The sequence below is a fragment of the Tupaia chinensis genome, unplaced genomic scaffold (genome assembly GCF_000334495.1).
Source record: "Tupaia chinensis unplaced genomic scaffold, TupChi_1.0 Scaffold000389_1, whole genome shotgun sequence".
Taxonomy (NCBI): Eukaryota; Metazoa; Chordata; class Mammalia; order Scandentia; family Tupaiidae; genus Tupaia; species Tupaia belangeri.
This window is the reverse complement of record NW_006159891.1, coordinates 522,395-666,573: the sequence shown is the minus strand read 5'-3', so window position 1 is coordinate 666,573 and position 144,179 is coordinate 522,395. Positions and strand designations below refer to the sequence as shown.

At 39.7% G+C, this 144,179-nt stretch overlaps 1 pseudogene; it reads left to right on the top strand.

Moving 5' to 3' along the window:
• Window positions 1-43,992: 43,992 nt before the first annotated feature.
• LOC102501694 (tetratricopeptide repeat protein 1-like) lies at window positions 43,993-45,517 on the top strand (annotated as a pseudogene).
• The last annotated feature ends 98,662 nt before the right edge of the window (window positions 45,518-144,179 follow it).

Below are 144,179 nucleotides of genomic sequence, written 5' to 3'. Positions count from 1 at the left end.
CTTGACAAGATGGAAAATTGGAGGGGAGGGACTGCATTGTGACCATGTCCCATTATGGGCTGGTTTCTTGTTCTCCCTCTCTATCTCTCTGTCTGTCTCTCTTACTCATGAACACATGTGCCCACTGCCAATTAGATTTGTTTAAAAAAAAAAAAAACACACAAAAGCAAACATAGATTTTCCTCTGGGACTTTTATCTGATTATCAAACACTGACAACTGTAGCAGGAAATGTTCCTCTCTCTTTTTTTTTTTTTTTTTCCTTCTTCAGACAATCACTTAAATTTATATCCCTGATTTCTAATTAATGTATTCAAGATCTGAATCTAATTATTTCTCTTATGAATAAAATTCCTTCATTTTATCTCATGCTCTCTTAGACTAGAGCCCTCTTACATTCTATAAACTCTGTCTCTTTTATTGATCCTATTATGTAGCCTTGACTGTTATTTTTCATTTAAGCAATTCAAAAAGTGTATATTCAAAATGGGGGGGTACAAAATTGCATTGGTGTAGAAGTAACTCTGTGATCTCCACAAAATAATGGCAAACCCAAGCTTGTTGCGATTGTTTTCTTGGGGAAGCAGACTCTGAAATGGAGTTTAGTGTGTAGGAAGATTGTTAATGAATGTTCTGGGTAGCTTTGGAAGGGAACCTTCCCTTTCAGAAGGGGAGAGGAGGAAGCAGGATTGGGAGAAATGAGAAGGTGTGCTATGTTATCATCCCTGTGGAAGTTACAGATGATCCCACAGAGATCTGTGAAGATGAAAGACCCCTTCTGAAAGCTTCCTCATTTAGGGGTGACACAGTGGCTTTTGACCTCTGATTAGCCATGGCTGTAGGCTATGTAGGGAGGGTGTGTGACGCTGAGTCAGGCAGGGCTCTCTACCCAAGACTGTACCTAGGGGAACAGAAAACCAAGGCTCCAGCAGCTACAAGATTAAATCCTTCATTTCTGGAGGAGGATTTTGGCAGGAAGTCACAGCATTCACCACAGGGTTCTAACTAAACATGAGTAAAGTAGTGCAGAAAACCCAAAGCCACAGAAGATGCGAGCAAGCAGTTAGCATTTGTTAAGCGTAGTAGCTGAGAATGATGGATGTCAAGCCATCACAAGGGAAACGAAACCAGCATCCCTCACTGAAAAACTCTGGAAATATTAGGCAATGCACTCTATGCGTATGCTCTTCTGTTTCCTCATTCGGAAAGTTGAAACTGCATTACATTCCTCATGGTGTTATTGGAAACATTATTGAGAGCCTTCTCTTGGCTGCATGAAGCATGTTTCCTCATTATTCTGAAGTAGTGAAGGAAAAGAAAGGTGAGGCAGAGACTCCCTAGCAAGGTAGCTGCTATCTCAAGCTAATCTGATGAACAATCTATTGATACGATCTTCACTAGTTTCTATGACACATATTTTGGTGGCCACATACTGGTGCTACCAACTGTAGGACCCTGCTGAAACTTGGCAGACCTAAACAACAACGGAGTTCCTCTTATTTGAATGAGAGCTGGCCAAGAGGGCATTTTACCTGCCAGTAGGAAAACATGGTCCTACAGATGATAGTAGATCTTAATTTCATCACTCTTCTTTGAGGAAACAACGTCATCTGTTACATCTTTAACCTCATTCAGACTTGGAGAATGTTTGGCAAACTGGTTTGGTGTTTAAAATTCTGGCTACAAAACTTGTGGCATATTGGAATCAGCAGTTAGCGTAATGGCTATGTCGCTGACTCCCATGTAGTTGACCGCGGTTCTCGTCCTGGACCCGGTGACTTAAAACTCACGGCGGGTACGTGTGCGTGCGTGCCCAAGATTTCCAGAGGAGAGGAGAGGAGAAAGGATTGTGGCGTGGCCATCCCTCCTGGGGGGTGATTTCTAGCTTTCTGTCTCTATGGCTCTCTCTGTCTGTCTGGCGAGTGCACGTGCCCTATAGCAAAAACCTCTCCAAAAAAAAAAAAAAAAAAACTTGTGGCATATTCCACTATCCTCTATGGCTTGATAGTTAAATCCAGAGACCTTGGCCATTATATTTCCTACACGAATAAAATATTAGAGAAATTGATGTAAAAAATCTGTATTTATTTGAAAGTATATAGAGAAAGTCATTTGCAACACACAAAAAAATAATACATAAAAAAAAATCCTGATGGAATAAATACTGTATCATTAAAATTGTGCCATGAATGACTTTAAGAAGAATAAAAATTCACTTCATAATCTGGATTCTATTAACAATAAATGCTCACTTACACTATTATACTTTTACTAGCCCATTAAGCTGATGTTTTAAAATTACTTATACTGAAATGTTAGTATGGGACATAATAAAATACTGTACTATAACTCTAACATGTTGGGTTTTAATTATTATTCTTATAAAATATGAATTAACATGTTGGCAATTCACTTGAAATCTAATTAACTTGCTTTAGTTATCTTGCTCAGTGCCTGCAATGCACAAATACTCTTTACAAAGTTAAAATATTAATAAGAATATGATTATGCATTTCCCCCAATTTACTTTCTATTTAATTACATTACTAAACTTGGTTTATCTCCCAGCAAAGTATCAATTTTGTAAAGAGTATAACAGTCATTTGATCACTGGTCTTAAAAACAACCCAGCATCTTCTTAATTCTGTGCAAATTATTCAATGCATCTGTGCTTAATGTCCAGTGTCCCAATTTTCTGCCACTCTGCACAGGGCTACTGTCACTCCTTCACAGAATTCTTGCTACCTGAAAATCATACACCATGTGGAATCGTAATTGACCCATGCCCTGGGCATCTGCTCTGATACATGGTCTAATACGGAAAAGATAGGATTCTGGCCAGAGAAAGCCATAACAGAGCAAAACCTGGTACCAAGGTCAATTCATAGGTCATGGATAAATAAGGCACTATTTGTAAACTTGACATTACATTCTTTTAAAAATGCTGATGATATGCTGAGTTGCATGCATTGTTTTTTTTTTTTTTTTCCTTGAGAGGTTTTTGCTATAGGACGTGTACGCTCGCCAGAAAAACAGAGAGATAGAAAGCAAGAAATAAAGAAATAACCCCCCAGGGGGGATGGCCATGCCACAATCCCTTCTCCTCCATTCTCCTCTCGGGATCTTGGGCATGCATGCACATGCACCCAGCATGAGTTTAAGCCACAGGGTCCAGGACTCGAACCACGGTTTCCTACATGGGAGTTCAGCAACATAGCCATTATGCTAACTGCTGGTGCCTGCATGCATTGTTTAACACTCATGCAAAGCAGCTAAAATTTCCATGCTGGTATCAGAAGGAACGTGCCGTGGAGGAGAGTACTGCCAATCAAATGTACCTCTGTAAGCAGAGACCCACTCCAGCTCTAGTCTTTCAGCACCCGGAATCCAAGATAATTGGTTGGCTCAAACTCAGAAGCTTATTTTTTTCCGTACTAGGGAAAACACACCATAGGCGTGACTCATATCCCTTGTTAAAGCCAATCTTGAGAGAGTTTCATAACATCCCAAGTTACCATCATCTTTGGTCAGTTTCTCCCCATCTACTTGCGTGTTGAGAGGAGCGGCGTGTTACAGGGAAGTACGGAAGGGAAGCTCTCAGGTGGGTTGACCTGCACTTGCCACTTTGGCATTTTTACCCTGAGAGATTTTTTTCTTCTACTTTGTGTGGTCAACTTCTGGCATTTTATGATTTTTAGCTTCTATCTAAAGGAGTCATGCAAAGGCCCCCACATCAACTTCAAAAGCCTTCAGTTTATATCCCTTTCTGGATCCTTATTTATAAAGATAGCCAGAAATAAGTCTCAGACATGGAGATAAATTCTTTTGAACATTGGGTAAGAAGGAGGGAAAGGGGAGTACAGATGTGAACTTCTGGCCCTTTAAAGGCATACAATTTTTGAAGATATTTGACAGACAGTAGCGGAAAAATTGGCAGATTGTGTGTGTGTGTGTGTGTTTCTGAGATCTCAGGTATTTTTTAAATTAATATCAGGCCTTTGACCAGATGTTTCTTTTATAATTCAGTAACACTACTTTTTCTAACTGAACAAGGTCATATGGGAGGTGCATAAAAATTAGAAAACAGGGGCCAGCAGGTGGCGTAGTGGTTACATCGCTGGACTCCCATGTAGTCAATTGTGGTTTGAGTCCCAGACCTGGCAGCTTCAAACTCACACCGAGTGTGTGTGTGTGTGTGTGTGTGTGTGTGTGTGCAGGCCCAAGATCCCGAGAAGATAATGAAGGAGAGGGGATTGTAGCATGGCCATCCCCCTGGGCAGGGGGGTGATTTCTTGCATTTTTTTCTCTCTGTCTCTTTCTTTTTGGTGAGCACACAAGCCCTCTAGCAAAAATCTCTCTCTAAACAAAAAGAATAAAAAAAAAAAAGTTCTGAAAATCAATCCCCTTCTCCCACAGTGATGAGAAGGATTCACAGATGGAAGTGAAAGTAGGTGGAGATAACAGTAATATTTCAAATTTGCATCATGCCTCAGTCTCCTCTGAGATTTTCACCAGTCAATCAATATTAATTCACGCGAGCCCAACAAGAATCCTTCAAAAAGAACTCAGTGGGATTAAGGGATGTGCCCACATTTCCCTGGCTGTTAAAAGAGACTCCTAAAATCTGGATTCAGAACTTTGAACTGGAGGCTGTTAGTGTTCTTTCCATGCTCATTTGTAGATGGGTCTTGAAAACAGATTTAGAGGAATCACAACAGAGATCATAACTCATTTCTTCCTTAGCTGTTCTTCCTGCTGGGAGATTATTTCATTAAAATTTGTGTGAGTGTTCCAAACTTGAGGCTTAGTAGTTATAGAGCATTTGTGCCTATAATACGAAAAAGCACACTTGATCCTTCCGCAGAGATTTAGGCTCTTCCAAAAAACAAAGGGATTGTTGTGGTTCCTTGTTTAGGACGTGATAATGACAGCCCTACATAGCTCCGGGGTCTGAAAACCAAGAAGGCAGCACTACCTGCCAGAAAATTAAAATTATAGCTCTAGTGATACAAAGGTGAGTCACACAGCAAAGGAGCTTTTGCTTTAGTGTCTTACTTCCCACTAAGGAATTCGGGATTTGGAGGCTATGAAGTAGGTTGCCATTGGCTGAGTTGGTGCAGGTGGTAGGATGCTGCTGCATTATCCTGGAGCCATAGAGGAGGCCTAGGTTTGCATTATGGGTCAACTTGAACATGCCGGGTGAGCCCTGTGTGCCAGTAATCCTTGCTGGCTGGGAGATTGGGGGAAGGATTGTAGCATGGAAAGGCCCTACTGAGATACCTGTCTGCCTGTCTCTCTTATGAAATAAATAAATAACTTCAAATAAAATAGACCTATATAACCTAAGAGTGCAACAAGAATGGTGATAAAAATATTTACCGCAAACTACGTACTATGCAGTCTACAAAACATAATGGCTTCCGTGATCCTCAAAAACAGTAGAGCATAGGTTCTGTAAGGACCATTTATAAATTAAAGAAGAAAAACATCCTGAGGCCCGGAGGGTATAAATAACTTGTCTAGGATCCCCTAGTGAGAATGGCAGGCTTTAAAAATGTGCTTTTGACTTCAGAGTCTATCTTTTGAATCTCTAAGTTATGCTTCCTTCACAGTATTGGGGAAGAAATATGAAAAATGAGAGTGGGGACTCATGAAAAAAATATATAGCTATAAAACTATAATGGGACTCTCCAAAACACTTGAAATCAGCTACATAAATTCTAGACTACAAGTCAGATTTTTGCTTTCTTGTTCAGATAAATTTAGATTATGCATTCTTTTTTTTTTTTTTTTTTGAGAGAGGTTTTTGCTATAGGGCATGTGCGCCCGCCAGACAGAGAGAGAGAGACAGAGAGACAGAAAGCGAGAAATCACCCCCCAGGGGGGATGGCCACGCCACAACTCCTTCTCCTCCATTTTCCTCTCGGGATCTTGGGCACGCACGCACACACACTTGGCGTGAGTTTAAGCCACCGGGTCTAGGACTCGAACCGCGGTCGACTACGTGGGAGTCCAGTGACATAGCCATTACGCTAACTGCTGGTCCCAGATTATGCATTCTTATGGAAGGAAGGATGATACCAATTCTGAGAGTGTGAACATCAGTTCTTGAGAGGACAAAAGAAATTACTCTTTTTATATATAAAACTTGTGATGGTTAGTTTTTTTTTGGGGGGGGGAGTGGTCTGCTTGATTAGATTAAGGAATACCTAGATAAAGCATTACTCTGGGTGTTTCCAGAGTAGTGTTTCCTAACGGATTAAAATTGGAGTCAGAATAGACGGGATGTGGAAGATACAACCATGATGTGGGTGGGCACAATCCAGTGAACAAGATACCCAGAGAGAATAAATACAGATTACAAATAAGTCTCCCATGAGACAGAGAAAGATAGATTTCTGTTACCGTGAGCATCAGAACTCAAAGCTGATCTGCCTTTGGACTCCAGGATTTACAGCATACCCTTCTGCCCTCTAGATCCTTGGGCTTTCAGCTGTGCACTGTCAGTTACATCATTAACATTCCTATCTCTGAGGCCTAGGACTTGGTCTGATCCATGATGCCAGGATCCTAGGATCTCCAGCGTGTAGACAGCCTGTTGTGGGCCTTCTTGTCGGTCATCATCATGTGAACTGATTTCCCCAATAAATTCCTTTTTATATATCTCTACAAACCTATTGGTTCTCCCTAGAGAACCTTGAGTAATACAGATGTAGACACAGAACCTAAAGTCATTATCTAGTGTATCCGTGTTATTAAGATTTCATGAGAGTGTTTAGGAAAACAAATGTCTAGAAAGGCTCCCTAAGAGGTGATCATGGAAGAAGAGAATCAGAAATATTAAAAACGAAGAGCATTTTGGTAGAATTCAATGGAGTCTATAAATATTATGTGAAAAATGGTTAGTATATCACCCACAACTCTGTCGTTTTTGTTCCTAAAAGGCATTTTGGTGACCTATACTTAACTAAGTTTGTTATAACAAAGCAAGGCATGAAGGTTGGGGTAACATCTTTTCCAGCTGTCCAGTAATAATCACTGTGTTCTCTATCATATTTCTCACACCCTTTCCAGCCAACCAGGGCTGACTAGTGCTGAGGCTCGTGGGCTCATATCAGAGATAATGTTGAGCTTCTGGGGCAAAGCATTCAAGTGTCAGTGACCTTGCCCCGGCTCTCTTTCTCCCACGGAAGGATGTGTGTTCTACATGGTGCAGCTTGAAGTCACCTGGGTCCCCGTGGGGCAATGTGGAGAAGTAGCCCCTGCCCACCTGTCCTAGAATTATAGCTTGGATGAGAAATCGACTCTGGTTGTGTCAAGTCTTTGAAATTTAGGGGTGAATTTGTAACCATCTCATAGTCTGGCATATCTTGAAAAATATAATAGTGATCAGTAGTTTTGAGATGTGTAATTAATATTGGAGCTCCAAACTTATTAACTCCCATAGGGAATTTATGGCCTTTGTAAAACATACTGTTGTGCAAAACCCTCACTTTGTGAGCCCCATATAAATATTTCACAGACTTCCTAATAGAAAACCCACAGGTTTTCCCCAGAAGCCATGTGTTCTCTTCTGTTATTATTTAAATAATTCACTTGAGTGCCCTCCATGGTGAATCTTAATAATAAAGTCAACACTCAAGGTGGGGCCCAGACGATTCAAAAGAAAAAAACATCCTAAAGCAAATACTACCAATGCTTTGGGAGTTATTATTATTATTTTTTATTATTAAAATATGCTTGCCTCCAGCATTCCTTTTAAGCCTAACCTCATTCCTTTTAAATCTTGGGCCTGTGGGCCAGTGTCTGTTTGCATGCTAATTAACAGCTAAAGGCGTTTTATGCTGATCCAAAGTCTTTAACCAATTAATGACCCAGGGAAAGATGATCATTCCTTGGAGGAGGATTGCTTTCTTTTGTCATCATTACCACTGAATCACATGCCTGGTACCCATTTCCTCACTCTTCCGGTTCTTTCCTGGACATGGAGGTACAAAGTTAAGGAGCTGGAGTTGGGTGCCGATGAGTATCTCCTGGTGTGCGTCTACACTTAGGGAACGTGCCAAGCACTGTAAATATGTAACTCACCGTAAACGGGCAAAAGGAAAGGTGGCAAAATAATCTTCCTGCCATGCCAGAATCATCTTAGACAAGATTATATTGTCAAAGCGCTTCGATTTGAGATCAGGCTCTATGTAACTATCTGATGCTGGAGTTGTTAGTGGTGTATTTTGAGGAACTGGGAAAAATACGATGGAGAGTTTAGTGAAAGTGAAAGAAGTAAGATGGTTTCAGGCACTTAATGAATGTCTAATAAAGGGTGAAAACATGGGACCAGCAGATGGAGTAATGGTTATGTCGCTGGACTCCCACACAGTTAGCCTCAGTTTGAGTCTCGGTCCCAACAGCTTAAAACGAGCTGGGTTTGTGTGTGTGCATGTCCAAAACTCTGAGAGCAGAATGGAGGAGAAGGGATTGTGGTGTGGCCATCACCCTCAGGGTGACTTCTCATTTTCTCTCTTTCTCCATTGAGTGCATGCACCCTATAAAAAAAAAAATCTCTCTCCAAATAAATAAATATATAAAGGGTGAAGACAGATGTAGCTCACGCTACTTCAGCCAAGGACTTAAGTACTTGGTTCCCATCATTTATGAGTGGGTTCCACAGAGCCATGAGAGTCGTTTGGTTTTGTGTTTTGTTTTGTTTTAGCAGTTCATTACAGCTGTTTCAGTGACTTGGAATAAACATAAACACGCCTTTGAGCATGGCATTTCCTGACTTCAATGGCCAAAGCAGCTTATCTCTCCGGTTCTTTTTCCCAGGAAGTTGATCTTTGTACTAAAGGACACAGTTCCAGTTCTCAGACTAAAGAGTTATTAGGAAATTCACCAGCACAAATAAATAACGGCAGATTATTTCTCCATGTCACCCATTACGTGATGATCTGGACTCTCTGAGGCTTCCTGGTCTCACCAGAGTTGATAGCTGAACGAGGACAACACTCTATCCCAAACATTCCCTTTTCCTGCATATTCTGGGGTCTCATTTATCCCCTTGTTCTCTATACAGTGGAGTCGCAAAATTACTGATGAATGTACAAAGAAGCAGTTTTGTTTGTTTCTTTGTTTTTCCTAGTACTAACTTACTTGATAGGCTCTGTAACAGGGGTCCCCAAGCCTGGGCAGTGGACCAGTGCTCATCTGTGGCCTGTTGAGGGCTGGGCTGCTGACCAGTGCCTATCCCTGGCCTGTTGCCCCCAACCATCCCTGCAGCACAGTGAGGGGTGTGGGTTGGGTGTGGGTTGGCTGCGGGTGGACGAGTGAGGCTTCATTTGCAGCTGCTCTCCATTGCTCCCACTGCCTGGGCTCCACCTCCTGTTGGATCAGCTCTGGTATTGGATTCTCATGGGAGTACAAACTCTACCGTGTGATTGTTTTGTTGTATACTGCAGTGTGGGAGCATTGGGAATGGGGTGCATGGTGGATGAGGTGCACTTGGACCATCCCAGGACACTCCTGTTGTGGAGGGATTATCTTCCATGAGGCTGGTCCCTGGTGCCCAGAAGGTTGGGGATCTCTGCTCTAGAACACTGTCTTTGAGGGAAGGTCATCCAAACTTATCAATTAGTTTAGCTCAGGAACCTCGGACTAATTTCCTATAAAAAATAGTGTAGAGTCTCTGAATAATTCAGTCTCTGTGTAGGTAATTTAGCAGCAACGTCTTTCAGATTTAATTTAACCCACTAAGAAAATCTCCTCTCTTTGATTACCAGTGCTACATGAGAGTTGAACAAAGCCAAAGAGCCAAGCCCAGGGATGGCCCCATGGTGGGTAAGCACTGTACATAGAAGGCCAATGCCCACTGCAATCCCAGTCCCTGCCCAAGTGACTTGGGCACTTCTGTGCGTATACTCAAAATCCTGGCAGGAAGAAGGAATGGAGGAGAAAGGATTGTGGCCTGACCATGCCTCATTGGGGTGCACTTTCCTTCCTTCTCACTCTCTCTGGCAAGTGCATGTACCCTCTGGCAATTAAAAAAAACTTTTTTTCCAAAGCACAAAAACTAGACCTGCCTTCCCAATCAGTAGGGCCACCATTTCGTGGGTATTTTAGTTCATTTTGTTTACTACTCTGTTTCTGTCGCCTAGAACGGTGACTGACACAGAGCAGGCATTTGGTAAGTGTTTGCTGCATGAAGGAATGAACACACCAAGCTCTCCTGAAAAGCCCAACAACCTCCTGGTGCAACAGTTGAGAGTTACACAGAGAGCAGAATTCCATGTGTCTGACCAGGGTTGGTCCCAGTCTCGGCAGCTTGAGAATTGCACCTGGTGCATCTGCAGACCCAGAACTGGCATGGAGAAGTGGAGGAAAGAGATCTGTCATGTGACCCCACCCCGTGGGGTAGAGATGCTTTCTTTTTTTTTCACTGTCTGGCCAGCATGCATGCTTTCCAAAATTAAAAAAAAAAAAAAAAGTTGAAAAACAATCAAAAACCCCACTTGGGGGGACCAAAAAATAAAGACCAGGATCATTTTGAATGGAATTTCATAGTTCATTAAAAACGAGGTCAGATCCTAACTGAGCTTGTGACCGTCTCTGGGTTCTCCCTCTTGAGTACATGCAAAATTCAATGCCAGTGCCATTGACTGGTTCGGTGAGAAGAAAGGAGTGGTGCACAGACAACCAGAATGTAAAACTGGGATACGCAGGGAAGCCTGCCAGTTAGAACCTCTCTCTGCTGGCTTTGTGTGTGATCCTCTGTGCCGAAGATTCTTTTAGTTACTGGTATTAAACATCCCACTTCTTCATCACATTCTAATTAAAAAACAAAAACAAAAACCTAAAACAATAGCTGAAGGAGAATAGGAGATAAGGGCATACACAGGAGTTAGGAAGGGCATGCCAGCTGCTCTTTGGCTTTTCATGGGCTTGCCTGTGACACATGATATAGTTAATTAAATAATCTAATAACAAAGAAACGGAGTACCACTCAGAAAGTAGGACTCAGATTTATGACACTAGCAGACTCAGAGGAGCTCATACTCCAAAGCATGGGCCTCGACTTGGGGAAGTTACAGGGTGATGCAGATTTCTGGTTTGGGAGAGGGTAGGTACACTTAATCAGGGTTCATGGGTGTTGCAGACAAAGGAAACCAGAAAAGTTACAGAACAGTTGCAAAACAGCTCCTAACCTTTGCTGCTTCAAAGACCGTATCCTGTAGAGACCAGCAATTTACTGAAGCAGGCAATTTACAGGGGTCAGTTAGATATTAAATACTTCCTGTGTACAAGGCACAACACTTCCTGTACCTCCGATGCCTCATCTTAGAAGCTGGAAATAATTGTGCTAACTCAGAGTTATTTTGGAAACCACATTTGATGGTACACAAAAGTATGTTTGGAAGCTCCAAAGTTCTAAACAAATATTAGCTTTTCTAACACTTGAGATGGTTCTTCAGCTTATGTTAAATGATTGGAATTAGAGAAACCTAGAAAAGCATGATGATAATATTAGTAATAGACTATTCAGCCAATCACAGGAGGTCTTAGTAAGTCTTACATAAATGAAGCTTGCTCTGACCTCAGTGAAGCACTGCCATGCTGGAATTGTTTTCTTTCATACGCTGTAAGCTGCTCTCCAAAGACCATAGCTAGTAAAATTGAATTTTATTTTAAATATATTTTTACCTGGAAACTCTTATTTCTGTGTCTTTCTCTCATACCTGTTCAGAATGGAGAATTTTAAAATGCTGCAGATCCTTGAAAAGAAGAGCTTGCAGGTGGAATGCCAAATCTGTTTTTATACCATTACTTGTTGATAAAGCTTCAGGGCAGCAGGAAGCCACTTGAGCTGTTGTTTGCAATAATAAAGTACAAGAACATAGAGAGGAAGAGAAACTACCTTAAAGCCACAGGGAGTGGTGGCGGTGCCATGGGAAGGTGGGCAGAGGATGGGACACATTTGGTGCATCGCCCTCTCATGCAAATACCCTGAGTAGATTGCTGAGGGAAAAAGAGGAGAAGGGCTCTAGCCAAACAAAGGAACAGTACTTTTGAATGTCATCAACAAAAGGTGATTTAATTACTTAGTGAGGACTTGACATGAAAGCTGAAAATGGAGTCTTCCAGTCAGCAGCCCAAAGACAACTATTCCCCATGGCATTATTCTCCCTACTCCCTCTGGATGGATCTGCCTCTAACTAAGTCACTGGACTCTCATCAGCTCAAAATCTTACCCACAGCCATGAAAGTGAAGTCAAATACCACAACAGAGAACCCCCGACAAATCTTGGGCAGATTTCTTCCATAGAAACACTGGTTTTCATGGTGGAGTCCAAGGAATTCTCACCTCTCAATATGGTCAAAAGACATTTTTAACACATTGATCCCTTCCAATTAAACTTTGGTTTAGAGTTGTATTCCATTAAACTCTGAATCAAATCAAGGATCACATATTGTCTTTTGGTGGCCTCACGTTATGACATCAGTCATTACTAGGATAATCTTAGCGTATTTAAAGCTTGACATGGCAGGCTTTTAGTGAACTTGGCCTTCTTTTTTGAGGGAATGTCAGGCTACTTTTAGTACCAGTAAAATATATTTATATATAGAAGAAAACCACCACAAGATCTTGAAACTATGGATGCAATAAATAGCTGCCTTGCATGAATCATCCCAGGAAATAGAGTGTTATTTCTATTCCGGGCCTTTGCTGATCCACATTTGCTTTAAGCTACATATTTCAACATTGCTGACATCTAGAATGTGGAGCAGAAGCTGTAGCTTTTACATCTGCCTCATCTCACTTTCCCTCTTCCCCTCAATTCCGAGGCATGTCATGCACTTCACTCCAACTGTTTCACAGGTTCTTTTGATTATCGTATGGTCAGATGACCATACTTGGTGTCAGAGAAAGCATTTCAGAAACCTCAGTAAATGGGTTTTCGAAAGGGATGCCAATGTAAGAAAACGATGAAGCAAAGACATGACTTCCCGCCAAGCTCCAGAGAGTTGAAATCCTTTCTGAAAAGATGATGAAGAGCAGGTCCTTCTGTCTCTTCTGTCTCTCTCAGGTTGTTCTAGTGCCAGCCAGATGCTCAGTGGAGCCAGGCTGTTAGCACATGGCTTGCCAGGAACTTCAGAGAGAAACACGAGAAACAGCACATCAAGACCTTGTTTCGAAGTGACATACCTTGGGGAAAAATGCTAGCAGTATTCTCATGATGCGTGGTGTAATGAGCAGCCTACATTAATAAAATGCTGAGGAAATAACAGATTTTATTCTTTATTTATACCCCCGAGAATATTTTCAAAGCAATGGGTCTGTCAGGCATAGAATGCTGGCCTTCCTCTTATCTGATGACGTGAGAACAGAGACAGTGTAGCTGATGAGTAAACCAATTTACACTGTCAGACACAGGACAGGCTAGAAACAGGTCATTAGTCTCAACAATTTCTCTGCCTGTGAAGACGTGGCCTTTAGGCTTAGCTCTGTCCCTAACTAAATGAACAGCTGGTCACATTCTGCTTCATAGGAGTTAGCCTAGTTGATCTGTGCGTCTCTCCACCTTCGTCTACTCAATGCAATATTTGGTGACCTTCTTTCCTTTTATTTTTATGGTCCTTTCCTTCAGTCCCTTACTTTCCTTCAGGTTCACTTTCTGCCAAGAACACTGAGGCACTTCCCCATCCCAGTCCAGGCTTTTCATTCTCCTGGCCAATGGTTTTCAAAGTGCAGTTAAGTAGCATCAGCATCTTATGGGAACCTGCTGAAAAGCAAATTCTCATGCCCCGGTGGAGACTTTGATACCTAGACATGCTGAATGAGGCACTCAGGGAGTGGGACCCTGCCATCTACATCTTATCAACAGCCCAGGTGGTTCTGATACACTTGGAGGTTTGAGAATCACTGCTTAAGGCCACTCGCTCCCTTCTTTCTAAAGGTTTCATTTGCTAAAGTTCTTTGAGTCAATCTGTACATACAAGCTCTCAGAGAAACTTACTTATAAAGTAGCAGAGAGACAAAAGGAGAATCGGGAGTTGGAAAAACCTGGAACAGATCATTGGCTTTGCCACTGTGCTTAGTCAAAGCTGGGTGACTCGACCCGACCCACAGTTTTCCGGTGCCTCATATGCAAAATGGTGATAATAATAAAGCTTACATACGACTGTGTGAGAATTGCGTTTAAGTATTTCAGGCGTTGTTTTACCTAGAAAATAAAAAGAACAACGTATCTGGATTTCACTGGGTTTGGTAGGCAGAATAAAGCCCCCTCACGAATACCAGTGCTGTATTACCAAGGAATCCATGAACATGTCATTTTGGTGGTGACAGGTGCTTTGCAGAAGCTCTTTAGAGTATAGACCTTAAAACGGGGCAATTATCATAGATGATTTAAGTGAGAAGATGTTACCACAGGAATCTTTAACAAGAGGAATCTTCCTAGGTATGGTCGGAGAGAGATAGCATGATGGAAAATGTCAGAGATGGGTGCCATTGCTGGCTTTAAAGATGGATGAAGGAGGCCAAGAGCCAAAGAATGTGGGGTGTCTCTAGCCATTGGGAAACTTGAGAAACTTACCTTCCGTAGGCTCCTGGAAGGAAAGCAGACCTGATTTTTTTTTTTTTTTTTACCCTTTGATTTTAACTCAGTTTGACCCATGTCAGACTTCTGATCTACAGAAATAGATGATAAATTTCTGTGAGGTCACTTATGTTCGTGGTAATTTGTCAAGATGGGAATAGAAAGACTAATCTATTAGATCATCAGAATGAAATTTGGAAAGGTTTTCCCATAACATGGCTTGGATAGATGAGTGACCTTGTCCTCAGATCATTTCAGACTTCCTCAGGGCTGATAGTTTTGACTTCTTTTTATACCAGAATGCCCCCATGGCTACTTCAGGTTCTATCTCCTCAGTCTTCCTTCATCAGTTTAATAAAAGAAGAACTAGTGAGCCTTGAATTAATGACAGGAGAAGCAAAGGACTTGGGTAATCCATAAAGTAGATAAGTAGGCATTGATTTCTTTTATTGCATTTTAACCATGGGTAGAACTTATCTAAAACAATGACATAGTATCTTCCAGGAACTTAAATCTGTGTAGCAATATGTTCTACCTCAAAATTCTTCTTTAAAGTCTTTGTGAAAGGCAGCCTGGGTATGTTACATTACAACCTCTTTGGAATTGTACAACATGAAATACTGGTACTGGTAAGCATAAGCAGCATTATGATCATTATATTTATTTTATTATAAAATTGTTACTGAATAATACTGATGATTAAAGAACCACAGAGAAAATCAATAGTAAATGTAGGAAGAGAACCCAACGTCTTCTATGATTCTTTCAAATACATATATATATATATGTGCCCCAAATCCCAAGAGGAGAATGGAGGAGGAGGGATTACATTTTGATTTCCCTTTCTTTGTCTGTGTCTCTTTCTCTCTGGCAAGTACACATGCCCTAGGGCAAAAAATCTTAAAGTAAAATAAAATAGGGGCCAATAGGTGTAATGGCGGATGAGACATTGAACTCCTACGTTGTCGACTACGGTTCAAGTCCCAGACCTGGTGGCTTGCTTTGTCATCTTTCCTTCTCTGTTTCTCTCTGTAAGTGCATGTGCCCTATAGCAAACATAAAAAAAAAAGATAATATAAATAAAATAAAATAAATCATTATTTAAATAATAAAATAATGCACTGAGATTAAGTGTATGTGATTCTGGTGCTTATTAGTTTTCTATGATACTAAGTCAAAAAAGAAAGAAAACTGTTGAGCTAGCCTCTTAGCTTAGTGGTTTAATGCTGTGCAAGGGAGCCACATCCCACAAGGCTGATCACAGTTCGAATCTCAGTCCTGACAGCTTAAAAAATGACCAAACACATGTGCTTGTGCATCCCAAATCCCGATGGGATGCAGAAATGGAGGGAAAAGGATTGCAGGGTGTTCAGGCCCCATGGAGGGGTGTGCTTTTTTTCTCTCTCTCATCTGTTTCTCTGGAAAGCACACATGCGGTCAGGCGATAAAAAAGAAAAAAAAAAAAAAGTTTCAGTGAGTGTAGGCCCTAGCCATGAAATTGAGTTGTGTGAAGTTTCAACTCTAAAAAACAAATTTGATTGTATTTTCTTTTATTGACTAGCTCTAACGATTCTAAGACTAGTTTAGGCAAAAACAAAATGATAAAACTCACCATCAAAGTGGATTCTGTTCATCTGTTCTAGTAACTCATATACTATTAATGGTAATCATTTCTCCTGTCTGTAGAATCGAATTTAAAAAAAAAAAAATTGGTGCTTGTTTATGCTTCTTAGATACCTGCTTAACATGATGCACAAGAGGAGGTCTTTAAAAACTTGATAAAAAAATGTGTATTATAAAATAAAAGCTATGCATGGGCTTCAAAATCCTTCTGTATCAAATTAAATTGCTCTTTGAATTCCATTTTCCCACAGATGATTTAAAGTCCCCTTCTACTCTCATGGGTATTCATGTATGCCTGTTAGCCACTACAGTTGTAGTCGTGGGTGAGAAATGTAGAGCTGATGGTACTTTTGTTTTTGTGTCGTATTCGAATCTGTCCAACACATTTGGGATGCAAATATTTTAAGCATACAGTGGATCATCTTACTTATGTATTTATGTATTTATGTATGTATGTATTTATTTATTTATTTAGGAGAGGTTTTTTTGGTACAGGGCGCATGCATTCGCCAGAGAGACAGAGAGAGAGAGAGAGACAGAGACAGACAGACAGACAGAAAGCGAGAAATCACACGCCATGGGGGATAGCCACGCCACAATCTCTTCTCCTCCATTCTCCCCTCAGGATCTTGGGCACGCACACACACATACCTGGCGTGAGTTTAACACACTGGATCCAGGACTCAAACCACGGTCAACTACATGGGAGTTCGGCAACATAGCTATTACGCTAACTGCTGGTCCCAACACAGTGGATCATTTTATGTGATGGTAAATAAAATGGGCCAACAAATAAATGAAATATGATAAATCTGAGTGACCAGAAATGACCAGCACCAATTACATAATTTCTAGTAAGCCCTGCTGGTCACTCAGCTTCCCCCGATTTAATTCCTTGAGTCACAAAATTCCAAATTCTCTGTCAATTTCTGTGGGTTCTTTTGACTTGAGTCCACACAGAATGTGAACTGGACAAAAGATTATGATCTAAATATCAAGCCAAAACAATGATTATTTTTCAAGAAATCATTTTTTTAATTTTAAAATTAAGATTTTTGAAAGCTTTTTTTTTATATTAATGAGACTGTTTCACATTACTGTTTGTTTCTAAATCCAGTTTTGCATGAAGGATCCCATTATGGAGAAAACAGAGATTTCTTAGGTAGCATATGGTTGATTTAAGGATATTTATTTCTGGAGCATGCTTTAAAAGTGATGTACTTAGTAACAAACAAAACATTGTATATATTTATTTTCAAAAGCACTCTGATATTTCCAGCAAAACCTGCATCCCCTTAATCTTCTGGCTAATTATCCAACATACAGTGGGTGGTCCATTGAGATCTAAAATGAGGCAGTCACACACACATCATGATATAATTCCAACCAATTTGTAATATAAAGGAAGAAGCTTTCCAGCTATAAATACAAACAGAAACAAAATAAAACAACTAGCTCGAAGAAGTCCCAACGCAGATTCCATACATTGGCTTCAGGTTTACTTATTCAGATCTGCAGCTATTTCTCTAAAATTGCTCAAAGAATCCTAAGAAATACATAGTGTCCTTGGAGAAAGCACGCATGGGAGCAGCCCGTTTTTCCTAACTAGCCAAAGATGCTGATCACGCACACCTTGCTGAAAAACTGTGGCTTCAAATGCATGGGAACTACTGCCACGTAGTTACATAACTGTTAAATAATACAGTTAGTGCTTGATAACTTGATTACATGTCAAAGTGATAGTTTGAGTATGTTGGTTTATATACAGTATATTATTAAAATTAACCCATTACTTTTTATCATTTTTTTCCTAGAGACAGAGAGAGAGAGTGAATATACACCCACCCTTCACCACCAGAAGGAATGACTCCTTCAAGTCTCTCTTGTCTATCTCTCCCTCCTTTCAGGATATTGAGCAAACGTGTACATACATGTACCCCACGTGCTTCTTAAACCACCAGGTCAGGGACTTGAACCATGAGATTGGCCAGGTGGCCTCCAGCTGCCTTAACAATTATGGCATGGAATGGCCTTCTTTTCATCTTTTAATGGAGCTACTAGAAAATGTAAAATTATATAAGTGGCTCATGTTTGTGACTTCCCTTATATTTTACTGGAGTCGTTTCTCTAGGATATAAAGCAAAAATGATAAAATGTTGGTTTCTGTTCTTTATATCTCATTTATAAAAATTTGTCTGACTTTAAGGTAAAGAAAAAGATCATTGGGACCAGCAGATGGGATAGTGCAGGTCTCTCATGTAGTTGACCATGAGTTGAGTCCCTGACCTGGCGGCTTAAAACTCACACCAGGCACATGTGCATGCATGCCCAAAATCCCAAGAGGAGAATGAAGAAGAAGGGGCTGTGGTGTGGCCTCCCCTAGGGGGTAATTTCTCACTTTTTGACTCTGTTTCTCCAGCGAGTGTACCCTATAGCAAAACTCTGAAAAAAAAAGAAAGAAAGAACAAAAGAAAGAAAGAAAAAGACCATCTTCATATTAAGGGAGAGAAAGGTAGGAAAATACAGGCTATATTTTGAGGATGTATTCCCCCTACCTCTCCCTTTAAAAAATAGGTAATCCCTAGTGATAATGCAAACATTTTCACACATGTGAGATACTATATACATATGAGCTCTTAAATTCACGCCAGAAACCAAAACCTCCTTAGACTTAGAAAAATGTAATTCGGTTCTATTTCTAATAGATAAATATAATTTGGTTCTATTTTTAATTTACTGGTTACTGTCACATAAAAAATATAATAAAAATACTGTTCAGTCTTAGTTTCTCTGGCTGGTCAGAAGCTACCCTATAGCTTAAATTATAATCATTATAATTTTCCAAATGCTAATTTTCAAATTTGAAGTAAATCTTCAATCAGTACTGCATGTGTGGAATCAATCTTCTTAACTATTCTGTTTAGGTTTTTGCTCGCTGTGTTATATTTGTTACCCAAATTAAATGAATTTTCAAGTTTATTTATTTCAGGAGAGAGATAGATGGGGAGAGAGACACCTCCTTAATAGGATTTCGCACATGATCTTCCCTTAAGCCTTTCCTAGCTCAGGCCAGCCAGGTTCATGGGCAGATGTATATAGCCGGTGTGTGCAGTTTGACCTGAAAACCGAACCCTGATCGTCCAGATGGCTTCCAGCAATGAAGAATGTCGGACTGCAGCCGTGCCATTGCTGTTGGCACCATTCTTTAAAAGTTCATTCATTTTCATGAGAGAGAGAAAAAAAATAAATAGTATTTATATTATTTTTAGATAAAGATACCAAAAACTTACAGACCAAGACTAAAAAACACAATTAAAAATGTCTAATTCTAAACTGTTGAAAGAAAATATTTTTATAATTCTCATAACAAAAAAAATGAGAAGGTGAGATTATGGCATGCTAATTAGCTTTCTACGATATATCTATATGTCAAACATCACATTGTACCTCATAAAAATATATAATTATTATTCATCGACTAGAAATAAAGATAAATGAATTATACCCTCTTCTTCTAAGGGTAGTTTCTGTTTTAAAATACGTTCATGATTCATTTCAAGTTAAATTTTTGTATAAGATGTGAGACTTAGATAAAATCTTTCTCTCTTTCTTTTTTTTCAAACTATGGATGTCCATATTTTTTAAAAGGTTGCCTTTACAGTACTTTTGCAACTTTGTCAAAAATCAGTTGATTATATTTGTGAGTCTTAAAAAAATCAGATGATCATATTTGTGAGTCTATTTCTGAGTTCTCTACTTTGGTCCACACAGGCTTGCTATTTAATAAATTGTATCATCAGCTATATAATAGATCTTCAATTCAGGAAAACAGATGTCTCATTTTATTCTTCTTTTCAAAACTGTTTTAGCTATTCTAGTTGGTTGGCTTTTCAGACTTTAGATTAAACTTTTCTATTTCTGCAAAAATGCTTGCTGTGATTTTTTTTTTCTTGTAATTGCCAGAGAGTGTGTGTACTTATCAGAAAGAGACGGAGAGAGAGGAGAAAGAGAAGGCACCCTTCAGGAAGGCCTGATCACACTGCAGTCCTTTGGTCTCCATTTCTACAGCCTGTCAGGATTTGGGGCATGAATGCATATGTTTTTCCAGTTTCAGGACCCAGGGATTCAAACCCCAGTCGGCTATGTGGGATCTGACTCACTTAACTAGTAGGCTACAGAGACAGCCCATCTTGCCCAAGGGGTTTTAATAAGTATTGCTGTAAACCTGTAAACCAATTTGCAGGAATCTATCAATACATCTTTACTGTGTAGAGTTTTCAATCCATGGACTCTGTAAGTTTCTCCATTCATTGAGTTTTCTTTGATTTCTTTCATCACCATTGTGTAGTTTTAGCATACTTGTTTTGCTGGAATTACACCTACTTCATTTTTTTCCAAATGATTGTAAATGATAATTAAAAAAAATCGGTATCCAGGTATTCTTTGCTAGTATATAGGAAAGCAGTTGATTTTTTTTAAAGAGATTTTTGCTATAGAGTGTGCTTGCCAGAGAGACAGAGACAGAGAAAAGTGAGAAATCACCCCTACTCCATCCCTGGAGGATGACCACACCGCAGTTTCTTCTCCTCTTGAGATTTTGATCATGCACACACACAGGCCCAGCGTGAGTTTAAGCTGCTGGATTCGGTACTTGAACTGCAGTCAACTGCGTGGGAGTTCAGTGACCTAACCATTTCACCATCTGCTGGTCCCTACAATTGATTTTTTTATAAATCAGAATTTGATAACTTATGTTCTATGACCTTGCTGAATTTTCACACTTACTTGTTCTAGGAATTTTTTTTGTAGATTCTTAGTTATGTTGTACATAGATGATTATGTCATCTTCAAATAAAATAGTTTTGATTTCTTCCATTTCTTACTTCATTGACTGTGTGCCTTTTATTTCTTTTTCTGTTTCTTTCTTTCTTTGGTCTTATTGCACTGACTAGAATTTTTAGCATTAAAAGTGTTGAGCTAGGGCCAACAGGTAATGTGGTCATTAAGGTGCTGAATCCCACATGGCTGACTCTGCAGTTCGGGTCCTGGACCCAGCTGCTTGAAAAACATGTCTGGCAGACATGTGTATATGTGTGTGCTCAAAATCCTGAGAAGAGAATGGAGGAGAAGGGATTGCAGCATGGCCATCCTCCTGGGGCAAGAGTGATTTCTTACTTTCCCTCTCTCTGCCTGCCTGCGGTGTGTGCACATACTCTTTGGGGGAAAAGTGCTGAGATAGATATTTTTGCCTTGTCTGAATTTTAGGAGGGAAAACATTCATCTTATACTATTAGGAATGAGGGAGGTTAGTTGTAGATTTGTGTAGATACTATTTTGCAAGTTAAGAGTATTCTTTTCTATTTCTAATGTTTCTGGGGAGTGCTAAATAATGTGAATGACTGCTAAATTTTGGCTGTCCTTAAATATGTTGATATTTCTTGCATTTTCTCACAATGGGTCAGCTAACATGGTGGAAAAGATGGCTTGATTTTTGAATATTCAACTGGATTTGCATCTGTGAGATAAATCCCAGTTGGTTGTGCTGTATGCTTCTTTTAATATATTGCTGAATTCTGCCAGCTAATATTTTAAAATAAAGTTTTACATCTCCGTGCATGAGGGAAATAGACCTGTGGAGTTCTCATCTTGTTTTTCTGTGTTTGGTTTTGGCATTGGGGGAATAATAATTTAATAATATGCATAAAGAAGTGTTTCTTTCTTGTATATTTTCTGAAAGAGTTTGTGTGGATTTGGTGTTAATTATTCTTTAAATATTTGATAGAATTTCCAGCGAAATCTCTGGGTCTGAAAATTTCTCTTGAAGTTGTAAAATGGTGAATTCTATTTGTGTAAGTATAGGCCTGCTCAAATTATCTATGTCATACTGGGTAAGTTTGCTAGTTATTTTAGGAATTGGTGCATTTTGTCCATATGCAACATCACGGGTAGATGTGGACCTCAAGACATTTCAGATTTCTTCTTTTCTTCTCATTTCCTTCCCTCTTTTTTTCCTCCTCCTCCTCCTCCTCCTTCTTCTTCATTTTGGCTATAGTCTTGCTGTTTTATGAGTCTCTTATCTCAGTTTCCTGAGTAGCTGGGATTATAGGAGTATACCACCAGTGCCATCCTTCAGGTCTGACTGGGAATCGAACCTGGACTTCCTATGTGGCCTCATCCTCCAGCCACAGCATCTTATTAGTATGCAGTACCACAGCTGGGCCAGTATTTCTAGGTTCATGCATAAATAACTTCCCTTTATCTGACCCATCAGCCATTTTGAAAGCACATAATACCTTTCAATACAAGTCCACCAGATACTTGATGAGAAGGCCACAGATACACTGTAAATAAAGCCTGTTTCCTGACACATCCATCACTTGGAGGGAGTTATTTAGCGTTTGCTTCCTGTGGGACTTCTAATTATCACAAGGATGCATGAATTACCGTGAATCATTTAGGATACAAGGTCAGCCAGCCCATCCACCTGTACTGTGGGAGGCCTGATTTTATTAGCTCTAACTAGTTTTGATAGATGGATGTCAAGACAGCCTCGGCTTCCTTTTACTAAAGAAGCAGTGCACCGTCACTTAGCAGGTTCCTCACTTATTCTGGCTGTGTCGTCACTGGATTTGATTTCAGTACTGCCAGCTGATAAAGACAGCAGCAAAGAAAAAGAGAGAAAGAAATACAGAGACAGCAAGTAAAAAAAAAAAAAAAAAAAAAAAAGTCCCCTGGCCTCCATATTGGAAGAAATTGTCCATGGCAATGTGTAAGAGCAGGAAAGGGATAAGTTGACCATATTAGGCCTTGGCATTCTCATCTGTACGCTGGCATCAAGATGTTTGCCCTCCTCATCTCTAAGGGTGTCGGTGAGGCACAGTGAGGTAAAAGGTTGGTAATGGCTCTGCTCCTTCCATGTGGGTGTGCATCCCTCAGAATGGTTAGCTTTGCCTTGTCAGTGTAGCCTATCAATACACTCGCGACCTTCTTATTTATTTATTTATTTTCTCATCTCCTCCTTTCGTACATCTCTACTCAGGGCATTTGTAAGAAAGCAGAGGTGGGAACAGATGCCAGGATCCATGCAGCATAATGAAATAAGCCTTGTGCTGTTGGGCTTTTTTCTTTCTTCCATCGGTATTTTTTATTTTATTTTATTTTTTTGCTATAGGGCACATGTGTTCGCCAGAAAGACAGAGAGAGACAGAGAGACAGAAAGCGAGAAATCACCCCCCAGGGGTAATTCTCTTTCATTCTCTTCTCTGGATCTTGGGCACACATGCACACATGCCCAGTGTGAGTGTAAGCCACCAGGTCTGGGTCTCGAACCGCAGTCAACTACATGGGAGTCCAGCGGCATAGTCATTATGCTAACTGCTGGTCCCCCTCTTTCTTCCATCATAAGTGCTACTGGTCTGAGAGCATAAGAGGTGAGGAAGATCTAAATGAGAAGACAGAATGGAGGTTAAAACAAGGACATTCACCCAATCATGAAGTATATGTGAATCGCTGACCTGATGCCAGAAAATGGAATTAAAAAATAAATGGCCCAGTTCTCAACATAATTCTTGTGTGGAGGGATAGACAATGAAACAAATAATAATTATACAATATGATTTAGGTACATGTGTTTGTGTTAGGTGCATGTGTCAGGGTAAGAAGATTTTAAGGTGGTGGTCGTATCCTAGCTAGGTCTTAAACAGGATGACAAGGGTTTTTTTGTTGTTGTTGTTGTTTAAAGAATTAGTCATTTAATTTATTCATTCATTTATTTTAATTTGACCAGAGAGAGACAGAGAGAGAGAGAGGAAGTGAGAAAGCAAGCCACCAGGTGTGGGACTTGAACTGTGATTGGCCATGTGGGAATGTCCAGCACCTTAACCACACCACACCACCTGCTGGTCCCAGGGTGACAGGTTTTAAGACAAGAGGGATGAGGGGATATTGGAGGCAGGAAGTTGAGGAGGGAAATTTGTAGCATCAAGGATTTGAAAGGAAGACAGCAGGTTATAATTTATCAATGGCAAAGACACTATTAGACAAAGAGAAATACAAAACAGACACAGCAAATGGAATTTGAAAGCAAGGTGAAGTTTGTTGTGTTTCAAGGTACCATGAGGAAATTTGGTCTTCACAAGTTTCTTTTTAAGTTAGCAACATTTCCTTTCGGAACAAGAATTCCCTCCACTGGCCTCCTTTCTCAAAACATCAGAGGCTTTCTGCCTGAGAGAAGAGAAAAGATGTTCTTTGTTTCCTGATCCCTTCACATAAATAGACGATCCAAAGAACTCAGTGCCATGTTGACTCACCTGTTTTCTTATTGGATTTGATAAGCCACAAGCCCTAGAATTCTCTGAAGGATATAAAAGAAGCAGAACAGGGGAAGATCAAGAAGTTATTGTTGAAAGTGAATAGCATTAAGGCACTGGTGTTTATTCTTGCATTGCACATGCTAAACCCTCTCGGAGCCTTGTCCAGAATCTCTAATCACCGATTACACACTCAAGGTCCATTTCTGTATGGAGGAGATAAATGTATTCATTTTGTCCAAATAGCTTTTTATAAATCTTGAAGATTTACCTATGCATATCATTGGAATTTATTGCTTTCTGAAAAAATCAGGATTGTTGACTCTCTAGGTCCAGATTTACCTATGCATATCATTGGAATTTATTGTTTCCTGCAAAAATCAGGATTGTTGGCTCTCTAGGTCCATATTTCTTTTTTCTTTTCGTTTCTTTTTTTTTATTTTTTTATATTTTTTTGTAGAGAGAGATTTTTGCTATAGGGCACGTGCACTCACTGGAGAGACAGAGGGAGAAATCATGCCCCCCTCCCCCCCCAGGAGGGATAGCCACACGATAATCCCTTCTCCTCCATTCTCCTCTAGGGATTATAGGCACGCACGCACACATGCCTGGGATGAGTTTTAAGTCACTGGCTCTGGAACTTGAACCACAGTTGACAACATGGGAATCCAGCAATGTAACCATTACACCATCTGCTGGTCCCTGCCAGTCCATATTTCTACCTAACAGAATGACAAGAGGAGAAGGAACTACCAACCATTTAGGTAGAACCTTTGTTCTATAGTTTACCATGCCTTCATCCCTCTGTTTCTTTATTCCTGGCTAGAGTCCCTCATTTACTCTTCTTTCCTGACCCTAATAGATTTATAATTTACAAATATTTATATTAAAACAAGATAAATGTAACTCATTTGATTTTGATGATACACCTTATTTTGGGTTTATCCAAATGCAGAACCAAAGAAAGGAGTTTAGATACAAATAATTTGTTTAGAAGGTGATCGCAGGAAGTCCTCCTATGTGAATGGGGACAGGGAAGAGATTTCCAAATGAAGGTGGGGTAATTGGCAACTTTCTGCATGGAGCCATTGGGAACCTTCTGCCCAATTCTGTAAAATGTAATTTAGAGTGGTTTCATAGAGAAGTAGAAGAACTGGGGGACCAGCAGTTAGCGTAATGGCTACGTCGCTGGACTCCCACATAGTCGACTGTGGTTTGCGTCCCAGACCCGATGGCTTAAACTCGCATTGGGCATGTGTGCATGCATGCCCAAGATCTCAAGAGGAGAATGGAGGAGAAGGGATTGTGGCATGGCCATCCCCCCTGGGAGGTGATTTCTCGCTTTCTGTCTCTCTCTGTCTGGGGAGCGCACGCGCCCTATCAAAAAAAAAAAAAAAAAAAAAGAACTGAAAAGAACTGGAACATTTATCCATCACTTTTCTTCCTTCATTAAATGAGAATCATTCTTGGAAGCCACTAATTGGCCTCTGTGTCTAGCCTGCCCCTGGGCAGCCTGAGCAGAGGAGAAGGGTTGCTTGTGTTAGGAACCTGAGTTTGCCTTGGGGAGTCTCCACTGTAGTCACACACGTGGCCTTCAAGTGGGCCAAGTGCGTATGGGTGAGCTAACAACAGTTTCTGCTTCCGAAATAGAGTGCTGGCAGGGCCCTTTGAGAGGCAGACAGTAAAATGACACGAAGCTGGCAAATAGTCTATTAGGAGAAATATCTGTGAGAGAAAATAGGAAAGACCTGGATGTCCTCACGCAGGTCTGCTCCCAAATGGGAGAGAGGAAACAAGGGCTGGATAGAAGTATCCCAGATGGCCAAGAGTCTAAGAAAGGTATAGCCAAGCTGCTGTGACATCCTCAGCACTCAGCCTTTTGTCCGATGAGTTCCACGTCTTCCAGAAATGAGCCTGCTAGAATATCCCTGCCATCTGGCCATTGGCTGGAAGCCTTTCTGGAAGGTGTGACTTCCGCACAGTTGTGATGCTTCTAAGGCCTGTGATTAATTACTATCCCCGTAGTTAAAGCTCTTCAAAGTACATTCTGCGGTACAGAAGACAAGGGCCAATGGAACACTCTAGTCAGCTCACAGTGGCATTACATCTCTTTCCAAGTTGTTGAGTTACTCCATTTTGGCAGCTTGAAATTGGCCATGGTGGGAATATTTGCAACACAGATATTGACAAATTCCATGCTTCATGACTTGTTATTTCTCTGGTAGCTTGTTAAACATGTTCCAGCACCCCACTGAAAACACTTACCAGACATGTTTCAAAGGTAGCATAAGACCTCTGAATTTCCTTCCATTATCAACCTTCCTGAGATCCCACCAAAAGAGTAATTCCATATGGTTCCCTTTAAAATAGTGCCTGTCACTTATTTTTACCACCCAAAGAAGCTACCCTTTCCTTTATCACTCAAGCTTGGTTTTCCAAAAAAGAAACGCAGCCATTTTATGTCCGTGTGTCATTGTCTTTCTAATCTGAGGGCTCAAGAAAACAAAATTTCCATTGGGAAACCAGACCTTGTTCTGCTGTTACAATATTATGCTTGACATTAAACTAATGATCCTCTGATGGGTAAACACGCTCTCTTGAGATGCAGAATAACTGTCAATACATGAAATAAGGTCCACTTAACTTAGCAAAAAAGTGAGGGTCAGATCACATACCTGAGTTCAAATACCATTTGAGTTATTCACCCTTGGATTTCAAAGCCTGAAATGGTTCCCCTTTCTGTAGTTTAATTCAACCAATGAATAGGCATTGGGGCCTTCCATTTACTGTATTATATAGACATAGACTACAATAATATTAGTAAGACATTTTGAACTTTTGATAAGAAAGGTGCCTTAGAAATAGCAAGCATAATTATTCATATTCTGGAATGTTGCCAACTCCCAAAGATTTCCTTGTGATTACCTGCCATTTCTCAGTAAGGAACATTTTTAACATTTCGTTGTCATGTAATCATAATAGAATGATATTAAATGACGAAAAGAAAACAAAACACTTGAAAATATCTATACATTGTATTCTATTATACCATGTAATTTGAAATTCAGAAAGTCTATAAGACAGATATAATTTGAGCCTATTTAAGGATATCCTGTCATTTGGAATAAAGGAAACAGGGAAGGGAATTCTAAGAAGACATTTCTATATCAACACTTTGGTCCTTTGCATCTCAGTATAATGCCACTGAAAAAGGTATGCTAATAAACGGGTTAAATGAAATTTTCCATGTAATGTAGAGTCTCTCTTCTTAAATATCTGAAATCTTTTTATTGATTTTTTTTTTTTTTGGAGAGGCTTTGTTTTGTTTTGTTTTGTCTTGCTATAGGGCGCATGCACTCGCCAGACAGACAGAGAGAGACATAGAGACAGAAAGCGAGAAATCACCCCCCAGGGGGGACGGTCACGCCACAATCCGTTCTCCTCCATTCTCCACTCGGGATCTTGGGCATGCATGCACACGCGCCCGGCGTGAGTTTTAAGCCACCGGGTCCGGAACGTGAACCGCAGTCGACTATGTGGGAGTCCAGTGACATAGCCATTACCCTAACTGCTGGTTCCCCTTATCTATTTATTGTTACAAACATGCACACACACACATACATAAGTGTGTTTCCTCTGTAACAAGGAATATAAGAACATTATTATTTATTATTTTCAAAGCAAAGGATTTCATGAGGACAATTTTGGAAACAAGTTATTTAGACTGTATTTTGGCCGCCTAAACAATGTGGATCAGAAATACTTGGTACAAGTTTCTTTTTCTTTCTTTTCCATTTTTTTTTCTTTTTAATTTTCATTTATAGGCTGGGTAATATCACAAAAATTGGGAGAGATCAGTCAAGTCCAGAAAGTTCATTTAGTTTCTGACAATATCTCCACATTTGCGGTGAACTATGCAGAAAGAGAGCCTAATTAGCATACACCATTAATCACTGAGGTAAAAGAAAGGGGGGCTTTTATTTCTGATGAGCAGAAACATAGCAGCAAAAGAAGTCAAATCAGTGGATGACGAGTAGTTTACTTATCTCTTTAGAATACATTTTGATTTGGAAAAAGTATATTGTGATTCCAGGGCCATTCATTTATGATTATTGAAGTCATTTATTCTCAGTGGCACAGAAATATATCATTTGTTGAAGTATATCGGAGGGTTCTTCCTTTTAGCTTTCATTATTTATTTGTTTTTATCGTTCAGAGAAAAGATGCTTTGTGAGCTAAAAGCAAACTCAGTGGAAATGGTAGATGTTCTGCCTCTCTGAAGGACCCTTCAGAGGTAATTTGCCTGTTGTCAATGGTCAGAGAGAATCATTCCAGTTACTGTGTGAACCGTGCAAACCCTGATTATTTAATGGTAAGGCAAACAATATTATTCAAACAAGATTCTTGGTTTAGCCTTGATGGGAGGGAATTAAAATCCAAATGAAGACAGAAGTAGAGAGAGATCAGTTAGTTCTTGAAAAACTATAGGGTCCTGATTGCAAAATGATTCAATGTTTGTAGTATTGAGAGTCTAGTCAGGAGCTAGAAGTCACGCAGTAAATTAAATGGGGAACATTTAATACAAAGAATGGTTACACAGCAACAGCAGATCATTGACTATGGAATAAAGAAAATGAAAGGATCCAAGAATAGGGACCCTCGGCACCTGTCATGACCTCTAGGGCTCAGACAGGAGACCCAAGGAAGGAGCACTATGGAAGAAGTTTTCTGCCCTCAACCAAGATGGAGATTCAGGGCCTTTGGAAAAGGCAGCTTTGGTACCCATATAGCAGAGAAATGTGCCAAGGTGCAGCAGCCCGCTGGGACTGGAAGGCAAAAACCTGGCTGACAGGGAGCTGGCGAGACACGCTGAATAGCCACAGGGGGCGCCACTGAGCTCTCTGGGAAACCACGGTGTGGACTCCTGCAATTCATCTGCAAGTATGCATGCGCCAGTACATGGATTGAGCGCCACCAAGTCTTGGATTGAGCGCCACCAAGTCTTCTAGGAGTGGGCTGAGGAGGACACTAGAAGCAGGAAAACAAGCCACTTTCTCCTGTGGGGTCTTTTCCAGGGCCATCTGCTAACAAGCTAAACAAGCCATCTGCTAACAGCTGCGAAAGGGTCATATTTGCAGGATCCCACCGCATACAAGGCAGTGCCAACATTGTTTTTAATCCCACATGGTAGTGAAAGTGGCAGGGTGCTGCTGTCCGAGGCTGGGACCACCTGAGAGGTGCTGCTTTGTATTTTGGATTTGGGACCCACCTGAACAGGCTGGGTGCAGTGGCACTTGTCTATCATCCTAGCCGGGAGGCTATGGCAAAGGACATCCAGGGAGAGGTCCTGTTGAAAACACTGTGGTTCTCTCCCCATTCCCCTTCTGCGCAGAATCTCTCTCTCTCAAAAAAAAAAAAAAAAGTGCAGATTTGGAGTTGAGGGGAAATTGACTGATAACTGGCATTAACTTCAAGTGCAAGAATACATTAGCAGATGTTTGTTTGAACACAAATGCAAATAAGTACACCCTATAGACTTCATGAAAAAGTATTTCAAATTATTAAATGATTAAGTATGTTAATTTGAACTATCAATGAGTAAGATCATATCTGCTCAAAAAATTTAATATCATTTATTCAGCAAATATTTACTAAGCTAATCAGATATTTAGTCCAAGTTACCTGAGCTATGTGAGTAAAAATTACCTCCATTAAACCAGCTTCATTATTTCCTATCTCTTCAAATTTCTTTTTTGTTTGTTTAATTCCATTTGTTATTATTAGTAGTATTATTTTTGTTTGACCAGAGAGAGATAGAGAAAGGGAAAGTGAGAAAGCGAGCCACCAGGTCAGGGACTTGAACCGCAGTCGGCCATGTGGGAATCAAGTGCCTCAACCACATCACCTGCTGGCTCCTTTTGCAAATTTCTTGAGCATGCACTAAGTTGGACTCAGTAACAAACAGGGAGTCATTATTTTTAAAATTAATTTATTATTATTATTTTTAAAAATTTGACCAGAGAAGAGACAGAAAGAGAGACAGAGAGATAGAGAGGGAGAGGGAAAGTGAGAAAGCATTACACCATCTGCTGGTCTCAAAAGTCTAAAATTTTTACTTTTATTTATTCATTTATCTAAACTGCCAGAGGGTATGTGTGTGCTCACTAGAGAGAGACAGAGGCACAGAAATGCACACAGAGGCACACACACAGATAGCTAAAGCACCCCAATGAGCCATGGTCATGCCACAAGACTTTTCACCTCCATTTCTACATTCCATCAGAATTTGGAGATGTATACACACATGTGCCTGGTATGTTTTTCAGACTGACATACACATGTGTCTGGGATTCATACCACAATCATCCGTCTGGGGTCAAGCTCTGTTAACCATTAAGCTACAGGGCCAGCCAAACTTTATTTTTAAAATGTAAAGCTTTGAGACCAGCAGTTGGTGTAATGGCTGTGTTGCTGGACTCCCATGTAATCAACCATGGTTCGAGTCCCGGATCCGGTGGCTTAAACTCATGCCAGGTGTGTGTGCGTGCATGCCCAAGATCCCGAGAGGAGAATGGAGGAGAAGGGACTGTGGTGTGGCCATGCCCCCTGGGTGGTGATTTCTCGCTTTCTGCCTCTCAGTCTCTGTCTTTTTGTTGAGTACACACACCCTAAAGCAACAACCTCTCAAAAAAAAAAAAAAAAAGGTAAACCTTTGATAAAGTGAAAATTGAATTTTGCACCTAATGTTAGAAATATATTTTATTGGGACCAGCAGTTAGCATAATGGCTATGTCGCTGGACTCCCATGTAGTCAACCATGGTTTGAAGTCCTGGACTCAGTGGCTTAAACTGATGCCAGGTGCGTGTGCATGCTTGTCCAACATCCCTAGAGGAGAATGGAGGAGAAGGGATTGTTGTGTGGCCAATCCCCTGAGTGGTGATTTCTCACTTTCTATCTCTCTGTCTTTCCAGCGAGCACACACACCCTATAGCAAAAACCTACCACCCCCCCCCAAAAAAAAAAGAAAGAAAAAGAGTAAAAGAAATATATTTTATTTATTTCCCAAGAACAAAAAAAAATTGCTCCAGTACTGTTTATTAAATGTTTTAGCTTTTCCCCACGGATCTGCTTTAGCAGCCATATCATACCACAGGTTTCCATCTTTGAATTATTTTCTGGATCATCTCTGTTCTGTCCCAATGCCACACTATCATAATTGGAATTAGAAAATCTTACCTGTAATTCCTTTATGGCAGTGTTTTGGTTTCTTTTAGCTCTTTGCTATTCCGAAAACCTAGAATTGAAATTTCAAATTCTTTAAAACATTCTTGACAGAGTTTAATGGTTTATCAAATTTGCAGATTTGAGAAAATTGACAAAATTCTTATATTAGGCTTGCCTCCCCAAAGTGAAGTATGTTTTAAATGCCTCAGTGAAGTAACATATTTTTTACCTAACAGTCTTGTATATCTTTTGTCGTGTTCATTCTTTCCATCTTTGATTTTTAGCTTGCTGTTGTAATGGTATTTTGGGGTTTTATTTCATAGATTTTCATAAGTACAGATATGCAATCAGTTGAATTTTATATAGATTGTGTACTTATCAAACTACTTCTCTACTACGTCAATTCAAATATTTTCTCTGTATATTCATTTGAGCTTTTCTATATTGACAAGCTTACTTCTCTACTACGTCAATTCAAATATTTTCGCTGTATATTCATTTGGGCTTGTCTATATTGACAAGCACATCACTTGAAAATAATGACCATTTTGTATCTTTCTTTCTAAGTATTTAAGTGGGTTTTTTTTTTCCTTTTTCTTTTCTTATTGTGTAGGTTATCACCTTCAGTAATGCTGAATTGAAAGAGCTGTAGTGGGGATGGCTATCTTTATTTGTTTGCTTGTTTACTAATTTATTTGATCATGATAGACCATGTGTGCATGACAGCGAGCGAGCAGAGAAAGAGGGAGAGGAGTAACCTCCACAGGGTCTGCTCATTCCATGACCCCTTTCTTCTGGTCCTTCAGCCCACCAAATCCGGAGGACTTATACATGTGCCCGGCATGTTTTGGGCTGTCCAGTTTGCAGATTGGAACCATGGATGCCATATGGAATCTTGACTTCTCTCGAGCAGCATGTTACTGCTGTACCACAAGGCCAGCTCCTTCGTCTTGTTTTTCATGTTAAGGGAAAGATTTTTGAATATAGCAAATATGAGTTTAATTATCTTTTCTATAGATACTTCTCTAGCAAGTTAAGCAAATTTCCATCTACTTATTTGCTTATCTAGTGGTCTTTTATTCTTTAGTACTTTCAGTTCTGTCTTTCAATTCATCGAACATATGAAAACAAAAGTATTATGCATTCCATATCTGATAATGCCCAATCTGCAGTATTTGTTTTGCTGATTCTCTCTCAGTTGGCTTATTTCTCTACGTGTTTAGTGATTTTTTTTAATGGATTCTGTTTCCATGGAATGTTGACTGCAGCATTTTTAGCCTGAGTTTTAGGTCTGATTTTCCAGGGAAGTGATGGGAATGTCTCTGGTAGACCATGAGAAAATTATAACCCAAATTTCAAGTTGAGTGTTGTAGACATTGAATTTCCCATCATGTATGTGAGTTATTTTAGGGATTCTCAGAGGGTATTTTATTATTATTTTTTTGTATACCTAGATCAAAAGCTAAGAGATGTGAGTATACCTCAAATCTACCCCTACATAGGGTAGGTTATTTTTCTGGTTTAGTCTTCAAGGTTCTGGCTCTATCTAAGAGCTTCCAAGGATTCCATAGTGCGCTTAGATAAATTATTCATCCAATGTAAGCCTCAACTTCAGGCCCCATAGGGATTGGTTTATGTCTTTAAGACAAAATGGGGCTCTTGGTTTCATTTTCTTTTGGAGATTTATATATCTTGTTTCCAGCCTTGGAGAAAGTCTCTTACTTTCCCATAAGCTCAGACAAGCTTTAAAAAGTTCTAAATAAGTTATCAAACTGTTCATTTCCCTTCACCAGGGAGGATTTAATGACCATGTATCTTTTTTAGAATATAAGTTCCAGAGGATAGTTTCTACATTTGCTTTTTTCACTCTTTTTCTACCATTTTACACAATATTTTTGTGGTAAGCAAAAAAAATAATTTTTTCGAATGGGTGAATGAGTCATTTTGTAGGAAATACTGAGTAAAAAAATTAAACCATTGTCTTCACTGAAGATCTGTGTCCCTCTCCATGCTGTCCGATAATGCTGAAACACAATAACACAAAAGATACACAACATTTTTAGGTAAAATGTAGAGAAGTTTACCAAAACTTTTTCCTAAATTGCTGATGTTTAAAGCATTTTGCATTTCAAATGGACTATATGTGTCATTTTAGCCTGACCCAGGGATAATTAATTTTCAAATTTAAGATAAACCTATACCAATGTCATACAGAGTGATAAGAATCAGGTCATGAATTAGATGAGATAGCCACGAGGGTAAGAAAGAACTGGGAAACGAACTGAGTTGGGAGCATTGCAGTCTCACACGGAACAACATGAAGGTGGATCACTGGTTGTCTTTGGTACTTGGCTCACTGGTTGTCTTTGGTAATGTGACTGTGAGGGGTACACACATTTTTATATCTTAATCTTCCAAATAAGGTAAATATGTATGTTACTGTTACTTTTATTCAAAAGGTGTTCTCTCAGTAACTTCATTTTTTTTTCCAGAAAATGCTACATTATATTTAAACATTAATATATACACGTGCGTGTGTACGTATATATGCATTTTTAAAGCATTACTTTAAAATTATTATTTTATTTATTTTAATTTTTTTTGTCTTTTGAGAAGTTTTTGCTATAGGATGCATGTGCTCACCAGCAAGACAGAGAGAGATTGAGAGCTAGAAAGCAAGAAATCACCCCCCGGGGGATGGCCACATCACAATCCCTTCTCTTCCATTCTCCTCTTGGGATCTTGGGCATGCACACACAAATGCCAGGCGTGAATTTAAGCCACTGGGTCCAGGTCCCAAACCATGGCCATCTACATGGGAGTCCAGCAGCATAGCCATTATGCCAACTGCTGACCCCTATTTATTTTAATTTTGACCAGAGAGGGACAAATTGTACAATTCTCTTATTCTTTGGTTCAGGTCTATCACCATCACTTGCATACCTTTGTCAGCCATTATAGGTTTCAGATAGTTTGAGAGAGCGCAGACATAACAAGGAATCGCAGTAAAGTGACACGTTGCAGAAAAGGTCTAATTCGTGACAGAATTAGAATGAACAGAATTACAACAAATTATCATTGCATGGAGGGCAGGGTACATGGAGCATTTTATTTGGATCCAGAAATGTGAAGAGGACTTGGATCATTTCCCCTGTCGGAAGTCACATAATGTGCGTTCTTTCTTTAATTTCTCATTAAATTCTGCAGTGGCAGCATTTCCAAAGGAATAACAGTAATGGTCAGAGGGATTACAACACATGCCCAAGGTGATGTTCTACCAGATTAAAAAAATATATATTATTAAAACTCAAAGGGGTCAGCCCCATACCCTATTGGTTAAAGGAACTGGATTCCACATGGTTGACCATGGTTTGAATCTTAACCCTGGCAGCTTGAAAAACATGCTGGGGATGTTTGTGTGTAGGTGCGAAATCCTGACAGGATACAGAAATGGAGAAGGGATTGCAGTGTGGCCATACCCCACTGGGAGATGAATTCTACCTTTCCTTCTCCCTCTCTTTCTTTTTTTGTCTCTTTCTCTTTGGTGAATGCACACACCCTCTACTGATGAAAGAAAATTTAAAAATGCCATTATCAGATCTGTCAAGTTCCTTAGGCCATGCTTTTCTCAGTAGCCTGAAAGACTTCCCGATTGCTAGGGCTAGGAAATGAAATTAATATGAGTATGTAGGGCATGTTTGCACATTGTGAGTGCTTGACACATGTTAACTGTCACTTTGGTTGTTTTTATATTGTGTTATCATAAAATCAGAATTTTCTAGGAAAAGAGACGTAACCAACAAAGACTAAGTATGACTGCAAGTTGGTGTATACAGTCGGTGTTTCTCAGTGTATGATGAGAGCTAGAAAGCAAGAAATCACCCCCCGGGGGATGGCCACATCACAATCCCTTCTCTTCCATTCTCCTCTTGGGATCTTGGGCATGCACACACAAATGCCAGGCGTGAATTTAAGCCACTGGGTCCAGGTCCCAAACCATGGCCATCTACATGGGAGTCCAGCAGCATAGCCATTATGCCAACTGCTGACCCCTATTTATTTTAATTTTGACCAGAGAGGGACAAATTGTACAATTCTCTTATTCTTTGGTTCAGGTCTATCACCATCACTTGCATACCTTTGTCAGCCATTATAGGTTTCAGATAGTTTGAGAGAGCGCAGACATAACAAGGAATCGCAGTAAAGTGACACGTTGCAGAAAAGGTCTAATTCGTGACAGAATTAGAATGAACAGAATTACAACAAATTATCATTGCATGGAGGGCAGGGTACATGGAGCATTTTATTTGGATCCAGAAATGTGAAGAGGACTTGGATCATTTCCCCTGTCGGAAGTCACATAATGTGCGTTCTTTCTTTAATTTCTCATTAAATTCTGCAGTGGCAGCATTTCCAAAGGAATAACAGTAATGGTCAGAGGGATTACAACACATGCCCAAGGTGATGTTCTACCAGATTAAAAAAATATATATTATTAAAACTCAAAGGGGTCAGCCCCATACCCTATTGGTTAAAGGAACTGGATTCCACATGGTTGACCATGGTTTGAATCTTAACCCTGGCAGCTTGAAAAACATGCTGGGGATGTTTGTGTGTAGGTGCGAAATCCTGACAGGATACAGAAATGGAGAAGGGATTGCAGTGTGGCCATACCCCACTGGGAGATGAATTCTACCTTTCCTTCTCCCTCTCTTTCTTTTTTTGTCTCTTTCTCTTTGGTGAATGCACACACCCTCTACTGATGAAAGAAAATTTAAAAATGCCATTATCAGATCTGTCAAGTTCCTTAGGCCATGCTTTTCTCAGTAGCCTGAAAGACTTCCCGATTGCTAGGGCTAGGAAATGAAATTAATATGAGTATGTAGGGCATGTTTGCACATTGTGAGTGCTTGACACATGTTAACTGTCACTTTGGTTGTTTTTATATTGTGTTATCATAAAATCAGAATTTTCTAGGAAAAGAGACGTAACCAACAAAGACTAAGTATGACTGCAAGTTGGTGTATACAGTCGGTGTTTCTCAGTGTATGAAAGACTTAAAGCAGGTACTTCTTAACATTAAAAGGGCCTAAAGTTCACCTGGGGATTTTCTTAACATGTTGATGCTGGTTTGGTAGGTCAAGGCAGGGTTTCAATATACTGGATTTCTCTCTTTTATTTTTTCTTTTTTTCCTTTCTCCTTCGTTCTTCTCACGAGATCTTGGACATTCATGCACGTGGACCTGGGGGATTTTCAAGTAGCCAGTTCTGGGAGTGGAACTGCAGTCAGCCATGTGGGAGTCCAACGTTATTAACCACCACATTATCAGCTGACCCAACTACTAGCAGTTTCTTATTGCTTATGTAAAAAGTCATAACTTCAGTTCTTTCATTGTAATTTCTTAATTTCCCCACAGTATCACTTTAATAATTACATGGCATAATGTTAGAAAACTATCTAATACTATATGAAATTAATCATTAGTAGCTAATACTGTCATTAGAGTTGATAGTAATAGGATTTTAAATACTGTGAATACCTGTATTAAAAAATTATTTTATATTGGAACCAACAGATGGCATAATGGTTACATTGTTGGACTTCCATATAGTTGACCATAATTCAAGTCCCAGACCTGGCAACTTAAAACTCAAGCCGAGTGTGTGTGTGTGCATGCATACCCAAGATCCCAAGAGAAGAATGGAAGAGAAGGGATTGTGGTGTGGCCATCCCCCTTGGCGGGGAATGGGGGGGGGAAGATTTCTGGCTTTTTGTCTCTCTGGTGAGTGCACAAGCACTATAGCAAAAATGTCTCTCAAAAAAAAGAATTTATTATATATCATTTTATAATGTGTGACATAAATACATGTATGTATGGTAGATGTGTATAAGTGTGTGCTCATATATAATGTTCAAAGGGGTGAGCTGAGTTAATCTTGCAGAAGGTCAAGCACCCTGTGCATGCAGATAACTCACACAGCCAGTTAACTGGTTGGGGTGACAGTGATAATTGGTTAACTCATGAAAAAAACTGAAAGACCATAACATTAGATTTTAATTTGATTTGCTCTTTTTTTCTCTCTCTCTCTGGAGGAGCTTGTTTACTTCTTTCACCATGTGAGGTGAGTGAGTGAGAAGGTGCCATCTATAAGGGGACTTCCAAATTTTATGGATGAATGGAATTGATTTTATTTGAGAATTAGTTGAGACTATTCTTTTGGAGAACAAGATTAAGAAAATAGCACATTGAGGAGCATGGTTGGTGTTGTGTAAGATATTATTATTACTATTATTATTACTAGGTAAAATCTTGCATGTTACAGGTAGCAGAATGATCAGAAATAATGTCAAGAAAAGGCCTATGAGGAAGAGAAAGCATTTAAAAAATTATTTAAAAATAAAAGTTATTTTTTGGGACCAGCATATGGCAAAGCACCTATATTGCTGGATGTCCACATGGCCGACCACAGTTCAAGTCCTAGACAAGGTGCCTTGAAAATCATGCCAGGCATATGTGTGTGCATATCCAAGATCTCGGGAGGAGATGAACAAGGGATTGCTGCATGGTCTTCCCCCCGGGGGTGATTTGTCCCTTTCCTTCACATTGTGTCTATCTGTCTGTCTGTCTCTCTCTTTCTCCCCTTTTGCTAGGAGAGCACAAATGCCCTAAGGCAAAAACTTCTTAAATAAATAAATACATGTTATTTTGCTTTTTGATCCTGTAGGTCTGAAAAAGATTATTTCTAGGAAATATATTAGGTGAGTAATGACAGAAGGTGATAGTCATATATAAGACTCTTTTTTTTTTTAGAGAGATTTTTGCCATAGGACATGTACACTCACCAGAAAAACAGAGACAGAAAGCGAGAAGTCACAACCCAGAGAGGATGGCCATGCTACAATCCCTTCTCCTCTACTCTCCTCTCTGGATTTTGGGCATATATGCACACGTGCCTATCATGTTTTAAGCCATCAGGTCCGGAACTTGAACTGTGGTCGACTACATGGGAGTCCAGCAATGTAGCCAATATACCATCTGCTGATCCCATAAAAGACCTTTTTAAAAAAGGAAGGAGAACACCAAATTTCTTACCATGAGCTTTTTTGTCAGTAATGGAAATGTTTAAAATGAGCAGCACTTTGACAGAGAGGAAACTAGAGCCAACCTGGAATATATTTTGTTTTAGGTGGAAGAAAGACACGGAAGCTCAGCGTCCTGGAGTGGGACAGGCTAACATCCAGGTAGAATAGACCTTTCAGGGAGCTGATCTGTTGCAATGAGCTTTAGAAGTGAGATAACTGGATTTGTGTTAGAGGAGTTCTTTACATTTCAACCCAGAATTAAATAATCTATTCAAGGAAACCACTGAGATTTTAATGCATTTAGGATATTTTTAATCATTATTTTAATTACTAACATATTAGTAATGCTATAGTATGTGACTTCTGTTTGTAATAGTCTATTTTGAAGAAACCACAGTGGAATAAATAAAGGATTTGGAGTCAGACATTGCTGGCTGTGAAGTAATTACTTAAGTAATTACCTAATATATCTCTTCTTTTTATTTCTTTTTTAAAAAAGAATTAGTTATTATTATTATTTTAAATTTTCTATAGGGCACATGCACTCACCAGAGAGAGACAGAGAAAGAGAGAGACAGGAAGAGTGAGAAAGTAAGCTGCCAGGTCTGGGACTTGAACTGCAATAGGCTATTTGGGAGTTCTGTTGCCTTAACCACCATACCACCTGTTGGCCCCTTGCCTAACCTCTTTTAACTTCAGTTTCCTCAGGGGAAAATGGGGTAATCATAGCGTTCACCTACGAAGCTTTGTTTTGAGTATTAAGTGAGATGGTGTGTGCTCGGTACCAGGCTAGGCGTGTTTCACGTGGTATCTTCTCAGATCATAATTACAGAGTCCATAGCATTGAGAATACAAATGTCCTTTCAGTTTCCACATGCGGTTATGTCCGGTATGTAAAGTAGGTTATTCGACTCTCTTTTCCTTCAATGAAGTGATGGCATTCCTTTTAGTCCAATGCCTCATCGCAGTGGGGGGGTGTCAGAAGTAATCGTGCTAAGTAAAACAGGAGCGGGAGTGCACGGTACGGTGGTAGCTGCTGCAATTTGTTAAAGGATCCATGAAATGAAGTCAGCCACCATCTAGTAATTCCTTTGTTTTTAATGAGAGAGTGGAGTCTATAATGGAGTGTTTTCCTTTCTCAGAATCTGCCTGAAAATTTGCTCTGGTAACACATCTCGTGGCAACATTGCAATTCTAGTTTTATAAGTTCCTTTCTCCTAAAATAGAAACTAGCCAAGCAGAGTAAAAGGTGCACTTTCCATGAAGGGAGAGGAAAAAGTGTCTACGATTTATCTTCTGAGCTTGAAAACAAAAATCCCTCTTCTGATGAAAATATCTTGATGGTATGATGAGCAGAATAGTACTCAAATTCGTATCTGAATGGAACGTCTGCATTTGCTTATCTCGTCACTGTTGTCTAAGGACTGTATTCCTTTCGACTGAAATAATAAATGGATCGATGTGAGATGCTCGCATCTTTAATATGCCAGCACCTTCTGTCTTCAAGGCATATTGTGCCAGATGGAATGTTCCGTAAACACTCTACCAGACAAATCACGTTAGATACCCCGGCTAGCACAGCGACACACAGCACCTTGCTATAACTCAATTTCGTCTTTGCCTACATCTCTAACATTGCATTTTAGATTAGCGACGGGATGGGGTAAACAATCATGTCTAAATGGAATGATGAATTTACCCACCATGTTTGTAAAGTGTTCAGCATCTATTAATTATCTTCATAGCAATATTTATGCTAATAGGCAGTCTTTTGAATGCCAAAGCAAGATCGTTGTACCCATGAAACTATTTTTAAAAGACAATATCCCTTTTTATGGGGATTCTACGGACTATGAAAGGAAATAATTGCAATAAATTTAAATCATTGTTTTGATATTTACAGTTGAGCAGATGAGTTAACGCAGACATTTTTAAAAGGAATTTAAGAAATAAGTAGCATGAAGATGGAAGGAAAGATAAATAATTCGTATCGTAAACTAGTTTGGCTCTTTGATGCTGAAAGAAGGAATATATTTTCAATGTATAAATGAGGAGAGTGGCAGAGTACTCAGGAGAAAATGGCAACCAAATAAACAGACAGATAGCTAGAGAGATTGTAAGTGATGGGTGGGTTGGTGGGCACAGAGATGAATGGGTCCCTGGATAGCTGACATGCAGATGACCTAATCAGCATTTCTTTTTCCAGTTTGAATAAGATACTATATTTCTTGCAGTCTGAACACTTAAACAAGTATAGTGGAGCAGCAGGTGGCATGGCAGTTAAGGCACTGGATTCCCACTTAGTTGAAGGAGATTCAAGTCCCAGACCCAGTGGACTGAAAATCACACCAGGCAGGTATGCATGTGTGTCCAAAATTCCAAGAGGAGAATGGAAGAGATGGGATTGTAGCATGGCCATCCTCCCAGGGATTGATTTCTCACTTTTCATCTCTCTCTCTTTCTCTGTCTTTCTTTGGCAAGCACATGTGCCCTTTGGCAAAAACCAAAAAAAGGATAAAAAGAGGATATCTAGGATATTTAGTTTGTAAGCTTTCCTGTGGGTATTTTAGAGAGCTAACATTAAAAGGTGTCTGCATTTAAAGAAGGAATAAAATTCTTAAACATGTGGCTTTTTGGGAACCAGTAGTTAGCGTAATGGCTGTGTCACTGGACTCCCACGTAGTCAACCGCGGTTCGCGTCCCAGACCTGGTGGCTTATAACTCACGCCGGGTGCATGTGCGTGCGTGCCCAAGATCCCGAGAGGAGAATGGAGGAGAAGGGATTGCAGCGTGGCCATCCCCCCTGGGGGGTAATTTCTCGCTTTCTGTCTCTATGTCTCTCTCTGTCTGTCTGGCGAGCACACGCGCCTTATAGTGAAAATCTCTCCAAAAAAAAAAAAATAAATAAATAATTAAAAATTTTTAAAAAGTAAGTATTGTTAAAAAAAAATGTGGCTTTTTGCAAAGATGGAGTTTTCTAAGTCCTGAAACATCATGGGAGCCTACCTATCCTCTGTTGCCCCTCTTACCGACTTCCAGGGCCCTTGCCTGAAGGCCCGACAAAGAGCACCACAGATTCCCAACAGGCCCTCCTCTCTCCCTCTTCCAACGCTACTTATGAATATGTTTCCATTCCCAAGACAAGGCGATAATTATTTGTCTTCATGATGTCGCTTGCCTTTACAGTCCTGCTTATTATGCAGTTTATTTTATGCCAAGGAAAGCGTAGGAGATGCCTCATGTATTCATGGATTAAAATCATTGTCTTAATTGTAGACTCCTTAATCTCGTGAAGGAGACGATGAAATTTATAGCTGCATGACTAAGTGCAAAATTGGCTTTTTTTTTTTTTTTAATGAGTGCACTAAAATACAATTTCACTGTGCTGGTGATGGTGAGTGAATTAGAACATAAAGCAGTACTGTATACCGTGGAAAAATTATATAAATCATGACTGAATTCCTAAAATTTTCTTCCTTTTCAAAAAATGATTTGTCAGTAGGCATACAATTGAAAATATATGATTAAAGGGAACCAGCAGGTGGCGGAGTGGTTAAGGTGTTGGACACTCCCACATGGCTGGATGAGGTTCAAGTCCCAGACCTGGTGGCTTGTGTTCTCACTTTCTCTCTCTCTCTCTCTCTTTCTCGCTGTGTCTCTCTGGTCAAATCAAATTAAAATAAATGAATGAATACATACAATTAAATAAAGTAATTGTTTACAAAAAAAAAAATATAAGATCAAAGAAAATGTATCATATGAAGAAATCTGGCCAATGATTTAGCCAAGTTTTTTGTTTGTTTATTTGCTATAGAGCATGTGTGCTTATCAGAGACAGAGAGTGAAAGAGTGAAAGAGTGAAAGAGAGAAAGGGAGAAAGCAACCCCCCAGGGAGGGTGACCACATTGTAATCCCTTGTCTTCTATTCTCCTCTTAGAATTTTGGCACTCACGCACTGTCACCTAGCATGGTTTTTAAGCTGACAGGTCTGGAACTCAAACCATGCAGTTGGCCATGTGAGATCCAGCTGCCCTCAACACGATGCCATCTGTCAGGCCTTAGCAAAGTATCTTATTAACTCTTATTAAATCATAACTCTTTGCAGAATTAATCTGAGAAAGAAAAAGATTTATGAATAATTTTTTTAATTCTGGTTATTCTAGTTTAACATGATCAACATTTATTATAAAGGAGCTAATCTGATTTGATTGCTCTTTTAGAAAGGTTTTCTTTTTATTATAGCTAGTTTTTACAAATTGGTGAAATTTAATAAAAAAAAATCTTAAAAGTCAAACATAGTTGTTCATAGTGGGTTTTTTGTTTTGTTTTGTTTTGGGTCTTTTTTACTTTTTAGAATTTTTTTCAAATTATGAGACCAGTTAATACATAATTTTTTTATTTTCAGTTATATGGTCAGAATTTTTAGTTCATTTGTCTTTTTAATAGTCGATTTTAATGGTTGAAGAATATTCCATCCTACAATTATAAACCACTGCTTTATTATTAGACAGGGGAATTTTCTTATCTGTAGTTTTCTGTAATTTGGATAGAATTGCTATTTTTAAATGGTATTAAGAAGTGGACTTATTATTTCAAAGCACATCCACTTGAAAATTTTCTTTCTTTTTTGTTATGCTTATTTCTTATTAGACCATGAATAAGAAATACTTCGTTTGCATTTTAAATGTATAAATAAATGAACCAAGTTATTGTAAAGGTGTTCTTTTCATTACAGAAGCATGTCCAAAAAAGTTTCTATAAGCTGTGAACTCAACGGGAACTGATTCGTACTCCATGGACTTCCTCTTTCTTGCTTTGTGGCCTGCAGGAAACTGCTTCTTCTTTTCTTGGCTTCGATTTTTCCAAATGTGTGCAAGTATAGTATTAGTATCTATCCTTTGAGCCTTTTAAAAATATTATAGAAAAAAATGCATTAAAAGCAGTGCCTAACAATTGTAGTGTTATCAATTCCTTAAAATATATTATTATTCGGACCAGCAGATGGTGTAATGGTTACGTCACTGGACTTCTATGTTGTTGACTATGGTTCGAGTCCTGGATCTGGAGGCTTAAAACTCACGCTGGGAGCAGGTTTCAGAGGCTAGGAAGGTGGAGATGGGAGGAGTGTGAGGCTAACTTTAGATTTCACCTGCTCACCTTCCGTATGGGGGAGAAGTCAGAGAACTTAGGGTTCCAGAGAATCTGCTCAGTGGTTTGAAGTTTGCAGATCCCTGGGAAGCAGAACATGCCAGGATAGAATTTGGATAGCACTGCTATTTTTTTTTTCTTTTTTTGGAGAGGTTTCTTTTTATTTTTTCCGCTATAGGGCGTGTGCGTTCGCCAGACAGACAGAGCGAGACATAGAGACAGAAAGCGAGAAATCACCCCCCAGGAGGGATGGTCACGCTGCAATCCCTTCTTCTCCATTCTCCTCTCGGGATCCTGGGCACGCACGCACACGCACCCGGCGTGAGTTTTAAGCCACGGGGTCCGGGATGCGAACCGTGGTTGACTACATGGGAGTCCAGCGACATAGCCATTATGCTAACTGCTGGTTCCCAGCACTGCTATTGTGAAATGATGTTAAGAAGTGGAATTATTAGCTCAAAGCACATCCACTTGAAAATGTTCTTACTTTCCTGTTACACTTATTTCTTATTAGACCATGAATAAGAGATACTTTGTTTGCATTTTAAATGTATTACTGCATCACATTCCTGGTCCCAACGACCAGCATTCCCAGAACAAGCTGCTCCAGGATGAGGAGGCTCAAACTGGGAGGACCAGGGAGAGGAGGAGTGTCTGCTTGACTGCAGCGCCTTGTTTGAGGAGCAGGCAGGAGTGAATAGGCTGAGAGCAAACCTGATGATGCTGTGAATTCCTCTGAACTGGATGAAGAAGAGTTGCTAGAACTGGAAAGCAAAACCAGAACCAAAACCAAAAACACATGCCAGATGAAGAGAAACAGAAAAGAAGAGAAGAAAGCACTAGGCTACAGGAGGAGGGAAATGAGCAGTTTAAGAAAGGAGATTATATTGGGGTCAGCAGGTGGTCTGGTGGTTAAGGCACTGGACTCCCACATGGTTGACCGTGGTTTGAGTCCTGGTCATGGTGGCTTGCTTTCTCACTTTCGCTCTCTCTCTCTCTTTCTTTGTCTGATAAAAACTGGAAAATAATAATAATAAAGTTAAAAATAAAAAAAGAAAGGAGATTATATCGAGTCTGAAAGTTCTTACAGTTGAGCCCTTCAGATATGCCCATCCTACTTCCAAACAGATAGATCCGTTCTCTTTTCCAGTAGACTTACTACGAGGATGAAACAGGACAAGAACGAGATGGCCATTAGTGACTGCAGCAAAGCAATTCTATTAAACCCCCGTTATATCCGGGCAGTACTGAGGAGAGCCGAGTTGTATGAGAAAACAGACAAACCAGCCAAAACCTTGGAGGACAACAAATCTTTATTAGAAAAAAAATCCATCAATACATCAAGCCAGAGAAGCTTGCATGCGATTACCTAAGCACATTGAAGAACGTAATGAAAGAGGAGATGTTGTAAACTGAAAGACCTTGGGAACTTGGTTCTCCGACCTTTTGGGCTCTCTGTAGAAAATTTCCAGATCAAGCCAGATTCTTCTCCTGTCTCCTACTCCATCAATTTTGTTCCAGATCCAAATAAGAGCAGATAACAACGGTGAGCTGACACGGAAATTGGGTGCTGCTTGCTGTTAGCCAGGGGAAAGGCCCCACTTAGTGTTCACTTTCAAAGCAGCTTACCTACGAGAAAGAGCCTTGTGCTCCCCCTTCCCTCCTGTTTTTTTTGGTCAGGGAGAAATGTATTTCTGGCTGCAAAGAATCTAATGAGATTTCCACTTAAAGGTGATGTCTGTGCAGCCGTTGTTCCCTGTTCTGGCTGTCCTTTGTTCAGGAAGAAGCCTGACTCAAGGCTGAGCTCCCTGAGTTGTGCAAACACGCATGCAAAGCCTCTTCCGAACTGAGCAAGCCTGTTGGTGGGGAGACGGCCTAGACATGGTTGATGGGTTCCTGCCCGCTGTCCCCGTCCCAGATCACACACACTCACACGGCTGTCTCGCGTAGTCACTGGCAGTTTCTGGTTTCCTCTGTGGTAATAAAAACTTTCTATGAGGGTCAAAAAATAAAACTCCTGCTGGATGCATGTGTGTGCATGTCCAAAATCCCAAGAGGTGAATTGAGAACGGATTGCAGCATGGCCATCCCCCTGTGAGGTCATTTTCTGCTTTCTTTATCTCTGTCTCTCTGGCAAGTACACATACCCCAGAGCAAAAATCTCTCTCTAAGAAAAAAAAAAAGAGATGATTTTATTTACCCCTCAATAAATGGGTTCATTAAATTGCATATTTAAGGATACAGTTTTAGGACTGGCCCTTTAGCCTAGGGATTAAGTGAGCTGAATTCCAAATGGCTGACTGCAGTTCACATCTCCCAACCCTGGCAACTTGAAAACATGCTGGACACATGTGGGTGCATGTCCAAAATCCCAGCAGAATGCAAAAATGGAGGAAAAGAGATCGAGACATGATTATGCCCCATTGGAGGTTATATATATATATATGTATTAATATACATATAAACACATGAGTATTAAATAAATACAGCTCAGCTAAAATGTGCTGACTGAAAGGTCTCGAATATGCTGGACTCCCACCCCCCCCTGGAATTAGTCAGTTGTCTGGGCACCTTACTAACTCTCTGGGGCAGATCTCAGCAGGACTGATCAGATTGGCTAGGTAGTCCATTTAAATTGGCTCTTAAGACAGTATTTATCAAATGGCTGTGTCCCTAAGTGATGTATATGGCTGTAGGCATCCGCATCTCACACTCCCACTTTGACATGAGCGTGCAATGTGCTCCTCTCAAGCTTTAATTTGGCAAAGAATCTCTGTCTCTTAGAGTAAGGATGTGACATCCGTCTGAGGAGGCACGCAAGATGGGGAGGAACTGCACAGCCGTGAAGCCAGGGCTCTGCTCTGTCATTACCACCCTCATCATTTAATATTTATCAGGTGTCCACATCGTGTGGGGTGCTGTACAGGCAGCGGGCGTCGCTGTGTCTCGGAAGAGTGAAGCAGATGAAAGTCAGCACAGACCAAAGATGAAACACACACCCAGGCTCCATCAGAGGGACTTGCAATATTCAGAAAGATACTCCTCATTCTGGAAACCTGAGCTTGTACTTGCTGCTGGGAAACTTCCCTGCCTACAATACCAAGTCCTGAGAAGGAAAAGTAAAAGTTGTTTGAGTATCTTTCTAAGTAATGAGCCTGATAGTGAAATAGAGTGATCACGGGTTTGCGAGTTAGGCTCGTTTGCTCGCTCTCTCTTTCTTTTTACATTTCTGCCATAGAGCATGTGTTCTCACTGGAGAGAGACAGAGAGACAGTAAAGAGAGGGAAAGTGAGAAATCACCCCCATTGGGATGGCCATACCTTAATTCCTTCCCCTTGATTCTCCTCTTGGAATTTTGGGCAGGCATACCTATGCACCAGGTGTTTTTCAAGCCTCCAGGTCCGAGATTTGAACTGCAAAGTTGCCCATGTAAGATCCAGTTCCTTAACCTCCACGCTACCACTGGCCTCTCTTTTTATCTTTTACTCTAGAGGTGACGTGGAAAAGTGGAATGACTTATTTTTCAGATGCCACATTTAAGATGTTAAATCCCTCTGCCAATTCATTCATTCATGAGAGGTTACTGTGAAGTAACAGCAACAGCCTGTCATGAATCAAAGATTTATATTTTGATGTGAACCACTGTCACCAATTTTACACTTGCATGTATATTTTTCTCTAACAGTTTACTAATGTTTTTTGTTGTAAAACCAATGGACATCTTTGGATAAATGATGAAAAGTATACGAAAGTATAAAAACATAAATAAAAACGACTTGCTTAAATCCAACATGTGTAACATTTTTTGCAGTATATTTTGGACATTTTCCATTTAGGAGAGTTTCCTTCTGAAACTCTGAGTATTCTCTTCATCATTAAATTGTAAATGATCTTTATTATTCTGTTAAATAGCTAATTAATAAGACATTCTTTATGATAGATAGCAGGAGATTCTATTGCTGGGACAAAAGAGGCATGCCTACTTTAAATTTTCATGGATACAACTCGTTTTTAAAATTTTTTTGCCAGAGGGCATATGCGTTTGCAGAAGGGTGGTTTCTCACCATGGAGTATGGTCATGTCATAATCCCTTCTCCTCCATTTCTTCCTCCTTTGGGGATTTTGGACATGCCTTCACACATGGAGTGTTTCTCAAGTCACTGGGCTGAGACTGGAACCACACAGTTGGCTGTGTGGGATCCGGCCACCTTAACTCCCACAGTACAAGCTGGTTCCCAACTCATTCTCTCTCTCTCTCTCTCTCTCTCTCTCACACACACACACACACACACACACACACACAAATCTATTTCCAAAAGCTGTGTATGAGAATTTCCATCTATTTTTGCCCTTGACCAACCCGAATCCTAAATTATTAGCCAATTTGATGATTAAAGCTTGATGCTTTACACTGATTATAATTTGTAGTTCCCTGATAAAAAATGGGTTAGTTCATGAATTCTTCCATGTGCTTATTGGAGGGACAACTTTAAATTCTCATATGTGTTTTTACTACCTAAATTTGACTTTTTTCCTCTCTCTTTCTCTCTGTCTCTCATCTGTGGTAGCTCTTTATATTTTTTGGTATCACAGCAAAAGTTTCACCCAAGTGAAACATGCTAAGGAGACTTTATGCAAAGTTATTACAGTAGAGGAGAGAGATGAGTGTAGCGTGAACTTGACTCCGATCAAACAAATGGCAGTGAATTTTTAAACACTGGAGACAATGCACAGCACTGGCCATCTGTGCTGAGAATTAGCTGTACCCAAGGAAAATGAAGTTCCCTTGCATCTTAATGGCAGGAGGTAGAAGCCTATCTCAGAGCAAGTCGCCCCTTCCTCTTTAATATCAGACTTCCACCAACCTACAGAAACCGGGTGACAGGAACACTATCTCCTTTGATAACTCTATTTAAAAATATGCCTGCAGATCCTTAAAAAATATTCCTGGATTATAAAACTGGCAAAACTTTTAAAAACATTTGTATATATCTCCAAAGAGCAGAGGTAGAATTTATACTTTACAAATTTTCTAAAGAAAAATGCTCTTAACAAAAGGGAGATAAAAACTTAGAGTCAGGAAGAAGTATCTCCAAAGTTTAGCCTACAAGAGGGGAATGTTAGACTGTCTTGGTCACAAAATATCATGTCTTCAAAATACAGCTTCCAAAACATGTTTTCTTTAGATCTGACACTTTTTTTTTAAATAATTTATGTGTCTTTAAAAATGCATCTAAGAGGAACCAGCAGTTAGCGTAATGGCTATGTCGCTGGACTCCCACATAGTCGACCGTGGTTCGTGTCCCGGACCCAGTGGCTTAAAACTCACGCCGGGCGCGTGTGCGTGCGTGCCCAAGATCCCGAGAGGAGAATGGAGGAGAAGGGATTGCGGTGTGACCATCTCCCCTGGGGGGGGGTGATTTCTCGCTTTCTGTCTCTATGTCTCTCTCTGTCTGGCGAGTGCACGCACCCTATAGTGAAAACCTCTCAAAAAAAAATGCATCTAAGAGAAAAAGTTTAATTTTGATAGAATAATGAATTTTTGGTGTGATTTGTGTTGGTTTGCGATAATCTTTTTCCTCCTAAGTTTAAAAATAGAATCTCTTTTGGGGTGGCCCCATAGCACAGTGGTTAGTTAAACCCTGTGCATACGGTGCCAGATCCCTCATGGCCCCAACCATGGTTAAAACCTGAGACCCAGTGGTTTGAAAACCATGCTGAGTGTGTGTGTGTGTGGGGGGGTGGGGTGGGTGTGGGCCCCAAATCCTGAAGAGATGGAGAAATGGAGGAAAAAGGATTGCAGCATGACCACACCCCATTGGGGAGGTGCCTTCTCTCTCTCTCTCTCGGGCTCTAGCAAATATACATGTTCTCTGGCAAGAACAACAACAGAAAGCTACAATTTCTTTTATTTTTCTTTTATTTATTTTCTTATGTGCATTTAAAATTTTTTGTTACAGAGCACATGTGCTTATCAGAGAGAGACAGAGAGAGTCAGGGGGAAAGAGAGAGGGAAAGTGAGAACTCACTCCTCATGGGGCATAGTCATGCCACCATTCCTTCTCTTCCATCTCTCTCTCCTTTTGGGATCTGAGGCACCCACAATGACTTCTTCTCAGATATTATGCAGAAACTCTTCTAAACTATGCTGTTGGAATGGAGTGTTCCCATAGCTTCTTCCGCTTCAGACATACCTGCGGACTGAGTTCCCACTTCCTCCCTGCGGCTCCCAGCGTTAGATTCTCAGGTCCCACCTTTTTAGACATTCCCTTTAAAAAGAAACTATTCTTTTAAGGAAAAAAAGCTTCATCCTCTCCTGATGCCTTACGGAACTGTAAGCCATGAGCCAGATCGGAGTGGGGTGAGGTCAGGGCAGATGATTCCGGTACACAGTGACACCTGTGGAAGAGGCAGAGTGCACCGGAACTGAGCGACATGGTGCAGGTATTTCCCTGAAGTCTCAGCTCCCAGTGGTATTAAATGTCATGATTCATAGTATTTTTCTTCTTCAAATCACTTTCAATACCCACATAACTTGTGATTATTTAAAAACTAATGTTTGTATCTTGTATTGCATATGAATATCTAGAGAACCCTATAAAAAACCTCAGGGTGTTTTGTGCTATTCTGGGGGGCACGGGGGAGGCTATCTGGTCACAGATACTCACAGGCAAATATCTGAACAGTTGTCAGAGATAATGTAACAATATCTTAAACTCTAAAATGTACACGTGTGTGATCACATGTACTATCACATGTGAGTCTCACAGCTTCCCTAGAGCACAGTTTCAATTGTTACTAGCTCAACCTTACAGTGAACAAGCCATTCTTACTCAGAAATAAGAAATTACTTTTGTATTGATGGATACAAGCGTAGAAAATGTATTTTCAGCCCAATTTTCATGACGCTGTAGCTCTTTCCAGTACACCATTCTGCTTCCTTTTATTTAACCAGGGAAAAGTAACATTGTCACTATATTCTTCTCATTTTTTTTTTCAGGGTTAAAATGAGGAGAATGAGCAATTAGGTCACTATAATAGTCACACACAAAACTTTGTTACTTCTTAGCCATGAAGGCAGAAAGATGGTGCTAACAGAGCCTTAAACTAATGAATAACGTTTTATCGTGGATTATAATGTAACACCTGTAACATTTAGCTGTAACAATATTTTAATTTAGTGGAGCTTTCTATGGTAATGTTCCCACACTTATGTGAAAATCAAGCAGAAAGAAATATTGAAAGGATCTTAATGGAAGCCATTACACAGATGACCTGCACTCTCAGAATACTTATAAAGTCAAGAAAAATTATTCTGTCTCCGCATTCAAGGAATAAAAGAAGGGAAGAGTATGTTGGCCCTGGGTAAACTAAAAAGCTACTCTGGCTTAATTGGACATGTTTTCAAATTTATTCTCTTCTTTCTGATAATCCTGCCTCCCCATTTCTTCAACCTCCCCTACATGGAAGGTTTCATCAAAAACATGAGCTTGTAATAAAGACATGCATTTGAGAAAGGTGTTTACTGTATTTTGAGGATGATACTAACTCTTCAGGAAAAAACAGAAAGCTCTTTCATTGTAAGTTGTACTTCTAGGAAATAAGCACTACGTTTTCTGTGAATTTGTGGTGTATACCAATATAAAATATATTTACCAATGTTTTGTGTCATTGGTTAGTGGATATAGAATAATGGAACTTCTTTTTGAGTATTGCAATTTTAAGAACTTCTGGAGAGGCTGGGCCCATAGCCTGGTGAAGGAAGCAGATCCCACATGGCTGATTGCAGTTTAAAACCTGGCATCGGTGGCTTGAAAAATATGCTGGGTGCTTGTGCATGCATGCCTCAAATCCCAACATAATAATAATAATAATAATAATAATAATAATAAACCAGAGAAAATTGTAGCAGATCATACTCTCTGAGAAGATTGATTTCTCGTTCTCTCCCTCTCTCTTTAGCAAACACATGCACTCTCTAAAAATTAAGAGGAAAAAAGAACAAGAAAAGAGAAAAAAATAAACCATAAATAAGAACTTCTAAAGACTGCTGGGAATGGAATCTCATTGTCTTTGTAACAAACAGGAAAGGGCAGGCTTAGGTTTTAAAGTTATAGTTGCTTCCTTCCATCCCAAACTCTTCAAAAACGTGTTTCATTGGACTTGTAGCAATTTAGGAAAAATATCACTTGGCACATGGTAATAATGCATAAGAACTACTATATTTATTTGTGTGGAAAATACTTTTCCTGAGTTCAACAGATCATTTTCTTTTCTTTTAAAAAAAATTGTCAGAGGATATGTGCATTCATTGGAGAGCGACTAACTGAGAGAGAGAGAGGGAGAAAGTGAGAAAGCACCCCTCCTCCCCTTGGGAATGGACATACCACAATCCCTTCTCCTCCATTCCTCTCTCCTTTCAGGATTTTGAGCCTGCGTACACATGTGCCCAGCATGTTTTTCAGGCCTCCACGTCCAGTACTCAAACCACATTGTCACCCGTGTGGGACCCAGCCACCTTAACCACAGTGCCACCAGCTGGCCTGAACACATCGTCTTCATGTGCAAAACCAGTCTAACAGACTGAACTGGGTAAGTTAGCCATTTCAGGTCAGCTTGGCTGTTTTCAATGTAGCAAATGCAGAACAATACCACAGTAAGGCTGCATTTTAGTTCTACACACTCCATGAACTACAAAAGAAGAGACTGTTAGGTGCTAAACAAGATGAATACTAATGAAAAAGTAGGTGTACCATAAACTCACAAATAATTTAGCCATTTCATGTGGACTTACAGTATACCCTTTATTGTCAAAAATAACACAATAACAACAAAATAAATCTCAAATAATTATATGGTATGTAAATGTGCCTATATATTGAATAAGCATATATATATATATATATATACATATATACACACACATAAATATATTAACGTGTATGCACACACACACGTGTGTGTGTGTGTATATATGTATTATATATAAAATATATAATATATATATATTTTTTAAACAGGAGAAAAAGGAATTAACTGGGCTAAGAATCTCTCTCATATCCAGGAGGCCAGGGGGTGGAAGAGCAGAAGAATAAAGGGAGCAGGAAAATGCGTGGACGGTGCCACTGACTGTGTCCCCAAATTAATTTGTTCTTTGTTGTGAACCTTTCCATCAGGAGAACCTCCATCAGGTGCAACATCGCATTTCCGATGAATGTCCTCAAGGCAACAGGGGAAAAAATCACTCTAGGTCTCAGCTAATGCTAACCCTGCAATTGAACAGGAGCGATCAATTCAAATCCAAACGATAACATTTATACAAATAATACAGAGACCTTAGATCAAGGAAGGACTTAATTAAAAGGCAGCCTCCTGAGAATGAAGAAAGTTTTATGTTTTGAAAAAATATCCAGTTTCAATGAAAAAAGAAATGTATTAGAAATGTAATCATATTTCAAAATAATTCTCCTCCAAAGAAAAAATACTGGACCTTTTATTTTACACATTCAGAAGGGAATATTGAACCTAAGTATATAAATGCTAGGAAGGACCGCGTTAGAAGATTTCTATTACAATTGTTTTGATTGACCTTGTTCATGATCATTTGCAAGATCTCAAGGTACAGATGGTTGTTATCTCCATTTTTTTTTGTTCAGAGAAAGAAATGGAGAAGGTGAGATTTCCAGTAATATATACCGAGTGGTAAAGGTAGAGAAAAACTTAATTTTGTGAGTCCTTGTCAAACATGATTGTAAAATGCGCACTTTTAAAGAAGCAAATAACATTTTCATGAGATAGTTTGTGTTAGATATGGTGTGATTTCTAAATTCTGGTCCTTGGTTCTGAGATTTAGAGTTGACTTATTTCTGACAAATGTATGGATCTTCTTGAGTGAGTCAGTATGGACTATTTTAGAAGATTTTTAAAGCTATTTTCTAAATTATAGTTTTGAAATAATTTTACTTCAGAAGAGTTGGAAAATGGTACAATTTTTCATACTTTTATCCAGATTCTCCAAATGGTAATCTCTTATAGAACTGCAGTTTAATAATAATAATAATAATAAATGGCAAATTAACCTTCATACAGTATTAACCCTTAACCCTACAGACTGAGATTTCTCAAATGACCAATGAATGTCCTCGTGCTGACCCAAATCCAAAGCCGGATCAGAGGACGTGTCTTGTCATCGTTGCTCCTAATCATCTGGAAAGCTTCCCCCGCTGCCCATTGTCTTACGTAACCTCGACACCTTTGACAAGTACTGGGAAGTTACGGGGTTGTTGGAAAAGTCGTGATGTATTTTTTCTATGCAAACTAATTTATAGACTGTTTCTTAGTTTGGCTTAGTCTGATGTTTTCTTAGAATCATGCATTTTTTGCTGTTTTCCTGAGAATATCACTGACGTGTTGTGTACCTCCTTAGTGCATCATGCACATCTCAGACTCATGGACCCACACGTCTAGTCACTGGTGTGGTTAAGATGGTGTGCCCAGGGTTCTCCATGTTCAAGTTACTCTTTTTCTCTCTGTGATCAATATGTAAGATACAATGGGATCATTTAAAACCAAGTATCTTTTTTCTTATTGTGCTTTGCCTACCTGGAGCTGACTCATGGATGAAACAAGAGTTAGATGTCTTTTCTTCCTTCTAAGTTGATTCGTTGGCATTCCACTTTCAGGAAGAACCATCCTCTTCCTATCATTTGTTAATTTTTTCAGTCATTTAATTAACACTGGCTAATGGCTTATTAGTTTACTTTATTATAGGTAATAATCAGTATTATCTTTATTTCCTTTTGGAAATGGTTCTTCTGTAACAATTTTGAGAGTCTCTATAAGGAATAGCGTAAAAATGAGCGATAAACGTAAGTTGGTGTGGATTGGTCAGGTCTCTGTTAGGGCTGGAGTTCTGTGCTGGCGTTCCCACAGAGCAAGATGTACCTGAGGTACAATTGGCTACCCTTCCTTTCTTTGTCTCAGTTGTCTTTATAGCCTAGAGAGTTTTACTGGGTTTCAAGAATGGTGTTTTGAGCTGAAGTCTGATGGTCCTCAGGCCAAGTAGTTGGGCTCAACTAGACCCTGTCCTTGTTCCAATTCAAGTCTACCTATTTCCAGATCACCTCACATACCCTTTCCTGATATGCCCGAAAAACCTCAAACAAAATTCTAGCTTTAATTTTCTGATTTATCCATTTACTATTATTTGTCAAATGATTAACTTATCATAATATGATTTATTTAAAATAGTATTACTAAGGATAATAAAATAATATCATCATTCCTCACTCATGGGGCCCTTCATAGTACAGTGGCTCTTCTATTTGGGTTCTAATCAGTGCATGCTCTGAATCCAGGACTCGGTGTCCGTGGTGTATCTGGGGAGTTCAGCTGATGCTGTAGAGATGTGAGTGACGGAGAGGCAGCCAACCAAAGTTTGAGCTACTACACTAACTGACATGGTGCACACCTCGGGCTAGAGCCTACTTCAGAACCCTGGGAATCAATACTGAGCATCGCTTTTTGATTATGCAATTGATACAAAGCATATGCCATAATTATTCAACCTTATGCATGGAGTAAGCTGAAATATTCCTGCACAGATTCTTGGAGAACCAGCTGTGGAAGGTGGTTCCTGAAGGTGTCGACTCCTCATCACATCCCTGTTCTGTGTGTGCACACATATGCTCATACAGGCACTGGGACTTTCTGTAGCTCCAGCCAAGAGGGCCCTCAGGTGCAGAGCTCTGGATACCGGAAGCTGAGTGTTGGCCACAGGACACAGAAAGAGACTAGGGTATGTCAGGTGCATTGATAAGGTCTCGTACCCATGTCTTTTGTATATTTTATTTAATGCTCTAGATCTCAGAGCTGCTAGTCTCGGGTTGATCCTTCCTGGGAAGAGATTTGCTTTTCAGCTTTCTAAAGTGAGCCCTGGAACGTTCCAGATACCTGAAGTTCTCAGACTTCCTTCAAAGTGCGAATCACACGAGCCCTCAGCATTTCTCAGCGATTTATATTTTGCTGTTCTGGTCAGTTGGTACGACTGTCTAATGGAATATATTTCCTTTCTTGCTAGCTTAACTTTCATGATCAGCAGTTTCAGTTAGAGTCCTAATGTCCCAAAGCAAACACGAATGTCTGATCAGAAGGCTGCCATATATAGCTTAAAGTTTCCCTAGAATAATTCACTGTGAGACACAGTCAGGCTAATGCTATGAATCTGAAAAGCAGGACATACCTGTGTTAATTCAGCACTGAAAATAAAGTGATTCATCTTTTAATAGAAATACAATGATAAGTCTAAGACCTAAGAACAGATTTTTTTGAGCAGTCTGTATGTTCTAAAAAGTGCGACGGCTGCAGTGGTGGTTAAGGTGGCGGGACTGTGCATGGCTGATTGTACAGGCTAAGTCCTAAACCTGGTGGTTGGAGAGACAGGCCTAGTGTGTGCCCAAAATCTCCAAAGGAGGGAGAGACAGAGAATGGATGACAGTGTGACCATTCCCCATGGGGTGTGCTTTCTCACTTTCCCTCTCTCTTGCTCTCTCTCACTCTGTCTCTCTCTCTGTCTCTCTCTGGTGAGTTCACACAGATTTTAGGAAACTTTTTTTTACATATAAATTTTTACTATAGGGCATGTGCATTCACTGTAGAGACAGAGAGAGACAGAGAAACAGAAAGCAAGAAATCCTACTCCCCCGCCCCCTGAGTAAGGATGGCCATACCACAATCCTTTCTCCTCCATTCTCCTCTTGGGATTTTTTGGGCACGCATTCATATGCATCTGGTGTGAGTTTCAAACTGCAAGATCCAGGGCTTGAACTGCAGTCAACTATGTGGGAGTCAGTGCCTTAACCACTACACCACCTGTTGGCTCCAGAAAAAATTTAAAAAATATATTTTAATAAGGTACTAATCATTTATTCATTCTTTTTTTTTCACTTAGCCTGTCAGTCATAGTTTATCCATTGAATTTCTATTATGCCTGCCTTTGTGCTAAACATCAGTTTTATAAATGTTATAGTCCCCCGTTTTATGGAACTCACAATCTTAGAAAAGTGTGGATTCTAGAAACTTCCTTGGAAACTGAAACATTTCTGATGCAACACAATATAGTCCACAGTAGACTGCAGGGTGGTAGAAAAGGAAGATGGAGTGACAGATTGGGACCAGATTGTGAAGGGCCTTGAGTTCGATGATGGGAACTCTGAGTTATTATGGAAATAAGGAATCACTCAATTTTATTTTAAAGATTAGGATGATCCAAATAGCAACATACAGAAAGTGAAGAAAATTGTTTCCCCAAAGTAAGCCAAGTAACCTAGTTCTTGAGCGCTATTTTTATTTCATAGAAATAGCATATTGTTAAAAATGACCTTTTAGGGGCCACCAGGTGGTGTAGTGGTCAAGGCACTGGACTCCCACATAGCTGACTGCTGTTCAAGTCCTGTCCCTGGTGGCTTAAAAATCACACTGGACATGTGAGTGAATGCCCAAAATCCCAAGAGGAAGATGAAGGAGAAGGGATTGCAGCAGGACTTCCTCCCTGGAGGGGGAGGGATGATTTCTCCATTTCTCTCTCTCTGTCTCTCTCTCTATTCTTTGACAAGTGCATGTACCTTATAGCAAAAATCTCTTCCAAAAAAAAAAATATGACCTTTCTGGATTAGATGGGCCACTTGGTTACAATTTTTTTATAATTATTTATTTTAAATTTTATTTATTCATTCATTTATTTTCATTTGACCAGAGAGAGACAGAGAAAGAGAGATAGAGAGAAAGTGAGAAAGCAAGCCACCAGATCCCGGACTTGAACCATGGTCGGCCATGTTGGAGTGTCCAGTGCCTTAACCACCATGCCACTTGCTGGTCCCCCAGTTACAATTTTTGAATACATTTGCCTAGTTTACTTAGAGGGCACATTCTTTGTTTACAGACACTGTATCCATGACCTTGGCCTCCCTGGAGAGAGCATTGAAGGAAGCCAGGGAGAAATGTGGGGAATACTGTAGGCTACGGATTTTTCTTTTGATTTGGCTCTCAGAAATGCTTCCCAAGGAGAGTTCCGAGTATATGATGAAAGAGTCTCTTATTCTCTTGGCTCAGTGTTTCAAGAAAAAATAAGAGATGAGACCTTACTTGGGCGAATAATACCGACAGCAAATAGTTGAGGCTTTGCTAAACTTCAGCCACTGTGTCAGACCCTGGGGACGCAGTTGCGAGCGGCGGGGTGGACCCACTCCTGCCTTACCTGGAGAACTGGGGGGATGGTGAAGCAGAGCAGCCTCGTGGAAGAGCTTGGAATTTGGAGAGAGAGAAATGTGAATGTCAAATGAACAATAGGAACAGTGTCTAACCCTCCTTGATCTTAACTTTTCAGTAAAAGAGAATCATTCTCTTCTCCATGTGACCCTCTTACATCATCACATTTCCGTATCGAGATGATTTTTCCTAACGTATTTGTGAACCTACTCGCTAACATTATTTCAGCATAACTGGAAAGCACAGAACGGCAAGATGAAGTAAATAAAAAATAGGCAAAGGTAAGCACAGAATGAGTCTGGCATATCTTTCTGTGCTACAAAATAACAGGGAATGCAAGGACTAATGGGAATTTATTAAAAATACACTTGAGCCAACTTGAAAGGGCTTCAATTGACAAACTCTGGAACAATTTCAAGATCAAAATAAATAATCAGATGAATAAATTATAATCCACGGAGTAAAATAAAAACTCATGAACCCAAAGAGATGTAAACAGATGAATAAATAGCAAGAGGAAAAACAAAGGTTTTTCTGAAAATAAAATGCCAACTAATAAAGACTGAGTGATGGAATTAGACACCCATGGATGCTAAAATTAGAGGAAGTATAATACAAAAAAGTATGTATAATCTTTGAGTATCTCCCCACAAATTACAAATTAATTATAAAGGGAAAAATTATAATATTAAAAATATGGAAATCATCCTAAGCAAAGAACCAAAAATATTATCACTGGTTTGAAAAAAATTCATATTTTGGGCCTTCTGATCAGATGTATTGAAGACACAGCATTGCTGCTAAAGATATACAGAGATACTTTGAAAAGTGTGTGAAATGATGAAATTAAATTTACTCTAGTGCCAGAGAAATGAAATCCTTGCAGTTCTTTCATGCATTTTTCGAAGACCACTTATATACAACCTTAATAAAACTGTGAAGCAGCTTCATACATTTCAACAACCAGAATGAAAAGGTATGCTATATAAAACTGGCCAATGGGTAGCACAGAGGTTAAGGCACTGGACTTCCACAAGGCCGACTACTGTTCACACTCTGGACCTAGTGGCTTGAAAAATCATGCCAGGCACATGTGTGTGCATGCCCACAATCCCAAGAGGAAAATTGAGAAGCAAGGATCGTGGCATGGCTGTCCCTTCCAGGGGTGATTTCTCACTTTCTCTTTGTCTCTCTCTGCAAGTGCATGTGCTTATGGCAAACATCTAACAAATAATAATGAAAATAATAGTAGGAGAAAACAAGTTGTAGCTCAGACTTCCAGGACAATTTGCTGCAGGTATGGATAGCAGTAGGAGGGCTGGGGTCTTGAAGCAGCCCAAACTGCCCTGCAAACTAGGTTGTAATCACCATGAAAAGGCAGCTGGGTTATAAAGAACTATTTCCCAAACACTGCGGGTTTCTGTAAATTACTGAGGCATTGTAGATGAACCAAGATATTCTGCTTCTAAGTCTTTCAAGATACCAAACAAAGGAACATTTCCAGATGAAAGGATTCTAACAAGAGATGAGAAATAAATACAATGTGTCAGTCTGAACTGGGTCTTCAACCAAGGAAAAATAGTTACATTGAGTATTATGGAGCAAGTGATGGAATTTTACTAAGACTGGGTATTACAAGATCATATTGAATCAATATTAATTTCCTGATAGGCATATTTCTATTGTTGTTAAATTAGAGAATATTCTTATTTGTGAGAAATGCATGCCGAAATGCTTAGAGATAAAGGGACATAAGTTTCCAACTTAGTCTGGAATGGGCGACAATTAAAATGATAGCTGAATGAACACAAGTGACATGCAGAAGTTCCTAATGTTCTTCTTGCAGCTTTTCTGTAGGTGTGAAATAAACATACAAATTTAAAGTTAGAAGCAAATAGCAATGCCTTTAGGTTTTATACATTCCAGATAATCTGGAACAATGCCATGCTGGAGACATGGAAACAACAGAGGTCTTATTGAAATTGCTACAACTCCCTTTCCTCCTCACCCCCTCCTCATTTTTCCACTGTAATCACTGTGTGAATTCATAAAGGACTGTGATTCTTGCCTTTATAAGCACCTCTCTTCTTTCACTCAGAGCTGGAGGGTCTTTGAGAGACATGAGTCCTTCCGTAAGCTGCCGGCTTAATCAATAAAACTCCAGTAATTTGACTGGAAAAAAAAAGAAATTGCTACAACTCATTGGAGAAGAAATGGATAGTAACTAGTAACACTGATGACAGTTGGATTTGTCATAGGCTGAGCAGTGTTCGCCAAAAGACGTCTCCCTCCTGGTCTCTGGGATGTGTGTATCCGTTACCTTGCATGGTACAAGGGACCTTAGGCGTGACGGAGTTAAAGATGGAGCTGGGAAGGAAAATTTCATACCCCAGTGCTCTCAATGGAATACAAGGATCCATTTAAGGGGAGGATGAGCCATTCAGAGTCAGAGGAGAAACAATGTCAAAATAGAAGGTCAGAGTCGGAAAGACTGGAAAATGCTGCACGGAAGGCTTTGAAGACAAAGAGAGGCCACAAGCCTGGGGATGTGGGCCTCCTCCGGGCAGGGAATGCAAGGAACTGAGTTCTTCTCTGGAGCCTCTGGAGTAAGTGTGGACCTGCTGACACCTTGATTTGGACCAAACCCATTTGAACATGTTCAAATGGTACAGCAGCACTAGGAAATTAATATAATATCCGGCGGCCAGTATTTCCATTTCTATATACAGGCTTTGAAGAAACTCGTTTTCATGGTCAAGGTATTTGAGCACCATTGATAGGAATTTTGGGAAAATCTGATATCCATCAATAGGGACGTAGAGAGTCTAGTCATATGATGAAACACCCAAGGACTGAATCAAGAATTAAGTCAACGTGGATACATCATAAAAATGCCATGCTGAGTGGAAACAGAAAAAGACTTCCTATGTGGGTTGTAGATACAATAGGATACTACATATATATATCAATTCTTGGTGTATTAAAAGTTGTGCTCTCTGTGAAGGATAATTATAAATGCAAAATGTACGCTTATCGCATGAACTTATTTATGGAAAGAATCACTTCTAAAAAAAGGATGCTGAATACAGCACTGAAGTACTGAGAGGACTCAAACAAATCTAAAAGTTCTAAGATGACTAATCATATGAACAATGAAAAGAGCAGAGTCAATGATGCCCTGATTTTTTTTAAAACTCAAACAAGTGAATTTTTGTTGGCAAGAGTGAAAATAAAGAAGGAAGGGGATGCTTGGGGGGAGGATATAATAATTTCTGTTTTCACCCTCCAGAAGTGAACATTTTATTTACTGTGTGCAAAAGATGTGGTTGTGATACAAACATATCTAAGACGGTACTATTATCCTCAAGATGATCATGGTCTGGACCAGAGGTGGGCAAAATTCTTCTGCAAATGGTCAGACAGTAAATATTTCAACCTTGGTGCACCACATAGAGTCTGCATGGCCACCACTCAACTCTGCTACAGCATGAAAGCTGCCATTGGAGTACGTAAATAGTACGGCTTGGTTTGAATAAGACTTAGTGCAGAAATAAAGATAGGCAGCAGGTGGATCTGATCCATAGGCTATCATTTGTTGATTTCTGTTCTTGACGAAATGTTTTTACATTGCATTCACACAGTCAGGTCTATAGTTTTACTCTTCCATTGATTGCAAAAATCATATATAGATATATACATTTATGGACCTCTTCAATAATTTTAACTCTCCCTGCGGTTGAATGTTTCGGTTTTGGGAACCACTGTTAGCAGTCAAGTAAATGCACTGCATGAAAGATTAAAATACAAAATTGAACACTCTAGAAAAGAAGTTTGAACAAAAGTCTCTGAGAGTTTACCCAGGGAGCGATCAATGAGCTGTCAGAGGATGCTTGGGGATGCAAATGGGAAGGTGACCAGCTGTGGGGTGCCAGCGAGGAAGGAGAGAGTAGGGGTTTGCTACCATTGCTGCTGTTTGGCTGTGACAGAGGTAACATGCGGGGGCGAAGGGTGAAAATGCTCTTGTAATGTAATTTAGGAATAAAATCTTTTTTAAAAAAATATTTTTTAATTGGGATACTTCCATTTTTTAATTACTTTATTCACTTATTTATTATTATTTTTTCACATGGGTTTTTGCCAGAGAGAGAGAGAGAGAGAGAGAAGGTGTCAGGTTCAGGACTCAAACCATGGTCAGCCATGTGGGAATTCCAGCGCCTTAACCACCACGCCACCTTCTCTTTAAGGGCCTTAAGCTCTGGGCCTTGTGATTCTGAGACCAAGGATTTCTTACTTATCACATAAATCTTAGGGTACTGGATTAATTTGCACCATAAGGCATTTCTAAACGTTCAACTTGCAGATAAACATGGTTGAAATTGCTTTCAGGGTGTAGTTGTTTCTTTCTTCTTGAGGTCTTTTTTATTATTATTATTATTATTTTTTTTGGCTCAGAACACTGTAGAAAAATGTGTTCATACACTCTGAGACCTTTAAAGATATCAAATGCATTTTTACAAACTAATGAATAATAATGAGCTTGACCTAAGAGGTTTTCCACTCTATCTTTCTGCCAGTGTATTGTGGCTCATACTAATATACTTTGCTATATGTTATCTACGCTGGCTTAAAAACCCACTAGGGATAAAATGACTGAAGTCATTTGCAATTCCTTCCCTTGACAAGTGATCACTCTGGTCAGATCAATTTCCGTTATTTTCAGAATAAAGTTTTCTTTCTCTTAAGTGTAGCCTAAAAGTCTTGGCTTTGTTCTGAAGAGAGAAAATGAATCCTTTCTTTCTTTCACATGTGTTTATTTCATCTTCCTTTGCACACCTCCCGTTTGTAGCCCTGTAGTTCATCATCAAATCGTGTAAGATACTATGCAAATCCAGCACTGTATTTCTTTATAGACCAGTCCTTTCCCGTCATGCCTTATATTGCGTAAGAAGAGCTTAAGATTTGGCCAAAATACTGCCTTCCCTGTTTCTTCTCATGTATTGACATTTGAGACAAGTTTGGTCCCTGATTCTATGACAAAAAAAAATTTAAAAAAAAAGAACAAAAGAACAAAGAAAACACAAACTATTTAAAACATAATTTAAAATAAAAAAAATACTGCCATTCAAACGTGGCGCTTTTTTCAATGTCTGTTTAGAACCATGCTTAGGTTGGTGTGTGTGTGGGGGGGTGGGTGTGATGGTGGAATCTTGGTTTCTTGGGATTCTAACTGCCTGGAAGAAAACAGTATCAGCAAGAAGCAATTATTGTACATATTGTGTTTAAGGAGCCAGTCCTTTTATTTATGGAAAACTACCTAATCTGAGGTGTCTTTAGGGTTTAATAACCCCTTGCACAAATCAATTAAAAAGCAAAATGGGAGTCTTACAGGGAAGAAGAGAATGGTGGAGGAGAAGGTCAAACTGGGGAACAAAAGAAGTAGAATTTGTTATCATCTTCAGACCGTTGCTTTTATGAGACGAGAACACCTAATTCCAAATAATTTCCTGCTGTGCTAACTGTCTCCTCTTTCTGAGTTGAATCAGATTTATCTGTCCTTACTTAAGCCTCTGGCAAATTTTTCTCTCTAATGTATAGCGTCTTTCAATATATTATCATTCCATGAGTGTCAGCTTAATTTTCCCTTCCAGATCATTGCTAGTGGAATACACCACATGTTAAAGACAAATCCATTTTTCTCTGGAAATGGTCTTAAGTTATTTGTCCAAGTGAAACCAGAAAGACATTTAGCCCTACTTGCATACTTTTTTTTTTTTTTTATGTGAAAACGTCTTGAGTCCTGTATTAGAAAGTATAACAGAATCCCATTTCAAATAAAGTAACCTACTCCTCCCTCCATTAATGCCCTCATTCCAACCACGGAAGCTATGAGAAGGCCTGGCTCACTTGTTCTTGGTCAAGCCTCGCACCTCTTCCTTGATTATTTATGTGGTAGGTGTTTGGAGGATTCCTTTACTCGTGTTTTTCTAACATAGTCTTCAAAGTTTGCATGTCTGTTTCTCCCATGATAAAGAGATAGACACCTCCAACAGTGTCCTCATCCTATGATCTAGCCCCAGCTTCAGTGAGCCCAGATCACGGACACGCATGTGCCTCCTATGTACATGTATGCCTGGATGTGAACCCAGGACCTTCCCAAGTGAGTCCACCATCATGGATCATTGTGTTCCTACCACACCCCTGGCTGGCCCCTCTAATATTTAATTCTTCATTAAAAATAAGAATTTAACAAACATTAACATTTCTAAACAATTCTGGCTGACATTAATGATCAACATTAATAAGCACATATTAATGGAAGTGTCATGGTCTGTATCCTTTATTTTATTTTATTTTGAAGTATTTGTTCAAATAGTAGATAAAAACAATGCTACATTTTTTTTTTTCTCTAGGGTAAGTGCACTTGCCGAAGAGAGGGAAAGTGAGAGAGGGCAAGGGAGAAATCATTCCCTTGGGGAAATGGCTACCCCATAATCCCTTCTCCTTTACTCCTCTCAAGATTTGGGGCATGCATGCACATGAGCCCAGCGTATTTTCTAAGGAGTCAGGTTCAGGACTTGAACTGTGTACTTGACCAAGTGGGATCCAGCACCTTAACCACCACATCACCTGCCTGATCCTGTGCTACACTTTAAAAAAATTTTTTTTTAAATTTACAATCAATCACTGTATATCATTACAACATACATACATAATTAATTTTCCCATCTAGAATAGACTGCATATTGACTCAAAGATATTACCATCTGTATTATCAACAGATAATTTTCCATTTTGTGTTTCTTCTTTTGTTTCTTGAGAGATTTTTCCTTAGGACATGTGTGCTCACCAGAAAGAGACAGACAGACAGAGATAGTGAGAGGAAAAGTAAGAAAGCACCGTCCGGGGAGGATGGCCACTTGGCAATTCCTTCTCCTCCATTCTCCTCCCAGTGTCTTGGGCCCACACACAGCCAGTGTGAGTTTCAAGCCACAAGGCCTGGGACTCGAACTGCAGTTGGCCATGTGGATGTCTGACAACATAAGTACTATGCCATCTACTGGCCTCTCATTTTGTTTCTTAAATGTTTTGCCTTTTTCTTTCTCCCCTTGATTCCTCCCTCTCCCGCTCTGCCATTTCCCACTCTTCTTCCTACACTGTCTCTGGTATCTATAGTTGCTCCATGCCTTCATGTTGTCCAGTCTTTCTGTTTCTGCCATAGAGAGCAGACATTTGGTATATGTTTAATGGGGACATACAGTGCCTCTCTTTCATAGTCTGGCTTGCTTCACTTAACAGTTTATTTTTTATATTCATCCACTTTCTATCAAATACTAAGGTCTCATTGTTTTTTTATGGTTAACTGTTAGTGTAATTTTGTTTATCTTTTCAAAGAATGAGTTTTTGGTTTCATTTATTTTCTGTATCTTTTTTTATTCTCTATTTCATTTATTTCTGTTTAAATCTTTGTACTTTCTTTTCTCCTGACATTGTTTGTTTTTGTTTTTCTAGTTTCCTGAGGCATGTTTTTCAGTTGTCTACTTGACATCTCTTCATCTGTTTCTTTTGAGCACTAATTGCTATGAACTTTCCTCTTATGACAGCTTTTGCTGTGTCCCACAAGTTATGGAAACTCGTGTACTTATTATCTTTGGTTTCAATGAATCTTTTGATTTGAGCCTTAATTTCTTCAGTGATTGTGAAGTCATTCGGGAGTAGGTTGTTTAGTTTCTGTATGTTTGTGTATTTTTGAGTTTTTTTTCTCAAGTTAATTTTAAGTTTAATTCCATCATGATTGAAGAAGATGCTAGATATAGTTTCTATGCCTTTGAATTTGTAATGGCTTTTTTTGTGTGCCCTATCATGTGGTCAGTCTTCAAACAAGTTCCATGCAGAGGTGAGAAAAATGTTTATTTTGTGGTTTGGGAGTAGAAGGTTCTATAGAAGTCTATCAATTCCGTTTCATTTACAATATTGTTGAGATCCTGTATCTCTTTGCTTGTTTGTTATCTAGATGATTTGTCCAAAGGAGAAAGCCTAGGCTCACTTTCATTCCTTGTCTCTGTCCCTTTTTGTCTGTATCACTCTCTGAATGAGAAGGGCATGTGAAACTGCTCTGAACTCCAAATTTTGAGAGGCTGATGTTCATGTAACTATGATTTTTATCTTATAGTCATATTTCTACAGGCATGCATGCTGCATGCACAGCAAATTTAGTTTCCTTTTCCTTTCCTCTTTGTATAAACTTCAATAAAGTGTAAGTTTTGTAAATCTTCTGCTTATGTCTTATGACATATGTCTATTATGGGAGACTTTATAAAAAGTCATTACAGGGGGCCGGCAGGTGGTGTGGTGGTTGAGGCACTGGACTCCCACATGGTAGACCACAATTTGAGGTTTGCTTTCTCACTTTTCCTCTCTCTCTCCATCTCTCTTTGATTAAATTAAAAAATAATAATAAAATTCAATTAAGTAATTCTTAAAAAAAAAAAGTCTTTACAGGCCTACAGTGGTGGTGCACTGGTAACACAATGCTCTGCAGTGTTGAAACCGTATGAGAAGGTCCCAGGTTCATTTCCCGGAGTTTCCCTGTACATGCCAGACATGCGTACTTGCCCGTGATTCTGGCTGGCTGAGGCCAGGTGTGAAACCCCTGTTAAGATGCCTGTTTCTATTTTCCTCTCTGTCCTTTCTTTTTCTCTTGGTATCTCTTGTGAAAGAAATGAGAAAAGAAAATTAAACAATTATCCCTACCTAGTGTTTGATACTACCAAGAATCAATATGGTTTTCTTATGAGAAACCTAATGAATAATAGTTTGTGGCTTTTACTTCATGTTTGTAAGACAAGACAAACTTTGCAGGTTTGTGACAGTGAACATGAAGAATTAGCACATACTATGGTTATAATTTACATGTCTTATTTATGTATGTTTGTGTTTGTGTGCCAGAAAAGCAAAAAACACTGTCCACCAGGTCTCAGACTAAATTAAGAAATGTCTGCAACTAGAGATCCCTGTGCCCTTAATTAATTCTCCAAGAGAAACATTTAAAGAAACTAAAATACTGTCTTCTTCCTTGAGCAATTATGAGGTTTTTTCTATTAAAGGTAAGGTATAGATTCTAAAATAAATCACTATGAGACATCCCACAAACCAAATCAAGCCTGTTTCTGCATCAATTTCAGGACCCAAGATGTTTCAGATCACTGAAAAATTCCCACATTTGACACTGGAGACAAAACTAGAAAAGCCCAAATAGTATTAGCTATTGTACTTTATGCAGATTAAAGGGAGAGAGAAAAGGTCTATAGAACTGAAATACCAAATAAGCTTTTGACCAGGGAGGAGAGGTGACAGCAGTACATTAAAAATATTATTTTTCTCATTACTTTAATTAAACATCTATATAAATGTTAAAGCCATGTAATACATGTCTTCAGTCAGTGGGAAAATACATATTTGGCATCTGTTCTTTAATTTACTATGTGATGAGCATTGTTGGACCGTCCCTGGGGCAGGCAGATGGACCTAGGGATTCTTGTCCCTCCTGTCTATGCCTCATATAATACCTCCCACTGAATGAACACAGAGTATCTGGCTATGTTGGTGTATCACTCCAGGGATTTGACAGATCAATAATAAATTGATTTTGTTTTAGGCTTTTGCCATAGGGTCCATACACTCACCAGATAGAGACAGAGAGAGAGAGAGACAGTGAGAAGGAAAGTGAGAAATCACCCCCTGTGGGGATGGCCATGTTGCCATCCCTTCTCCTCTTGGGATTTTGGGCATACTTGTGCCCATTGTGGAGTTCAAGCCACCAGGTCCAGGACTCAAACTGTGTTTAGCCATGTGTAAGTCCAGCACCTTAACTACCATGCTACCTGCTACCCCCAATACTCCGATTTTGAATTAATCAAAATTAACTCCCTGGGCCTTCCTGTGAAGAGTTAGGTGGACATTGGGAAATGGAAAGGAGATGGCAGGAAAGATGTTTCTATTGCCATAGAAATAGCATAAGATACTCCAAGCCTAGGAAAGTCAGAGGCAGCGGAAAAGGCAACTCAGGGAAAAATAAAACAAAACAGATTGGGTCTCACTGGACTCCCATAGGGCTTTGGGAACATCACCAGCCCATTTAGTCTAGGAATTTTCTGAGAGTAATTGTAGCAATAAGCCAAGTCTCTAGGCATTTTAATATTGACTAAAAGCTCCTTGAGTCCTGCCTTGCCCACCTCGCTATGCTTATCTGACTCCTCGCTAGCCCTCAGCATAAATACACGTGTTACTGCTTGGCTCTGACCCCAACTCTCGGTGCATTCCTTACCTCTGCAAAACTCTACCTGCACCTGGACCTTGGCAGACACTGTTTATCTCATTTTTCAGGCTGTCCTAGTCAGGATGATCTGGCCTCGGGGTTCGTATAAGGAACTACCCTGTCGAAGCACTGACCACACCATCTAAGGTTATCTGCTGCCTTATCTGTCTCATCCACGCTACCATGGCCTCTTGAAGCTCTTGTAACAGGTCTTTAATCTCTGTCCCTTCAGTCTACCATACATCTTCCGTACATATGGAGTGATAGGATCTGCCTTTATGAATGAACTGGTGTGAAACACATGCTCCACAATGCCAGTCACCACTAACATCCATTTTAAAACAATGTTGCTTTTGGGGGGAAGCATTTCCTGCTTTTTTCATGTTTCTTGAGGCTCTGCTGTGATTTCCAGGCATTTAGAGATGGATTCACTTTTCTTAGATTTGCACAGGAAGATTTCTGTGCTTTTTGCTGGGGTGAGTGTGGGGAGACAGTTCCTGCAGGACCTCACCATGCTCAGATATTCTGGCTCGTCCATAGCCAAAACTTTCTGGTCTCTATGTAGCTGAGGGCTGGGCAGAGAAGCGGATTGTGGGGTGCTGTGTACAACCTCATGGCTCTCTGTGTGGTGCAGGGCACAGTAGCCCCTCTTAGACACCTTAGGCTTGGCAGGGGGCTTTTGATGGTGAGCTAGGGTCCAGGTGACCCTATTTGCCCTCTGGTTTTGAATTGGTTAAAGCCAGAATGGAATCAGCACTAGAAAAACAGCTCCTCTACTGGTCCAGAAGGCCCAGGCAGCTGCTCCAGTTGTTATAAAAAATTTTTGAATCATTGCATAGTTTCCCATTCTGTCAGCATTGCCTTCCCTATAGTTAAAAGACAGATACTTCATGAAAATCTTTGAAGAAGCATGTGGTCCAGTCAGACAGAAGTCTTGGAAAGGGAGTCAAAATCACATGATAATGACCTGCTTGGAAGGGGGCCTTTTCAATGTGACCAGAGCTATTGACGATTGAAGAACTTACTGCAAAAGCTAAAGTGAAATATTTGCCAAAAATGCTGTAGAGGGACCTTTCTTTCTTTCTTTCTTTCTTTTTCTTTTTCTTCTTCTTCTTCTTCTCCTCCTCCTCCTCCTCCTCCTCCTCCTCCTCCTCCTCCTCCTCCTCCTCCTCCTCCTCCTCCTCCTCCTCCTCCTCCTCCTCCTCCTCCTCCTCCTCCTCCTCCTCCTCCTCCTCCTCCTCCTCCTCCTCCTCCTCCTCCTCCTCCTCCTCCTCCTCCTCCTCCTCCTCCTCCTCCTCCTCCTCCTCCTCCTCCTCCTCCTCCTCCTCCTCCTCCTTCTCCTTCTCCTTCTTCTTCTTCTTTTAACTCTGCACTTTCTCTGGTATATGAATGTCAAGCCTAAAGTACTATGACTGGTACGTGGAAACTTCAGCAGATCTGTCCGCCTCAGTATAATCCTGCTGCTAGCAAGGCTCTATTTTGATATATGACAGTGCCTTCTGATCTCTTTTCCCTTGTTCTTCATTATGGAGTACATTTTCAGGATAATAGGATGTGTCTCTTTTAGTAGCCCATCTGTTCCTGCTCCGTCGTCTTCACTTGAAATCATAATTTCCTCTTTGGGAATGTACAATTGGTGGCAAGTAGTGACGATTATGATGTAATAAACAGAAATGATGACTTCAGGTGGGTAATAATAGTTAAGAAACCAAGGTTTTGGCTTCCAAGTAAATTCCCTTGCTGATTAAAATGAGGAAAAAGGAAACCAAACTATGTGTAATGTCTGAGCAGAATGGCCTCAGAGTTGAACAGCTTCTCAGTCAGCTCCTCTCTGATCTGAGGTCTCCTATTCCTTATGGTTTGTGTGAGCGCTGTTGTGGCTAAACCCAGTTAGTATTGCTGCATATACTGTATGTATATAGACACACACACACACGCAGTCTTTGTTTGCTATAGGGCACGTGTACTTGCTGGAGAGAGACAGAGGGAGGCAGTGAGAGTGAAAAATCACCACCCCCAGGGGAATTGGTCATGCCACAATCCCTCTCCTCCATTCTCTTCTTGGAGTTATGGGCACACACGCACACACACACACACACACACACACACGCAATGTCCAGGGTGTTCTTCAAACCTCTGGTCTGAGAATTGAACTGTGGAGTTGGCCATGTAGGATTCAGCCACCTTAACCTCCATGCCACCTGCTGACCCCACATGTACATTCTTTAAATTACTTCTAGTTTATTATTATATAATATAAAATGTGGAACCCTTTTTTGGAACAGACTGGCATATGCTTCTATTGTACCTTGTTTTGTGACTTTGGTGTTATTACTTAATCACTTGAACTTAATGTCTTCTTCAGTAAAACTTCAGGTAAAAACATCTTCATTGGGGACTCACAGATAGTGTAGCAGTTGCATCGCTGGACTCCCGCATGGATGACCACAGTTCAAGTTCCAGACTGGGTGTCTTCAAACTCATGCTAGGTGTGTGTGAATGCACGCCCAAGATCCTGGGAGGAGAAGGGAGGAAAAGGGGATGTGGCATGGCCATCCCCCTGGGAGTTCTTTCTCACTTTCCCTCTCACCGTCTCTGTCTCTCTCTCCTCTCTCTCTTTCTCTTTGGAGAATGCATGTGCCCTAAGGCAAAAACATCTACAAATATAAATGTAAATGCATATATAATCTTTGTTCTAAAAACTTAGATAATATTTTTAAATGCCTAGCAGAGTATCTGGCTCATAAAAGTGTTCAATATATGCATTCACTATTACTATACTTCTATGGAAAATCATTCCAGACCTCAAATGACAGCCGTGAGTCTTTAGTTTCTACATTAACATTGTCTGTACCCGTGTTTTCTGCAGGCTCTTCTGTCCTAATTCCACATCTTACCTTTCATTCCAAGTCATCTAACTTCTATTTTTCTACCTGCTTCTACCTGCCTACCCCAAGATTGGTTCTTGCCCAACTAAATATCTATAAAATAGCACTTTAAAGGCTTGAAAACCTAATGAATCCTTCCTAAATAATTTTATGGAGCCCTAATTTTGACTGCAATTATGTTTATTAAATAAATGCACATATGCAGAATAAGGTATAGATTTTTTTGTACTTAAATCTCTTTATTTATTATAAATGACAACGGCAATTCAGAAATTGATGACAAAAATCTTGTCAAAATAATTTACGCATTATCCTGCCTTGCAACATCCACATATTAATTTTGCCTATTGTTTTGTGTTTGTTTATTTAATCTTAGGAAAATGGAGTTATAAGATGAATGCTCTTTTGTGACTGGCTTATTTGCTGAGCCTTATGTTTGGGAGACCCAGCCATTCAGCACTAGGACAAATAAATTCTGATCATTCAGCCTTCTCATGTGTTATTGGCTCAAAACTTAATTCACAGAAAGAGAGTTTTGTGGATATTGGGTGTTATGTGGATATTGTAATGTACTGTTCGCATGCCTCTTCAGGAATGAAAGACCTACTCTTCCAGCTGCAGAAGGTGCTCTCTGCAGAAAGCCCTGGCTATAGCCCCTCTGGGGACTTCTTAGCTGAAAAAGCCACCCCCTTCTTACAGCTCATAGCACCAGGCCCCAAGGACTCACTCCCGTCATTGTAACGGACACAATTCTCAAGGATTATCCCAGCTCCAGAACCCCCTGTGACATTAGTCGCAGTCTTTTTTTTTTGGAGAGGTTTGTTTGCTATAGGGCGCATGCGCTGGCCAGACAGACAGAGAGACAGAAAGCGAGAAATCACCCCCCAGGGGGGATGACCACTTTGCAATCCCTTCTCCTCCATTCTCCTCTTGGTATCTTGGGCACACATGCACACATGCCTGGAGTGAGGTTTTAAGCCACCGGGTCCGGGACGCGAACTGCGGTTGACTACATGGAAGTCCAGCGACGTAGCCATTACGCTAACTGCTGGTCCCATTAGTCGAGGTCTTCATTGAGATTTTATGGCAGCCAGGCTTTTCCATCTGTTCAACTCTGCTTTCTTCCCCTTTCTTCAAGGAGTCCTCCCTAATCAGCTTTCTGCATGCTCATTCTCATTCCTAAGGTCTGCTTCTCTCGAATTCCACACTATGACAGCTACAGTCGGGACACCTGGGACAGTGAGGGAAAGGTTTTGGTTTCTTGGTTTCCAAGTAATTAGATGCTTCCACAGCCTCTGGTTACCTATTGGGTCATTGGGGGAAGTCATGATGCATTTTTGCTTAGAACAACTTAGAAAACTATGTCATCACTTTCCAGAAGACCTAATAGATTAATTGACCTACACAGAATGAAAAAGAAAGTCATCTTTCAAAAGATAAATAGCGTGGAGCTGACTGATTACAGATACTGATGGAAATTTACTGTACACAAAGACAGAGGAGGTAGGAAGAATTGACAAATCCTTCCTATAAAGAAGAGAGAGACAATATCATGAATGCACTTTGGTCAACTTGAATCCAACTACCGTAGCTTTAATGCTGTGCCCTGTACTCACTACGTTTGAACGTATATAAGGTGTCAATTTTAATATACTATAAATATTGTTTGTGATATTATAGTTATGTAGTATACACAGAGACATATTTTTATCTAGGAAACCACAAACAAAAATAGCTTTCTCTTTTAAAGTAAAGATGTTTACTATATATGTTAATTTCAGTCTCACTCTGGGACTAAAAGATTGGTTTATAGCTGAACAGCATTTATACTCATTTATACTAACTTAAAAAGTAAAGGCATTGCCAAAAGATGAAGTGTGAGTTGCTTATAATATCACCAGGTGGACCAAATAGGAATATTTTTAGCCACAAAATATTGTTGAATTCAGGCAGATCATCGATCCCTTAAATATAATAAATGTGCAATATGAAGAGACTGAAAGAATGACTATTACCAGAAGACAGCAATAATTCAATTAATAGTAAGTTTATTCTTTCATCCTCACAGCGCATCATACTGTTACACAAATACATGCTTATGTACATATATACACACATGCACACACATGTATAGACACATGCGCACACACATCTTGTCTTTTGAGTTTTTCATGACCCTTGCCTACTACTACACTGAACATTTTGGGTTTAATACAGTAATTTACAAATATAAATGCTGTCTCATCATTGGATTGATATCATCAAACATTTATTAAACAGATATATGGTAAATCAGCATCGTTATTATAAAAACTGTAGAGTTACACTATGATAGTCTATAATAAAAATAATAGTCCAGTGCGATACAGCTTTTTTAAAGCTTGACTAGGTATTTTTTATTTATGATACACGTGCGTATGAGAGTGAAAGAGAGGTGGGGAGAGAGAGAAAAAGGAATAATCTCCCCAGGGTCTGCTCCCCTTCCTCCAGCCGTCCAGCCGTCCAGCCTTTGGGTATGGGGCCTGTGCACCTGCACCCTGTGTGCAAACCAGACTGGAGATTTAAGCTGTGGTCACCATGTAGGACCCAGCTTCTCGCTTTTCTATTCTTTAATGCCATGGAGCATGTGCACATGTGTGAGAGAGGGGTTGAGGAAGCTTCTTCTGAGAGGACTGGATCTTGCACAATCCTTTTTCCTCCAAATCTGCATCCCACAAGGATCCTGAGCATGCTTGTGGGTAGCCTGCTGTCTCCAGGAAGGGGATCTGAACCCCTGTTGCACAGGCTTACTTGACACCATAGGGCTGGCCCAGCTTCTCCTGGGCAGCTTGTTCCCGCTGTATCACAGAGGTGGCCCCAAGCCTGGACGTAATTTTTAATTGCATCACTAGACATACTAGAATTTACTGCAATCGCTGTTGTGATCACGGCCCCTAACATACATTGTTCTTTAGAAAATTGTGGTAAGCTTTGATCATTTCTTATCAATATCTAGTCTTATCACTTTTACAATTTTAAAATGTAAGTGACTAATTGATGATAACCATTTTGCCTGACTTAAAGTTGTTATGTACGTGAGATAAAAGTTAACAATGAGCAACTGAAGGGTTGATATCTTACAATCCTAGAATAAAACGATAATATTTAGCTTACAGAAACTCCTTCAAGAAGAGAGTTGCATTGTTTTGTTTGCATCCAGAAATAGTTCAGGATAAAGACAATCGTTTCCCTTGGGTGGCATCAGGTCACCCAACACCATGTAATAGTACTGAAGGATTGTAGTAGGAGTCTTCTCTTTGTTCTTTCCACGCCTCTCAAAGCTTCAGTCATTTAGTAAATGTGGAACGGAAACATCTGTTTCAAAACCTTTCGTCAGCCTAGCCAGTGGTGTGGTGGTGAAGGCAACTCGATCCCACATGCTGACAGCGTGGTTTGAGTTCTGGATGCGGTGGCTTAAAAAACATGCCAGATACGTGTGTGGGTGCTGAAATTCCTGAAAGGGAGAATGAAGAAGGAACTGCGGTGTGACCATCGAGCCTCTCACTTTCCCTCTTTCTTTGTCTCTGTCCAGTGAGTGCACACTCCCTGTAGCCAATTTAAAAACAAAACAACGAAAAAGAGGTTTTGTCGGTTTCTATTTATTTTCCATTTAAGTCCATGGGACCAGTACATATGCATAATAGTTACGTCGCTGGACTCCCACACTGTCAACCACAGTTTGAGTCCCGGACCCGGAGTGTTTGAAACTCATACCAGGCATGTGTGAGTGTGTGCCAAAAATCCTGAGAGAAGAATAGAGAACGGTTTGCAGCCTGACCGTCTTCCTCAGGGGGTTGGGGTAGGGGTGGGAGGGTTCTTGCTTTCTATCTCTCTCTCTGGTGAGCACACACACATTATAGCAAAAATCTCTTTCTTTAAAAATAAATTAGTGTAAGTCCATATCAAACTGGCACGTACAGACGTTTTTCTCTTTTTTGTTTTTCTTATGGGAAACCACTTTTACAAGATACTTTTACCAAACATTGTTGTTTAAGCAAAGGAAGAACAGGCTGTTTCCCTGCTGAGCCCAGGCGCTGCTAAGAAAATCCATCCCTCCGTATCAAACCCACTGCCACTTCTTCAAATAAAGAAACAGCTCGTTTTACTGATTTATATTTTGGGATTCTAATTAGACCATTTGACTGGCATTTGTGCATTAAAGGGTCATTTGCAGAGACATGGTTTGGCTATTCTCCTTCCTCGGCTTCCCTGGATGTCAAACAGGAAGTTCTTCCAGGTCCTGTTCTGAAGAAGTTGGAGATCGCTCTTCTGTTTATGCTGCATCACTACGAGAGCTTAGACTGTCCCATTGAAATGTTTCTTATTCTCACTGTGTAATCAGCCCGACTCCGAAAGCTAGCTTATTGCGAAAGTTAAACCTAAGAGAATGGAGAGGACCTTGAAAGCTGTGGATTAGATCACAATTCCAGCTCACTTTTCCAGAAAGCTCTGCACTGTTGTTATGGACACGTGTCCAGCAAACAATAAAATCAGGCTTTCATTATTTTCATGATTGGTTTTTATTTACAAGTCTTCTTTAGGGTCTTCCAAAGAGGCACGGATCTATTTTGAGCCGTATTGAGATTCCTGAGTCTCCTCATGATAGTAGAATATTCATATTATTAATGTCATTGAGTATTTCTTTAGATTTAAGTTTAAATATGCATGCCGCATTCATGTGTATGTTTAAAAATATACTGTATAACATCCATATATATTGCATATGTCTATATATATTTCATATATCTCAAACCATTTTTTTCAGGAGCAGCAGATTTATTTATAAATAAATTTTAAAAAGCACATTTTTTCTTTATTCTTGGTAGAGAATATATACACACATGGGAGAGTGAGTAAACGCCCTCCACAGGGTCCGATCGTGCCTTGACTCCCTACCTCCAATATTCCAGCCTGTCAGATCATGTGCCAGCAAGTCTTAGGCTTGGGGACAGGGATTAAAATTGCAGCCTCTGTGTGGCATCTGGCTTCTCTTGAGCAGCGCATTATCACTGTCACATGGGGCCAGGCCTGTGTCTGTGGGCGCACTCATTTCAACAAAGTCTTTTATAGAGCAGAGATTGATAATTCTACACCAATCTTTAGGAAAAAGGCTGCTTGCTCCCTAATTCTACTTTTGGAATATTTGTGAATAATACTCCAGTGAAGTTGGACAACTGGGCTTCTGTTTTGACATGCGTTGATAACTTCCTGAATGACTTAGCCTTTCATTTGTAAAATGGAAAGGATATTTGATCAAATACCTCACTGGGTGGTTATCACCAGTCATTCAATCATTCATTCACTCAACAACTGTGTTTACTGAGTGTCAGGAATATGACAGCATTATTCTAAGTTAGTGATTCAGTAATTAAGAGTAGAAAAGATTCTGTTTTCAGATGGCATAAATACTTGTGAAGGCATTTTGCAGCATGTTCAAGTCTACTTAAATACAAATACTGTAGTGTTCAATGTTAGGAACGGGACCATTGAGGAAATCCATATTCTTTGATTCGGAAACCATACTACTAGGAATATTTTCCCAAGGTCATTCAGGAGAAGTGAAAGACAAACGCAGAACACTATTGAGCTCTAATTAGGGTCTCGCTAGTGCCGCCCAATAAGACACTGTGATGATGTAAGTGTTCTTGGCCTGCCCTGTAGAATATTTTGACCACTAGCTGCACACGGCTATTATTTGAAATGTAAGATGCAAGCAAGGAACTGAATTTTTTATTTGATTTCATTGTAATGAACGTAAGCAAACTTATGTCGCTATATACGCTAGAGACTGCCATACTGGTCTGTACAGTGATTAGTAAGCAATTTCCAGGAATTACCTTATTTCATTATTCTTGTTGTTTTACTATTATTTTACTATTATTAAACAGTTTCATTATTCTTGTTGTTTTACTATTATTTTTTTTTAACATATGTGAAAACTGCAGCTCATGGAAACTGAATAACTTGCAAAGACCACCAGGGAGGCTTAGGCTGTAGCTCACGGCCTCCAAGGCTGCTTCCCTCCAGGCATGTGTACTTCAAATGATACAGAAATTGTTACCTATCCTTGGCACTGGTAAATTTTTTTATTTTTTTGTGTTAGAGATTTTTTTTTTTTTTTTTTTGCCTTAGGGCATGTGTCCTCAGCAGAGACAAAGACACAGACAGACAGACATAGTGAAAGGAAAGTGAGAAATCATCCCTCCCCCCCTGCCCTAGGGTGAATGAGACAGACATAGTGAAAGGAAAGTGAGAAATCACCCCCCACCCCGCCCTAGGGTGAATGGCCATGCTGCAGTCCCTTTTCCTCCATTCTCCTCCCAAGATCTTGAGCAACCATGCACATGCACCCAGCATGGCATTCAAGCCACTGGGTCCGGGACTCAAATTGTAGTTGGCCATGTGGGAGACCAATGACAACTTCTACACCATCTGCTAGCCCCCTGATAACAAATATCTTTAAAAAATCTGTGAAGCTATTAAGTAAAGATTGTTAAAATAATGTAGAAACTAAGAAAAAAAAACTATGACAGATAAAAATAACAATACCTGAGAACATAGACTTTAAAATTATAATCGGGTACAAATAATATGAATAAGTTAATGGCAATGTACAAATTTGAACACAGATTCTTTTTAGTGTTAAGATTATAAATAAATTTTAAGTAACTTTGTTCACTTTTTTTATTAAAAAAATTTTTTTTGAACAAGTATAACAGGGGGTATGTGGATACAGGTAGAGAAATTCATTTGGCTACCCTTCAATTAGCAGTCATAGGACAGACTAGGATTTGCAACATTTTTGTAAGGGCTACTCTATAGGTTTCCCCTTGGTTATTATTATTTTTTTTCTTGTTGTTGTTGTTGTTTTGCTAACAGGTCTTAAAATTTCTTAAGAAGGAAAACTTGTGGAATATTTCAGTGTGGGGGCTCTCCTCCCTGTTCCATGGAGTTAAACATGCTTTGCCCAAGCTAATTTTTTTAAAGTCAGGGAGTGAGATGCCTGCTAGTTTTGGGTTTTGTTTGTTTGTTTGTTTTTTGATACAGTATTGCCTTAACAATAGGAGGTCTTTTTAGATTCCAGACACATTCTATAATTGCTTTTTTCTATTTCTGTGAAGACTGTCCTAGGTAGTTGAATCAGAATCACACTGAATATGTAAATTAATTTGGGTAGGATTCACATTTTTAGTATATTGATTTTTCCAATCCAGGAACACAGGATGTCCTTCCACTATTTTAATATCATACTTGATTTCTTCTTTCTTTCTTTCATTTTTTTTTTTTAGTTTCTCATAGTTTCCTTGTAAAGGTCTTTCACTTATTTAGTTAGATTTATTCCTAGGTATCTTATTTGTTTCGTAGCTATTGTAAATAGGATCGCTTTCTTCAATTCTGTCTCAGACTGTTCATTATTGTTGTATAAAAATGGTATAGATTTTTGTCTATCAGCTTTGTATTCTGCAACTTGACTGAATTCAGTTATCACTTCTTTTTTTTTGTAGATTTGTTTGGATTTTCAAGGTACATAGTCATATCATCTGCAAATAGGGACAATTTAACTTCTTGTTTTCTTATCCGAATGCCCTTTATTTTGCTCTCTTGTCTGATTGCATTGGCTTGGACTCCCAGCACTATGTTGAAAAGGAGTGGAGAGAGCGGACGACCTTGGTTTATTCCAGTTTTTAATAGGAAGGCTTTTAACTTTTCCCTATTCAGTATGATGTTCACAGAGCAGGTCTCTCATATGTGGCTTTTCTTTCCCTTGTTTTTTTGGAGAGGTTTTCGCTATAGGGCACGTGCGCTCGCCAGACAGACAGAGAGAGACATAGAGACAGAAAGCAAGAAATCACCCCCCAAGGGGGATGGTCACACCGCAATCCCTTCTCCTCCATTCTCCTCTCGGGATCTTGGGCATGCATGCACACGTGCCCGGTGTGAGTTTTAAGCCACTGGGTCTGGGATATGAACCACAGTCGACTACGTGGGAGTCCAGCGACATAGCCATTACACTAACTGCTGGTTCCCTGGCTTTTATTTTCTTGACGAATGTCCCTTCTACCCCAATTTTACTGAGAGTCTCTGTCATGAAGGGATGTTGTTGCCCAAGCTAGTTAGGATCATCTCATTCTTCTTTGTGGTCTCTTCATTTTCCCAGCATCCCTTGTACCCGAGATGGCCATATTATGATTTTAGCTAACTGCAAGTGAAGAGAGACCACTTGGGAAATCTAAAAAGGATTTTACTCTTCATAAGAGAAAGGCCCTTTTCCATTTGCCTTTTTCCCTTTCTGCTCAGAATATGACATGGTACATCTTGCCTGGAGCTACAGCCGCCATTTTGTGTCCATGAGGGGAGGAGTAGAAATGAACAAAAATACCTATACCCTGACATAATTTTTTATTTTTTTTTAATAAAAAAGTGTGCCTCCATAATTCTTGAATGGACATTTTTCATTTCTACAGCACTTTGTTCTGTTACCTGAAGTTTAAACTTTCCTCATGGATTCAAAGATCCTTACCTCACAAGACTTCATGGTTTCTGTTGTGAGGAAAATATAGGCAGTTGAGAGTCTGGGTGTTAGTATATCTGCACAGTATAGGCTTCCCATTAATCTTTGTAAAAGACCGAGCTTTCATGTAAACCATCAGAGCACAGCTGAAAGGACCCGCTAACCAGCATAGTTAAAATCTATCAAGCAACTGGCACCGAAAAGATCCACAAATGCCTATTTTTAAATTCTGCTTCTTTAACATGAATATATTAGAGTTGCTGGAGTCTTTCTACAGATGATATTTGGGCTGGCATTTCTCTAAGTGGAGGAGATTATCTTTTGCTTACAATTTGTCACTTCTAACTGACTGTAGATCACAGCAGTTTAGAAGCTTAACCCCTTTAAGTTAGACTTTCTTCCAGCATTTACAAAAATCCTTTCAACAGGCTGATAAAAATAGCAGCAGCAAAGTAATTACATGTAATCCCAAACATCTGTAGTCCAGCCAGTCCAATAAATGCATTCTCCTATTTTAGTTACACACAGGTTCAAAATTCTCATTTAAGATCCTGACAAACTGAAAAGAATGGAAGACCCTCCAAATAACATACATTTAAGCTCAATTCTAAATACCCCCATCCAATTCTCATGATAAATATTGGCCATCAGTGTCAGCGAAGCTTAGAGCAATGAGGTTATTTCATGTCTAGATTCACTGGCACAAAATAACAGAAAATTGGGTTTCAGTTCAATTTAGGAAACATTTCACAATTACCTATTCATCCTAGGTGCTCTCAAAAGTTGGACTTAAAGATGAATAGGATATGGCCCTTGCTCTGAAATATATCACAGCTTAGAGGTGGGTACAATCTTATTTCTTGACTATCTTATTACTTTTGTCATAGATTCAAAATAGCACAGACTTTTATATTTGAAGGAACTGATGGCAAGAGGTGCTCTCATTGAAGTTACGATGAAACGCAGGAAGTTCAAAGTGGAGAGTTTTCAGATCTGAATCAGTGGACTATATAGATCAAAATTAATAAAAATCATAATGAGAAGACAGGTTTTAATACATCACACAATGTACTGGAATTTTACAAATATCGATCATGCCATTTTTCTTGGCTACATAACCAAAGGATCTTGTTTCTGCCTGATCGAGTGAAAGTGTCTCATTGCTGGCCAACTTCTTCAAATCGCTTTTGGTGAGCAGGGAAGGTATTTATATCACACACTTCTGTTTTCTATGGATTTCTAGATTATTGGGCTTTTTTAAGGGACCTTCTTTGGGCTAGTTATGAGGATGCTCACACATGTACATTAGCTTTTTCTCTCTCATTTTCCCCTCCTTCCCCCAAAAAGTAGAAAGTGACAAGTGGGACCAGAAGTTAGCGTAATGGTTATGTCACTGAACTCCCATGTAGCCGACTTTGGCTATGTCACTGAACTCCCATGTAGCCGGCTTTGGTTCAAGTCCTGGACCCCATGACTTAAACTCATGCCGGGTGCATGTGCATGCGTGCCCAAGATCGCAAGAGGGATTGTGGGGTGGCCATCCCCCTGGGGGGTGATTTCTCGCTTTCTATCTCTCTCTCTCTCTGTCTTTCTGGCGAGTGGACATGCTCTATAGCAAAAACCTCTCAAAAAAAAAAAAAAAAGCCACAAGCACTCTATTCTATAAAGAATAATGACCCCAAATTGGGAATTTTCAGTTTGGGGAATCTCTGGAAACAGATGCCAAAAGGGAAAGTGAAATGTAAAACAGTTATTTTTATTTATTTATTTATTTTAGAGTTTTTTCTTTTTTTCCTTTGCTATAGGGTGTGTGCATTCACCAGAGAGACAGAGAGAGAGACAGAAAGCGAGAAACCACCCTCCCAGGGGATGGCCCTTCTCCTCCATGCTCCTCTCAGGATCTTGCATGCACACACACCAGGTGTGAGTTTGAAGCTGCCAGGTCTGGGACTTGAACCGCAGTAGACCACGTGGAAGTCCAGCAATGTAACCATTACACCATTTGCTGGTACCACAAGAGAGTTATTGATGGTAATTCCTGGGAGAGAAAAAACATATAGTGGAGACAATAACAGCAGTCAGGAAAAGCATTCTGAAATTGATGCTGGTCTCACACTTGGAAAAAGAGCAGGTGAAAATCAGGATTTGATAAGACCCTCCCTGAACTGCAGTGCATCCCCAAAAGGCTCAGGCAGCCTCTCCCACCCCGAGGCAGTCCCAGTGTAATCACTGCCTACGGAGGAAATTTGAGCTGGCCAGAAATAATGAGTCCTTGAATTCCACCATGATCAGTCCTTGGTTGGAGACTGTCCAGAAAGTGCGTGGCCTGACCTCAAAAGCTGAGACAGGGTACCAGCAGTTGGCATAATGGCTATGTAGTTGACCGCGGTTCGAGACCCACACTCAGTGGCTTAAACTCACACTGGGTGCGTGTGCGTGCGTGCCTAAGATCCCTAAAGGAGAATAGAGGAGAAGGAATTGCGCCATGGCCACCCTCCCTGGGGAGTGATTTCTCGCTTTCTGTTTCTGCCACTGAAGGTAGATTGTAGGTTCAATACCCTTTAGTGGGTGCCTTCTCTCTTATGAAATAACCCTCCAAATACATTTTTTTTCTCTTTTTGGAGAAGTTTTTGCTATAGAGCATGTGTGCTTGCCAGGAAGACAGAGAGAGACAGAGAGGCAGAAAGCGAGAAATCACCCCCCAGGGCGATGGCCATGCCACAGTCCCTTCTCCCCCATTCTCTTCTTGGGATCTTGGGCACACACACACACATGCCTGGCATGAGTTTAAGCCACCGGATCCGGCACTCAAACCACTGTTGACTACATGGGAGTCCAGCGACATAGCCATTACACTAACTGCTGGTCCCAGTAAATACATTTTTTAAAAAGTCTTGAGCAAGAATGTTCACAGTATGTTTGTTCTTGATATTAAAAAAAAAAAGTATATGCACACAAAAACAAACAAATGAAAAAAACCCACCAGACAGAATTCAAATTTGTGTTTCTCTTTATTTTTTATCTTTGATATTTCTGGCTTGGATTTCCAATTTTATCTTCCTTAAAATGCATGTATTGTATCACCTAGTATTAACATGAATTTAGGTACAGTCATACAGATTCCAGAACGTGTCTTAAATTCCATTTGAATGATTGATTGATATATAAGAAATGTACTCAGCAGCAAACGAGAAAATTGGTAACAGGCAATGAAGGCATAGTGGAAAAACTGAGACGGAGAATAAGAATTTATGGGTGCATAAGTGACTTGGGGAAGTCCTCTGAGTCTCATTCTCCTCTTCTGGAATATGGGGAAAAGTATAAATAATACCATTCATGCCTGATTTCTGGGAGTTTTTATGAGAAGCAAATATATTACCAGGTGTGGATCAGCCTTTAAATTCGTAAGTTCTAAATTAAAATGAAATATCACCATTCCTTTGAAAAAATATACAGTAAAAAAGTAAATATTCCAATTTTAAATGAACAGAAACAAAGGTAAATAATGGAAAATACCACCTCTGGGAATTTAAATTTGACATGTAGTTCCAAAAAGCTTAAGAGAGCAGCTCAAGATATGAGCCTTCAACTGACAACTCAGGAGGCTGATATTGTAAAACAGGAAAGGAAAAGTAATTTCTGGATGAATGGTCAGATAATAAATTTACTCATGTTCTGGGGGAAAAAAAAAAAAAAGCTATCCCCAGAGATACATTGCTTCACTTTAGAAACACACTAAAAAAAAAAAAAGCTATGGCCAGAGACACATTGCTTCACTTTAGAAACACACAGAGGATAAAGAAAATTATTTTTTAGCTGTCATTTTGTTTTTAATTTCCTTTTTTCTTTTTTTAAATTTCTTTAATTTAAAAATTTTATTTTATTTTACTTTTTTTTTTGGTGGGGAGAGGTTTTTGCTATAGGGCATGTACACTCACCGGAAAGACAGAGAAAGACAGAGAGACAGAAAGCAAGAAATCACCCTCCCCCCCCAGGGGGGATGGCCACACTGCAATCCTTTCTCCTGCATTCTCCTCTTGAGATCTTGGACACGCATACACACACACTTGTCGTGAGTTTAAGTCACCGGGTCCAGGACTAGAATCACAGTCGACTACATGGGAGTCCAGTGATGTAACCACTACGCTATCTGCTGGTCCCTGGATTCGACAGTCTTTTCTTCTCACTTTCTGCGCTTAGAAAGTTAGAGTTCCAAGGTCTTTAAAAATCTTAAATAGGCAAAGGAGCCTAGGAAATCTGAGTGAATATATGGATATTTGTTGAACAGATACCTTAGATAGAAGGAACTTATAATCTAGGATAAAATGTGAAAATGTGGTTAAATAACTACAATGTAAAGCATAATTAAACAGCTGCCACAGTTGAGAGGTCACCACGGTATCATGTGCGTTCAGAAAAATGGGGGAACTCTATCTAAATGGACCTATGGAGTTGAATAGATTGTCCTATAATACTGTAATTGGCCTTCCTATCTCTTGTCTCCTCCCACAAATTTCGCTCTGAACAATTAGTTTCCCAGTTACTGCATGGACTGATTTCTGGGTGGAATGGGCAGATCAACAAAAACGTCCCAAAATATTTTGACAAGTAGAGATTTTGACAAGCAAGTAAGGATATTCTAGAAAGATGTGATATTTGTGTGTGCATATATATATATACACACATACACATATGCACACACACACATACACACACAAATACACAAGAACCTTCAAGTAGAGCAACGTATGTTATTTAGGAGAATATTGTTCAAATGAAGGATTGGGGATCAATGGTGGGACAAATTAAATATGGCAGATGTAAGGCCAGAAAACCAGTTAGTTCCTTGACAATAAAAAAATTCTCAACAGCTAAATGGATGCGTTAGACTTTGCTGTCTTCTCTGTCTGACCTTTATGAAGATTACTCCCAACCCGAAAGCTATACAAGCCCAACAGAGAAACAGCACAGTAAGATGATACGATCACAGTCTTGAAGATGTTTTCTTGCAGCCAGATTTAGAGGAAGACTAGATGGTTGATGGCTGAGAGTACAGCACAGGTGGTAGACTAGCTAGTTTAAAAAAATGTTCAGGTAATTGAGTCAGGATTTTAAGCAGAAAAGGGACAAAGGGAAAAGAATTGCAGTAAACTCTGGCCCTATCAAAAATAAAAACCATACGTGTATTTATAAAATGGGTCTCTTTCATGATTGCTTCCCCTGTGTTCTTGGCATTTCTATTTAGATATCTAAATGTTGTTTTTATGTTCATAAATGAGTGTCAGTGCACGGCTTCATGACATGGTGGACAATGCAGTCAAAGGCTTGCCAAGTCCCTTCTTTTGTAGAATAGGCTTTACTTCTTGTTTCAGTGGGAGTTACATTGACCACTGCAAAAAAAAAAAAGGGGGGGGGGCAGAGACCAACAAATCCTTGTAAAATCCTACATGAATGTCTGTATATATAAAAATACAGCTTCAGAGAACTTTCCATTTGCTGTAGCAGATACCAGAGTCCTGAGTGCGTTACTCAGAGCTCTTTTATTGTAGAAGGTAAAACCAAGAAGGAAAAGAGTGTTGTTTATACTCTTAATTCATGGAGAAAATTGCTTCTCTTGGGGCCTTCAGAAGAGAAATCTCCATTTTTCGAAGAGCCCTGTGCATTGAATATATTCACACATATACAGAAATGTGGAGATGCATTTTAATTCATCTGCAAGTTTCACTGCAAAATATTCACAAAACCTTCTGGGTCAAATTTGCCAACGTGGATGCCTGAGTTATTTCTGCTAGATAAAAATCAAGCCAACCTGTCATTTTGTATTATAAACAGATGATCGAAGACGCACAATTTAACATCTGCATGCATAGTAAACAGTTGGGCCAGCGCAAACAGTTGCTATGATGTGGACAAATGAGTTGGAATCCAAACACACTTTTCATACATTATTCAGATGGTTTCATCTGTAAATTGGGGTCTTTAAATGTGAAAAAAAAAAAAAGAAAAAAATAGTTTGACCAAGTTCAAGTATTTTAAATGAGAATCCTCAAAAGGAAGCAGATTTGTTAATAAAATGTAACATAATGGAAATTTGGACACAAGGAACGCCTGGCACAGAAATTTGGCAGCTAATTAGATAATTGAATACCTATGACAGCCAGTTAATTGTCGTAATCAGTGGATAATTTATTTGAGACATAATCTTATTCATGCCTTTCTTACGGACAAATGGATGTGTTGCCAGATGTGCGTGAAGTATAATTTCAGTTCTGCTTTTACAATGGAATTTGACTTCCATTAGCCTGCCTTGGCAAGAGGTAGCCCTTTAACTGGCAGCTTTCAGAAAACAGCAATTTAGAGAGAAGCTTTCTGAAGAGAGGGCTTGAAGAGAGTATCGTTTATAAAGTTAACTACAAAAGAATTTATGGTAAGAAGGATGAATCATGGCAAACTCAATGTATTTTGAAAAGAAAGCTCCTTATTGACAATCATTTACAACTTCCCAGAGGAGAATTTTAGACCTCATCACATATTAAAAACATTGGGAAAGAATACATGAAATTGGAAAATGACAGAGACGCAGTCACACCTGTAAACATGCTTTTATTGCCTGTTCAGTAAGATTTTAACCTCTGCAGGCCTCATAATTGTGTGTCTCTGGGACGCTTTCCTGGGGCTCTGAATTTGAGAGAGAGAGAGACAGTGTCCTCAGACTTACACTGATCTACCGTATAGAAAATTATTACCACAGAAAACCATCTTGATTGCAGCTAGAAGGTGGCATGGTGGTTGGGGCACTGGACTCCCACATGGCCAACCATCATTTGAGTCTTGGACTTGGCAGCCTGCTTTCTCACTTTCCCCTCTGTCTTTCTCTCGGTCTCTCTGGTGAAATTAAAAAATAATAAATAAAATTAAATAAATACTTCTTAAATAAAAAGAAAATCATCTTGGTGAACAGAACTCATGTGAATCATAAAGATATTCTTATGAAGATAAGCCATCAAAATGTAAAAGTGTTACTGCAACATAAAATAAAATATACTACTTTGTAAACAACTTTTAGTTTGTAAATTTGTTATAGGGTCCATGTTCTTGTTGGAGGCAGAGAGAGAGAGAGAGAGAGAGAGAGAGAGAGAAAGTGAACAATTGCTCCCCATAGGGAATGACCAGACCATAATCCCTTCTTCTACACTCTACTCTCTGGATTTTTGGTATGCACGTGTGCCCAGTGTGATTTTTCAAGCCACTGGTTCTGGTACTCAAACCAGAGTTGGTCAGGTGGGATCTAGCACCTTAACCTCCATGCCACCTGCTGCCCCATAGACAACCTTTATGATTTTTGATCCCTCAGAAATTCACATATTCCCTAAGATACACTGTCTCTAAGAAATGACATGAAACTAAAAATGTTCTATACTCTCATGTGGAAGACAAGTGAACAATCAAAAATCAACCCCCAAATAATGGACTGCTAATTTTATCATTGGCTAGAAAACAAATATGTTCATCCCTATCTAGGAAATACAGTTTTCAGGTAGATCAGTTGACCACTCAGACAAAACTGGAGTTAACATTATATAAAGCAACAAGAAGAAAACATGGTATTGGGGGAACAATTTCCCTCTGTACCACAACTTGAAACCATATTAGCAGAGATGGAAAAAATGAAATTCACGGAGTCTGATTGATTTGTTCGAGTGTGTTGGAATCAGAATTGGAATCTGCATCACTGTATCTGTAGCGTATCACTGTTGTTTTCTTCGATTAGGTGGATCCTCTCTATAAGGTTTATAGTCAAAATAAATTAGCACTTAGGTCAGAGAAGACTTGGTGTCCACCAAAGATTTGGACCCTTTAAAAGAAAAAGTGTATTAGGAGAGCTGGTGCCAGGACGTAATGAAGTTTTATTTAACTAATAGCCAGAATAGAAAACAGGAGGTCACCATTTCTCATTGATTGTACTGACCAATCATGCAGCCAGCTAAGCACTGGAAACATGGCTCATTCAAATTGGGATACACTGTTAAGTGTAGAATACACAACGGGATATCGAAGATGTAGTATCGTAAATACTGTCAAACATTTAATCCATAATTTCTGTGATGTTATAAGTTGAAATTAGAATATTGTGGACATAGTTTTTAATTACCAGATAGTATATGCACTTCACAGAGACAGACAGAAGGAGCAAGAGGGTTTTGAAATGGGGAAAGTATTCCCCAATGTGGTATGGTCATATTTCACCTTCGTGTCTTCATTCTGTCAGGATGGGGGCAGATGAACACGTATGCTGGCATGTTTTTTGAGTTGCAGGGGTTAGGATTTGAACACCATCTACCATGTGGGATCTGGTTTCCCTCAACTATTAAGCTACAGGGCTCACCCCTCTGGGTGTACCTAATTAAATGACATATAATAATAAAATTAATGTTACCTCTGACCTCTTTCTTTCTTTCTCTCTTTCTTTCTTTCTCTCTCTCTCTCTCTTTCTTTCTTTCTTTCTTTCTTTCTTTCTTTCTTTCTTTCTTTCTTTCTTTCTTTCTTTCTTTCTTTCTTTCTTTCCTTCCTTCCTTCCTTCCTTCCTTCCTTCCTTCCTTCCTTCCTTCTTTCTTTCTTTCTTTCTTTCTTTCTTTCTTTCTGGAGAGGTTTTTTGCTATAGGGCATGCATGCTTGCCACAAAGACAGAGAGACAGAAAGCCAGAAATTACTCTTCAGGGAAGGATGGCCACGCCGCAATCCCTTCTCCATTCTCCTCTCGGGATCTTGGGTATGCACGCACACATGCCTGGCGTGAGTTTAAGCCACCAGGTCTGGGACTCAAACTGCAGTGGAGTACATGGGAGTCCAACAACATAGCCCTTATGCCACCTGCTGGTCCCAACTTTTTACCTTTTCAAATGTGTCTGCCAGAAGTTTAAGTTGCATGGAGAGTTCACATTGTGTATTAGACAACATCATGCAGGCGATTCATGTGTCGTATTCGCTCTTGTAAAGTTAGGGCTGAGAAGCAATCACGTGGTAACAAAACTTACCCAGAGAGCAATGGTGTCGAGAATGCAGACAATAATGTGCGCTGAGTTAGTTCAATAGCATTTAAAGAGTGTTATTTAGTAAATGAATGTATAAATGAATAGTCTTCCCCAGCTACACTTTAATGATCCTTGAAGAAAAGCAAACAAATCAAATGCCCCCCTGCCAAAAAAAAAAAAAATCCACAAAAGCACTTTGTGACATTCTGTCACCAACATTCTGAGAGTCTTACACAGTACACGTGAAGTCACTTTACCTCAGTTTCCTATATTTAAAGTAAGGGGAATTATATAAGCTTTCTTTATATGACTATGACAGGCAACTATGAAAACGTGCATTAAAGCACTTGAAGAAAACAGTAAGTGCTCTGCTAGTGTAGAAAGGAAACGCTTGCAAATTGGGGGACTTAGTATCTGAACAGAGGAAATACAGCTTTTTCTAAATATGCGTGAGCCTTAGGTGAGCACAGATAAATGATTTAATGGGTGGTTAAGTTTCTTTTCATTCTAGATCATATTAGGGACTCAACTAGACTTCCATCTTCCAATAGTGATGTCATTATGCCCCTGACATAAAACATCTGAAAAATGTGACAACATACACGTTTTAGCTTCAATTTGTTGTCTCTTCACCCTCATTCTGTGTGACTAAGTAGTGTAATAGGGAGCCGGTCTCAAGACGCAAGTCACTTATGTTTGATATGAGCCTTATCATCTGAAACTTATAAAACAGTGTCACATTCCATGAAAAATTAGTTTACATATGTGTGTGTATATGTACGTATATGTGTGTGAGAGAGACTTACATGTATTTTCATACACACACACATAAAAATTTTGGAGTGGAAAACAAGCAGTCATTTAAAGTGTATTTTAGATCTTAGAGAATGTATCTCACAAGCTATTGGAGTAGGAAAAAAAATGTCCTTATTTACGTACCTTCAAGACTTATCTCAGATGCTGGGTTCCAATTATATGTCTACTTCTGTAGTCTGTCTTAATTATATCCTTAGTCATTGCCATTTTATGCTTCATTTAATATAGTCATTTTAATTTCCATTTATTATGTTTTTGTTTCTTTATACAAGATTTTTTTTTTGAAAGAGAGAGATTTTTGCTATAGGATGTGTGTGCTCGCCAGAGAGACAGAGACAGAGAAACAGAAAGTGAGAAATCACCTCCCAGGCTAGAGGCCATGCCTTAATCCCTTCTCCTCCACTCTCCCCAGGAATTTGGGCAGGCACACACACAAATGTGCCCAGTGTGAGTTTTAAGCCACTGAGTCTGGGACTAGAATCACCTGTCGACAACCTGGGAGTCCAGCGATGTAACCATTACACCATCTGCTGGTCCCTCTTTATGTAAGTTTAATGAAACTAATATAGGTATATGTCATCCTCCCCATACACTCTCCAAAACATCCAATCATTTTTGAAAACTTTATAAGATTTGCTAATTATATAGATTACACTAGCATTTACTGCGACTTTACATTGTACTGATTTAAATGCCAGCATCTAAACCTGTTCTTTGAGCTACATGGCCACTTAGACATCTGCTTTTGTTTCCGTGGCTATTTTAATATGTAAGATGGCATCTCATATAATTATTCATTTTAAATAATTTGTATATGTTAAAGATTTCAACTCTTTATGCATCACTTAGGTTTCAGATATTTTTCCAAATATGTCTTTCTCCTGTAACCTGTTTAACAATATCCTTAGTCATAGTGGAGTTATTCTTCACTGATAGGGAACACATCATCATTGAATTAAATAGGATGTATCCCCTTATCCCCCTTTGTATGCCAGGCTGTATAATGTAGCAGTACAAAAGGGGCTGTGGGGACCAGCAGATGGCATAATGGTTACGTCGCTGGACTCCTATGTAGTCCACTGCAGCTTGAGTTCTGGACTGGGCAATTTAAAACTCACACTGGAAGTGTGTACATGTGCCCAAAAATCCCAAGAGGAGAATGGAGAAGAAAGGATTGCAGCATGATCATCCCCTCTGCGGGATGATTTCTTACTTTTTGTCTCTCTGTCTCTGTCTCTCTGGCAAGTGCACATGCCCTATAGCAAAAATCTCCCCCAAACAAAACAAACAGAAAACCAAAATGGGCTCTGTGCAAAACTTCTTCAGTTCAAGTCCAGCTTTAGTGTCCATCTGTCGTATCATTGTTGTATGTTGCTTATCATTCTGCAATTAATTGTCTACCTTTAAAAGCAAATGTCAGTCATGTGATTCCTTCATGGCAGAAATATTGAGTTGTTGGGAAAGCCATGACATGTTTTGCATAGAAAAATAGAAAAATATATCATGACTTTCCCAACAACCTAATATTAAAAGGATAAAATTTGGTAGTACAAGTAAACCAAGGAGAGACAGACAGTGAGAGAAAAAGTGAGAAATCACCTCCCCGGTGGGGTGGCCATGCTGCAATCCCTTCTTTTCTATTCTCATCCTGGGATCTTGGCCACATACGCACACACACCTAGAATGAGTTTCAAGCCACTGGGTCTGAGATTTGAACAGTGGTTGGCCATATGAGAGTCCAGCAACTTAATCGCTCTGCCATCTGCTGGTCTCAGTAATGGTTATTAATATAAAGATTAAAATTTCATACATTCATTTTCAACTGTTTGCAGGAAAGTAATCAGTTACTATGTTTAGAGAGAGGATAATCTGATATTTTTTATGACTCTCAAAGACATCATTAAAACTAATGATTAGTGATGAAAAGAATGATATTTTTGTGTCAAATTTTGTTCCCCCTGTAGTAAATTTTATCTGTGGGACTGATTTGGGCATCTTCTATCCCAGTGGTCAACGTGATTCATGAATGTCCTCAAAAACAACCATGAAAGGAAGTCATTTATTCTCTTTGAGGACCTTTAGCCATCTTTAACTTCAATTTTTGAAAGATAACCTAGCACCATGTTTAATGAAAGTCTTGAGTTGGTCCCCAGGCTTTACTCTTCAGCCAGGTAATTCACTATCTCTGTCCTCTCTTCCTCATTTATAAAATGGAAGTGACTAATGGTACCAATCCCTTTGAGATGGTAAGAGGATGAAATCAGATAACATGTTGTCAACCACATGAGTGTTCAATGAAGATACAGTTATTTTAGGAGCACAGCAGTAACACATCACTCTGTGATCCTGGTGTACTTGGGAAGGTCCCAAATTCATGTCACAAAGCCTCCAGGTACATGCCAGCTGTGTTCACAGGCTTGTGATGTAAGCTGGCTGATGCTAGGGGAGGATTCCATCATGAAGACCCAGCTGGAAGTACCTCTCTCTCTCTCTCTCTTTTTCTGTCTCTGTCTTCCTTTCTCCTGCATGAAATAAATCAATCAATAAACTTTTTTTAGAAAGATATAATTAGATTACATTGGATACCAAGTTATTAGAATCTACTTGTATATGCCTACCTGAGCTCTACATCACTATAATTCTTTAAAATCGATTTTTGGTGACATCAGGGCAGATACTGGATTGACAACTCCTGAAACTGCTCCTTTATTATAACAAACTAAGAAAAATGGTCAGAATCAACTTGTTCAAAACCTTGGAAATGAACCAAAGGCTTACAGTGACCTTGGTAGCCTTTAGTCAAGAAAAATTGCTTTCAGTAAGGACAGCAAGCTCTGCAGTGTTTTAAGTTGTTCTAGTCCTTTCTCTGCTTCCCTAGCTCAGTGGTAGACTTAAACATAACATCTTGTCTCCCCAGTAGGGAGAATGGATCTCAGAATTTAAACTTATTCAAACTTACCTAGTGCTAAGCACCTTTCCCTGTGGGTGGTATGGACCTCGGGAATGGATCAAAGAAGAAATAGCAAAGGGAATTTGAAAATACTGAGTTGAATAATAATACAGGATACTGGGACCAGCAGTCAGTGTAATGGCTATGTCGCTGGACTCCCATGTAGTCAACCATGGTTCGCATCCTAGACCCGGTGGCTTAAAACTCAAGCCGGGCGCGTGTGCATGCGTGCCCAAGATCCTGAGAGGAGACTGGAGGAGAAGGGATTGCGGTGTGGCCATACCCCCTGGAGGGGGTGATTTCTTACTTTCTGTCTCTCTGTCTCTCTCTGTCTGTCTGGCGAGGGCACACGCCCTATAGCAAAAACCTCTCCAAAATAATAATAATAATAATAATAATACAATAATACAATAATACAAGATTAATGGTATGCAATAAATGTAGTGCTCAGAAGGAAATCTATACTTTTAAATACCTACATTAGAAAAGAATAATCTCAAATCATCTTCAGGAACTCAAAAAGGAGACACAAGGTAAATTCAGGGGGAAAGAAATATTAGAGTGGGGAAAATAGGGCCATGCTGCAATTCCCACTTTTCCGTTCTCCTCTTGGGATTCTGAGTATGCATGTGCCCACGCCCAGGGTGATTTTTAAACTGTTGGATCTGGGACTCAAACCACCATTGGCCATGTGGAAATCCAGCACCTTCACCAATACACCACTACTGGCCGCCCTAAAGATCTCCTTTAAAGGTGACTTCTATTAAGGAGTCTTGCTGTGACAAGTTCTGTCTACCCTGTATAAATACATAATCCAAGATCTTGAAAGCTATCAAGAATAGATTTTTCATTCATAGGTCTTCAACATGCTTCTACTACTTTGTTTTTCCAAATTCATTCATTCAAAACAAGTGAGTTTAGGATTGGCTATATCTACAAAGATAAAAAGATGAATTAGGCCGTGTGAATGGGCCTAATATTTCCTGCTCATAAGACATTTGTGACTGCAAGAAAATAATGAATTCACGTTTATATGGACTTTGATTAAAAAATGAAGAGGACCTTTATAAAAAGATTGAGAAAATAGGGGTTTCTTAGAAGACAGTAGGGGAGGAAAGAAAGAATAGGAACTCAGAAAAAGAAAGAATACAGAAGTAGAAGGAAAGCCGGGAGTAATCGTCCTCCAGGATGTGACAGGACAAAAGCCTTTCATGAAATAGCGTGTAATGAGAGCAGTCAGTGGCATCTGCCAAAATGGAAGCTATAGGTAACTCTAAAGAAGAGTAGCTATAATAAAGCAAACTTTGACTAGACGGAGAAAAGTGAAACCTAGGGATTGAAAATAAGCATTTATGTATTTATTTTTATTTGCTTTTAATTTGCTAAAGGGTGCATACACTTACCAGAGAGAAGCAGGGGCAGGGTGATAAGGCATCCTCCCCATGGGGGATAGCCATACTGCAATCTCTTCTCCTCCATGTCTCCCATTTTTGGAGGGATTTTTGGCATGCATGCAACATGTCTTGCTGCTCCTGGATACACTGAAGTCACGTGAGAGGCATGAGTTTGATTTTTGGCTTGCCCTAAAAGCTGGGAAGAGTGGCGAGTGCCTGTAGTTCAGCTACTTGGGAGGCTGAGGAGAAAGCCCACTTTGGGCTACATAGCAAGACTTTAACTGACAGAGGCAGGTGTGGTGGTGTATCCATAGTCCAACTACTTAAGAGAATTGACACAGGAGGGTCAAAATACAGTGAGATTGGGGGCAGCAGGTGGCATAGTGCCTAAGGCACTGGATCTCACATGACTGACTTTGCCATTGAAGTACTGGACCCAGTGGCTTGAAGAACACACTGGTGTGTATGTTTTGGTACTCAAAATCCCAAGGGAATGAAGTAGAGAGATTGTGGTGTGGCCATCCCCCTGCGGGTGAGGGGAGATTTCACACTTTCTGGCTCTGTTTCTTTCTGTCTCTCTCTGGAGAGTGTACTCACCCTATGTAAAGAATCTAGGAAAAAAAAAAAAACAGAAAAACATTGAGATTCTGTCTAATACACACACCCCCACATACACATTAGGTGGATAGAAAAAATTCTGATGAATGGTTATGACTGAGCTGATTGGACAGAATTGAAACAATAGCTACTGAATGTACAAACCAAAAATCTTATCCAGTCTAGATTTGTCTGCCAGTCCACAGAAAGTACAGGAAAAAATGATCATGTGGAATGACATCAGGAGGGTACCCTCAGCAAAATGAAGCATGTGAATAATTATGTAAACAAACAAAAACAAAACCCTAAAGCCAGGGACCAGCAAATGGCATAATGGTTATGTCGTTGGACTCCCATGAAGTTGACCGCAGTGTGAGTCCCAGAACTGGTGACTTAAAACTCATGCCAGGCTGGGGACCAGCAGGTGGCATAGTGGTTAAGGTGCTGGATACTCCCACATGGCCGACCAGGGTTCAAGTCCCCGGACCTGGTGGCTTACTTTCTCACTTTCCCTTTCTCTCTCTCTCTCTGTCTCTCTCTGGTCAAATTAAAAATAAATGAATGAATAAATAAAATTAAATAATTAATTAAAAACAAACAAACAAAAAACTCAAGCCAGGTGCATGTATATACCCAAGATCCCAAGATCCCAAGAGAAGAAAGGAGGAGAAGGGATTGTGGCATGGCCATCCTCCCCAGGGGGCGATTTCTCACTTTCTGTCTCTCTGTCTCTGTCTCTGGTGAACTCACATGCCCTATAGAAAAAAATCTCTCTAAAAAAGTAAAAAGTTATATTTTCATCAAACCAATGCCAATTCATACAGTAGATATGAAAGGAGAAGAAAATTTTACAGATTAAGATTGAATTAGACATTTGTGATATTTGTTCGAACCCAGACTAGGACCAGCTAGCTGTTTAATTCCCTTATGAATCAACTTGAGAAGTTGGAATCGTAAGCATTTGTAATCATCTTTAAAAATTTTGGTAGATGTGTGATTGATACTGCACCTATGTTCCTAAAAGAGTTCATTTTTTTAGAGTAATGTACTGAAGTGTTTCTAAGTGAGGCAAGTTTGTAATTTGTTTCAAAGTAATCCAGAAGTAGTGATCTTTGGATCTTGAAATAGATCATTAAATACAAAGAAGAAGTTTACCAATGGAGAGAATATACAATCAGGGCAAAATACAGGTTAATTATTTATTCTTTCCCATAATATTTACTAAGGCCTAGGCAATGTGCTAGAAAGATAGAATTAAAAAAAAAAATCCAGGGACCAGTCGTTAGTGTAATGGCTATGTCACTGGACTCCCATGTAGTCGACCATGGTTTGAGTCCTGGGTCCAGTGGCTTAAAACTCACGCCGGGTGTGTGAATGCATGTCCAAGATCCCAAGAGGAGAATGGAGGAGGAGGGATTGTGATGTGCCCCTCTCCCCTGGGGGTGATTTCTGTCTCTCTGTCTCTCTGTCTCTCTCTGTCTGTCTGGCAAGAGCACGTGTCCTCTCCAAAAAAAAAAAAGAAAGAAAAAAAGAAAATGCACAATCCAAAGAGGTAAATTCTTTTCAAAGTTATTTCAAGGCTGATCCTGAAGTGTAGTGATTAAGTGCTATGCAGAGGATGAAGGATCCCAGATGACTGATCAGAGTTTGAGTCTCTGCTCATGCAATTTGGGAAACGTGCTGGGTGCCAAGTACACATATCCAGGATACCGAGGGAGTGGAGAATTCAAGGAAGAGAGAGTTGTGACATGAGCAGGCCTCATTGGGGGATGCTCTGTGTGTGTGTGTGTGTGTGTGTGTGTGTGTGTGTTTCTCTCTCTCTCTCTCTCGTGTATATACACAATCTCTGACCAAAAAAATAAAATAAAACGTTATTGCAATTAAGGAATGTAATAAATGACTGAGCGTTAAATGTTGAGATGCCAATATAGCATCTAGACTTGTCCCATCCAATATGGCAACCACATTGAGCCATTGAACATTTGCATGTTGTTAATGAGGAACTTTTATTTAATTTTAATGTACTCAAATTTAAAAACTTAAACAGTGTAAGATCTGTTTGTGTAACACAACTGTATTATTTTTATAGGGCTACATTTCACTTTAACTGTTGCATCACAGAGTGCATTATTGTTGTATTTTACTGCACATGCTGGGAGCATTCATCATTTCTATTATGACACATAAACCTATCACCAATCTAGTTGGTGTCTATGGGTTGATTCACTTTGAATAATATTTTTCTCCATGCTGATGAAAGATTGTAATGTGTTTATTTGAATATTTAATGCAGACAGCAGGAGTTATAGCAGTACATATGTAAACTGTAATTGAAAAATGAATTGAAATGCTTACTACTATTTTAATTATAATACAAACAAATTACTAGCTTAAAAATAAATGCAGCCATTAAAATAAAATTTATTACAGCAAAAAACATCCTTTCTTGATTAAAAAATGCTCAAAAAGGTGTAGAACAACTGTGACTCAACAAAATAAAGCCATTTATAACAAGCCACAGCTAACATCATACTTAATGGTGAAAGTTGAAAGTGTTTTCTCTAGGGTCAGGAGCAAGACCAGGATTCTTACTCTCACCAGTTCCTCTAAACATAGTACTGAAAGTTTTAACCAGAACAATTAAGCAGCAGAAAAACTAGAGCCATTCAAATAGGAAATAAATAAGTTGAATTGTCTTTACTTACAGGTGACATGATCTTATATAGAACTCTAAAGATTCTATCCAAAACCTGTTAGAACTAATAAATGGATTCAGTAAGATGCAGGATACAAAATCAACACAAGAAAATCAGTAGTGTATCTACACTAACAACAGGCCATCAGAAAAGAAAAGCAAGCCCATTAACAACAGTTATATTGGATCAGCTGCTGGCACAGTTGGTTAAGGTGGCTTGATTCAGCATGCATGGTTTGAGCCCTAAACCCAGTGGCTTGAAAAACACTCTTCGTGCACATGCATGCATGCCCAAAATCCTGAAAGGAAGAGATAGGAGGAGGGTGTGACCATTTCCCATAAGGACTGCTTTTTCATGTTCCGTTGTATGACTTCATTTGTATGTGGAATGAAGCAGCTGAACTCATAGAAGCAGGAAGTAGAAAATATAAATTAATGGTGTTACCATTGCCTGGGGATGAGGGAAAGGAGTTATTGAGGAGATGTTGCGTAAAGAAGGAACATTCCATTTAGACAGAAGGACTAACTATGAGAAATCTATTGAATAACATGGTGACCATACTTACTAATAATGGGCAAATACTTCAGAATTGCCAAGAGAGTGGATTTTAAGTATGCTCACCATTAAAGAATAGGAAGTTCTGAGATAATGCGTGTGTTAGCTTGATTTAACCATTCCAGAAGGTATACATATGTAAACTATCTTGCTGTAGACAATAAATATATATAATTTTTATACAATTAAAATAAGAGAGGCTAAAGCCAGCATGATTCTAAAATAATAAAATTTACTGAAGATAGGGGCTTAATTTATATAGTTTGTTTATTTAAGTGTATTACCTTATTAATATTGGCTCTTTGGAAGAGACTGCAGTTTTGTGAAGTAGAATGTCATCAGACTTGTTAAAGTCCAGAAAGTGGCACATTGTGATCATTAATACTATTAATTCTCTCAATATCTTTCCTTACATGGCCTGATATTTGTGGTCATTCTCTAAAGGGGACTTAAGTAGTTTTACATAATTTATTCATTAATCACAGGAGCAGAACAAAATCAAGAAGTTGCTTAATTTGAAAAACTATTTGGAGATAATAGAGAATATTGTGGAAGTAATATAGTTGGTATGAAATCTTCTGCAAATAGCAAAAAAAGGAGTAACCATCTAAAATAAAATGTGCTATAAAATTACAAATGACTTAATATATCTGAGTTTATAACACTGGCTAGCTATAAGACAAAAAGACAACCTCAGATGAGATAGCAAACAAAACCATTATTTCAGTTATAAAAAATTAATAAGTCAAGAGAAAAAGATTATAAAAGTTCTTGTTAAAAAAAAAATGCCAGAGGGTTCGCGTGCTCATCAGAAGGAGAGACAGAGAGAGAAAGGGAGAGGAAGGGGGGAACATACCCCAGTGGGATGGTCATGTGTCAACCTCGTCTCCATTTCTCTACCCTGTTAGGCTTTGGGGGATGCATGCACATGTACCCACAGAGTTTTTCAAGTTGCTGGGGCTAGAATTAAAACCACATGGTTGGCCATGAGAGAGCAGCTGCCTTAACCACCAAGCCACGGAGCTGGCCACAAAAGTTATTTTTTAAAAATTGAAAAATATTCACTCTAGCCATGAAAAAATTGCCTATATTGCACTTTTTCAACAGTATCAAAGAAAAATTAATTACAATTTTAAACTATTAATTTTGTTTTTGGCTTTACGTGAATCGTGCAATATAAGACATACTGTCTGATTAAATCAGACTATTTTGTCTCAATGAATTTTCAAATTTACAAGGCAGTGTTTTAAATTTGCACCTAAAATATAACCTCGGGACATAATGTTTAATATGTTACATCTTTCAAAAGAGGATTTCAGCTAAATATTATAAAAATTTTTGTTTTTTTGTCAATTTTAAAATCACAATAAATAGTGCTCGGTGTTAGGTCAAACTCTGGATTTACTAAAACTTTGAAACTAGAGAATTGTAGCTCCCTTGTTGCTTTTTTCCACAGTATAATACATGTTGAAAAATTTTATGCTTTGAGTTTTTGAAGTAGACTATGAAAAGTGTCACAAATACATGAATCATAACCATTTTTGGAACTTTTGGAGGAAATAAAAAACAGTGTGTTTAATGATCTTTAGTCCTTTGCCAAAGCTCATTGGTTGAGCTATGGAACAGGTTTAAAAAGATTTATTATATTGTTAACTTCAATTCAACATTTTCCTGAGACAAAAGAAGTACTTGCCAGAATTTTCAATTATCAAAGAAAAAAATGTCAGTATAATTTTTGATTTTTTTCCCACTGGATATAAACAAGATCAATTTAAACCTACAAAGGAAGGATTAATTGTATTGTGAGCAGACTAAAGAGGTACAATAATTTATTTTGAAATTAAGATTTTTAAAAATACAAAACAGTAACACTGACTTTATAATATTTTCTAACATAAATCAATGGACAGTGCTTGTAAATTACCTGCAAATCTACAAGAAACATTTTAAAATGCTGTATTTATATTGTTAAATTTGTTATTGCCAGAACCAGCAGATGGTCTAATGGTTATGTTACTGGACTCACACGTAGTCGACTGTAGTTCAAGTCCCAGACCCAGAGACTTCAAACACACGCTGGGCACATGTGCATGCATGCCCAAGATCTAGAGAGGAGAATGAAGGAGAAGGGATTGCACCATGGCCGTCTCCCTGGGAGTAGATTTCTTACTTTTTATCTTTCAGTCTCTCTGTCTTTCTGGTGAGCATGCACACCCTCTAGCAAAAACCTCTCAAAAAAAATTATAATTGCCCTTGAATTTATGCAGTTCTCCTTAATGCAATATTAATTCTAAATACACACAAGAGTTAGTGAATTTACTTTGGACAGATAAAGGGTTGTTTTGTTTGTTTGTTGTTGGTTTGTTTTTTTTTGTTTGTTTGTTTGTTTTGCTTCAGGGTGCTTGCTCTCACTGGAGAGAGACACAGAGAGAGAGAGAAAGTGAGACTGTACCACCCCAGGGAGATGGCCACCCACAACTTCTCCATTTTCCTCTCAGCATCATACACACACCACACACACACACACACACACACACACACACAGCTGGTGTGATTCTTACGCTACTGATTCTGGAATTCAGACCATAAAGTCAGCCATGTGGGATCCCGTTACCTTTACCACCATGCCACTAGCTGGGCCTGTGGTCAAATGAAATTTTGGGGATTAAAAAAAACATATTAATATTATTATTATTTATATTTCTTAAATTTACATTTAATCATTGTGTGTCTTTACAGTGTACAAAATGGTTTTTATCCAATATAAATGTGCATATCAAACAATTCAAAGGTATCACCAACATCTTCATCAAGAGATTACTTTTCACTGATGGTTCTGATCAGCGTTTTTCCTCCATCCCCTCTCTTCTACCCCATTTTCCATCCCCTTCCTCTAGTCTTTAGTATCTACCATCGCCCTCTATTTTGTACCTTCCTCATCTTTCAGTTTCTGCCTGGAGTGCAGACATTCAGTATATATTGAACAGAGACATACAATGTCTCTCTCTCATAGTCTGGCTTGCTTGCTTATCATTAAATCTACCGTAATCATCCACCGTGTATTAAATGTCAGTATGTTACTGTTTTGATGGCAGAATAGAATTCCATAGTGTATATTTGTCGTGGTCGGCCATTGTGAGTGTCCAGCACCTTAACCACCACACCACCTGCTGGCCCCTTCCTTATGCATTTCTTGTGGACTATAATAAGGATTGGAGGTGACACAGACTTATGGCCACACTCTGTAAATCGGAGAGCAAGAAACTAGATTTGGGTCTCAACCCTGAAAAGTCTGAACTAGTTTTGAACCACTTAGGCCCATAATGTTATATTTTTTTAAAAAAAGGTTTTACTTATTTTCTTTTAGTAGAGCAAACCTTAATCCTACCATGCTACTAATGCTGCTGCATTCAGAAACAAGTGTAACATTTTAAAAATAATACATGTACTTCCATAGTTTTATGGACATTTCATATAGGCAATTTTGTAGATTTCTCTTCAGAACACAAATTGGAGGAAGGGAGTGATTTACAAAGAATAAGGTATTCTTCTTAACGTGGCTGGAAAGATAAGCACACAGGTGACTGTAGTTTATACAAGGTAGTCTACAAGGCTCTTTTAAGGGAATTTGATCAGTTTTCAGAGTATTTCCTTCTTGAGCAGAAATTTTCTCTTGAGGAATCCACCATACTAATATTGCTTTTTACCTATCGCTGTAATTCTGCTATCTCAATCAGCACTCTGTGTCGTTCATAAAAACATCCCATAATCACCCTAACGACACTTTCACTTATGACATTTCCCTATCTAAGGCCTCTTGGGTAAGGAGCGTGATCAGACTTCTGGCTCCTTGATATACTGACTTCGTATTTTCTATCAGTACGGTTCACTAAGAGCTGGAAGCATGCAAAGCTTATTGTTTTATGTACATTTGAACATTTGAAAATTAAATATTGATTATCCTACAGCTATGGTTGCTAAGAGAAGGCAGTTAATTCTTCACTGAAGAAAGCTGCTGTGGATGGAATGCTCAAAATGTAACTACCATAAAGCTTCTAGAACTTCAGTCAATATGCCATAAAGAAAAGGGAGAGAGAAGAAGGACAAGATGAGGTTGATGTCAACCAGTGAAGTTACTCTTTGCCCAGTCACTTATTCATCCATCTACCCGTTCAAAATATTATTGAATGTCTCAAATGTACAAAAAATTGTGTAAATGCTTGGAAAATAGCAGTGAAAAGAAAAAAAAAAAAAAGAAAACCCAGGGCCAGCAGTTAGTATAATGGCTATGTTGCTGGACTCCCATGTAGTAGACCGCGGTTCAAGTCCTGGACCTGGTGGCTTAAACTCACGCCGGGCGCATGTGTGTGCGTGCCCAAGATCCCGAGAGGAGAATGGAGGAGAAGGGATTGCAGCATGGCCATCCCCCCCTGGGGGGTGATTTCTCGCTTTCTGTCTCTGTCTCTCTGGCGAGTGCATGCGCCCTATAGTAAAAACCTCTCAAAAAAAAAAAAAAAAAAAAAAAAAAGAACCCCACAATTTCTTTCCTCAAACAAGTGATATTGTAGTGGAGGAAATAGACATTTAAAAAGCAATCACAGTGGTGGGAACTACAGATGACATAATGGTTATGTCACTGGACTCCCATGTATTTGATCATGATTCAAGTCTCATACCTGGCGGCTTAAAACTCATGCCAGACACTTGGGCATGTATTTGTGCCTTAGATCTCAAGAGAAGAATGGAGGAGAAGGGATTGTGGCATGGCTATTCTCCCTGGTGGTGGTGGTGGTGGGGACTTCTCATTTTCTATCTTTTGGTCTCTCCAGCAAATGCATGAACTCTCTAGCAAAAATATCTCTTAGAAAAAAAAAAAAGACAGTCACAGTGGCAAGACAGTAGTGCAGCAGTAAAATGAGACATTCGGTTAGGCTGACCTACATAGGCAGGTTCTGTGTTCATGCCTGGGTACCTCCCTGAGCACATGCATGGGACATGCATGCACATGATCCAGGGCTATCTAAGGCTGGAAGGTAGATCGTGGTGTCAAGACCTTACTGTGGGGGTACTATCTCTCTGTCTCTATCTCTGTCTGACTCATGAAAGAGATAAGTAAACTCAAAAAAGCAATCACATGATTATCTAAATTACTTTTTAGAAGACTATCAAGAAATGCTTGCTTTCACAAAATCTGTGCAGAGACACTGACAGGGTTTGGGAGTATAGAAGGCCTTCTGAAGGGAACAGTGTTTGAGCCGAATTCTAAACTAGGTGTGAATCAGGAAAAGAAAAAAAGGGAGGGTATTTCAGACAGAAATAAAATATGTATGAATGTTCCAAGGTCAAAGAGAGCAACAGCTTTCAAGGAACTCAGGATGAGGTGTAGGGCTAAAATTAGAAGAGCTGAGGGGAGGTTAGACTACATAAGTGACAAAGTAGGCTGGGACCAGAACATGCCGGGCCTTGGAGGCCAGCAATGACTTAGTAATTATTCAAAGGGCAACAAAACTATGTAAAGGTTTTTTCATAAGGTCAAGTTGGGATATACATATGAATCATAGAGTACTTTCGTCTTTCATCTTGGCTGTGGGGTGGAATATGGATTGGAGAGAGGAGATAAAATGTGTGAATCAGTTAGAGACACCTGCCACCTGAGAAATGATAGTGTGGGCATGGCTGTTGACAGTGCAGCTGGGACAGATGTAGAGAAGAGCACAGATTCAGAAATGGCAGGGTTTTAGGTATGGAGAAGAAGGTGTGGTGTGTAACTCTCAGCTTCCTAGTAAGCATAAGCAAGTGTAAAATATGTTTAGTCAGTAGAATAGGGCGCACTGGAGAAGTTCGGCTTTAGGTGGAAGATAATAAATTCAATTTTTAGTAAATCGAGTCTGAAATGACAGTAGAATATCCTGGTGGTATAGTTAGAAGGCATAAACTATTAGGAAACATCTAGAAAAGAAGAGATACTATATAAACAACACACACACACACACACACACACACACACACACACACACACCCCTTACTTATTTGTCGCCTGAGGCTGCTATAATGAAGTACCCAGGAGTGGGTAACTCACAGTTCTGGAGGCTGGGAAGTCCAAGATTAGGGTGTCAGCAGATTCAATCTGGAGAAGTCCCCTTTTTCTCAGAGCAAGCACCTTGTAGCGGTTTTGCTTGATGAGAGGGGCTTGCTAGCTCTCCATAGTCTTTTTTGTAAGGGCTCTAATTCCAGTCATTAGACTATAAAAAAAAAAAATCTTTCTAGATATGTTCTGGGAGTGAGAGAGAAAGCATTTAGATGGTAAATGAAACCATTCACTCATTTTATAAATATTTACTGGACACCTACTACATGTCAGGAACCATTTCTATGGTGGAAATATACCATAGATGAAACAGACAAAAATTCCTATCTTCATATCATTTACATTCTATTCTTTATAGACAGGGAATAAACATAGTTGAAAAGTAAATCTGTTGGAAAGTGGTAAATGCAATAGAGGGAAAACACAGTATGTAAACTGCGGTTCAGAGTGCTGAGACTGGGCATTCCAGTATTAAATAAGTGGTCAGGGTAGGGGTCCTTAGAAGTTGACATATGGGGGAAGACCAGAAATAAATACAGGTATGAGCCATGAGCATATCTAGATGGTGAGTGTCTCTGAGGTGCAACACTGCAAAAACCCTACAGGAAAAATCCGCTGTGGACATACTAAGCTTAAATATATGTGAGCTATCCAAGAGAAGATCTTCATTAGGCAGTTCGATGTATAAATACGAAACAGAGTTGGAAGAGCTGGGTTGGAATGTATGTTTGGGAAGCTTCAGCAAAGTAACTCTGTTTATAGCTATAAGATGAATGGGGCTGGCAGGTGGTTTGGTGGTTAAGGGCTCTGGACTCCCACATGACTGACTGTGGTTCGAGTTCTGGACCTGGCAGCATGCTTTTGCTCTCTCTTTCTCTCTCTCTCTCTCTGTCCATCTCTGGTCAAATTAAAATAAGTAAATAAATAAAGCTAAATAAAAATAATTCTTTAAAAAGGAAAGAAAGAAAGACTAGATGAACCACCAAGTGAGCGATAAGGAGGTCCGAGGGTCCTATCAAATCACCTATTTAAAGTGTATGGAATGTAGAGAATTCTAACACTTAAATATTTAACATCTAGAAGCGGCTGCTGGTCTGGCAGATATGTCTCAAAAGTGGGAAATCGAAGACGTAGGAGAAAAGCTAGCACAGAGGCCAGAGGAGAAATAAAATTGGTCTCGCTCGAATAATTAAAGGAAAATACTGATTGTTCTTTGGCCACTGCCCTTGATATTAACAATAATCTCCAGAATTGGCATTAAATCCAGCTCAATTGGTTAAATCTGATACTTCACACAGTTACGGTTGGTTGCAGGAACCATACATTTCAAACTCAGCCAGCCAGCAACACCTTTATTTCAAAAACCAGTTTTCCAAAGCCAAAGTTAAACCGATTTCTAACATTTCTACTTCTGAAAATCTGCCAGTCTCTGCTCCACACCTTCCTCCTCTCTATGGATTGTTAAGGAAGACTGCATTTTAAGTATAGTTCTCCTTTAGCACAAAATAGAACTTTTTTATTCCAGGTAATGAGCCTAGTCTCTTCCTTCAATAATATGTTGCAAAAAGAAAGAGTTATCAGAGGTGGTCAATGTGACTGAGGAGTCAAAAGAGATAAAGAATAAAAACGACCGCTGAACATGGTCAACATTGAGGTTATCGATACATTTAGAGGGTCATTTCAGTCCGCTGCTACGTGAATCATTTAGAGTAGTTGAGTGATCAGTAGGAGTTAATGAATATGAAAACAACAGAGGACACTGTTGTCAGCTTTTTAAAATAATTTTTAAATGTTAAAGTTTATAGCAGAATTTCAGATTTAGCGTAGAGAATGTCCATACACCCTACATCTAGTTTTTCAGTTACCTGAAGGACCCCTGTTTTCAGAAACTTCACCATGAACAGAAGAGAGAGGGCTTAAATAGCTAGACAGAAAACTGAGGTTAAGGAGATCTTCCTAATTAAATCATCAATGATTCTGTCAGTTTGTTTATGATAGGACAGATCTGGTAACTAAATGATAATGGCAATAATACTGAAAATAGAAAGAAGACAAAGGTGGATTTGAGGAAAGGTGGCTTAGAAAATTAATTATTGGGACCAGCAGGTGGTGTAGTGGTTAGGGTGCTGGATTCCCACATGGCGTGACAGTGGTTTGAGTCCCAGATCTGGAGGCTTGAAAACCTCTCTAGGCACATGTATGCAAGTGTGCATGTGTGTATGTGTGTGTGTGTGTGTGTGTGTGTGTGTGCCCAGAATCCCTGGAGGAGAATGGAGGAGAAGGGATTGCAGCATGGCCATCCCCTTTGGGGAGTGATTTCTCACTTTTTCTCTCATGGTCTTTCTGTCTCTTTCTGGTAAGTGCACATGCCCTCTGGCAAAAAAACCTTAAAAATAAGAAAGTTAATGATGTGGTTTTAGACAAATCTGTTATAGTTAGTTTTATTTAGTTTAACGCACACCACACTGTCAGGAACATCGCAGGGACTCTGAAGATTTTTCCCATTCTGAAGAGTGACCATGACCTGAGAGCTGACGTTCTTACCAGCTCATGCCCATCATGGCCACGGCAGTATCTCTGCCAACCAGTCTGAAATTCGTCATTCCATCTCCAATGCTGTAACTCGACTGGTAAATTATCATGGTTCCCTAGGGGTATAACATGCCACCAACTTAAAGCTGAGGGCTTTCGGTATTTCTCCCATGACGTCACCTCTGACCATTTCTCCACAGCACATTAGGAAAAGGCATAGGTGAAGCTCGGCAGGGTGTGTTTTATTACTATTGTTGTTGTTGTTTAGTTTTTCTAAAACTAAAACATCCCCAGAGGGGATGCCCACTCCCAAGCTCTTCTTCACCATTCTCTTCTTGAGATTTTGGGCACATACGCATATGTACTCAGCATGTATTTTAAGCCTCTGAATCTGGGACTAGAATTGCACAGTCAGCCATGTGGGATCTAGCCACCTTAACCTCCACGCCACCTGCTGGCCTGGAAGTCAGTATTTGTTCTCAACCAGAACTGTGATCAGAACACTTAGGCTGCTTCCAGTGATGGGAAATACGCTGTTTAGTAATATTTAGGACTACAAGTAATTCAACAAATTAATGTATCAAAGAATGCAATTTAAATCAACACAGTGCTTTTACAAATTTCCTCAAAGAGATTTCAGAGGCAAAAGTGAATATTTAAATAGAGGAGTGTTTGAGATGAGAACTGAAAATGCAACAGGGAACATCAGAAGAAGACCAATTTCTGGGGACAGTTCATAATGCAGACCTCCAAGAACGGTTGTGAAGAACAAAGGCAGAGTAGTTAGTAAGAGTAATTCCTGTTCCTGCCTCCACTGTCTCCTTCATATCCAGGGACTAGAAGCATTCTCTCATTGAAATTGAGGGTCCTAAGACATATTTTCCTTTTCTTTGTCTACAATCCAATTTATATATACCAGCCAGGTTTTCTGGAATATCAAACCTCTAGTGCTGGAAATAGCACTCTTAGGTAAATCAGCCAGCTTCACATTGTTGTAACAAACAGCTTGTAAGGTATGTGAAACTGGAGCGAACCAACCTGACAATGTCCTTATTTTCTGCTTCACTGGTCTCCTTTCATCAGAACCCTCTCCCACGTGACTTGCCTCTTTTCTCACATACCTCGTACGTGCATTGCTGAATGTGGCTAAGCTTTGACTTGGGTGCACTCCAGCCTCTCATTTTCAAGTGTCTGCTTGGGCATTAAATGCTGACTGAAATTGGGAGGAAATTATTAGGCGAAACGTTAACCCCCACCGATTGGGAATCGAGCCGTTCTGCAAAACCTCTCAGTTTGAAAAAGAACAACCCGACTATCCAGAAGATAGTAATATGATCTGAGAACAACCCACACCTGAGTTAGACATCCTAGCTTTTGCTTTTTGCTAATAGAGAATAACATGCATACCCCAGTAAGAGGCATGTGCCAACAACTGACATAAAAATAATGCAGGCATGAGTGTTGTATAGGATCTGCCAGGTCTGCTCCAGGTGATCCCACCTTTCAAGCACAGGTCACTCTATTTGGAAGGGGAATGGAACGAAGAGCACATACACCGTGGACGTATTAGTCAGTGCTATGAAGCAGTTCTAAGCACCCCAGGGAAACCTGTACACTCGGGATATGTCCTTGGAGTTCCTCTTTTCAATGTTTACTGATTTCTTTCTTCTGAGAGATAAATAGGGAGACAGCCCCAATAGAGTCTTCTCATACAATCTATACCCCAGCTCAGCCCACAAAAAGCAGGGGCCCAATGTGTATAGGGTGACCTTGGAACATAAACCCAGGGCCTTGCTGTATGGCATCAGCACCTTGGAGCGCTGCATTCCAGCTGTGCCTCTGCAGCTGGCCCGTTTGGTCCTTTCCCCTGTCGTCTTCGGTACCGGCTCACAGCGTGGTTCCCTCACTGACTTCAGTCCTGTTAGGGCACAAAATATGGATGCTGTGACTGCTCCTCCACTTTGCAGGCACGTAAATCCACGCAAGGTGCGTAATCATAGATTCTAAAGCTGGGTGTGAAACAATAAGGCATTACTTATACCCACAGTTTGTTGAAGAGGAAGCTCGATCCCACAGATTATCATTTGTGAAAGGCTGTGTATATATAAGGGAGGAGTGATTGGGGCAAGTCTGAAAATTCCTGTTTCTTTTCCTTCATGATGAGGGTAATGTCTGCTCCAGTAAAACAGCATGGGGGTGGGAGGGTTCAGATGAGAAAATGCCTGAAATCTGAAGCATTATGCAAAAGCAAGTGGTACGCGCAGACGCTAGGTGGCTTTGAAAGATGTCTATACTAACTTACCCAGCTTCTCTTCCCCCCAATTTCATTTCTAATTGCTCTGAGCAAAACAGTTGTCTCTTTATCTTTTTTTTTTTTTTTTTTTTTTTTTTTTTTTTTTTTTTTGAGGTTTTTGCTATTGGGCATATGTGTGCTCGCCAGAGAGACAGGAAGCAAGAAATCACCCCCCAGGGTGGTTGGCCATGCTACAATCCTTTCTCCTCCATTCTCCTCTTGGGATCTTGGGCACGCACGCACGCACATGCGCCTGGTGTGAGTTTAAGCCACTGGGTCCAGGACTCAAATCACAGTCTACTACATGGGAGTCCAGCGACATAGCCATTACACCAACTGCTGGTCCCATCAACAGCATTTCTTAATGAACTTACCTTATGGGAACCTTGACCTCAGTGTGTACTTCCTGGGGAATCTGACCTGTGACATTGGCATCTTGTTTCAAAGACAAAGAGTAGGATTTTCTTCTCATTCTTCTTTTCTGTATGAGAATAAGAGAGGGGGAGAGAGAGCAAAGGAAGATGACCCAAAATTTAGAGAGAGAGAGAGAGAGGAAGAGAGAGGTCCCCTTGACAGGATCTAGCCATGCCATGATCCTCCTTTCCCAACCATGTAGACGGCCAGGATCAAGCGCTCTCCCTCTGCAGGCTCCGAGTGCTCAGGCCAGCCTGGGATGTGAACCCAGGTCTTCCCTCCTGGGCCCAGTATTTCACAGTCCTGCCTACTGCTTGTCTTACTGTGGCTGAGCCATGACTCTCGAAGTATTGCTGAGTATTTCAGTAATTAAAAGATGCTCCTGCTTCGGGACAGTGGTCTAATGTAGGTCCATGAAAGTGACCCCTATGGTACAATCCAGGAATGACATGACTGACCTGTCCAGTGAGGAGAGAATTAGATTTGAGAGAAGAGAGGTGCTAGAGGAGGCAGGTATGTTCCGAGTATGCAAAGGGCAGAAGAAGGCTGCCCAATAATGCAGCAGGTAGGCACCCTGCATAGGGAACAGGATCCCGTGTGGCCTACCATGATTTGAAACCCTGACCTAGCATGTGGGTATGTGTGCATGCATGTCCCCAAATCCTGGTAGGATGGAGAAATGGAGGGAAAGGATGGCAGTGTGCCCACACCCCATTAGAGGGTCTCCCCCGACCACGTGTGTACCCACACCCCTAGGAAAGGATAATGAGTTGACATCTTAAGAAACAGAACTGTCCCCCTCTCCATGATGCCATACCGGTGATCTTCTGAGCACCAAGGTGGAGGAAAAATGGGAGGAAAACATTTTAAAATGTCATGCAAGAATATGCCTTGCTAAAGCAGGTCCCTTGTCCTAGCAGATGTGAAGGGCTTAGAAATAAAATGAATGGTGTCCCCAAGCGTCGGATGGTAAAAGCCAGCTTTCTAGCTGCTACCAATTGCTCTCACCATGTTTTGACCACAGCGTTTGCCATGTATCCGCATGGACCTGTGCCACACCAGCTAAAACCCCAGCACAAGTCAGCTTAATGAATTGTCCTGCATAATGAGGTTGCATGTCCATGGCCAGCCCACAGGATGTCGTAACATGGCCTTGTGAATCTGATTGCAAAGATGCTGTCAGGCTCTGCCAGAAGTGGAGAACTGTTTCCTGAGCCCTGGGTCCTGATTAATCATAGCCTGGGCTGTCAGGGTTAGTGCTTGAACAGAGGGGAGACATGAATTTCTTATTGTAGGTTCTAAACTCAATGCTCATCCTATTGTTATGCCTAACACTAGCCCAGAGGCTCCAGATCTTTCTGTTTTCAAGACAACTCAGAAATCCACATGGTCTGTAGCCATTTTTCCGTAGGGCTGGAAGCCATGTGTAGACTGAACAATATACAACCGCATTCGGCATTCAACCCATAGGCTACTTAACCTTATAATGTACAAATACTCAGTTGTTTACCAAATACTTTACTGGGACCAGCAGTTGGCATAATGGCTATATTGCTGGACTCCCATGTAGTCAACCATGGTTCAAATTCCAGATCCGGTGGCTTAATCTCACACCGGGTGTGTGTGTGTGTGCATGCGTGCCCAAGATCCCGAGAGGAGAATGGAGGAGAAGGGATTGTGGCGTGGTCATCCTCCCTGGGGGGTGATCTCTCACTTTCTGTCTCTCTCTTTCTGGTGAGCACACGCACCCTATAGCAAAAACCTCTCAAAAACAAACAAACCAACCAACCAAAACACACACACGCACACACACACACTCTCTCTGCTAGTGATTTTATCACTACCACCTTGGATGGTAGGTAACATAAACACCATTCCCTTTGCAAAGGTAAGGGAAACGCAGCTTCTGGGGCTGAAATGTTTATAATCACATATCCAAGGAGTGGAAAGACTCCTGCTGATGTGAGCCCTAGACACGTGTAATCAGCACCATGGAAGTGTTATATGTTATAAACTTCCTTCTACGATAACACGTCCTGTTTTGCTGTTCATGCATTCTTCCCCCCGTGACTGCTTGCCCAATGACATCTATGATATCCTGCTCAGATCAAGTTAATAGCTTCTATTCTTTGTCTGGTTTTGGACTTGGTGCTTGGCATCAACTTACGTTTTGCTCTTAAAATCTTAAATCTGTGTTTTGTCTTCTACCCCTACTCACCACTGCTCAAGCCCAGCCCAGTTAACATTCAACTCAAAATAATGTAATAGAACACATGGCTTATTGCATTAGACTGTCTGGAAAGTCATGACCTATTTTTCGATGTTTTTCTGTGCTACAATGCACCATGACGTTCTCGACCACCCAATATCACTCAGTACTTAACAGTCAGCATCAATGAAACACATACAAGAAAAAAAAAAAAAAAGATTTAGAGGTGTATGAACTAACTTACTGTTACACAAACCTGGAAGAGGGGAACAGAACCTGTGTGTAATTGAGCTCTTTGTATGTTTCTTTTACTATTCTGATAAGCTCCCAACTCCTCAAAAATAAAAATACTGTCTTTTATTATCTGTCCCTGCTCCAGCATCTCTGAAGTTGGGAACAGTAATGGTTACAGCCTGAGAAGGAAAGAAGAAATGTCCACTGTGCAGTTCACTCTGTGAAAGAAGCTATAGATGCTGTTCACGGGGTACTTAAAACAACAGGAAGTCCTGATACTTAGAAATGACCTATACAAATAGAAATTACATTCAATGATTCATAGTAATTTGACAGATACCCATGCTTTGAAAAATAGAAGCTGAGTGAGCTGAACAGACATCTCTGAAAGGAAGACGTATGAGTGGCCAAAACGCACGTGAAAAAAAATGTTCACTGTCTCTTATCATAAAAGAAGTGCATACCAAAAGCTCAAAACCACAGTGACATATCACTGAACCCCAATCAGAATGGCTATAAAAAAAAAAAGAAGAATGGCAAGTGCTGGTGAGGCCGTGGTGAAATGGAACTCGCCAGCACTGTGGGAATGTAAATTAGTATGAACTTTGAGAAAACTATGTGGAGGTTCCTCAAAATATTACAAGTAGAACAACCGTGTGACCCAGTAATCCTGCTCCTAAGTGTTTACTAAAAGAAAGGACAGGAAAACAGAGTTGGAAAGCTGTTTGCACATTCATGTTTATTGTAGCATTATTCACAATTGCTAGGACATGGAATCAACCTAAATGCACAACAAATGCTAACTAGATTTTAAAAACATGGCACATACACTATAGAATACCACTCAGTCATAAAGAACAGTGAGATTAGGGCCAATTGGTGGCATGGTGGTTAAGTTCTGGACTTTGCTATGGCTGACCGTGGTTTGAGTCCTGAACCTGGCAGCTCTCTTTCTCTCTCTCTCTCTCTCTCTCTCTTTCTTTCTCTCCCATGAGTGTGTGTGCCCAGTAACAAATTTTTAAAAAGAAAAGAATATTAAATAAAATAAAATAAAATAATTCTTAAAAAAAATAGTGAGATCCTATCATTCGATACAAAGTGGATGAATATAAAAGATTTAATGGTAAATAAAATGAGCCAGACTATGAAATATAAACATGGTGTGTCCTCACTCCGTGTATCCTGAACACCTGCACTGTACGGCAGAAATGGAAAAAATTCAAAGCCATCATAGTAGGGAAGACAAGTGCAGATACCAGAGACCATATGGGAGCTGGCCGGACTGTGAGTTGGGAGGGGGTCTGCACAAAAGCATTTCACAGACACAAGACTGTAAGATTCTTTGTTAAAATGGAAGTATATAGTAATAGCCTTGATTATCACACGTTGCTTTTGCATACTTTGAAAAACCGTATTGTATGCCGTGAAGATGTATGACAAACATAAATAAGAAAAAATAGTTTACAAAGAAAAACAGAATCTGGAAACTTAGAATACTTTAAAAGGTACACAGATCAGCCATGGAAGAGGTAGATGTTTCCAGTTAGAAATAATAATAAAGGGCCAACATGGTGTGGCGGTGAAGGCACAGGATCCCACATGGCTGACCACAGTTCGAATCCCAGACCTGGCAACCTGAAAATCACACTGAGCATGTGTGTGTATGTGTATGTGTGTGAGAGTGTGTGTGTGTGTGTGTGTTTGTATGCCCAAAATTCTGAGTGGAGAATGGAGAGAGGATCAAGGTGTGTGTAGGGGGGAAGGGTGGTGATTGATCACTTTTCCTCTCTCTGTCTCTGACAGAGATAGTCTCTGTCCCTCACGCTCTCTCTGACAAAAACAAAGTAGAAACAAAAAAACCCTCATCCAATGTAGTCCCAGAGAAGTTGAATCAGTGCATAACCACCTTCGGTATTGTTTTCATGTTAAAAATTACTATGTCCAATCAAGTTTCCTTCCTTAACAAAATACAGTATCAATAACCTTCCCTGACATGCCACATCTCTTCAATGACTAATTGAATCTGTGCTTCTTTTGAGTCTGTGAACTCATTTGAATCTTGGCTTTCTTTTCTACCTTTGGGGCCTTGGGTGAGATATGGAACTATTAGAAACATCAGTCTCTTCACCTGTGAAACAAGATCATAATTAAATCTGTATCATGCAGCTTTTCTGGGAGTAATTTAATGAGAAAAAATATGTGAATTCCAAGAACAGTGTCTCATATGTAGTAAGCACGTAATAAATATGAGCATATTTATATTATAATTTTAAAATTGTTATTCATAGTTGAAGCCCAGTATGTAGCATGGGATTATGACATATTAATTGCCCCTCAAAATTATGTTGAATGAGTGAATGAATCAAAGAACGAGCCTCCCAGACAGAGACTGTCCATTATATTGGGTCATTGGAAAAGACATGATGTATTTTTCTGTTTTTCTGTGCAAAAATATATCATGATTTTTCAGACAACCTAATATTTTTAACCTTTTTAAACCCTGGAGTTCTCAATCAGCTACCCATTTTGCAGTAGTTTGAGAAAGCTTTGTGGAGATCGTACTGGCAGAGCTGTTTCTAATTAGGAGATGCGTCAGGGTCTGTGTCCAATGTGTCATTGTCATATCAGAGCAGAGAGCAGTTTTATGTTGATGTGATTAATGGTGATGATGCCACATCGCCTCCCCTCATTCTCCCGGTGAGATAGCATGACGAGAATTCACAGAAGCAGCTCCTCTGGAACCACCTACCATTGACTGTATTTTAGCTGCCCTTTCTGAGTCCTGAGCAAATTCACCAAGTGGATGCAATCATTCTTTGGCCAAGAAACTGCTGAAATAAAGCCACACGGCCTTGCTTTACCCCCTGGTATAATACAGAGCCAACCTTACACGGCTGTTGACAACCCACTGCTGGAAACTGCTATTTTCTGAGGAGTGGGAAGTCGGGGATTCAAGCTCTGTATTTTTGTTGCCATTAAGTTCCTGTGGGTATCGGTGTATGTTCCATTTGATTTTTGAAATTGTGTACTGCTGTGATTGAAGACAGGGTAAATTCAGAGTTGTCTTTGAGGAATAAATTATGATTTTATAGAAAGAAGGCTGTTTTTTTTTTTTCCTGTACATTTTATTTTTTTGATACACAGTAAAACATAAAATGGGACCTTTTCAAAATATAGTAGGGAGGAAAAACAATGACCCAGTTCTCTGTTCTCTGAACTTCTGATTCTAAGCACTTTGGGAGATTAGGTGAATATTTCTCACGCAAGTCCTAGGCTTTTGTAGGGAGAATGGTTGAGAAGGAATGCTAAAACTGTAGGGGGGATGATGTCAGCTGCTTGCAGCTGTCTCTGTTCCTGTCTCTGCAACGCCTGCCTTCCAGTGAGCTCCGCGATCTCCCTCTGGGACTGACACAATCCCCCACCACCACCACCACCAAACCTGATATTTAAAAAAAGAAGACATTTAAGAGTGGAATAATTTTCAGCTATAAAATAAGAATAGCGTACTAGTACATGCTACAGCATGTGAAAACACTATTATTCTAAGTAAAAAAAAAAAAAAAAAAAGTCGGTCACAGAAGACTCCATGTTGTAAAATTTCATTCGTATGAAATTCCCATAAGAGAGAACTCTATAGAAATGGAAAGTGGATTAGTGGTTGCCTGGAGCTGATTAACAGGTAGGATGTTAAGAGAGGTAGTAGCAGGACCAGCAGATGGCATAACGATTATGTCGCTGGACTCCCACATAGTCAGTCATGGTTTGAGTCCCAAACCCGGCAGCTTAAAACACACTGGGCATGAATACATGCGTGCCCAAAATCTCAAGAAGAAAATGAAAGAGAAGGGATTGCGGTGTGGCCATCCACCCTGATGGGGTGATTTCTCACTTTCTGTCTGCCCCTCTTTGTCTCTCCAGTGAGCACAAAACATCTCTCTCAAAAAAAAGAAGGTTTTTGCTAAAGGCGTAGCGTTTCTTTGAGAGAGGATAACCATTTTCAAATTGACTGTGGTGATGTCACACCTATCTGTGGCTAGGCTAAATGTCACTGAATTGAGGCTGTAGGTGGTTGACTTGTATGGTATGTGGACTATATTTCAGTAAAGTGGTGAAAAAAGAAAAACGAAGAAAGGGGGCATAGGTGCCTGCCCCTGTCACCTTTTGCACCTCGAGACCACTGAGTCAGTTCTATAGAATGTTTCAAGAGAAACCAAAACCAAAACCAACCAAAATGACAACCCAAAAACCTCCGAATAGAAGCCATTGCTAAATATGTATGAGGTAGTGCAGGAGAAATACCCAATGTTCTGAAGTGCAGGATTTATTATCTTCTAGGAAGCTGAAGATCCCATTTCTCTTTCTCATTCCCTTTAGCCCCAAATGAGATGATCAATGGCATAGTCAACTCAAAGAAGCAACCTTGGACCGTGTTGCCAAGGTTTGGAGCTCTTCTTTGATAATGGAAGGGATGATGGTTTGGAGCCCACACAGAGTGTTACATTTTATATTCTCTTCTCTCCAGTCAGTTGGAGCAGTGACACAGGCTTGGGATTGTTTGTTATCTTGGAAGGTGTTCCCTCTCCCTCCCTCTCTATCTTTCTCTCTCTTTCTGACGGTTGCTTCTTTGACTTTGTGTTCCATGGAATCATCTCACTTGCCATTGAAGTGGTATTTTATCATGGTATCTCCTTCCCTCTTCTCAAGGATTTCTGAAGATGGAGTTCTGCCAACCTTTTTCAATAGCCCATCAAAATATTTTGTCTCCAAGACCCCAAAGTCAGTCTTTTTAATGCCCAAAGTCATCCCTACTATAATTATACTAAGCTAGTCTCCTCCGCCATCCCCAGGAATAGAGAAATGCTTTTGACCTTGCAGTAAGAGATTTGTATTTCCTATGCTTGAGTTGGAATGAAAGTGAAAGATAAGCTCTTGCTAATAAACCATGGAGCTCCCAACCTCTGGTTTTATTCTAGTGAAAATAACGACTCTGGATACCACTGGAAAACAAAATGGCCGCACTGCGTTTACACGTTCTTCTTAATCTAATCGCTCCTCTTTTAAGTGCATGTTGGTTCTTTAGCATCCGTGTCTTGGGTTTCTACATGGTCAATACTATTACTGCTGGCTGATGGTGCATATTCAAAGTAAATGTTCATGATCCAATTTCCTCAGAAATTAAATACTAAAAATCTGAATCCAAACCAACAAAAAATATAATTATTAGAAATATAATTATTTAATATAATCAGTATTAGGGCCAGCTGGGTGGCATGGTGGTTGAGACAGCTGGATCTCATATGGACAACTAAATGTGCAGTTCGAGTCTTGGATCCAGTGGCTTGAAAAGCACCAGACACATGTGCCTCTGTCCCCTGAAATCCCTAGAGGAGACTAGAGGAGAAAGGATTGCAGCATGGCTATCCCACCCCAGAGATGCTTTTACACTTTCCCGCTCGCTCACTTTCTCTGGTGAGTGCATGTGTTCTGTAGCAAATTAATAATACTAATAGCTATTGGACATTATGTCTTCTGGGGTTTGACAGGAGTTATTTCTTAACATTTTACTGCAAAATATGTTTGCTATAGGCTTTAAAGATATAGTTCATCAAGCAAAGGAGATTGAAGTTAGAAAAAAGTTCACAGTAAAACGATCTGAATTTGGATTAAATTTCTATGGACTAAGGTTTCTGCCTCCAAAAAAGCCAACAGTAAAAATGTGTGTTCAGGTTGACTCCTCATAATCAGTCATTGAGCTTTATTTTTTCTTGTTATTTAACACACATAATTTTTGTTATTATTTTGACTGATGCGTTGCCATTATATATTGGTAGCTATCTCATGGGTTGAAACATGTGCATTTTAAAATTACTGGGTGCAAAACTCAGCCTGTGTTCACTGGAGTATCTATGTTCGTAGTGTCACTCTCGTTCTCTTTAGACTGGCTGTTCCCTTAGCTAGCATGGATTGTGGAGCGTGTATCAAAATCCCATTCAGGGGACCAGCAGTTAGCATAATGGCTATGTCACTGGACTCCCACGTAGTCGACCGTGGTTCGCGTCCCGGACCTGGTGGCTTAAAACTCACTCCGGACACGTGTGCGTGCGTGCCCAAGATCCCAAGAAGAGAATGGAGAAGAAGGGATTGCAGCGTGGCCATCCCCCCTGGGGGGTGATTTCTCAATTTCTGTCTCTCTGTCTCTCTCTTCCTGGCAAGCGCCCGTGCCCTATAGCAAAAACATCTCAAAAAAAAAAAAAAAATCCCATTCAGATGGTAGATGCCCATCTGTCCTTACAGTTTTTCTACCTTGATTTTAATTGCTGTAAGGATGTGATAATCAATGTATAGAAATCTAAATTTTTATTTATCTGACACTTCGGGACTTATCATTTAGGGAATGCTCTTTTTCTAATAAGACTTCTTACAGGTAATCACCTGGTGCTCAGATCAACATCAGTTGTTCTGTGTTAGCACCTGTCTAATCTGTGTCTTTTCTGTGTGTTTGTTTTACATGTGCCTCTTCTAGAAAGCATAAAGCTTGACTGTTTTTTGTTTCTGCGTTTATATTTAACTTACCAGCAATTTCTGTGCATTCTCTCTCTCTCTCTCTCTCTCTCTCTCTATATATAATATATATATATATATATATATACTGTTTATAAAAAAGTGGGAATAACAATCAATAAATAATATATAATGATCATATTCTCAATATTTTAAAAAGTTACAAATTATATAGGGTAAAAATATAACATTTCCTGTATAATTGCTTTTTTTTTTTTTTTGAGAGGTTTTCACTATAGGGCGCGTGCGCTCACCAGACAGACAGAGACAGAGAGATAGAAAGCAAGAAATCATTCCCCAGGGGGGATGGCCATGCCGCAATCCCTTCTCCTCCATTCTCCTCTTGGGATCTTGGGCATGCATGCACATGCGCCCAGCATGAGTTTAAGCCACTGGGTCCGGGACTCGAACCGTGTTCAACTACGTGGGAGTCCAGCAACATAGCCATTGCACTAACTGCTGGTCCCCCTGTATAATTGCTTTATTGTTTTTCCAAAACATCCCACTTTTTTTTTTTTTTTTTGTATTGCCAGAGAGTGCTTGTGCTCACCCAGAGAGAGACAGAGAGAGGGAGAGAGCACCCTCAATGGGGTGCAGCTGTGCCACAATGCCTGCTCCATTTCCCCCTCCTGTCAGGATTTTGAGCACGGATGCACCCATGTCCAACATGTTTTTCAGGTTGCCAGAGTCAGGACTTGAACCACAGTCAGCCATGTGATATCTGGCTCCCTTAACCACTAGGCAGTGAGCTGGCCCCCCAATCCCATTTCTTTTCTTTTTTTTTTTTTTTTTTAGAGGTTTTCACTATAGGGCACATGCGCTCGCCAGACACACAGAGAGACATAGAGACAGAAAGCGAGAAATCCCCCCCCCAGGGGGGATGGTCACGCAGCAATCCCTTCTCCTCCATTCTCCTCTCGGGATCTTGGGCACGCACGCACACGTGCCGGGCATGAGTTTTAAGCCACCGGGTCCAGGATGTGAACCGCGGTCGACTATGTGGGAGTCCAGCGACATAGCCATTACACTAACTGCTGGTTCCCCCAATCCCATTTCTTGACCTAGAGATAATCACTGTTAATTAGTTTAGTGGATAGCCTTGCAGCTTTTCTTTTATGTGCATTTAAATAGAGAAAGTTTTTTAAAATTCTGTTTTCATAAATAACATCATATTATACCTATTATTGGCTGACTTTTTTTTCCCACTGAGCAATACTTTTTATTGACCCTGTCTTTTAATTTGAATATAGCATCAATTTTCTACCTTGAAACCCATGGAAACACTGGATGATTTGTAAGTTTGAATTATTAGAAGAAATGCTTCAGTAAGTTTTCCCATACTAATGCCATTTCTTGAAGTATATTTCTGTAAAATATATATCTTAGAATATATATTTTATATAATTATAGTTATAATATCTCTAACAATATGGCATTGCTAGGTTAAAGGATATGCACATTTTTGTTTTTTTTCATCTTTTTGTCAAATATTCTTAGATATTCTTACACTTTCCCTCTTCCATTTAAACTTAAGAATCAATTTCACAGTTTCATGACAAAACTGTCCACAATATAATTGGGAATTTCACACAAAAGAATTCATTAAAATGATACATTAGGGAAATGCCTTTGAAACGTATTTCAGATAAATATTATTACTTGAAAAAGAAGCAGATAGCAAAACTTTTTAAAGTATGGCTCCTATTGATAGAGAAATAATTCTGTTTATGTAGATAAATCCAGAAAAAAGTATACGAAAGCATTACTAGTGATTGTCCCTGCTTCACAGGATCACAGCTGATTTTGATTTCTTTCTATCTTAAACTCATTCTTCTAAGTTTTGCAGAATGAATATTATAAGTTATGCAATAAAAATGTGTTTCTTATCAAAATATAAAGTGAAAGTCTGTTAAGGGCAGTAGGTGGCATGGTGCTTAAGGCACTGGATTTCCCACGTAGCCAACAGTGGTTCAAATCCTAGACCCAGTGGCTTGAACATCACTCCAGTCACATGCGTGCATGCCCAAATCCCTAAAGGAGAATGGAGGAGAAGGAATTTTGACCTAGCCATTCCATGGGGAGTGACTTCTTGATTTCTCTTTCTCTGTCTTTCTCTGGATGAACAACACATTTGCCCTATGGCAAAAACAAAAAGTCCATTAAGTATGTATCCCTAGAAGAAAAAAAAAATGAAATTGAAAAAGTGTTCTATAGAAGCGAAGAAATTAATCCAGAGTCTATTTGGCTTTCAGAAAGAAGAGTGGAGGTGGGCTTCCTAATTTTATAATCCGATTTTCATGTAAAGACAATCCTTTCTTCACTGTCTGAAGAGAACATGTTGTATCACAGTAAACAAGCAAAAGTAAAGTAGTAATTCAGTAAATATTTCTATTTCAACGCAAAGCCATATTATCTGACTGTACATAAATATGCTGACTGGTCTCCCTTTAAATTTATGACCACAGCCCTCCGTGGGGCCCAATGGGGCCCTAAAATCTACCTAACAATCGCCGCCCATTTTTCCATTAAAATCACTGTTCGTTCTCGGGGCTCTGGTCATGTCACAGAAAAACACAAGCAGGAGACAACTTCCGTATTCTCATGCTTCTTCCAGATTTATTAACTTGACTCTGTCACTATAGCCTGCCTCCCTCTCTGCAGAAAGGATGAATTGTCAGGGATTCTGAAGTCAGTCATCCACATGTGGCTTGGAGGCTACCTAGAACCTTTCCTAAAGAAAGTATCCCTCTCCTTTATCCATTCCCTTTGCAAAATGCCAGGACGCTATGCATATATAAAGTGTAAGCAACTTCAAAATAGGAAAAATTATAGTTAAATTTAGATTTTATTGTAGATAAGTACATTTCAAATATTCCTAGTGAAAATAGAGAACAAAACAAACACCTGCTCTTTGTGAGGATCTGTGAATGAACAGTGTAGCATATAAGGGGGCAGTATCTTTGTTTGATTATGCCCTCGGACATGGATTATTAACAAGAAATCAATGTGAAGCATCCCGCTTTCTGTTTTATATTTCCAACTTGCTGCTTCTAATAACACAAATCCAGTGAATTTTTAAACTCACATGGATTGCTAAACCATGGACCCTATAGACTTTCACTACCTTTCACTCCCATCAATACGGTATTTCATTTTATCACATTATTCCCATCATAATTCAAACACGAGGTAGCATCTCCGATATTAAAAGCTATAAATGATTTCATCCCCTGACGTCACTACCCAGTGACTGCATCATTTCTGTCTGATCCCGACTTGAGGAAGTCTGAAAAGAAAATTTCTTGTTTTCCACTATCTTCTTTCATCCAGTTCTCTCTTGAATGTTCTCTGAGAAGGTTTTCATTCTTTCCTCTTCCTAGGCAATACCAAATAATAATAATAATAATAGAAGTTGAGTCACCAAGAACTATGACAGCAAAGTTTATGCCATAAAACTTATAGTCAGTTATTGCTCCCATTCTAGTTTGGTTTCTAGACGTATTCCGTACTGCCAGTCAAGCCCTCTTTGCCTGTCATTTGGTCTCCCATAATCGTCTAGCTTTCCTCCTCAGCTACTCCCTGACTTTTCCTTCTCTGTCAACATTAAAATATCAGTGTCCCTGGCCTCAATCTTTAGGTACCTCCAGGGTGTGATCTTAACTGGTTCTATGACTTCTAATTCCTCTACCTGTTAATTACTCCAAAATGTACATTCCAACTCGTCCTTCCAACTTCAAAGTCACAGTTCCTACTGCCTACTGAACAGTTCACTGAGTTCAAAACACATCTCAAAATTAATCTGTGTGCATAGGTTGAATCTTGCATCCTTCCTCAACATCTACTCTGCTGTCTTCTCTATTTCACAGAACGCTGTCACCATTCACTTGGGTGCGTAGGCCCCCAAAATTGGAATCACCTTTGACCCTTTCCTTTCTTTCAGCCTCTGCATCTAATCAATCAGAAGAAGAAAAAGAAAGTTGGCTTTATCTTCACAATATATCCATCTCTAAACTTTGTCCACCACACCTGAAACAACGGTTCAGTGGTCTCTTGCCTCAGCTACTTTATCGCCCTGTGAACTTTTTCTTCTCCCATTCTCAGTATCACCACGCACTCTTCTGCTTGCTAGTATTTGAAGCTCACTGACTTCATGGCTAGGTCAGGCCTTGAACCCGAGACAGCCCACCCACGACTCCCAAGGTCACGTTAACATGGCGCCCCACATGTTACATGGTATAGCCTGGTGTAACCACCTCAAGGCTGTTATTTATAGAGAAATCATCACACAGATTGAGAAACCAGGTTAATGTGAGAAATGAACGGCTTCCCAAGAGCCCACTCTGCTCCGCGGTTTTGGCTGGTAGAATAATGTGGGTTCTTTTCAGCGCAACGTCTTTCCCCAGGGCTCCTGACCCCTTGGCAGTCTGTACTTAGCATTTCGTTGGAACAACATCCCAGGACGTGGGATGCTAAATCCTATTTCCAGCTCTGCTAATTACTAAATGTGTGACTTTAGCCATGCGGCTCTGGCCTCTCTGGGCTACCTGTAAAACGAGGTAATTATCCTGACACTGCTTCTAAGGGGTGCTATGAGGAGCGGTTAATGATAACAATCACTTAAGGATTATTTCTGTCCTCATTGGGCATTAATTAAGTGCCACTATGTGCAGAACTCTATTAACTGTAAGAAACAGAGTGAATGGGTAACCAAGAAGGTATCAGGCATCATTTTTGCTTAAAGGACTTAGGAAGTGTGAAAAGCAAGTAACGGCACTATGCTGGAAAAAAAAAAAAATAAGGCCTCTACATGGCCACAATTTCCTGCCATCTTTTCTCTTTATCGAAAGCTTCACTTTCTCAGCTGTAAAATGGTGGGAGAGAGAGGGACTGTGGGTGCCTCATTTGACAGAATTTCAAAGCCTTGAAGGGTCTCAGCAGTTCTGGCTCCACCTCAGAACTTTCACTGTAGAGAGAAAGGGATTGACAGCCAAAGGCATGTGAGCGTTTTCCAAATTCGCCAGACCAGGTCTCTTACCTCGGGGTCGTTGTGCTGATTGCTACCTTAGACTGCTCTTTCCTATCCCAAAGAATAGTGTGGTGGCTTGATTCCATTGTAGAAGAATGAATGGCCCCCTCTCTTTTGATGAGAAGCTCAGTATTTTAAGCCTATTAACAACTGACAGGGACTTTTATCCCTAAGGATAGAATTCTGATACTCTGATAAAGGAGGATGAGTTTTTTGAGTTTTTTCTACAGGGCATGTACACTCACCAGAAAGACAGAGACAGAGAAACAGAAAGCGAGAAATCACTCCCCCCCCCCCCGGGGGGGGGGGGGGGGGCGGCCCCCCCACAATCCCTTCTCCTCCATTCTCCTCTCGGGATCTTGGGCACGCACGCACTCGCGCCCAGCGTGAGTTTAAGCCACTGGGTCCAGGACTCGAATCATGGTCAGCTACATGGGAGTCCAGCGACGTAGACATTACGCCATCTGCTGGTCCCAAGAATAATTTCTGAATCTGCTACCACAGCCTGTTTAAAAATTCTTGTAGATTCCCCCGGGGGGTGGGGGGGGTGGCCACGCCGCAATCCCTTCTCCTCCATTCTCCTCTCGGGATCTTGGGCACGCACGCACTCGCGCCCAGCGTGAGTTTAAGCCACTGGGTCCAGGACTCGAATCATGGTCAGCTACATGGGAGTCCAGCGACGTAGACATTACGCCATCTGCTGGTCCCAAGAATAATTTCTGAATCTGCTACCACAGCCTGTTTAAAAATTCTTGTAGATTCTTTGCACCCACTATTTTAGTTAACTTTCCCAATAACCAGACAAGAAAGGTATTATCATATTTAATACTGAATAATGTTTTCATGCTTATTAATAACCAAATACCAGAAAGCTTACGTAGCTCGCCTAAAATGATATATTTATTAAGTAATGGAGTTAAGACTTGATTCCCAAATTATTTTTTTACCATGAAACACTATAGGAGAAAGTATATTCTTTAGTGAAAACTTGTGCATCATTTACAGCGGGGATTAGCAAGCTTTCCTTTAAAGAGCTCACTAAAAATATTTCAAGTTTGCAGGTTATAAAGTTCCATTACACCTACTTAACTCTTCCAGTTAACATGATAGTACATGGATGAATGGGCGTGGCTGTGTTCTAATTACACTTTAGTTACAAACACAGGTAGCTAGCCCACAGCTAGAGTTTGCTAACACCTAGTGAAAAGCTCTTTGGGGGATGATCTGATTTTGAGACTACAGAATCTGTCTTACAGCTAACACTCTCACTACGGACAACTAAGAACAATGCACAATGATTGGGGCGGGCAGTTGGCATGGTGGTTAAGGGCGCAAGACTCGCACCTGGACGACCATGGTTCAAGTTCCAGACCCGGAGGCTTCCTTTATCACTTTCTCTCTCTTTCTTTCTTTCACTCTGTCTTTCTCATTCTGTCCCTCTCTGGTCAAATTAAAATAAAGAAAGGAAGAAAGAAAGAAAGTTAAATTAAAAACAGTTCTTAAAGAATAATTGATGTCTATAAATACATAAATTCTGTTTATCTGAACTTCTTCCCCATCATGGAAGAAGCTACTTTGTCTCTATTTGCACATTTTTAAAAATGTTCCTAATTTATACATATGCCTGTTTTTGAGTTCTCCTTTGGACTGGTTTGACATCTGCTGGTTCCCTTATTTAATTAATAAGTTAAACAAAATATTTAGTGCATGCTCAAGTTCCACCTGGGTAAGGGTCATGGTTTTACCTTTGAATTAATGCCCTTTGACAGCAGGAGAGTTCAAAGTATTAGTATGCTTTCCCTATGGTATCTTAGCTTGTAAAATTGTGACTTTATCTGATTTTTCTTTTTAACAGGAGGGGAAATCAGAACACAAATGTTCCTGGCCCCCCTCAGAAACTCGGAGAGTTCCCCCCTGTTGGACACTCTCTGCTGGGTACAGGGTGCTATTAGTTCCTGTTCACTTATGCAACATGAACGTTGTCCGTATCAATCATGTCACTGCATGTCATAACAGAGAACATCGACACAATTTACTTGTCTTTTATGATACAAAGTTTAGAGGAAGAAAGAAAGTTGCCAAGATGACAAAGTGGTCTCCTCCACTAATTTGACAGAGGTATTCTCGGTTTGATGCTCAGCTGGTGCACTGAAGATGAAGCACATTGATTCTAGAAATAAACATATTCCCTCACACTTACCATCTACCTCAACCCCCCTCAGCTTTCTCCTGAGATGGATAGGTTAGTCATGAATTCACTGGGGCTGGCCAATGACAGCCATTTATTAGGAAATAGAAGAATCTCAAGGTTGGAAGAAAGCTTAAGGGTTGTCTCTTCTGTGACAACTAAAACAGCAGGAGTAACAACAACAATGATAACCGTGACCATCGATGCAGTACTTGTTTAGATGAGGCAATCTTCTCTATGTTTTATATGTCGAATGCCCACGATAGAACATGATTATTGATAATCCCGTCTTCAATCTCAAAAGTAGCCCAGTTTTGGTGATAAACTCTAGGATTATCCAATTTATGTATGATATTGGATTTGATCTTTATGCAGTTCTATGACCTAAGTATGATGGTGATAAGTGTGGAAAAGTAACTTGCCTAAGTGCATGCAGCTAGTAAGAAGAAGAGTTGTGATTCGAACCTGAAATTCTGATCCTGCCACTAACTATTGCACTTTGGTCTTTTTATTTGTGTGTCCCTCACCTCTGACACAGTACAGCCATGTGGTTGTCCAAGGTGAATCAATATACCGCCTACTCTAGGAATTAGCTCTAGCTCTGGGTAATGCTGTTGAAAGTCCTTCTGTTCATCGCATTGAAATCTATTTCCTCATAGGTTCAGGAACATGGACTAAAAATGGGCACTAAATTGTAAAGGTTATTTCACTCCTTTCCAAGAAGTGTGTATTCTGTTTGAGTCTGAAAGTAAGAGGATAGGCAATAAAGTCACTTTTAAAATTTAACTTATTTATTTCTAGAATATTAAGATCAGAGGATTGATGGTGAATTTTGCTGGAGGGGTGGAAGAAGGTATTGCACTATTCCCAAGGCCTGTAATTAGTGATTATTCGTCCAGAGAAATTTAGATCCTTATCTTTGGTGTTACTCTCATAACCACATTTCCAGGGAATGTGAGTAGCAGCTTTTTCATAGTATGATTACTGCATTAAATATTTTGAGGTTTGTGTCTTCACCAATACACAGGCAACGATTAGTAGAATAATAGGTAGACATGAATTTTCTCTTTTTTTTTTTCTCTTTTTGGGGAGGTTTTTGCTATAGGGCGTGTGCGCTCGCCAGACAGACAGACAGAGACAGAGAGATAGAAAGCAAGAAATCACCCACAGGGGGGATGGCCACGCCGCAATCCCTTCTCCTCCATTCTCCTCTCGGGATCTTGGGCACACACGCACACGTGCCCGGCGTGAGTTTAAGCCACTGGGTCTGGGACTCGAACCGTGGTCGACTATGTGGGAGCCCAGCGACATAGCTATTACACCAACTCCTGGTTCCATGAATTTTCTCTTAAACTTGACCAGCAAGCAGAAATTCTGATTAAGATGACAATGACATAAACCATAATACAGACACTCATCCCTCTCTCCAGACATTGGCGTGGCAGGCCTGTCAGCTTCATCACACTAGATGTTAGGTTTTGAAGATATTTTCATTTCAGGAAGGTTCAGCCAACTACCATGAACTTTGAAATTCCACTAACGGAAGACACACAAACATAGGAACACAGGGGGGTGGGGGGAAATTCAAGGGGCCAAGAGTATATATTTAAATCTGAAATAGCTGTAGCTTTTATGATGAAGCTAAAGAAAATATGAGTGAGGAGAGCCAAGTTTTCATTTTTAAAACATCTCCCAAAGGCATTTTCCTTGATTTCTTCCTAGGGGCTTGAGATCAGGTTATCCGGCCCTAATATAGCCAAAACAGCCCATTCAGTTATATTTCTTTTTAAAGGCATTCCATTAAATTCACCATTTTTTATTTAAGGATGGGAGAATTTTGATTGCCAACTTTAGAACCCTCTTAGAAAATAATAGCTTTGGAGTTGAGTGCAGCACAAAAGCGCTTAGACTTCTCATTCCGCTTGCCTGGAGCTGTGTTTGACCTCTTTCCTCAAGACAGCCATGGAAATGTCCACTTTATTGCCCTTGTCACCTGGGAAACAAATGAACAGTTCCTTTGGAATCTCTGCAGTTTAAATATCAGTCTCTTGTTTGGTTACAGAAACATTTTGCCTGTAATTAAGTTGGTTACAAGATTCCATGTTTTCAATAAAAGAGAAAATGTGTTACTAAGTTCAAGAAGGAGATGAGGTGGTGCACAATGAGTCCTAGAGGTTTGTGGAAGTGGCAACAGTAACTTGTTCTATTCCCAGGGAGCTCTTTGCTTCTACACAGTCTAGGATGTCTCTCCAGTTTGCACTCTTCTGATTGCATTACTTCAGAGGATCCATACAATGTTGCCTCTTGGTAATTACCTACTCATTATAAAAATTTTGAAGATCTCCGCTATGATCAAAGTTGCCAAGGCCATCAGAGAGACTTTATGATAAAATTGTTAAAGAGATCAATTGCGAGGGACAGTTAGAAGTTAGAAGGCGACGATTAATGCAATTAATGATGTAACTGAAAATGTAATTTTTGGATCTTTGTATTGTGATCCTTGAAGCTGAATCACCTTGGGGAAAATGCTAGTGTAGCCAAATTGAATACAATTCTTGATGTTAAAGCATCGGTATTATCAGTATTCTAAGGAAAATTTTTCAGTAATATGGTTTTAAAATTTTAAAAATTATGGCCCGTATTTTCCATGTTATGAAAATTAATCTTTTTTTTTCCTCATAATCAACTTGGCCTGATAGGACTGAGCTCATATTCAAACCAGACTCCTACCTGATTCCAGGCCATTCCTGAAATAGCCAACTTTTCACTTTGAAATCTTGGAGTCTCCATGATTATGAAGGGCTTAAAATGACTGTCATTGGAACCAGCAGTTAGCATAATGGCTATGTCGCTGGACTCCCATGTAGTTGACCATGATTCGAGTCCTGGACCCAGTGGCTTAAAACCCACGCCGGGCGCGTGTGCGTGCATGCCCAAGATTCCAAGAGGAGAAAGGAGAAGGGATTGCGGCATGGCCATCCCCCCGGGAGGGGGTGATTTCTCACTTTCTGTCTCTCTGTCTGTCTCTGTCTGTCTGGCGAGCGCACGTGCCTTATAGCAAAAACCTCTCAAAAAAAAAAAAAAACTGTTATTTATTGCCTACTGACTTGTGTGGTGTCTATTAGAAACACCTGCCAGGCAAATCTGAAGTCTGGATGGGATGGCTGCTCTATGTAGGGCAGGTGTTTACCAGAACAGGGCACTAAGTAGTATTGCAATTAGACATGTCAAGAGTATATTTAAAACCCTTTGCATGTCTAGTGCCAATTAAAAGACACTGATCTTACAAAACCCCATAACAAATCTGTCTCACAATGTTGAGACAAATAAATTCGACAAAACTTGGCCATAAAATCCGATGTCTGTTTTAGCCTGTGAGCATACTGACAGCCACCTCGGGGCTAGCAGGTATGGAAAGAAATGTTATTAAGGAGGAAAATTCCAGATGGTCTCAGGGAAAATGTTTGCTCTTTCATAATAAACACAGCGAAAGCCTGACAAGCTCTATGAATGACAGGCAAAATAACAAACCATAAATGAGATGCTATGACCGATGGCTCATGAGAAAAGCCTGAACAGCGCTGAGCAAACACAGCATATGAAAAAAAATTTTTTTCCTAAAGAAAGAGGAACAAAAATTTCCCCAGTGAAGACCCAAGGAGAAAGACAAGATAGTTTGCTTTCTATTATAGCATTTATGCCTCTACTAATCCCACGATCAGCATGTGTACTTACTATTATTGCTATTTTTAAACTTTTTATTACGGAACAGTTCCAGCTCATACCAGAGTCGATATAAGAGTAATGTCAACCAGCTGGCCAAACTGGTTTTACACTGACGCTCACCCGTTTTCCACATTCCCTGTTTCTCAAATCAAGGATCAAACATTTCATTTTATCTCTCAGAATCCTAACTGTCTTTAAAATATTAGAGCTCATTTTGTAACATAGCCACATTTTCATGGTTCTATAAAAATTTAGCAATAGTTTCTGAGTGACACGTTGTGTTTGGACAGTTCCGATTTTCAGCTGCCTCAGAAGTGGCAAAGATGTGTTGTCGTTTCTTCGTGTAAGCTAGGATTTACATGATATCCATATGTTTTTAGGACATTATTCAGGTCTCTCCTTTGGATTCCCCATGGGTTTTTTGCTTTCAGTCTCTCTCGTTTCCTGAAATGTCTTCGTTCAGTGAATGTATTCCTGGTCGACTGCAGTGGTGCAGGTCTCTGAGATGCTAGGGCCACCTGGGGTTTAGATCCTTGATCAACATGAAACATGCTTCCCTGGCAGGTGCTACACAGTGGATACCAACCAGCGTGCCTGCCTCTCTCTCTCTCTCTCTCTCACTCACTCACTTACTAAAGATATAAAAATAAATAATGCTAAAAAAAGACCAGGGATCCTAGCGCATTGCATGGTTTCGATTTTCTGACTGCATCTCGATGTTGTTATTTAACTTGCTTCTCTGTACTCTGCATGCCCTGTATCTGGAAAGTTGGATTTAGAGTTTTGATCAAATTCAAAACTGCTTTGGTTTTGGTTTAGTTTGGGCATTACAGCTTCAGGAAGAGTGTGGAGTTCTTTCACTGGGGCATGTAGACTGTGTTGTCTTCCATTCAGTGATCCTTGAGACCTAAATCTAGTAAGCCCTTAAAGATTGCAAAATGGCAGGGACCAGCAGTTAGCGTAATGGCTATGTCGCTGGACTCCCACGTAGTCGACCGCAGTTTGCGTCCTGGACCCGGTGGCTTAAAACTCACGCTGGGCACGTGTGCGTGCGTGCCCAAGATCCCGAGAGGAGAATGGAGGAGAAGGGATTGCAGCATGGCCATCCCCCCTGGGGGGGTGATTTCTTGCTTTCTGTCTCTCTGTCTCTCTCTGTCTGTCTGGCGAGCGCACATGCCCTATAGCAAAAATCTCTCAAAAAAAAAAAAAAAAGATTAGCAACATGGCATTTACAATACATATGTATTGGCAGGTACATTACCCAGCAGCATATATATTACAGAATTGCAATATCCTGATTAGTACTATTTTGTGTTTTCCATTATTAACTGGAATACTTCTTAAAGAGAAACTTATCAGCTTTGGGCCAGCATGGTTCCTCCAGGTGGTAGGGAGCCCTGTGTGACACTGGAGCCATATTGCAGGCCCAGGTTGGGATCCTAGGTTGACCTCAACATGCAGGGTGGGTGTGCATGCCTCTGATCCTGGCTGGTGGGAAACCTGGGGGAGGATTGCACATGTCAAGACCTTATCAAGGGAAAGGGGAATTTTCTATTTCTCTCTTTCTTCTCTCTCTCTCTTACACACACACACACATTCACAGAAAAAAATACATAATTTATGTTGGTGGAAAAGCAATCACGGTGTTCGACGATGAATCTTAAATCATTATACCTAGGCTTAAAGACATCTTTATTCATCAAAATGGGAAGGAATGCATTTTTGCCAATGAGCAATGTTTGTTTATTTCTGTGACATACACCTCCATGCTTCAGGGTTCAGGGAACTCTTGGAAAACATCTGCGACCTGCTGTTTGTGGAAGTGTTCTCCCTGCAGAAACTTGTTGAGATGCTTCAAGAAGTGGCAGGTAGTTGGCCAGAAGTCAAGTGAACATAGCGGATGAGGCAACACTTGGTTGGCCAATGCTTGTTCAACTTTTGAAGCATTGGTTGTGCAATGTGCAGTTGGGTTTTGTCACGGAGAACTGGGCCTTTGACCCTTTTCAAATCAGCAAAGTGCAAAAGTAATTGTGGTTTTACAATGTCGAAGTGTGATGTTGATATTGGCCACATCCTTGAACATCATTTTAATGCACATTTCTCACTTTATTTTATTTTATGTTTTTGCTCATGATGTATGACTCACTGTTTATTATATATATATATATGTGTGTGTGTGTGTGTGTGTGAGTGTGTATGGCCCTTTCTGTGGCCAATGCTGGCGGCAGGCACTGCAGTTTTGGTGAATCTTATCAATTTGCTGAACACACTTCTCAGATATCACGGCTTATCAGGATTCAGAAAGTTACAGTAGATCAAATCCACTGAACAGTGACCATAACCTCAGATATCACGGCTTATCAGGATTCAGAAAATTACAGTGGATCAAATCCACTGAACAGTGACCATAACATTTTTTTTCTTTTCTTTTCTTTTCTTTTCTCTCTCTCTTTTTTTTTTTTTTTTTTGTGCAAGTTTGGCTTTGGGAAGTGCTTTGGAGTGTCCTCTCAGTCCAACCATTGAGCTAGTCATTGCTGGTTATCACATAAAATCTACTTTTGTCATGTCACAAATTTGATCAAGAAGTAGTTCCTTGTTGCATAGAATGAGAAGACGATACTTCCAAACAATGGCTTCTTCTGTTTTCTCCCTGCTCGTCGGGCATTGCCTCCTTGAGCTTTCTCATCTTTCCAATTTGCTTCAGATGCGGACGACCGTGGTATGGTCGACGTCGAGGTCTTTGGCACCTTCTCTTGCAGTGTAAGAAGATCAGCCTCAGTGGCTGCTGTCAGGTCTTTGTCAACTTCTGGTGGCCAGCCACTACGCGCCTCATCTTCAAGGCTCTCCTCTCCTTTGCAAACTTCTTGACCCCCCACTGCACTGTGCATTTATTAGCTGTTCTGGGGCCAATGCATTGTCTTCACTGCTTCACCACCCATTTTGAACTTGAATAAGAAAATTGCCACATTTGTTTTTTGTCTAACTTCGCCTCTGTAGTCAAAAATACATGTAAAATAAACAGTAAGTCATACGTTTAACATAACCATATTTATTTAAGAATGTATCTGATTTCGACAGCACATTTCAGCCTTGTAAAACCACAGTTACTATTGCTAATTTTAAAACTTTAAAAAGAAACTGTCTCCAACTACAGGTTATATAGTTCTAATCCCTATGCTAATTTTAAAACTTTAAAAAGAAACTGTCGCCTACTACAGGTTATATAGTCCTAATCCCTGAGGAACAAAAGCTGAAATACTTTAAGATCCAAAAGTTTTTGGGTGCTGACATAATGCCATAAGTGGAAAATTCAACCCCTGGCCTCATGTGATAGGTTACAGTCAAACTCTGCAATACAAAAATTAACTTCAGGGTTTTATGTTTTCTAATTCATTCATTTGGCTCTACCTTATACATTAAAAACTAGCAAATGCGTTTACTATCATTTTCCAATGGCGGCCCCTCTTTTTAGATGATTTCCAAATGAAGGATTAAACATACTTGAAGTTCTGAATCTCTCATAAAGTTACTACTGTCATTGATTCAAAAATTGTCATAATTTTGAATTGGGGAATTGGAAACCTCTTCAGAGTTTTCTTTTGAATTATTTCACACAATCCTAGTAGTCTTTGAAGACTTTCTTGCTATCATCAATAAAGTTGTTCCAGACTTATAAACTTATTTTTCAAGATCTGAAATCAGCAATTTCTCCAAATGCCCTGGTTCTTTGTAATATGCCCACACTCTGGAACTTGAATATATGCATTACTTCCGCATTTATTTTTCTTTTTTTGTAAGCCTCTTCATTGGATAGATGGAAGGAAGAATTTGTGATGGAATAAATAGTAAGCTCATGTGGATACTTTAATGTCAAAGTCAGTATTCTAGGTTTGTACATAACTCCTATATATTTTTTTAATTTTCTTTTCTTTTCTTTTCTTTTCTTTTTTTTTTTTTTTCGAGAGTATTTTGCTATAGGGTGCATGCACTCGCCAGACAGAGAGAGACAGAGAAACAGAAAGCGAGAAATCACCCCCTGGGGGAATGGCCATGCCGCAATCCCTTCTCCTCCATTCTCCTCTCAGGATCTTGGGCACACATGCACACACGCCTGGCATGAGTTTAAGCCACTGGGTCCGGGACTCAAACCGCAGTTGACTACGTGGGAGTCCAGCAACATAGCATTACGCTAACTGCTGGCCCTGATAACTCCTATATTTTTACCTGCTCTCTTTGATGATTAAAAAATCCCAGTTGTCAAGGAAACTGACGATGCTGGAACTAAAATATTACACAATTAGTCATTAATTTTATCTCACACTATGCCCAGGAAAACAATGATACTGCTGATACTGCCAGTAATGTTATTACTAAAACTCATATAAATTTTTATTTTGCTCTTCTGCTTGTCATTCAATGTAACACATGAGAGATTATTATCAAATTAATACATTCAAAATCACTTAGAATAAGCCCTTTATGTGCCTCCACATATGTGCCAATTTAGCTCATATAATTCATTATATTATATTAACTGCAGAAACTTTATAAATATTTTATTTCATTTTTACATACAACATTTACGTAGTTTCATAGTATTTAAAGAATTGTAACCTCTTGGGACATAGCCATTAGCATAATGGCTATGTCGTTGGACTCCCATGTAGTTGGCCACAGTTCAGGTTTCGGACCCAGTGGCTTAAACTCACGCCGGGCGCGTGTGCGTGCGTGTCCAAGATCCCAAGAGGAGAATGGAGCAGAAGGGATTGTGGCGTGGCCATCCCCCTGGGGGGTGATTTCTCGCTTTCTGTCTCTCTGTCTCTCTCTCTCTGTCTGGCGAGCGCACACACCCTATAACAAAAACCTCTCCCCCCCCAAAAAAAGTGACTTGCTCTTCTATCTGGCCTGTTTAAAGGATGTTTTAAGATTTACTGCTGTACTGTTTTCTTTTCTTTCTTTCTTTTTTATACTGTCTTTATGCCCACTTGACATAGAAGCTTATAGTTTCATCTGTCTCTTTCTCTTGAGAGTATCCCCACATGGCAAAAACCTAAAATTTAAAAAAAAAGAACTATTTTGACTCTCATCTCAAACCATAAACAAAAAAATGTCAGATGAGTTGAATATATTAAATGTGGCATATGAAACAATAAGCTATTTGGCGAAAGGCCTAAGACAATTTTTCCCCCTTATTGTAGGCAAAAATTTCTTAACAGAGTCCCCAAAATATGATCTATATATGAAAAAAATTAAAATGACAAATGACTACATTATAAGAAAAGAATTTATATTTATCAAGAGCTCCACTAGTAGAATAAAAGACAGTCCAGAACATAAAAGAACATATTCCCTGTTTTTAATGATAGAAAGTATGTGCATGAGAGAAAGAGGAGGGGTTAAAGGAAGCACCCTTGATAAAGCTTTGTCATGTTGCAAATGTGTTTTCCCAGCCCTCCAGTTGCCCAGGATTCTTGCTGCCTGCAGACTGTCCAACATGTTTGTGTTTTCTTCTTTTTTTTTTCTTTTTGAAGAGGTTTTCTCTATAGGGCACATGTGCTCATGAGAAAGACAGAGAGAGACAGAGAGACAGAAAGTGAGAAATCACCACAGGGAGATGACCATACAACAATCCCTTCTCCTCCATTCTCCTCTTGGGATCTTAGGCACACACACACACACGCAGCTGGTGTGACGTTTAAGCCGCCGCGTCCAGGACTCGAACCACAATTGACTACATGTGAGTCCAGCAACATAACCATTGCACTATTTCTTGGTCCACAGAATATATGCATTCTAATACTGGAGGTGCAAGGATGGCTTCTGTGTAACAGCAGCCGGGCCTATTACTTTCATATTTAACAAATTAATAATCAATAGGTCTTGGTCACATTACCAGAAACGCACATTTAAAAGTTGCCCTGAAAAGACTGTCATTAGAGGAAAAAGAAAATAAATCTGACAACATTAAGATAATAATTCTGCTCATTGAAGGTTACCATTTTAAGCAGCAGTGCTTAAAATAATATTCTGACACATATATCCAATAATTAATTTTTACCTGTAATATAAAATTAAATACTCCACGTTAATAATATGGAAACAGGCCAATAAAACTAGACAAAATACTTGAACGGCCAGATCACCAAAGATAATGCTCACATATCTAATAAACACATGGAAAGTGTTAACCTTACTCAACATCAGGTGAACGGCAATTTAAAGAACCATGTGATACCTCCACATGCCTGCCATATGAAAAACACTTAAAAAGTCGGACAACACTATTTACAGGGATATAGTCAACTAAGATACTCAAATAGTAATAGTGAGAGTAGAGATTGATGCAATGACTGCTTTGAAAAACTCTTTGGTAATATTTGCAAAAGATGAATAAATTCAGTTAATATGACCCATAAATTCTACAGCCACATTGGAGCTATTAAAAACACATACATGTGTTCACCAAAAGTCATCTCCCAGTATTGTTATGGTAGTACTATTTATAATAAGCCAAAGCAATGGAAATCTACCTTTCTGGTGGAATAGATAAATAAATCATGCATTGAATTTGTAAGAGTTTGTCATTGCAGACAAGTTATTTCAGGCAGTGTGAATAGCAAGTTCATGGGAGTTTACAGAGAATGATGTGGAGGCTGTGTGGTGGGAGATAAATACAGAGGCAAGGTGGGGCTTGGCTGAAGGGCTAATAAATTCGAACTTGAGTGTGGAAGCAGTTTGCACGAGAATCCCCTTCCAGGGGTGGCATATTTAGGGCCTGAGAGAGAAAGGCATTGGGAAACACAAATACTCATAGAAACAATAGTTGTCACTTATTGGGTCTTTACCATATAGTGGACACTGTCATTAAATCACCAAAGTCCAGAGGCTAGGAGAACGAACTATTGCAACACACAAATACAACACTGGGTAGGGGGAAAAAGCCAGAAACAAACACGTAAATAAAATGATGCTCTATGATTCCCTATAAAACTATTTGTGGTGATGGATATCTGGATTATTTCTACACTCGGAGGCTGTAGTCAGAAGAGTAAGATACGTAGACTTCTGTGGGTTTCTTGCATCCTGGCTCCCCGGGTGTGCTCAGCCTATGATAACTGACTGAGCTATTCTGTGTCAGCTGGACTCTGAACAAGACGTAAATTAGAAATCGTGTATCTATGAGATGGGCACAAATGATCAGGTCATGATGTATGTTTCTGTGCAAAAATGTGCCATGACTTTTCTGACGACCCAATGTAGAAGGAATTCTGACTGTTCTTAAGGATGAGGTTTCTTAAGAACCTTCATGGTCTGTGGGGAAAGGCGGGGTATCAACTGTCAGGATTGGAACCTGGTGGTACTAAAGAAAATGAAAGATGTGTAGACAATTATTGTACCCATACTCCTCTTTCCAGGTATATGTATCAGGAGTATGAACCATAGGTGGTTGTACATATATAGTAAGCTGTCTCTGCATTTCTAACCATTCATTGCTAAATATATGCATTTTGGCTGGGAGAAAAAGAGCACCAAAGATGTTTCACTAATATTTTTCAGGGCACATACGAACTCCTCAACTTAGCAGAATATCATTCCCCAGATGGCATTGAAATTAAGGCTTCAATGGACCATTTCTCCATTCCATATGGCGGCTAATGGGAATGACAGTGCATGTGATGTGAGTACTGAAACTTAAGTGCATGTTCTCTCTGCCTTCCAGCCTCCACTTCCTAAGGGTTTGTTGGAAGGTATATTGAATGGATTATTATCGTGACCCATTAAGTGCTAAGTTTAGAAAAATGAGACACAAGAAAAATAAATCCTAATCATAAAACCTATTTTTCCTGGGGCCAGCAGGTGGCATAGTGGTTAAAGGCTCTGGACTCCCACACGGTCACCTGTGGTGCAAGTCCTGGACCCGGTGGCTTGAAAATCACACCAGACACATTTGTATGTGTGTCAAAGATCCTGAGAGGAGGATGGAGCAGAAGGGATTGTGGCGTGGCTACCCCTTCTGAGTTGTTTTCTCAGTTTCTCTCTTTTGTTCACTTTCCTTTTGCTCTCTGTCTCTCTCCAGAGAGCACACGTGCCCTATGGCAAAAACAAACAAACAAACAAAAACTAATAAATAATTAAATACATAAGTGAAACAGTGACCAAAGAAGTTGTTTTTCAAAAAGGGAATAATTCAGATCGCCTTTTGGACAGAAAAGAGAGTTCTTTGAAATCAACCTTCCGCTAGAGGTTTGGCTGATCCTTACAGGAGTCTGCACTGTTCTCTATCTTTCGGTTGATTGCTGCTGTTGGTAATTGAGACATGTATTAATGCCAAATAATCAGGCCAGCCTTGGTGAGTAAAATTTGTGTTTTGGAATCCTTGTGCAGCTTCTTCTTATTGCCATACTGGATGACGTGTTTACAAGGGCATTGAGCAAGAACTGAGGTGGTTGCAGGAGTTAAATCTCATTCCCTTTGTCCACCGCATTATTATTGGTTTCTGATGGAGTGGGGGCATTGGTATTCACATGAGGCACCGACATTTTCAGGGCTTTTTGTCCACTCTTAAAGGTCCATTGTCGTATCTTTTCTAAAATAAAACCTCTTGTTTCCAGCCTACGAAAGCCTCTCTGTCTAGGTCCCTGACTTCCTAGCACTTTTAATGGGTCATTTTACAGATTGCGACCTCAGCCACTTAGACTTCCAGACCAGATGTTCAGAGTACAGCCATTTTGGTCAAAGTCCATGGGCTCATTTTAGAAATTCTAGGAACAATGTTAAAGGATGCAAGACACATGAGCTCTGGAGTCCACTTTGAACTAGGGTCAAGTCCCAGTCGTGGTAGTCGTCAACACAGAGATAATGGGTGTGCCCTTGTTTCTTGTCTGGACGGTGGGAGAACAACAGTGCCAGTGCAATCAGAGATGTTTTGAGGATTCTGTGAATTAACGAGTACAAGGGACCTTAGAAAAGGTTTGATGCATAGTAAGTCCTTGTTACAACTTAGATCTTGGGACCAGCAGATGGCATAATGGTTACATTGCTGGATTCCTACCTAGTCAACCACAGTTCAAGTCCTGGACTCAGAAACTAAAAAACTCATGCCAGAAGTATATGTGTGCATGCCCAAAATCCTGAGAGGAGAATGGAGGAAAAGGGATTGTGGCATGGCCATCCTTCCTGGGTGATGATTTTTTGCTTTCTGTCTCTCTCTTTCTCTCTGGCAAGCACATGCATCCTACAGCATAAAACCTCTCTCTAAAATGAAAGAACCCTTAGATATTAATTATTAATATAATTTGTATTTTCACTTGGCAAACATTTACTGAGCAACTTCTATGTGTCAGTACTTTCCTAAAGTAGTGAACAAAGCAGATGTCAGAAAAGCTGAAGGTCATGCCACTGTACTTCCTGATAGCTTATTGGGGAAACAAGGTCTCCCAGAGTCTGCAGCTGTTACTGGCGTAGGATATACCACTGTGTATTCTGCTAGCTGGCTGATGGTGCCAAGTCCTTCCTAAGAGAAGTCACAGCACTTTAGAGAACAGGTTGTAAAAGCAGGTTGAAATATTCTGGTCCTCCATCTTCCCACTTTAATCTATTCTTCAGCTACAGCCCAGCCTAACTTCTTTAGGCTCAGTTATAATTCAGAGTAGTTGGACAAAGATCATAAAAGCATCTAGCTTTCTTGTTTAAAAGCATGCTTCTCTACTGATTGTGACAAGAGAAAAAAATGTTTTCAGTTGCAAGAGAATACATGAATTCATGGAAGGGAGGAAGGGGGGAAGGAAGGGGGAGGTAGAGAGATCCCCCTAATGGGACATGGTCAGGGTGCAATCCCTTCTCCTCCATCTCTCCATCTCTTTGTCACATTAAGATTTTACCCAATCTCTCCATCTCTTTGTCACATTAAGAGTTAACCCATGTTTGCACACATGCCTGATGTGTTTTTCAAGCTGATGGTTCAGGATTTGAACCTCGATGGACCATGTAGAATCAGGCTTCCTTAACTACTACACTACTGGGCTAGGCCTGCCTATCATGTATGTATGCATTTTTGGTTTACTTTATTTATTTATTTAATGAGAGAGAGAGAGAGAGAGAGAGAGAGAGAGAGAGAGAGAGAGAGGAGAGAGGAAAAGAGAAGGAGACATTATTACCATTGGTAGGGTCTTGCCATACTTCTGTCCTCCCCTTGACCTCCCAGCCAGCCGAGATGGGAGCCCATGTCCAGTATGTTCAGAATGACCAGATCCACACCTGAGCTTCCCATGTAGCTCCAGTATTGTGGAGCGGTACCCTACTACCCGTGTCACCATAGCTGGGCCAACAAGAGCCATGTCTGTCTCTCAGTTGTCATTTACTCCCATCAAATAATGATTTTTTTTTAAAAAAAGCAAATTGTTCATATCTTTAACTTCATTTCTATTCAGACATCAGTTCTAAACATTGCTACATCTCAGTGAATTTGTTTCTTGCAGTCAACTCTTTGATACAAATGTGGCTATCAGTTACAATTCTTTCTCTCCAAAAACAATAATAAGTCTTGACTTACATAAGGAAAAACAGAAAGGAATTTATTGGGAGTATGTTGAGTAGCTCACAGATTGAAGACACACAGGGCTGAGACAGTATGGAAACAAAAGTTCTTAGAAAATTCTTCAGCTATTTACATGACTTCATCAGTGCGTTCAAGATTTAAATTCCCAGGAGAAAATCTTATTATCTTTGATTTTGTCAGAGTCAGTATTCAATCCCTAGTCAAACCCTAGTGGAGGTTGGGTCAGGTGAAGACAAGGGGGAAACCCAGTGACCACCATTGACTACCATTACCAGAGAAAATGGAGAAAAGTAGTCCCCAAAAGAAATGGAGAAGGGGCCAGCAGGTGGCATGGTGGTTAAGAGTGCTAGATTCCCACGTGGCTGACTGACCTGGTTTGAGTACCAGACCTGGTGGCTTGCTTTTTATTTAAATAAAACAATTCTTTAAAAAGAAAATCTTAATGTAAATCCCGATGTGTTAAAAAAAAAAAAAGAAAAAGAAATGGAGGAAGAAAAATCAGAAAGTAAAAAAAACAAACAAAAACAGCTATCTAATACAGAGCTCAAAAAGAAGTTTAGGGGAATGAATTTTAAGTCTGAGTACAGACATTTTAAAGTTTCCAAACTCTTATGGTAAAATGTTAGCAGTAACTAAAATGAATTTTTTCTATATACTTATTAAATTACTCATTTAAAAAGTCCCCAAATAAAAGTTCAAATAGAAAGAGGCATTAGAAATACTAGGCAATAACCCTTCAGATCAGAAGTGAAATTTCTTTTTATTAAGAAAAGCTAGAATAAAGCCCTTAAATGGAATAGCAGAACTATGTACAGGAAAACATTATATGAAATTTCTGTAAACCAGCACTAACAGCATGGGCGTAACAAATTTTCCACAGATGTATGGCTTTTAGTAAGACCAAGGTTATATCATTCCCACTCATCCTCTGTAATCTACTACATTAGTATCTATTTTTCTCTTCAACACTTCCTGATATATCTTTTAACTCATATTTCCACTTTTATAAGTTTATTCGAAGGCAAGAGTTACTATTTATGAGTAACATTTTTATATGAAGATATACAATTATAGATCAAAGAGGTTAATGGAAGATCACACCAAATAGATTTCTTAAAGGCCATTATTGGGCTGGATATAAAATGTTTAAAATAGCAAACATAGGGGTCAGCAGGTGGCATAGTGGGTATGATGCTGGTCTCACATAGCCAACTGCAGTTGAGTCCTGAATTCAGCAGCTTGAAACTCATTCCTTGGGTATGTGCATGTGTGCCCCAAACCCCAGAAGGAGAATGGAGGAGAAGGAATTGTGATGTGGCCATGCCCCCTGGGGCATTATTTCTTACTGTCTCTTTCTGTTTCTCCAGTGAATGCATGTGCCCTATGCCAAAACCCTTCAAACAAACAAACTAACACAAAGAGACACTTTCATAAATTTTAGTAAATTAACAGTATAATACTGACTATAGAACAAGAAAGAAGCCAGCAACAATGACAGATAAAGAAGTTTATGCAATAATACATTGTGATAATTTTTTTTTAAAGTAAGATAATTTTAGATCCAGGAAAGTAATTATTTACTAGCATAAGAAAAAGAATGTGGTCAGTCATCCAAAACTTCAGGTATTCTACCACACAATGATTCTCTTTGAGTGAACTGCTTGAGGAAGCTTACTAGCAAAAAGAGAAACACATATAGAAGGGTACTCTAAAATACGGGAAGTCAAGGCATGTAAATATTTTAATTATATTAACTATTATTTAAACAAACAAGACCAAAAATATATGCCAACAACAATCCAGAGCTAAAAGTCTAAAAAGAAATGTGTATAATGTTGAGCATGGGTGATGGGTGGGTAGAAAGACCAGAGAAAAGAGATAAATTGTTAGGATAATTATTTAGTTTGAAGTAAAACAAATTAACCGACAAACTGATGGGTATATTATATACCATAATTACTTAGTGATAGCTACCAAGAGAAGATAGATTTAAAAGACTTTAAACTTTCAAAAGTGTTGAGTTATATATAAAAGAGAAGAAATGAGAAAAATGAAGATGGAAATGACAAAATTTGATGGCAGAAATTCAAGAGCATATGCAAAAAGTTCTTGATAAAATTCTTGATAAACTAAGAATGATGGGAGCATCTTCAACTTAAAAAAAAAAGGTTGGTGGAAGGGAGGGAACTCCAGAGAAATTTATAGCTGATATCATAAGTAATAGTAAAGAATTATATGTTCTTTCTCAAAGATTGAGAACAGGGCAAGGATATTTAATGTCATAAGTTTGATTTGAAATTTACTAGTGGTCTCAGCCTATGCAATTAGGCAAGAAAATGAATGAATGAATGAATGAATGAATGCAGTATGTCAGTGAGTCCATATGACCATACAGCACAGCCAAAATCTCCACCTTGTTTTTCTTTTCTCACTCGTCATAAAACTAACATTTTACATCCATTTGATAATAGTTTTTTCTGGTTCTGATCTCTGGCAGAAAAATCCAAAAATATGAATGGTCTTTATACTTTACAACTATTCAAGGATAAATAGTGTGTATGGATAAATTGCTTGGTGCAGGTCCCTCTGGTTAGAACGAAGTACATTAGGACAGAAGAAAGAAAATGTGAAAATGTTCACTATCTACCACAAATTGAAAAATATTCATAACTCAAATATATAACTGAGACCCATCAAAACAACACTCCATATCCAAAAAAAGTTAATTCAATGTGAGTGAACCAAATAAAGAAGAAACAACAACTAAATTAACTGTCTATAGAAAGAATAAAGAATATATTATCAGACCGAGGCAAGGTTTTGTAGAGTCATAGGACAGTACTAATTTATGAATTAGAGTAAATAATTCAACTAAGCTCCAGAAATAGAAATAATCAGATGAGCAGGTTACATTTGAAAACATTTCAATTTATTTTTCAAAAAATTTGTGAAGCATACCTAGAGCAGAATAGGCAAATCTACAGTAACAAGTGGAGTGTCATGGCATGATATAAATTTCTAAAAATGTATTCTGTGTATTTAAGAGTAGTTTGCACCCAGGACCAGCAGGTTTTGTTGCTGGACTCCTATGTAGTTAACCATGGTTCAAGTCCTGGACCCAGTGGCTTGAAACTCACTCCAGGTGCATGTGTGTTTATGCCCAAAATTCCGAGAGGAGAATAGCGGACAAGGGATTGTGGCGTGGCCATCTCCCAGGGAGTGATTTCTCACTTTTTGTTTCTGTCTCTCCAGTGAGCATATGTACCCTATAGCAAGGATCTCTCTCTCTCTCTCTCTCTCTCTCTCTCTGAAAAAAAAAAAAAAAGAAAAGTGTTTTACATTGTTTTGGGGAAGATTCCCATCTCAGTTTGAAATAAGCTAAGCTAATTCTTTGTATATTCACACACATCTAATGTTGGTATGCTTCCCTTTTTTTTTTTTTTTTTTTTTTTTTGAGACGTTTTTGCTGTAGGGCGTGTGCACTTGCCAGACAAAGACAGAGAGACAGAAAGCGAGAAAACACTCCCCAGGGGGGATGGCCATGCCGTAATCCCTTCTCCTCCATTGTCCTCTTGAGATCTTGGGCATGCATGCACGCATATGCGCCCGGTGTGAGTTTTAAGCCACCAGGTCTGGAACGTGAACTGCAGTTGACTACATGGGAGTTCAGTGACATAGCCATTATGCTAACTGCTGGTCCCGTGTATGCTTCTCATTCTTAAGAAGAGTATTTCTGGATCACAGATAGAATGAGGAATTCTCCATGAGTAATATTAAAAGGCAACAACAGAACTGGGACCGAACTTTGACTCCCCCAGATGTTGAATTTTTTATCAGCTGAACATAGTCCATGTGATCTTCTTTGTGATTCTAACATCCTCAGGATCTGCATTTGTTTCATGTACTGCACTATTGAGAAAGATTCTTAAAAACATGCAGTGTGTAAAGTATGTGAGAATAAGAAAGATTTGAAGATATATTACTATAATCAATTACTCTAAAATTAGTTTTCTCTGGTTCCAGTATTTTGCCTGACCCCAACTTCTCCAAGCTAATTTATTAAGTAAGATGGTAACTAGGTGCGAAATAAACATTTCTTTGTTTTAAATATACTTTAAACAACTTAGATTCAGATAAAATTTATATTGTGTCAAGGCCGTCAAATCTCTCCAGCCTAGGTAGGGAGTAGCTTTTCATTTATGTACAGTAAAGACATTATATTTCACTGTTAACAATAACACAAATGAAAATGATTCTCATCCCTATTATTTTCAGTCACTATTTCCGTGTGGTTAAATGAATTCCTCCGAAATTG